Source organism: Zingiber officinale, chromosome 4A, assembly GCF_018446385.1.
Source record: "Zingiber officinale cultivar Zhangliang chromosome 4A, Zo_v1.1, whole genome shotgun sequence".
NCBI classification, from domain to species: Eukaryota; Viridiplantae; Streptophyta; class Magnoliopsida; order Zingiberales; family Zingiberaceae; genus Zingiber; species Zingiber officinale.
The window spans coordinates 105,202,505-105,346,683 of NC_055992.1; the positions used below are offsets into that span (position 1 = coordinate 105,202,505).

The window sequence follows — 144,179 nt, forward strand, 5'->3', positions numbered from 1 at the left end:
AAATAAAATCCTAATAAAACTAAATACAGCTCCTGCTGTATTTTATAATACAATCATGCACACACATATAATTGCCCTTGACATGTCCAAGGGTCCAATCACACACATAAAAACTATAAGCCATAATAGTTGGATCCTGCATCCACAAAGTTAGCACATCCTACTATTAACCTGCCTAAATTATGTATGACATGTGGATAATTTAAACTAATACCAAATACACAGAGGCAAAACCCTAGCTCTGATACCAATTGTTGGTTGCTACTCGGAAAACCTAATGGTTCCACTGTACAAAAATTTTGTACAAAGGTCTGAACCTTTTTCCTAGCTACCATGTGTTCTTTTAAATTAAACTTGGATCACCTGCGGAACTTAACACGTTTGATCCAAATTTAATCTATTTGTTCTTTTAGGTTTTGACTTGGATCTCCTGCGGAACTTAACACGTTCGATCCAAATTCACCTAGGTTATTAATTCCATTAAATATTAATTTCCAAAATTGGTTTCCAGTACTGACGTGGCGAGGCACATGGCCTTCTTGGATATGGGAGCAACCACCACCGACTTGACAAAACCTTTTAAGGAAAACTAATATTTAATTTCCTAAAATAACTTTAGGTTAACCAAAAAGAACAATTAAATCACAAGGAAAAGAAAAAAAAACAAAGAACACAATATCGAAAACAAATTCGAAATACTAGAATCGTATGCCTCTTGTATTTGGTATTTATTTCCAAAAATAACTAGTATGATGCGAAAAATAAAAATACTAGTTATACCTTTTAGAAAGACCTCTTGATCTTCTACCGTATTCCTCTTCTAACCTTGGACGTTGTGGGGGCAACGATCTTCCGAGATGAGAAACCACCAAAACACCTTCTTCTCCTCCTTGTAAGATTCGGCCAACTCAAGTGCACCTCCAAGGATGAAGAGAAAACACCACCAATGCTCCAAGGGATATAAGCTTTCTCTCCTTCTTCTCCAAGCTTGTATCCGGCCACAACTTGATCTCCAAAAGGAAGAAGAGGTTCAGCCACAATAAGGAGAAGAGAAAGCTTGAAGGGGCCGGCCACACCAAGGAAGAAAAGAGGGAGAAAAATAATAGAGGTTGTGTATCATGAAGGCACTCCAACCCCCTCTTTTATATTCCTTAGCTTTGGTAAATAAGGAAATTTAATTACAATAAAATTTCCTTAACTTTCCTTGACAACAATTAATTAAGAAAAATTAAATAAAATTTCCTAATTAATTCATCATGGTCGGCCACCTCATGGAGAGCAAACAAGATAATTTTTAATCAACAATTAAAAATTTCTTATTTGTCTTCAGAAATTTTAAAAAAAATAAAATTTCCCTTTGTAATCCCTTCATGGTTGATAAAAAGAAATTTCTATAATTTTAATTTTTCAACATGTGAATAATTTTCAAAGAGAAAAATTAAAACATCTTTCCTATCTACAAATAAGGAAAGAGATCTAATCTCTTTTCTTAATCTTTTGTAGAAGAGATATTTTAATTTTAATTCTCTCCAATAAATTACATCTTCCACATAAGAAAATTTTAAAATTAAAATTCTTTTAAATTTAATGGGGGTCGGCCACCTAAGCTTGGGTTCAAGCTAGGGCCAGCCACCCATGAATCAAGGCTTGGCCGGCCCTAGCTTGATCCACAAGCTAGCTTGGTCGGCCCCCTTCTCATGGGTATGAAGGTGGGTATAGGTGGGTATAGTACTCTATAAATAAGAGGCTACGATAGGGACCGAGAGGAGGAATTGGTTTTGGTCTCCCGATAAAATTAAGCATCCCGTGTTCGCCCCAAACACACAACTTAATTTTATCAATAATAATTCATTCCACTAGAGAACTATTATTGAACTACCGCACCAATCCCAAATTACATTTTTGGGCTCCTTCTTATTATGAGTGTATTAGTCTCCCTGTGTTTAAGATGTCAAATGTCTACTAATTAAGTGAGTTACTGACAACTCATTTAATTAATATCTTCATTCAAGAATAATACCACTCAACCTTATCGTTATGTCGGACTAAGTCCACCTGCAGGGTTTAACATGACAATCTTTATTACCTCATCTTAGGGACATTATCAACCTAGATTACTAGGACACAGTTTCCTTCTATAATCAACAACACACACTATAAGTGATATCATTTCCCAACTTATCGGGCTTATTGATTTATCGAACTAAATCTCACCCATTGATAAATTAAAGAAATAAATATCAAATATATGTGCTTGTTATTATATTAGGATTAAGAGCATACACTTCCATAATAACTGAGGTCTTTGTTCCTTTATAAAGTCAGTATAAAAGAAACGACCTCTAATGGTCCTACTCAATACACTCTAAGTGTACTAGTGTAATTATATAATTAAGATAAACTAATCCTTAATTACACTACGACCTTCCAATGGTTTGTTCCTTTCCATTTTGGTCTGAGCTACTATTTATAATTTATAAGGTACTGATAACATCATCTTCTGTATGTGACACCACATACTATGTTATCTACAATATAAATTAATTGAACAACTACAACAAATGTAGACGATTTGACCAAATGTGATTCTTTATTCAAAATAAATATTTACAAAAGTTTAGGCTTTCAGTATACACTCTAACATGGACTCGATCCAGGCACCCCCAAGGTGCAAGTTTATCAACTTCGCAATGGCTTGGAGACGAAACTTTATCCCTACCCGGGCGCATGGACTGGTCCGAGCACCTGGAGAGTTATTGACATGGACCCCATACCTATTCACACTACAATGACTCGAAGAGGTGCCCTATGTTGACCCCAGGGTGGTCCAAGCACCAAGACGAGTTCGAGTGCCTAGAGTCCAGGTGCCTGGACAAGTCAAATTCACGTTAATTTGTCCAACTTCTACTCCGGTCACTTAGATGATTCTTCGGCCATCCAGAGTTGAGCTCACCCGAATCCAACTTTGGCTTTCTCTCCTCGAGCAGTCTTCTTCTCTAGCTTCTCCTCCTTCAGAAGTTCCACACGCTTCCTTCTCATCTGCCAATGTAGTCTTCCACAGCTTCTCGTCCCTCGGATGCACCGAGCCTGTTGACTAGCTTCCCTTGCCATCCTTCTCATTTGCTCCATCTTTCGTTTGACTTCTTATGTTCCTAAGTCCTTACACACTTAGAAACAAAGCATCAAACATAACATGACCTAACTTATTTTGGTTGACCATATCAAAACCAACCCGGGAGAACTCTGTTGGTCCTGGTGCAGCCGACAAGAGGGGGGTGAATTACCCTGAAATTAAGATTAAACCCTTCTCATTCTTTTGACTTTAAATAAGACACACTTGTTAATTAATAGAAATAAATTGTATAAAAGAATAAATGAGGCTACCAGATTTACTTGGTTTGCAATCAGGGAGGTTGCTAGTCTAAGACAAGTGAAGCACACTAGTGAAACTCCTTCTTCGATCAAGATCAGAGGTGGAGAAGTCTCGTATACTGATTAACAGCTTGGAAAATGAAAACAAAAATTAAAAGTTTGTATAGTTATTTTTAAACAAGAGAACAAGCTCTCCTTTTATTGCCCTCTAGTCAGATTTGACAATTGGCCGACATGGCAACTCTGAGAGCCTAGAGTGGGTCTGGGCGCTACCGGTGGTGTACTTTATCTCCTTTGCAATGGCTCTTCAATGGCTCTTGGATAAAATTTATCCACGCTCAGGCGCTTGGGCCAATCCAGGGGCCTAGAGTGTTGATGTGGACTTCGACATCATCCTCACAGTAACAGCTCACTAAGATGCCTTTTCTGCACTAGGGTGGTCTAAACGCTTGGAGTCCAGGAGCTTGGACAAGTCAACTTCACATTGACTTGTCCGGCTTCCGCTCCGGTCACTTAGGTGATTCTCTGGCCATCCAGAGTTGAGGTCACCTGAAACCAAATCCGACCTTCTCTCCTAGAGTAGTCTTTTACTCTTGCTTCTCATCCTTTGGAAGCACCATGCGCATCCTTCTTTCTCCATCGGTGTACTCTTCCATAACTTCTCATCACTTGGATAGACTAAGCCCATTAACTTGATTCTCATGCTATCTTTCTCGTTTTTTGCATCTTCCGCTCAACTTCTTATGTTCCTAAGTCCTTGCACACTTAGACACAAAGTATAAAAAATATAGAGCCTAACTTAACCTAGTTGATCATATCAAAACTTATCCAGGGTACTTACAAACTCTTGAACAAATTAGTTATGATAGGTATTTATATTTGTCTTATTGTCATGATTTCTATCCACTATTATAGTTTGCATGTTTAATACATTTTAATGTATTATAATTCAAATTGTAACTATTATAACGTGTAGTAGCTAGTGTTGGGTAGCTGCTACATATTGCAGTAGCTACTATTGGGTAGCTGCTACACATTGTAGCAGCTACCCATACTAGCTTCTACACATTGTAGTAATTATAATTGTGTTTTATTACTATCTGTAATCAAAAGTATATTGTGCAATTGATAACCCCTAAACTGGGTGAGCAAAAATTTCGAATCATCATTCTCTATAGTTAGCTCAGTGCCCGACGGTGTCTTTGTATATCAACCTCAAGTTTTCTCCTCCGAAGCTTCACTTGTATCATAAGTTTTTTGTTATGGTTTAGTGTTTTGATTCTTCTCCTCTTTGTTTAGTCTTTTGATTTTTTAGAATTTTTTAGGTTTTTAATTCTTCTACCTACATGCTACAATGTTAGTTGCTACAACATGTAGCAGCTACTTGGACAGGTATCTGATACATGTTGTAGCAACTTCTTGGATAGGTAGTTATTGCACGTTATAGCAGCTTCTTGAATAGTTAGCTGTTACAAAGTGTAAAATCTAATAGTCTTAAAAATCTAGTAGCTCACTAGCTTTACAATTAGCTGCTACAATGTGTAAAATATCAAAAGTATTTTAACCAACTTGGTAAAAAAAGAATTAAAATCATTTTAAATTAATAAAAAATACTGAAAATTTATGTACACATTAGCTACTACAACATATAGGAGCTACTATCTAAGAAGCTACTACAATGTCAATATTACCATATGTAATGGTCAATAAAATATAACAATGAATTTATGGTGACTCATCAATTAATTAATGGCCACTTACCTACTCTATTCATTGATCTGTCACTTCCATAGAATGACCACTCGTACCTATTTTAAACCATGTCCCGTGAACATAGGTAGAGTTGTCAGACGGGTCAACCCGTGGCGAGGCGGGTCGGCCCATGGCGGGCCAACCATTTGGCGAGGCGGGGTGGGCCGACCCGTCAACATGGCGAGTTGGGAAATTTCTAACCCTACCCAATCCAAGGCGTGTTGCGGGTTGCGGGATTGGCGGGCCAACCTGCGAGCCTATCAATTTTTTTAAAAAAAATTAAAAAAATATTTCATATCTTCAATGTTTTACTTCGGAAAGGTTTCATCAATTAAATGTATCCACAAATATATATTTTAAATATAAATGGACACAAATAAATACTTATGTTGGATGAAAAGTACTATTTTTATTTCAAAATTATAACAAACAAAGATAATAAAATGACATAAAACTTAGTTTACATGTGTTTCTCAACCCGCGGGCCAACCCAAGCCCGTCGCGGGCCGACCCGCGCGGTCGCGGGCCGACCCGCGCGGTCGCGGGCCTAGGCGGGCCGGCCCATGGCGGGCTTGGGTTGATAAAGTTCCAACCCAATCCGCTTAAATTGTTTGGCGGGGCGGATTAACCCGACGGGCCTAACCCAAATTGACGGCTCTAAACACAGGCAAAATCTGACTTTGTCAAAAGGGCAACTTGGATGTGTGATACTCATTCTATTCCCAGATTTTATAGTAGCCTTGTTGTCCTATAAATTGATGGTGTTGCAGAGAGAGCCTTCTCATTATCACTTCGATTTCATTACTCTTGGTGCGAAAAAGAGCTCGATGGTGTGAATCTGATGAACAAGATCCCCTATGCAAATGGGTCTGACCCTTCTTTTATACTCCTCGCTCCCTTTGGTGGGTCATCATTGAAGCGATAGGATTAGATGGTAACAAAACACCGCCGAGAGCTCTTTGCGGTTGTTGTTGCGATTGCATTATTTTTTGCACTTTTGCGATGATGGGTAGATCTAGGTCCTTTTGCATTAAAGTGATGGTGATAAGTTTTCCAGCCTCCTCCATCTCTTCTTGGACTTTTACTGCATATTATTCTGACTGTACTTTTTTCATCACCTAACAAACTCCGACAATGATGTCACCTTATGATCATGGAGATTGTGAGAGATAGTATATAAAAAGGAATTCTCTTCGTTGAAAAAATACACATCATCTAGATCTAGAATTTATAATCATGTGTATCCATTAATGTTCTTCATTTTAGTCGTCGAAGATTATATTGGCTTGAGCATAGAAGGTTTTTATAAGAAATTTTTTTTCTGATATTTTATCATTAACATTTTATTAAATCGTCTGAATGTTGATAGGATATAAAAAAAATCAACTTATGAGAGAGATCTTCTCTTCATCAATGATCACGTCATCAGTATCAGTACCCCACCTCTTCATCTCTCAGATCACTACTGAAGGGTAGAAACTTACATTCCGACAAAGTAGTTCGGCCCTTGACCGTTTATAAGATGTTTAAATAGATTCACGTCGAGTGTTATTTGGTTCGACTCGAGCTAACGATAGCACATCATGATAGAGATTGACTACGCTACGTCACAGCCGTGGACTGGTCGTCCCGTGGAAACGATCTCCTTTCCGATTTGGGATCCCGTGACTTATTCCAGCCACCAAACTCCCGATTTGACGAGACAAAAAAGAGAAACAACAGGAGCCGATGGATTTCTTCTGGGACCCTACGTTATACATGATGAGTAAAACAACGCTAACTTTTCGCGCTCGGTGACTGCTTGGAGACAGGCGAACGGACGACCGCTCTTCTAGGGTCTCCACTGCCTTCCGCAGTTTCACTGTCCACATCGCCGTCGGAGATATCAAAGCGCTTGGTTTCCGCCGAAGCGAGAGAGGCAGAGGGCGAGCGGAGGAATCAAAATCTGGGGGCGGATCTTTCTTCGAGCCTCTCCTTTTATCTTCGATGGCGCGCGCTTCAAATCTCCATTCCACTCTCCTCCTCCTCTGAGATCGTCGAACATCGCCTCGTTCCCCTCTGTGTCCCCCTTTCCTTATCCCGTCGTCGATTGGACGAATGGCCAACGCGCTGGGGCTCACATCGCCGCCGGTGCACTTCTTCCGGGGTAAAAAGATGGCTCTTTGGGACCTCTCCAGACCCATCCAATGGACGCCGCTTAGGTGCCGGGCCGCAGCCGAGGCTGGGGTCGAGTCCCGCGTTCCCGAATCTGCCTCGCCTAGGTCGATGCCCCCAAGGTAGTATATCTTCTTTTCACTGCGTTGGTGCTTGTAGAGTTGAAGTATCTTTATATTGATTCGGTTTCTAGCTTCACGGGCACCCTTTCGACATTACAAAAATGGTTCTTCCTTTAGGTTTCCACAGCTGCCTTGAAAAATTAGGAATCGAGGGGGCATAAATGTTTAATTGCATATGAAATGAAGTTGCAAACTCATTACTTATGATGAGATTTGTTATGTAAATAACGATTCTGAAAATGTTCTTTGAAAATTATCATAAATTTAGTTTCAAGGTATATATGGACAATTCTCCAACCAATGGCTTGTGGTTGGGCTAGTAGCTTCCCTAACTGCAAAGTTTATAACTATCTCCTGGAATGGCAACAACTGTTTTAGTATGAACTGTCAATGCGTGCCTGAAAATTACCATGTTTATAGGCTAAATAGAAACAAAAAAAGGTTGATAAATGAACACTGCAGGGTTGTTGGAATGGGTTCAAAACTTGTTGGATGTGGATCAGCTGTCCCTAAGCTTATTGTTTCCAATGCTGATCTTGCACAAATTGTTGACACCTCAGATGAATGGATTTCTGTTCGGACAGGGATTCACAACAGACGAATTCTTTCAGGTAATCAAACAGTTAGTAAATTATGTTAATGTATCTCTACATTTATGATTTTTTTATGTGTAATTTTACTCTTCTATACATTAGTTTTTTGTGTAAAAAGAATTAACATTTGGAGAAGTCATTATATTATATTTTGGCTCTCCACCAGTGTCAAAAGAAGATCAAATTATCAATACACTTAACAATCAACCACTTTTCCCTTGAAAATTATGTTTACATCATCTGATGCAATTGAAACTGATATAATAGTCTTTTTTCTGTTTCCATTGTCATAATTCACCTCTTTGCTAGCGTGTGTGATGATGAATTTCTTGACAGGAAATGAAACATTGGGTAGCTTGGCTGTGGAGGCAGCAAATGGGGCTCTTGAAATGGCTCAAGTAAATGCTAGAGAAGTTGATCTTATCATTATGTGTTCGTCCACTCCTGATGATCTTTTTGGATCTGGTGGCCAGGTTTACCAGTTGTTTTATAATGGTTCTCCCAAATTTTCTTCATTTAGACAGAATTGGATCTCAATACCTTTGGCTTGGATTGTCTCGATGTCTGTTTTAGTGCATTTGATTTTGCCATAGAGGTGCACTTTAAGTCACCCTATGTATCGTTTTTATGTGACTGTCTTGAAAACACCAAATATCAATTCCACCAACTTGCTATCCCTAACGGTTAGACACCAGGATACAGCCCCCCATGTCAAGAAGGGATCAATTCCTCATGTTGATCTTGAAAAAGAAAAAAACATATACCTATTGGATTTTTACCTACTGATAAATGTCAACTTCTATGGGAATTCATATATCATAGATCAGGATGATTGATTTTCTTGCATGTGTGGTGATACTATGAGATATCAAGAGACGTCATACAATCTTGAATTCTACCATGCTAATACCTGCTGAAAGTTTCATATTATGATAAAAGTTTGCATGATTGTCTCACAGTTATCTTGTATTATAAATTCATTCGTTCATATATATATATATATATATATATATTATTTTTCTTGCCATTTTCTCAATCAAGAATATATTTGCTCATTTTTGTGGTTTCTCTTCTGTTCATAAAATTGTACACAGTCTTTCAAACCCGTGACCTTTTGGTCACAAAGCAACAATTTTACCGTTGCTCCAAAGCTCCCCTTCTCTTCTATTCATACCTTTTTAAAAATATTTTCAGTGCAGGCTTTTTGTTTAACATGCTGCAAATATTAATTTAACTCCTCAAGTTATAAATATCAATTCTGTTTTCTATTTATATCTCATCTTGGTTGATGTTTAGATAACATGCTTCTTTACTCAATAACATGCTTATTTACTCCTGTTCAGATTCAGAGAGACTTGGGGTGTAAAGATGCATGGACCTTTGACATAACAGCTGCATGTAGTGGGTTTGTTGTGGGCTTAATCACTGCTACCCGCTTCATTAAAGGTCTGCCTCTTTATTTTATATCATATCTACTTTGAATCACCATTGCTTGTAGGGCTGACTATTCCGCTTATGCTGCAGGTGGCGGGTTTAAGAATATCCTGGTAATTGGTGCAGATGCTCTCTCTCGATATGTGGACTGGACAGACCGAGGCACCTGCATACTTTTTGGTGATGCTGCTGGTGCTTTGTTAGTCCAGGTTGTTAATACCATTATAAGAAACCTAATTGCAGTATTGTCTTGTGTTTTCTATGAGATATCAATGTGTGTATTGGAGTATAACAGAATTTACACATCTAAAATAGAAGACAAAGCAAATTCGATAGAACATAGGCTTTTCTTTGTACTCCCAAGTCTAACGCTCCTTAGTAGTTCTATCTCTTTCTTGCATAATTCTTAATCCAACTTTGCATTCATTATCAAATGCTGCAAGACATTGCTTCCTGATGCATAATTTAATAGTTAACTTAGATTTGCATGCAGATTTGAGAACAATTTTTTGAAAGAAATAAAGATAAGCTATTGTTTCATGTCATCTTTCTTAGTTTCCTGGTATATCCTCCGACTATGCTACAACAATTAGTTGCTGATTTGTATTCTGAATCAGTCTGAGTCTCTAGGCTAATAACAACTGGCATTCTGGGGTCATCTCAACTCTCTGTGATAGTTGTGCTATTGAGACGAAAGAAAACAATTTAAAAGTAATGCTAATAAAGTTCGTTTGAAATTATATCATATTCATATATATTATTTGTGATATGTTCAACGCATCTACCAAAATTCTTTAAGAAATAGCTACCAAAATTCTTTAAGAAATAGCTTACGTTTGCCTTATTGTAATTTGCAGGCATGCAGTAGTGATGAAGATGGTTTGCTTGGTTTTGATGTACATAGTGATGGCCATGGCCAAAGGTGCTGCCTAAACTCATGATTTTTGTTTTGACGCCATTAATTCCACCCAATTCAACGGATATGGTGTTTTATTGCAGGCAACTAACTGTTCTAGCAAGAGATGAGCGAATGGAGATCACCTCAAGCATGAATGGTGCTCCTCTGTTCCCTCCAAAGAAGAAATCTTTTTCTTGTATCGAAATGAATGGTAAGGAGGTTTTCCGCTTTGTCGTTCGCTGCGTACCTCAGTCTATTGAAGCCGCTCTGGATGAGGCTGGCATTCCCACTTCAAGTATTGATTGGTTGCTACTTCATCAGGTAAACATCTGAACTCCTTCCATGTTCTCACCTTACACCAGGTACTTGGCATTTGACAACAATCCCTTGTTAGGCAAATCAGCGGATCATAGATGCTGTTTCCACCCGCCTAGATATACCTTCTGACAAAGTCATATCGAATTTGGCAAACTACGGGAACACCAGCGCTGCCTCCATTCCTTTGGCATTGGACGAGGCTGTTCGGAGCGGAAAGGTTCAGCCTGGGAATACCATTGCTACGGCCGGTTTTGGTGCAGGGCTGACTTGGGGTTCAGCAATTGTGAGGTGGAAATGAATCTTCCTTATGAGGTTTCAGATTGCAGTTGGCATGTAATGCCTCAACCTCATCAATTTATAATTCCTGAACCAGCATGCATTTCCAATTCATGTTTGGAAAAATGCACAGAGGGTTAGTTGTTTTCATTTTTGCCGGTGTTTACGTTGTCTGTCTTGTCAATTTGTCGTTCCTCGTTCCGAATAATAGTCGAATCAAGCAGCCTGTATGCTGATACTGGATGGCTGTTTTATCTTCCTTGAAAAACTTCTTTCACGAGGTAAATGATTGATTCATTAGATATTCTCTTCATTCCACTGTGACTGTCTTGCACGCCAACCCAACCTTTATTAATTGTCAGGCAAAGCCTTGTCAAGTCAACGAAGACCTATCAAATCAAGGTTTCTTAGAACGATAGATTATATCTACTGATGCAATGGAATGGAATTTTCGTGGTAGTTGCATTTGGTTGCTCACAAAATGGCACACGGAAACTTGTTGCAGAATTGTAAGGCAAAGTGTATGACTCATGATTAGTCAAGTCAGCACGGCAGAAAGAGGCGTGGACACAAAGAAGTAACAAACAGTGTTGTAGTGTCTCCCTTCGTGTAGTAAAATCAAGTTTAATTTATTTTTACATTTTTTTCCTTAATAATTTCATCCACGCAGAGAACACGTTCCATGTATCGTGGATGTTCTTTCCGTGACCGGTAAACAAATATAGAATTTAATAAAACGACAAGATACAATTGATATATCCATCAATTTAAGGCCTATACCTAGGGTTTCAAATTGCCTGGGGCCTATTTTTTATTTTTTTATATTATTTATATTTATTTAAAAAAACATTCATTTTCATTTTAGATTAATTTTAAAAATATATTTTTAATTTTAGCTTACTTAAATTTTATTTGTTGATTTTTTTAATCGTATATGTTATTTTTTAAAATCTAGTTGACTCTACTCTGTATTGATTTTTCAAAATCATACTCTCTCGTAATCATCAATAATCTTATATTCTTTTCTCTTCTAGTCAATATTTGTATTTTTTTTCTCGTTCGTTGAACTTATACTTTTTTCTTCTTTTATTAGTAAAAAGATTATAACCCTCATCCTATATTACCTCTCCATGACTATCTATCTATATATATATATATATATATATATATATATATATATATAAGCGAAGTATCTCCTCTCTTATGACACTAGATTTATTTTTAGAATTTAATATTTTTAAAAATAATAATAAATTCGGAATTAAATAGAGATATTACATTTTTTAAAAAATAAATTTTGATCAAACTTAATAAAGTTTTTAATAATGTTTAAAGATTAAATAATTTATATTTTATTAATTTAAAAAATTATTATGACTATATAATTTTATTAGTAATTTTACTTCTAAAAATTAGAAAAAAAATATTTTTTAAAAAAAAAATTAAAAAAAATGCCTGAGTCTGGAAGAGTTGAGACGCCTGCCATCAAATTAAATTAATTTTAATAAATTAAAGGAAAAATACCTTTAACTAACACTTAATTCTTCTTTATCAAAGTCAAAGTCAAATGTGAAAAACATTTATAAAAGATAATTATATTATTATCTTTTTGATTTTTTTTATAATTGTAAGAGAATAAAATATATTGAGTTGGATGTAGAAAATACATATGTCTTTAGGGTAAGTTCTTTAAGTATTAGTTAGTTGGATTGATGGTATACACAGGAGAAAAATATATATAAAAAATAAAAATTATAGAAACATTGTGATGATATCATTCGTCACTCATTCAAATATCTGATTGATGTCAACTTGTCAGTGCGTATGATTGACATTGTTAGTGTCACCCTCATAATCAAATAAGTGATGAATTGAGATGTGAAACTTGTGTACATATATAAGAAAGCAAAAATCTCAAAGAAGACGAAAAAAATTTATCTTCGCATAAGAAAAAAAATTATACTTTCATCTATTTTCATAGAATCTTATATAATTATGAACATTGATGGATCTAAAATTTTAAATTTAGGAATAGTCATGATGAAAATAATTATTATATATTATATTTGAATGTTATGTATTTAATTTATTAATTTTAATTAGTAAATCAATAATCATGTATATAATAAAAACATCAATTAGAACATTAAATTATCTAAATTAGTTCAACTATAAAAAAACTACAACTGAACATAAATTATTAAGAAATTTAATATATCTTTTTCCTATAGATTATACAAAAATATTAAAACAAGATAGAGACATGATTATTTTTATAAATATTTTCATATTTAATTCTCATCCTTATTTTTTAAATAAAAAGAATAAAATACTATTTAATAAAAAATACATGGTATTTTTTTCTTAATTAATAATTTATATTCAGCAAACCTTGCGGACCAAGTTTTGTTTAGCCCCGCCGCCGCCGTGCGGAGATAAATTCCGAACGGCGAGTTCGCCGGGCCTTCGCTCTTAGAGCCGTGTCAACAACAGAAGAAGAAGAAGAAATTAGTGAACCGAAACCTGCAACCCACTGCCCGAGAAGTCAGCCCAAACAACCTTGACACGTCAGCAGAACGCTACGAATCCAAGTCGAAATCCGAGTGCTTCGTAGACCGCTGCCTCTCCGGGCCCACCGTTGAGCAATTCCACCACCCTCTCCGCCTTCCTCTTTAAAGACTATCTTTTGATCTTCATACACAATTCTATTCGCACTTCATTCTTTCGCCTGAATTCTCACTGTCACTGCTTTATTCTCAATGTCAGCAACGGATGAACAGGCGATGGGCGACGATGGCGTCGGCGGCCCTGCCTCCACCAACCCCCCTGCCGTCAGGATCAGCAGCGAGATCTTGGTGGCCGCCATCATCTTCCTCTTCATGGTCGTCGTCTTCGTCTTCTTCCTTTACCTCTACGCCAAGCGATATCTCCGCTACGACCGCTCTGGCGCCGGGTCCCGCTTCGTCTTCACCGCCTCCGACCTCCGCCCCGCCTCCACGCGCCGCGGACTCGACCCCGCCGCCCTCGTTTCCCTCCCCGCCACCATCTACCGCTCCGCCGATTTCAAGGACGGCGGCGGGCTCGAGTGCGCGGTCTGCCTCTCCGAGCTCGCTGATGGAGAGGAAGTTCGGGTGCTCCCCAATTGCGGCCACGGCTTCCACCTCCAGTGCATCGACATGTGGTTCCACTCCCACACCACCTGCCCGCTCTGCCGCTGCGCCGCCGTTGCCGGCGAACCATCCTCCCTGAGAACAGAGTCGCTCAATCCGCCTCGGCCGGAGGCCACTCCGACGGCGTTTCCCACCAATGTGCTAATTCGGGGCGGGCAAGACAGGGCTGACGAAAGGGCTCTGGTGATCGAGATCCCGAGGAATGCCGTCGACCGCCTCGGACCTCAAACCTCTCCGTTACCGTTGAGCAGAGCGGCGCCGGAGGATCTGAGGTCGCCGGTGTCAGCAACGTTCCGATCCCTGCGAAGACTCTGGAGCCAGGGGAGGAAAGCCGGCGCCGGCCCATCTTCCATCAGCCCGAGGGAGGTCGACGTCGAGCAGGGGCCGGCGGAAGAAAGGCCTACGCCGCCGCCCAAGTCCCCTGCTCCGAAGCCATAACTCGTCGAAGATCTTGTTACAGAATTCGATTCTTTGCTGTGTACAGGGTGAATGCTTAATAACTTGCAGCATTTCTCCACGCTTCTGTTTCGAATTCTTCTTCTCTCTGAAGAATTCACCATTTCTAGGTGGTTTAATTTGATTCATTGTTCCAAAAAGTATATTTTGCTCTGTTCTATCGAGTTTTTTATGAATTAAAACTCCACAAACAAGTTAGAAATGCAAAAGAAACTTTCACCGCCCAAATCTTCCACTATTTCTGCACATGTATTTCTGGAACATTTTGACAAAAATTTGACTTCGAGGCCACAAGATTTGAAAAGACAAAAAACAACTAGTTCTCTGTTCTCAGTAAAACTTAGAAAGCTTTGATGAACAAGATTCTCATCACCTCTTTTTTTCCCTATTATTCATTAAAGAGACAACTTAGTTTGGAGGAAACTGACTGATCGCTGAACAGTGATCCATTAGGGGGTTTGGTTTAAGCTTGTTGAACTGCTCTGTAGTTTGCGTTGCTGAAATGGATTCGGGTTGAAGAAGGTTAAGGCTGGTGCTAACAAATCCGGAGGGAAGGTTCAGTAGGTGATAGCAAATCTATCAATTATTTCTCTTGCAATTAATGAAGTCCAATAGAAAAATAATGAAAGTATACCGCCTCTGTAACTTATTTTCTACTTTTTAAAATTTTATTTATTGAAGAGTTAATATATTAAAAAAAATATTACCATGGCTTGCAATGATTGTCCAAATTGTCATATGCAGTCAGAGTTCATTGGAGTCTCAAACAAAAGTTGGTCCCTGCAGTTATTTCTGTCCTCACAAGAAACAAGTTTATCAGACAGCCAAATACTTAAATCCCATGAACTTTCTTGTTCAAAAGCCAAGCTTGTTAAGTATATTTTGATACATTTTTCTCCATAATACAAATTTTTCAGTGATTCAGATAATCTTCCAAGTGATCCATTAAGCTCATCATCTTGGATCGCTCGAACAGGAAGCTTTGGATCTAAAGCTCTTAAATCTGCAAAACATCCTTGTTCAGATATAGTGTAACAAGCCTTGCTTACTTTAATCTGCATCCTTTTTCCGATGAAGACGCTCGATTGAACCGCGGTCCTTCGTCCAGTCCTTCACAAACAATTTCTCCCTTCTCGTTTCTGAAGCACACCACTCCATTAGCTCGATCCTCATAGACCTAAATACAGATGTCAAATCCTTCAGCACAAGTTTTATGCCTTCTCTTCCCCTCAAAATAAAAAACTTACATAGGAAATTAAATCATACCTTGATACTGCCATTGAACTTGCAGAATGAAACTGATGCTTCAGTAAGTGTTTTGCTGCTGTGGCACAACCAATCCCTGCTCCTGCTCTTCCCAATTTGGCTTCTTGGAATGGTGATGCTAGTGTGAGAGAATGGAAGTGCCATGGTGTTGTAGATCAACAATGAAAGCCTTGATCCTTATTTATATCATGTGAAGAATGCTCTTCATCTTCCCTTGTTTATATCATCCTCACTTGCTTCTTAAATCACATGTCAATAGACAATAGACACGCGCCTGCTTTTCATTCCACAAAGGCATTGCTGTGTCGAGTGATCAACAAAATACTTGAACCAGGATAGCCGATGGAGGAAATTGACATGTTTTTTGTGCTCAATTCAGAAAGAAATTGACAAGTTCCCACAAGCTTTTGAAGTTTGTTATTTAAGGTTCTTCCAATTGGAGCAAGAGAAAAAGGTTGGAGTTCAATGCTTGTTCTTGGCCAGAGAATATCACCATGTGCAAACTTTCCAATTTTATTTTCTGATTTTTTTCTGATTATCTTGAGATTGTTGTTGATATATAAATTTATTTAATTTTTCATAAATTTTGTCAGTGAGTATGTATGAAGCCAAATCACGTGATTCAAAGAAATTGAAGAATTGTCAAAAATGGAGGGTGTTTGGAGTAATTTGAGAATTAAAAAAAAAAGAAGGTAATTTGTTGGAGTTTCAAATCGGGTTCGGATCAGGTTCGGTTTTCGTTAAGGATCCGATTTCATTTACAGTCGGATCCATTGTATGTCTTCGTCGCCTCTCAGTTCTCCGGCATCTGCTCTCCTCTTCTCTCATGGCGGCCACGGCGTCGGCGACCGCTAACGCTCTTCCGAAATCCGGGGCCGTATCCAAGGGCTACAACTTCGCTTCCACTTGGGAGCAGGTAATCCGGCATCCTATCCTTGATGTCGCCATCCCTGGCAGGTCTTCGAGGTGGATCTGTGCGTTTGGCATCAGATCCAGTCGGCTAGGAGTACGTGATATTGATGTTTGTTTTATCTGCATCTTTCCCCTGCAGAATGCTCCCTTGACGGAGCAGCAGAAAGCCGCGATCTTGGCGCTGTCCAATGCAGTCGCGGAGAGGCCCTTCCCTCCTAATTTGGTGAGTGTTGCAATATGCTCTCATCTTAGTTTGTCTCGCACACTGTTCAATTCTTTCTGAGTTTCGATGACTCCAGGATTTTTGATTTTACGTCTGGGCTCGAAGTGCCGTTTTATTCTTCCTGGGTTTTCAATTGCTGTTTAATTGCTTGGTACTCGATACGTTGTAAGGAAAATCTTCTTTGACTAAATTCTTTGCTGCTGATCCTAGTTTATTTGCTGTAGTCTCAGGAGCAGGTTCCAGCAAAGGGTAGTGATTCAGTAGCTTCTCCTAATGTTTTAACATTGGAGGATTCTGGGGCGATAGATGTCGTCTTAGTCAATACTCATCAGGTTTTTCTTCTACTCCTCATTTGGGTGTGAAGCTATACATTAGAAACATAAAATAGTACATGATGCCCTTGTTGGTGCACTCAGATGCTAACACTTGTCTGTTAAGAAGTTAATTGTTTAGTAAGTCAACTAAAGTTTTTCCGTTTTCTAAAAAAATCTAGATTTTTTTCCTTTATGACGGGATTTCTTGCTATTGCATTTATTTAAATGTCCTTTGCAACTCAAATTGAAAAACAGAAAGTGGATAGGCTGATCAAATATCTATTTCACCGTTTTTGGAATTTAAGTTCCTCAAACAAAATTTATATAGGAAATTGTCCAAGTAGCACATTATGGATGATCATACTAATGTTTTTATTAAGGTGCAGAATTGCACTCAGAGAGTTATAGTTGTTATATTGACATTCTATAACCATGATAAGATGACATCAAGCGTGCATCTAGCATGATCTACTGACTGAAGTTTGGATTTAGATATCAAAGTGTATATAGCCGGAGTTAGTTATTTGTGCTTGAGAAACAATAAAGCTAGAAAAGGCAACTCTCAAACCATGGTAAATGTTTCTTTATTCATGAAAATTGAAACATTGCAGATCGAAAAACATACATTCCTCTTACAATTTCAATGTTTAAAATGGACTATTGTCATAAATCTACCATCCATATTGTGCCTTGCTATTGACTCTCTAATGTGGTGCCTATTTGGAGGGAGTAAATAGAAGGGAATTTGAATAGTTGAAATGAACAGAAAAGAAAAGACATGATTTGAGCTATCTTATTTTTTATTCTATTTCATTTATCTTGTTTACTAGATGGAATTGTAGCAACATTATTATTGTACCATGGATCACCTTCCCTCTCGTCATCCTTTGCTTTCCACAAAGCTGTCAGTTATTCTAGAATATGTTTAGTTTTCAAAGAATTTCTTCTGACGCCTTATCATCATTTCCTTGTAGTTCTACAAATGGTTTTCAGATCTTGAATCAGCTATGAAGTCAGAGGTTGATAAATACCAATTACTTTTCAGTTGACTAAAATTAGATGGTTTTGCATATGGAAACAAAATGATGGACATTCTAATTTAATTTTAGACAGAGGAAAAGTATCGTCTCTATGTTAATACACTGGTGGACCGTGTTCAGATATGTGATGGAATTCTTCAGCAGGTAAGATTGTTTGGATATGTGGTCTTATGAGTGTCTATTTTTTGTGGTCTTATGAGTGTCTATTTTCCCACAACAACAATGGAAGCAAGTCTCTCCCTTCTGGTTGGGAACAAATATATAGTCACTACTAGTTTACATCTGTTTAGCATGTTGTATATAAACTGTTGCTGGTTTGCCTAACTTTTTAGGTGGATGAGACCCTTAATTTGTTCAATGAACTTCAGTTGCTTCACCAGACTGTTGCCACAAAGACAAAAACTTTGCATGATGCATGTGATCGTCTTGTATGTGTTCCAACCTAAACTTTTCATGTTTTCCTTGAATAGCTGTTACTATCTGATTGTAATGCTTTATGCAATATGCTTTTGCTGTCACTTTCCTAGTTTAGATAATTCTCAAGTGTCTAGGTCTTAAAGGAATACCTAGCACAGTCAGTTCAGTACTAAAGTTTGTGTATATTACCTTATAGTTAGTAGAAGCACTTTCATAAAGTTTTTAGTGAATGGATTTTAATGAAGGAATGCATCAACCTGTCAAGGGAGAATGTGACAATGGTGTTGGAAATGTACTATGTCTTTAATAATTTGAAATATCTCTATTATGAATGTACTGGAGTACATTATTTAAAATTTGAGAGTGAACTTTCTTTTGTGAATAAATTTTCTGTACCCACTTCTTTTTAGTGTGACTGAGCATGTTTCCTGGCTAAGGTTATTCACTGACTCAGGAAGATGCCAAGTCTACAGGGAAAAACTCAAATGCTAATATGCTATAATATCCTTGTATTTGAATTTTGAGATTGCTTGCCCTATATTAATTTATTTGAGAAAATGACATATTAAGCTTGTTTTGCTGATTTTTGGTCAGTGGCTTCGAGTTCCCTAGGATATACAGCAGGGGAGGGATGTGGTGTCATGTTCTTGATGGGCTTTGTAACAAAAAGGCTTTCAATATGTTATCATCACAAATATTGTGTGGCAAGAAATAGGCTGTTGCTTTGACTTGATTCAATATTTTGAAATGAAGGGGTGATATGTAGCTTCCTTTTTAGCATAATCACTTTTCTCCATCCTCATGTACTCTTTTTTATTTGTTCATGAGCTCCAATACTGAAGGTTGATATTTCTTGTTGCTTTTTAATCTCAATTAATTTAATTTAGGTTCTCCTGCTTGAGTTTTATGTTATTTGTGTTGTCTGGGGTTCTGTATAATTGAAATATGAATCAATGACTATCCAGTATATATGAATTCTTATATTCATTTTCTTTTCCTATGATTTTATAGTTGATAGAAAAACAAAGATTGATTGAGTTTGCAGATGCACTTCGAAGTAAGCTCAAGTACTTTGATGAATTGGAGAATGTAAGGTTTGATAGTAATTTTGTTAAGTACTTATTTGATTGATTAGCACATTCTTCTTTTTAGTCTGGCTGAATTATATTATATTAAATGAACTCTTTCCTGATAAATGTAGGAACAGAAACTAGGCAGCATTAAGATCATGAGACAATATTTATTTGTTTCTCTATTATTCTTAGTCAGAAGGGGAACATTGGCCCAACGATGAAGTTGTAGTCATGTGACCTTGAGGTCACAGGTTCAAGTCACGGAGACAGCCTCATGCAAAATACAAGATAAGGCTGTGTAAAATAGACCCAACTCGGTTCGACCCTAACCCGAGACCTGCACTAGCGGGAGCTTCGTGCAGCGGGCTCCCCCTTTATTATTCTTAGTTAAAAATCAAGGCGTCCTTGTGGTTTATGTGCCTGTGATGGTTCAATCAGCTTAGTCTATTAGTTGTAAGATTTAGGCTCAAGTATAAAGAGTCTATAAGGTGAAAAACAAACAACAGATATAAAGTGCTAGATTGCTGTATTTATTGACACCCTGCCAGCATTGATAGCTTTTGTCAGAGTTATTCAAGTTAATAAAGAATTCTATTTAAACATTATAAGATATAAATTTTTAAACAAGTAAAATTTTTCTGGCCTAGACACTTAGAAATGATTCTTAAGAAGCTACGGATTTGCCCACATAGTAGTTGTTCTCAGATTCAATGAAAACTGCTATCAAGACCTAGTTCTTCAGTCAAAGATGGCTTGTACTTTTGCAGCATAGGTAGTCATACACTACAATAAAAAATTTCATGAATGTATCACCATCTCCTCTAATAATGTTTTTCATGAATGCATTGTCTTACTTTTATTCCTTGTGTTCTTTGTTTAGCTTTTCTATCTGTTTCATTTTTCTCACTTTTATCAAATGTCATGCCCAATATCAAGCTCTTTCTAACTTTTTAGAAGAAATTGGGCAGCAAAAATATAAGATAAGCATAATAGAATAGCTACATTAATTTAAAATTTATAGGTACTGTATTGTAGAAGCTTTATTGTTTATTATTTTTCATTGGTCTTTATCAGATGAAAAATTCGCTAATTGATATTTTATGTTGTTAGTGGTCTACTTTAATGAGATTTAACCTTCTGCTTAATACATTTTCATTTTTCTTTTTTAGTTGATAAATAATTTTGTTTAGATAAACAACCAAATCATGGTTTGTATCTAGATGCACCCTTGATAAAGTTGAACGCAAGTCTCACATAAATGAGTTCTTGTTGCTCGTTTGACTTTATTTTATATGCTATTCTTGAATTGTCTTATGTATTTACCACCACAATCCACCTGTAAAGCTTTTACCATCTATTTGGATGTAATTTTACTTAATTGATCCCCTATAAATTGTTAATTTAAGTGTTTTGGATTTAATATAGTTTTCTTAGTGATATGCAGAGTCCTGTGTCTTTTGTAGGTTTCTTCCAGTTTCTATTCTCCAAATATGAGTATCAATAGCAGAGAGTTTCTTCCTTTACTAAAACGCCTTGATGAATGCATTTCGTGAGTGATTTTCACTTAAGATGTTGCAATTTCATCACAAAAGTATTTTTCCATCGTTTGACAACTGCAAATGTTGTTTTTGCACATGCGATGCTCCAAACTAGATTTGTTGAGAGCAATCCTCAGTATGCGGAATCTGGTGTTTACTTGGTCAAATTTCAACAACTTCAGGTGCATGTCACTTGTTTTCATTTAGTGTGAATGTATCAGTTCGCCATAATTTCACTGTCATTATGGTTTGACAATGAGCAATTTCTGATATCTTTTTACAGTCAAGAGCATTAGGCATGATTCGGTCTCATGTGCTTTCTGTTCTAAAAGGTGCTTCTTCCCAGGTGAATGAAACATCTGAAGAATTTTTTTTATCAATTAAACTTCACATAACCATCTGAAACATAGTTTCTCTGCTGCAGGTTCAAGCTGCTATACGTGATAGTGGTTCAAGTAGAACAACTGTTTCAGAGGGTGTTGAGGCATCAATTATTTATGTTCGCTTCAAAGCAGCAGCTAGTGAGGTATAAACAATCAAAGCTTTGTTAAAGAAACTTCTGTTTATTTTGTTTATGGAAATTATGTTCTGACTAACCTGAATATATGCCAAGGATTAGATATCTTACAATTTTATTAGAAATACATGTGGTTGATCTGCCGTTAAATATGATGTAATTTGGATTCAACATTTGCAGATGAAACCCATCCTAGCTGAAATTGAGAGTCGAACTAGGAAAGAGTACACCCAAATTCTTAAAGAATGCCACAAACTATACTGTGAGCAGAGGCTTTCCTTGGTGAGTTCATGGTTCTACTCTAATATGTTCAGTTATAGTTAGTCATTTTTAACATTCTTTTTGCATGTGTCTTTTCAGGTGAAAGGTATTGTGCAACAACGAATCTCAGAGTTCTCAAAGAAAGAAAAGTTGCCATCCTTAACTAGGTCTGGATGTGCATATTTAATGCAGGTGAATTTTATTTCATTGTAATCAAAATCTTCAGTTGGATTCAAATTTTAGTACACAGACTATTGGTGCAGCACAACTGAATTTTCTTATGGGTGAATTTTCTTAAAGGTTTGTCAGCTTGAGCACCAACTCTTTGAACATTTCTTTGCATCATCTTCGGCTGATGTCTCGAGTTTGTCTCCTTTAATAAATCCTTTGTAAGTCAATTCTTATAGAAAAAAATTCTGCCTTCTTATTTTGGCAAGTTCTTTGCAACTAATAGTGTAGCAAATGTCATCTTAGATTCAGGAAGTTTACAGATAACAAGAATTTTTGGATTTTTCACTACCAATGAACATATAATCAATGCTTTAAGCACAATGTCTCTTCTAGAAACAGACTAATCTTAATCTATTGTTTTTTCTAGGGTTTAGTGTTATATGGTTTCACAAAACTTGGACACTTTTTTCTCAGGTCTAATACTTTGCTATCCATCTGCAGCATCTAACTCTTCATATTTGATTGAAGTAGATTATATCTCCTCATGTTTGCATTCCCTTTGATAGATGTCACATTGTCTGAAGCATATATTTACTCTATTTTATTAATTTCCATTATTACTTTTGAATGATTTTTTATTTTATTTTATTAACTCTCAGGTCCACATATCTGTATGATACACTGAGACCTAAACTGATACATGAAGCAAATCTTGATTCACTTTGTGAACTTGTTGATATTCTGAAAGTTGAAGTTCTAGGAGAGCAGCTCAGTAGACGTGGTGAGTCACTTGCAGGATTACGCCCAACATTGGAAAGGATACTAGCAGATATTCATGAAAGACTGACATTTTGTGCTAGAACATATATACGTGAAGAGGTATCGCTTGCCAAAACTGACTTCTTTACTACTGCTTTTTTGCAACATTTTTTTGAAATTTCAAATTGTTTGAAACTGATATTTCTCCCAGTTTCAAACTGAACTGCTTACCTATAAATTCTTAGCGACTGAATAATTCTGAATGCCTTTTCTATTGATGCCATTAGTAATGAATTTTGAAAAAAGTGTTATGCAAGATTGAGCCAACAAATTCTAATTTTAATGTGCTATGGGTGTGATGATTCTGTTATTGCAGTTGATTTATTAAAATCTGTCGAATTTCCACCTTAACAGCTTCATAAAGAAGTCCCAAATCTGTTGTTAGATATATTTTGTTGGTTTCCTAACCTCTAATCTTGGTAGAGGAATAGAATGTCATGGTTTACAAGTGGATCAGTTGTATCCACATTTTTTTTTGGATAATTAAAATTTTATAGCACGAGTCAAGTCGATCAGTTGTATCCACATAAATCAATAGCAGGTGGTTTGTCAACTTTTAGGTGACTATTCTGGGGTTATGGTTCAAGCATTCTAATATTCCTGTTGAGCTAAGCTAGCTAATATCGCCTTCTGTCAAGGAACTTAAAAATATAATTTCCCTACTAATATCATAATCTTAAAAATAAAATGTCACATGATGCAAAAAATGAAACTTTTGAACGATTATATAAAAAATTAGATACAAAAGAAGGAGAAAGAGACATTTATAGAATAGCTAAAGTGAGAGAAAGGAAAACAAGAGATCTTAGCCAAATAAAATGTATTAAAGATGAATGTAATAGGGTATTAGTAAATGATGGAGAAATAAAAGAGCGGTGGAAGCAGTATTTTCATCAATTTTTTAATGAAGGTTTAGGTGACCAATTTAACTTAGGTAATTTAAGTAGGTCAAATGAGCATAGAAATTTTAATTTTTATCGTAGAATTCAAACTTCATAAATAAAACAAACTTTGAATGAGATGCACAATGGAAAAGTCGTTGGACCAGACGATATTCCGATAAATGTATGGAAGTGCTTAGGGAAACAAGGTATTGAATGACTTACAAAATTATTTAACATGATATTGAAAACGAAAAAAATACCTGATCAATGGAGGATAAGTACTCTAGTTCCCTTATATAAGAACAAGGGAGACATACAAAATTGTGCAAACTATAGGGGTATTAAACTAATGAGTCATACTATGAAACTTGGGGAAAAAAGTAATAGAAAAAAGATTAAGGAAATGACAGAAAATCAATTTGGGTTCATGCCTGGAAGGTCAACAATAGAAACTATACATCTTCTCTTAGACAATTAATTGAAAAATATCAGGAGCAAAAACAAGATCTACACATGGTTTTCGTTGACTTAGAAAAAGCTTATGATAGAATCCCAAAAGAAATTATATAGAGAATTTTAGAAAAGAGAGATGTTAGCGTAACATATATTGAACTAATTAAGGATATGTATGAGGATGTAACGACCAGAGTAAAGACTTCAGGCGGAGTAACTGAAGCATTTCCAATAAAGATAGGGTTACATCAAGAATCAGCTTCCCTATCTTTTTACACTAATTATGGACGAACTCACTACACACATTCAAGACACATTCAAGACATAGTACCGTGGTGTATGTTGTTTGCAAATGATATTATTTTGGTAGATGAAACACGTGAAGGAGTAAATGCTAAACTAGAATCTTGGAGGGAATACTATAAAAGAAAGGTTTTAAGCTTAGTAGATTAAAGACAGAATATATGGAATTTAAGCTTAGCAATATTAGAAGTAATGAAACAATTGTTAAGATAAGAGAGGACGAGTTGTCTGGAACCGAGAGATTTAAATATTTAAGATCATTTTGCAAAACGATGGAGGGATTGAGAGAGATGTTTTACATAGAATACAAGCAGGATGGGTGAAATGGAGGGGAGCGTCGAATGTTTTATGTGATCGTAAAGTACCTCTTAAACTTAAAGGTAAGTTCTATAAAACCGCAGTTAGACCTGCTATGTTATATGGAGCTGAATGTTGGGCTGTGACTTGAGCACATGAGCAGAAAATGAGAGATGAGAGTTTCAGAGATGAGGATGTTAAGGTGGATGTGTGGACATACGAGGATGGACAAAATAAGAAATGAGAGCATTAGAGAGAAACTCGGAGTTGCATCTATTGAGGAAAAACTCCGAGAGACGTTTAAGATGGTACGGGCATGTACTTAGACGACCAATAAATGCTCCAGTTAGGCGATGTGAAACTATGATAAACATGCATATCAAACAAGGAAGAGGAAGACCAAAAAAGATTTGGTTAGCAACAATAAAATAAGATAAAATTTATTTAAATATAGATGATGATATAATAGGAGATAGAGCTCAATGACGTCAAAAGATTCATACAGCCGACCCCACCTAGTGGGAAAAGGCTTGGTTGTTGTTGTTATTGTTGTTGTATGGAACAAGCATGAATAGGCTAAGTTATGATACCATTCTTGCAAGGTAATTTGACACCTCTTGATGGAAAACGCAAAGTACTGAGTTTCAATATCAACACTAGAGGAGCTATATGTGATTAAGTCAAAAAGAAGGGACTTTCATGTAAAGAACCTTTACCTCGGTGTTTTGGTATATGAAATCATAACCTTTATCCTTGTTTTTCAAGATGCTCCATATGCAGTTCCTTTAGGAATAATATTGTTTGGCATACCTCATGCTATTTTCTTTGAAGCTACATCTATTTCAACTATAATTGTTGAAAACCATCTTCAATTTAAGATTTTAAAAGAGTCTTATTATATTATAGAACATATCATCTCATAGTTTTGATTAAAACTTTTAAGGTGCCCATAGATAGTGTGCGAATAGTTTTGAAATACTTAAGCTTAATAGCTAATGAGTTACTAACTAGTTGCCTTCTATCTATTTGTTTTTTGGTACTGATGATTAATTAATGATATCAATATTAACTATTGGCAGATTGCTAATTACCGTCCTTCTTCCGATGAACTTGATTACCCTGCAAAACTAGAGCAATCTGCTGGTGCAACTTCAAGTGCTAGTGTATGTATCCTCTCATATGTATTTTCTGCCAAATACAAAAATTTTCACTTTTGTTTTTCTTCCTTAATATTATGTCCTGTGCCTACATGCAAAAGGTAGAATCTATTCAGATAGGCTCATCATGCATAATCTTATTATATTTGTTAATTGCATGCTTGTTTCTGGTTAACTTTTATATGCACCAAGTAGTTTTACTTTAGATGGTTCTCATGCAATAATTTATATTCTGGTATAAGAAGCCTGTTCACATCTTGTAAGGTAAAGGATTAGTGTTTCATTACAAATATTTTAGTCACTTTTGTTTGAGCTAGTTATTTACCTTATTAAGTATCTAACTATTAATTATTATATATATAGCTACCTGTTTACCCTATTAAGTATTAATTAATATGTGTATTTTTTTTCCTATTTTAATCTTCTGAATAACTTTGGCTTAATTTAATTTAAGGTTGACGATAACTCAGATGTTTTCAAGACTTGCTATCAGCCACTGGAAAAAACAGTGTCATGCCTCTCAAAGTTATACCATTGCTTGGAGCCCATTGTATTTACTGGTCTAGCTCAGGTAAAAAGAAGCTTGCTGTTTTCCCCTACAATTTGCCTTTAATGAAATATTCTATTGGTAAATATGTCTAAACTTTTAAAACAAAATTTCAGGAAGCTGTGGAGTTTTGTTCCATATCTATTCAGGTATGTTTACTCATTTTCACCAGAATTGTTCATAGGAGATCTGATTCATATCCTTGTCCTACTAGATTAGGATTACTAATGGTATAGTGGCACAAAATAAAATACAAACCAGAATCTTGCCCATGTGACAGTCCTATGTGGTTATACCCAAAGGGAAATTATGAAATTATATCTGTTGAAATATGCATAAAAGAAGAATATGTGCCTAAGTTTTGTAAGGCATAAACTTCAATGATTGGGTAAGATTAATAAAGAGTAACAAGGTTGATTGTGATGATGATAACAATTAAAAAAGAGTTTGGTTATAAAGGCTATATGTTTTAAGTTTTTTAGCTGAAGAATAACTTGTGTGTGTGCATGCAAAACAGAATAATTTCATTGAAAATGACATTTCTTGGTGTCTTTCATTGTTTTAAATAAATGTCTCATTCAGCCACTTTGCTCAGAATGCTAGCAAATTGGTAACAAAGAGGTCATCCACAATGGATGGACAACTTTTTCTTATCAAGCACCTCCTTATCTTGAGGGAACAGGCAAGTAATTTCTTCTTTGCTCACTTAACTATCATGAACAAAAAAACCATTTTGGCTTTTTGAAGCAAACAAGGGATCTCATTCTTCTTAATCCTCCCTGTCAAATTTCAGATAGCACCATTTGACATTGAGTTTTCTGTAACTCACAAGGAGCTGGATTTTTCTCATTTATTGGTTAGTGCTAGCCAAACACTTATTTGTATCTCTGCTCCTTTTGCTAATATACTGCAAGAAAGTAGAAAATGATTAATTTGTAGTTCCTGTAGGATGGTTAAAGCTTAGCTTGTCGTCATGTCTACACTAGAAAGCCCACAATCAGCTATCCACTGTATATCAATTTTTTAACATTGCACCACTAAAAGAGATGAAGGCTTTTGTATGCCCATATGGGCACGGAGAGTGTCTCTCTCTAGGCAAGGAATGCTTTGTTTTCACTGTTGATGTGCCCATCGGCTAAATATGCAGTGACTATGTTGCACATATAGGGTTTGATTGATAGAATGTACTCTTCCAGTTAGAATTATTGGTTTCAGTGGTGAAAATTATTATTTTGGTATAAGTTTGACACAGTATTGAAGCTACTTTCACCATGTTGGTGAATATAAGTATTTTAGGCAATGCATTTGTCAGGGTTAACATGGTTTAATTGAAGTATGCAAGGATCAGTTGATATTTTTTATCTATGAGCTAAAAAATTGTATGGAAATGTTTTTGTGGCTCAGCATTAAACTGGTTAGTTTTGTGAGATTTTGGAAGAAGACTATTATGCAAGTTGAAATGAAGATATTTTAACTGACTGCCAACATGATAATTTGTATCTTTGGAGAAAATTGTAATATCTGATTGTCATTTTAATTTGGGGAAGGCATAGTTTATGTTTATACTGATATCTGTACATTTTGCATTATGGACGAAGACAGCTGCTGTGCCCATGCCTAAGAGGATAAATCTTGGAAACTCAATAGGCAATGGGCTTAAGCAAGCAATAGGGAAGAGTACAACAATGGAAAGTTGGGATATAATGGAGGATTGCAAGGTTAAAAATTCTCAGGACTTTACAAAGTGATAAGTATAAATAAGGGATAAGCCACGAGATTTATAGACTACATGTAACTTGGAAGTAAATCTGACTAAGTCATGCAAATTGGGAATAATTGAATTTTGAATTCAATTTCAGTTTAAAAAAGTATTCAATTTGTTTAGTATATTGTCTTTTTGTGGTTTTTATCTTTTATCTAGGTAAATCAATTCATTATTGTGTTTCCCAATTTGGTTATTTATTTTCTAGTTTTTATAGGGTCAAGTCTAAATGTATATGTAATGCTCATCTCCCAATCAATAAAAATTGTACCGCCTTCTCTATGTGAGATTCTTCCTCTTTGTGAGTTTATGCCCGTGTTGGTGCAACATCACCAAGATTGGTTGCTATTGAATCATTAATCAAACACAAATCAGAATTCTATTCCTTGTAACAGACCAAAGCTTGTTCATATGTCTTTTCTTATTATGGTGCTTAATTTCTTAACATCATTTTTCATTAATAACTGCTAAACTTTTGTGTTAACTTTATGTTTTTGTGATTTAAACATACATGATGATAAATAAACAAAGGTGGTGTTATTTCTCTATATTATCTAGCAATGTTCATTTTCATTATAAATTTTTTTTCCTTAATGAATAATGCCATAGTAATGCAAAAAGTTTGGTGTAACTTCATTTTGAAATGAACTCATGTTTTACTGGATATTCCAGGAGCATCTGAGGAGAATTCTCAGAGGTCAGTCCTCACTATTTGATTGGTCGATGTCATCTTCCTTAGCTAGAACCTTCTCACCTCGGGTTCTTGAGAGTCAGATAGATGCAAAGAAGGTGCTATTCAGATTTTAGAATTTTATTGTTATAAAATTCAGGGGTGTCATACATCTTCCACCTTTCTTTTGTAATTTGTGCAGATTAATAAGCTGCTATTTTAATTTCTGGCAATGCATGTGAAACCACAATCATAAATTAATCAGCAAACTTACAATTATAGTAGTCTAGTAATTTGATTTTAGCTATTAACGTATAGCGGCACACCTAGCTGAACATTGTCAGTGTGTTCTCCCTTGTCAAATTTCATTGGACTACCAGGAAATTTTTAATCAATGCTGGGACAACCATTGAAAAGATCACAAGAGTGATGATATTAAAAATGAAAAGTTTTTGGTTAAAATGAAAATAATCTAAAACATTTCTAATTTTAAACTTATTATGTAGTCTTTCTGGATCATGCAATTCTAAGGCCTCTAATACAAGGCCCCTTTTCATTGTTACATTCATTCAAAAATCAATAGAGCTCTTGGTTCTTCTATACTCTTGTTTCTCTTGTGACGTTGCCAATTGAAACATGCAAACCCACAACATTGTGTAATAATTTATTATCATTGTTCTTGATTTTTTTTTTTTTGTCTTTATTAGTTTGTTTTTAAATGAAATTTGCTGCTGCCACAACTCTGCATTTGGATTAAGTTTATTTGATTACAGGAACTCGAGAAAAGCCTTAAAGCCACTTGTGAAGAATTTATAATGGCTACTACAAAGTTAGTGGTAGATCCCATGCTGTCATTTGTTGCAAAGGTATTACATTTTTCTCATTCTTAGGTACACCAGTTAGATTATGTGGTTAGTGATCAACATATATGCAGTGCCGCTTTTCTTCGTCATAAGCAGAACAATCCCCTACTGATTTTTGATTGACGCGAATAAAATACATATATCACATTAATGCTTGATACTAACATGATGGATGCAAAACTTGCTTATATTTTGTAAGTTGCTTGATCCTATCTACTTTCTGCTTTCCATAAAATGACAAATTTAATTCATTTGGTTGGCTGCAAATTTTCTCATCATGATTGCTGCCGCATGTTACTGTGAGCTATAATAACTCAAGATGATCAATCTAATTAGATTCAAATCGCTGTGATAAAATCTTTCGTTCTTAGGTTACTGCAGTCAGAGTTGCAATATCCTCAGGAAATCAAGGGCAGAAGTTGGATCCTGTTCTAGCAAAACCACTTAAGAGTCAAGCATTTGCTGCTCCTGACAAAGTTTCTGAGTTAGTTCAGAAGGTATGCTCAGTATAAAAGGAAAATTGATAGTTTTGCATCGTGCTAATCAGTTTGTTGGCACGAACAGGTTGCGACTGCTATTCAGAAAGACTTGCCTCAAGTAATGACAAAAATGAAGCTATATCTGCAAAACCCATCAACTAGAATGATTTTATTTAAACCCATCAAGTGAGTTAGACTCAACTGATTTCTTCAAATCAAAAGCTCAAAAGTTATCCTAGATTCTTTATTCTGTTGGTTGATTAAAATCAAAATAAAATAAAAACTATTGTAGTTTGATTCAAAGTTTCTAAGATGCCTGTGTCCATTCATTCTTTTTTACTCTTATTTTGTTGATTAAAAACTGTTCTGTGGTTATCAAAAGATGATTTTAGGTAAAAATATAGATTTGTGATTTGACGAAACATAGGGTTGTAACTTATAACACTTGATTGTTAGTCAAATGGACTACTAATTTCAGTGTCCTTCATTGCAGGACAAATATAGTTGAAGCTCATTTGCAGCTGCAGACGCTGATAAAATCTGAATATCTGGCCGAAGAAATTGAAAGTCTCGGGATGGTCGCAATACAAGATCTTCAAGCTCAACTTGACAGTCTTCTTTAAGTTCAGCAATGGTTTGGCTTTCTGGTAAGCATATGCTTTATCTGTTGGACCTTTTTCATTTTGTTTTTCTTCACAACACCTGCAAATTTAATGAGGACTAAAATAAGTTCATTCAAGATTTTGGCGATGCACATTGTATGGTTTTCTAGGGAGTAATTCTACTTCATTTCAGTAAAATAACTCAAATAAGGTGAGTCATTTGTGATTAAAATGTGTTGTTTGCATATGCCATGCGTTTTGCATAATGTATTTCTTATCCGTGTGCACTTTCATTAGTAGTTGCATACTTAAATCTCAAAGCATATTATCATACTTGCACATAGACATCTGTTAAATTGGTGTAACTGCATCTACTAATTTGTTGCATATGCAAATACAAAGCTGGTTCACCTTTAATTAAAAAAATCTGTGAGATATAATTTTTGTGAGATATTTATATTTTTTTATTTTTTTTTCATATCACGAACTCTAAAACTGGTCTGCATGTGCCTATTAAATTATTGCATCTTTTAAGTAAACTGACGCATTTTAGAATACAGACAGAACTAGTACAGTGAAATATTAGTACTTTTTTTAATGCTCACATATTACATACGAGTCTATCAAAATTAGTGCACTTTAGAATAAAAAGATATATATCCATCTTTTACTGATGTCCCATATGATAAAATACACCCCCTCATTAGATCCTGTATGTTGTAATTTACTAAGCTTTCTTCTTGCAGAGGTTAATAATTCCAAGCAGACAAAAGATTGAACGAATCCGATTCTGAGGTGCGGTTCCAATTCCATTGCATGATCGAGTGATGCATCAGTTCTAGGAAACTGCTGCAAGGGAATATATGAATTTTTTTTAGCCGTTCAAGCATGTATTAATGTTCTTGTGTTGGTTCAACTTTTTGTTACGAGATATGATTCTTCTAATGAATTCGTTGGTTTTACCACTATTAAATGAAACTTGAAACTTGGTAGTACTTTATCATGTGCTTAGCACATCTTGTAAAAGCATATGTGAAGAAGCACTTCGGTTACGTTCTTTGTAGGAAAAAGGAGTTCCTTTTTGCTTGAGAGGAAATTGAGGATATGTTCTTCGATATAACTCAAAGCATAATATTGCATTTTGAATGCTATAATTCATAAATGTAACAATTATCTATATATATATATTGGTCCCTAGAATAATTAATGCTTCCTCTCCTATGGTTTCCTTTAAACTTATCACTGATAAAACAATGATTAGGGTCTTGGGTTGCACATACTATTTGCTTGGTCAGTTTCAATTAAGGAGTCACACCAAGAAACCATTTACTTCTAAGCAAGCATTAATTCCTAAATCACAAAGTACCTCAACCGCACCCTCAAATATGACATATCCCTGACAACAGCTTCTTATTACTGCCCTCCTTAATGACAGCAACTGATACCTAATCTATGGATTAGTCTCTGGTGTGGAAATTGCAGCTATCAAAGACAGTGATAGATTTTGATCATTTGTATGGCTCAATAATTCGCTCACTCCCCTCTGATGACTGACACCACACAATACTATCGGTCATACTTGACAAACGGATAGATTCAAAAATCTAACTGTATCATTTGTTTATTATAAGATCATTAGAACGGTAAGACGGATTAAAAAATCTCCAACTTAATTTAAAACGAATTATGGGTCAGACGGACCATCCATTAAAAATTTAAAATAAATATAGAAAGATTTCTACTGAATTTTATTATTTCATAAATAATTTTGTTTTTTTTTCTCACATGATACATCATATGAGAAAATTGGAACAAGTGAATCCAAATCATTTACTTTTATAAAATAACTTTGTTAGAACAAAGCGATGACGAATAGTGTGATGTAGATTGAATAATATTAATTATATATTTGAAAAATATATGAATTTGTCATTGTCTTGGGACCGGAGGATTTAAGTCTCTTACTTGTAGAGACAAGTGTCTAGAAAAATCTCATAAGTGAACAATAATGCATATGAATTATCCAATGGCATTCATGAAATTTTCACCAATTCCATGGCCATTTGTTTTCCTCCTTTCACTTCCCTCTATAAATGCCCACGCCCCTGGCGATTTGAGGGAAGCCTTCGATATGTCCGTCCATTTTGATGTAACGGCCGCTACGCTGTTTATGACGGGCGCTACTTAGTTATTATAACAAGAATAATAACGCTAATAATTGAGTAGAGAATGGGAATTCTCCACCATCTGTGGGACGACACGGTCGCCGGGCCTCCGCCGGACTCCGGCCTCGGGAGACTACGCAAGTCCTCCTCCTTTTCTCCTTCCTCCTCCTCGACGGCGTCGGCGCCTCCTGCTGCCCTCCAGGTCACGAGGAGCATCACGATCCTCCGGATCGGCGGTCCCTCGTCTCCGTCGGCCGCCTCCTCCCCTCGCAGCGCCCCTGACTCCCCTGCTTCCGGTGAGACCGCCGCCCGTAGGACAGCTAGCGTCGTGGAACCTCAGCGAGATCGGTTTTGAACCTTTTTTTTTTTCTTTTCTTCTGCAGCTTCGACGCCGAGGGGGGACTGGAAGAGGCCCCGGAGGAAGTCGGGGCCGGCGGAGGGCGGGGGATCCGACGCCGTCGAGCCGAGGAAGCCCACTGTCTATGACTGGTTCGTCCTGTTCTTTCCTTACCTTCTTCTCTTTCTCCAAAAACAAAAACAAAAAAACAAATTTTTAAAACAAAAGATTGCATTTTTTATTGTTTCAAATCTTTACTGAAAGCTGATCCATGATCGAGCAGGGTGGTGATTAGCGCTTTGGACAGATGAAGAAAAACTAGAAAAATTGAAGAATCTGCAGAGTTTTAGTGGTTTGATGGAGATTATATACATGACTTTTGTCGAGATGTCTCCTTGTATCTGTATGGTTCATGGGAATTATTCAGTGTATGCTATTAGAGTTTTATGTGAGAAGTAGTATTTGCTCTTTGATCGAAGATTGGACTCACAACCTGTTCTTGAATCCTTGCAAAAAAAAAAAACAAAAAAAACAAAACAAAAACAATAAACAAGCACACTTGCACAGGAAAAGGATACAACTTTGTGTTCAATCCAGTACTGCTTCGATCTGGCAGACACCTTTTTTTGTCCTTGAATATTTTTGTTAATTTAGGAAGATGACATCACTGGTGAGGTGGTAGGAATAGAATTTAATGGAGAGACATGATTGAAGTAATCGACTATAAATATTTAAAAACACTGATAAGCTATGACATCAGAAGCTATTTAATGTAAATGAAATTTCTCAAAGAGTATATAATTTTTTTTTAACTTTATTAAAAGACATTCGATTATTTTAATATTTATGAAAGGACGTATTTTTTAAATATATTTTCTATTTTATTCTGATGACCAATTTAATTTTTTTCTTTTTCGTTGTAATTTTCCAATCTTTCTTCTATTTACTCTTTTCTATGTATACAAAAAAATTTAATTTTTCCTCTCCGTTCTTTTCTTTTCTCTCTTTTTTTTTCCATGCGTGCATGCATAATATAGGCTTGATATATAAATCATATCAGGCCCACAACGTTTAGAGTTTAGTTAATTTTTTTTGATAACATTTTAATAGATTTAAAGAAGTTGAAATAATCAATAGATGATATATTTGAATTCTTTACAATCTCAGAAATCAACAGAAACTAATTTATTATTTATTTCGACTTATACGGAGGTGTAACATTGTAATAATGATGAATTGACAAAAATTCTCATATGTGGGTCTGATATGAATCATATCGGGCTCAACGTATGGGGATTGTTTTGCTGATTCTTTCTTATTATATTTTAACATCTTTTCAAAGTTGAAATAAACAATGGATAGTATATTTGAACTCCTTGCAACATCAGAAATCCACAGGAATTGAAATGGGTGCAATCGAAGCCTTCTAGGTTCATCAGTGAATTTTGACCGAAACTCACTCATCGACCTAGAGATCATAGATTACAACTATTTTAGGTTATGTAGATTTCTAAAATTGCAAGGAGTCTAAATATGCTCTCCATTGTTATTTTTGGTATTCCTAGTGGTGGAGTAGAGGTTTTGAAAAAACTAACTCTCTTTTTCTTTTTTTTTCCTTTTTTTTCCTAGTGTTGGACTTAATATCTCCCCATATCAAGCCTACATTGGGCCTATATCAGGTCCAATAACAGAAAAAAAAGGAAAAAAAAAAGAAAGAGAGATTTAGGGTGCGTTTGGTACACGCGTTTTCCATTTTTATTTTCTGGAAAACGCGTGTTTTCTGAAAAAGAGAAAATAATTTTTTGTCATTTTCTGTTTTTCTAGAAAACGCTAGCTATTTTTTTTTTTAGAAAACAAGCACGAAAAATGCAAACCAAACATCATTTTTCAGAAAACACGCGTTTTCCAGAAAATGAAAATGGAAAACGCGTGTACCAAACACACCCTTAGTTTTTTCAAAACTTCTAGTGGAATGCCAAAAATAATAATAGAGAACATATTTGAACTTCTTGCAATTTTAGAAATCCACATGACCTGAAATAGTTGCAATCTGAGATCTCTAGGTCGATTAGTGAGTTTCGTTCAAAATTCACTTATGGATCTAGAGAATTCCGATTGTATCCATTTCAGTTCCTATGGATTTCTGATGTTGCAAGGAGTCTAAATATACTCTCCATTATTATTTTTTGTATTCCTAGTGGTAGATTAGAGATTTTGACAAATCTAAATTTCTTTCTTTCTTTTTTTTGCTTTCTTTTCCTATTGTTGGGCCTGATATGAAAAGATATCAGACCCAACGTGGGGCTTATATCTCTTTATATCAAGACCAACAATAGAAAAAAAAAGAAAAAAAAAAGAAAGAAAGAGAGATTTAGTTTTTCAAAATCTCTGGTCCACGGTTAGGAATGTCAAAAATAATAATAGAAAGTATATTTGGACTCCTTGCAATTTTAGAAATCCACAAGACCTGAAATGACTACAATCTGATGTCTTTAGGTCGATTAGTGGGTTCGATTAAAATCCACTGATCGACCTAGAGACCTCAGATTGTAACCAATTCAAGTCCTGTGGATTTCTAAAATTACAAGGAGTCTAAATATGCTCTCCATTGTTATTTTTGGCAATCCTAATAGTGGACCAAAGATTTTGAAAAACCTAAATTTCTCTTTTTTTTCTTTTTTTTTTTTCTATTGTTGGGCCTGATATCTCCCCATATCAGACCTACATTGAGCCAGATATGAAGAGATATCAGGCCGAACGTGAGTCTGATCTCTTATAATAGGGTCGAGAAAACAAATTGAAAAAAAAAAGATAAGATAAAAAAGATCTCTTGTAATAGGGTCGAGAAAACAAATTGAAAAAAAAAAGATAAGATAAAAAAAAGAACAAGAAAGAGAAGTTGGGTTGCATAGAAAGAAAGAGAAGAGAGAGAAATGATAAACAAAAGAAAAAAGAAATAAGTTAAATTTATCAGGAGGATAGAATGTGAAGAACATTGTAAAAAGATGCACCCTTTAGTAAATGTTAAAATAATGTACATCTTTTGATAAATTCAAAAACCGAATGAAAAATAAGATTCTGAATATGTAAAGGCACAATGACAATATTTTAGAAGCTATTTAGCCTTGGAACGACTCAGCAAAATAATTATGATCGTGTAATTTCGGTCTGCTAGTTACAAGTTGGGTCTGTCTTGGTTAAGTCAATCTTCTATTATCTTGGGAGGTCGGTTTCCTTCCAAAATAATTATGATTATGTAATTTCGATCGGCTAGCTATAAGTTAGGTCAGTCTTTGTTAAGTCAATCCAATCTTCTATCAGATTGAGTTTCTTTGGAGATCAGCTTCCTTCAGATTGGGTTTCTCAGGAGGTCATGCTTCTTTTAGGTCAAACTTTAATAGACCGACTCACTTCAGGTCAGCTTTGAGGATGCCATAAAGATTTGAAAAGACTTAAGAATGTGTCATTGCAGACCTCTGAGAGAATGAATGAAGACAAATAGAGAGTTATGATATTGCTTGTTTGGGTGCCACAACCGATTACTTTTAAACAGAACGTGAAAGAGTGATCCTAGTTTCCAAAGGATACACCCCTTCCGGTGAACGACGCTTCAACAATCGTCGAGTCAAATTCCAATTTATGCGGACCATATTTGGATGCAACTCAAGTTGAATTGACTTGAGGCTTTTTTTTAAAAACGGATTTGGTCAGAGTTCGATTTGATTTAATCTGGACTCGGTCTAAATTGATCTGAGCTCGGTCTGACTCAACCTAAGTTCGATTGACCTTGATCTCGATTTGACTTGAATCGAGTTTTACTTTGACTTATTTATCAAACTACTTTGACTTTGACTTGACTATGCCACCGGGTGAGATTATCTCCGCCGCATTATTAAGAAAAAAAAAACATAAAAAGAAAGAGAGATCTTTGGGTGTTTGTGGATTTTCGTGAAGCATTTTCAAATAATGGTTCTTATTCGTTCCATGACATTTAAAAAGGAGTGGTTTTGTGCTCGAGCCCTGATTGACAGGAGCAAAAGAGAGAGCTTTAAGAAAGCAAATGTTTAATGCTTTTTTGGAGTGGTTTTCTTCCTTTTTTCCTCTTTTTGTTTTTGTTTCCCCTTTCACTTGTTGTTGTTGTTGGTTAAGAAATTAGCTAAAGTTAATCGTCTTTGCCATGGTTCCGAAGGTCAAGAGCTCTTCAGACCTCAACAGGTCATGCATACTCGTAATCGGTAAGATCTCGATCACGACGAACTTTGGTTTTGGAGAATTGAGCATGAGGTTACTGATCATACTGGTTCCCCTCTGATGATATACAAGAAATGAGGCTCGACAACTACTACTGATTCCTGCCTTTATTGAGCACCATTAGCTTTCTTGTGTTTGCATACTCGTGTAGATGCCACAACAATCTTGAATTCTTCTCAACACTAATATAAAGTAAATTAGTCAGATTTACGTTGCAATCAATAAACATGTTGACGAACAAGCAGACATGATCTGTTTGCGGCACGTTGACCTTGAATTGTAATATTGAAGATACATTTTTATGGGAAGAGTGTAATGGAAGATGATCTCGTCTAGAAGCTGAGCAGACGGAGGGGCCGGTGAGACGGAAATATTGACGGAAGAGAGACTTCGAACTAGGAGCTGTGTACATGGAGCTGGGAGCTACGAACCTGTGTATATCATAAACAGAGCCAATAGGAATGTTAGAGCGAGAACTAGGGAGGCATCCCTGGCACAGATAAGACCTCATTTTTATACTGCTTTTCATAACTTCCTTAATTAATGAGGTGGTAAAAAATATCTGGTGTCAAAATGTGTCAGGAGATGGAAGATGTATAATCATCTTCCGAAGAAGTTTACGTTATATGTATATGAACCACTTTTATAACCTTCGTAATAATGACTGAGAATGCCTGATATCAGGTAATGGAAGATGTATAACCATCCTTATGAGAAGGTTTCGTTACATGTATATGTCAGAGTATCGAAATATTTCCTGGTGGATAGCCGTTATTCTTCAACAAGTTGTTGCAATTTCCTGATAATATTGTCACCTGGAGACAGTTCGATCGATCCTGTATCCAACCAGCTATATGATGAGAGACTTGCGCATGGAAAGTGGGGAGCTACACCCCGTAAGTCTAACCGACTCTTGGTCCGACTGCCTAGATACTAAGAGTTGTATTGTAAAAATGGGGAGCTAGGTCCTGTATGTCTGACGGTGTTGGGGCCTAAACGATTATACACCGAGAGACTTGCACAAGAGAAGTAGGGATCTAAACCTTGTATGTCCAAACACCTTTATGGCCCGACCAATTATATGCTGAGAGACTTGCATAGAAGAGTAGGGAGCTGAGCTCCATATGCCCGGCCGATTATAGGGTTACCTAGGTTTATGTTGAGAACCTTATATTGGAAGAGTGGGGAGTTGGACCCTGTAAGTCTGACCAGCCCTGTGGCTGCCTGGGTTTATGTTGAAAACTCTATTTCTAAGAGATAGTTCGTTCAGATACGTATACTCGACCATATTTTGACCATCACATTATCTTTGTTGGGGCAATTTCCCTTAGGTCAAGTTTGACCAGTTTGATTAAGCTTGAGTTGAGTCAAGCTTGAGTCGGGATTTAAGTTTTGATGTTTGACAATATAAGGAGATTGCTGGAGCAATCGTCCGGTTATGGAGATGGTCAAAGGGTTGACCAGGTTGATGAGAATACAAGTCAAGTAGGTCAAGGTTGACAGGAGACTTGACTGGGAAAGTCCTAACTGGATGTTAGGCAATTGGAAAGTCTTGGTGAGGAGCCAGGCAGCTGAAAAGTCCAAGTGTGATTTTGGCAAAAGATAAAATCCTAGTGAGGAGCTAGGTGTTGGTGCAAGTTGCACCAGAATCAAACCTGAGTTTTAATGTTGTCAAAGGTTCAAGTTAAGTCTTGTTGTGATCTAACAAGTTGACTGAGTGTGCAGGATGTTTACTCAACCGGGAAAGACCTAGTTGGAGGCTAGGCAGGAGAAATCTTAGCAGATCGTTGAACCCAGGTGCAAGTCCAAGTGGATCGAGGGGACCGAATGCTTGGCGGTGTGATTGAGAGGTCTGGAGGACCGAAGATCAAAGGAAAAGTCCTAGGGAGCCGATCAAGGCTGAGTGAAAAGTCCAAACTAGATCTGGAGGATCTAAGTTTGGTAGGTAGGTTGAGGTAAACAAACTGGAGGAGCGATAGTGAGGTCGAGTTCCCGAAGGGAACAACCTTAGGTCGCTGATCCAACTAAAGAAACCGGGAAGGTTTCAAAAGTTGAGATCAAGATAGTCCTACTGTCTTACATATTATTCCTGCTTTATATTATTCATCTAACATCTGTTTTGTTTTGTAGGAGACTTTTTGTCTAATACTGTTTTGCAGATCTGAGCTGATCGGTCAACCGAATAATAGGATCGGTCGACCGAACTAAGCAGAATCAGTATAGAAATCGATCAAATCAGAACTGAGTTCAAGTCGGATCAAAGCCTGATCGGTCGACCGAACCGTAAAATCGGTCGATCGAACCATAGTGACTCAGCACAGGACAGATCATCAGCACTGATCAGCAGCAAAGGAAATAAGCTGATCGGTCGACCGAACCTGGGGATCGGTCCATCGATCCAATCAGCATTTATTCAGCATTAAAGGATGATCTCGGCAAAATCACGGCGAACAGGGAAAGAAGCTGTTCGGTCGACCGAAAGGCATGATCAGTCGACCGAACCATTAAAGATCAATAAATGCAAAAGATTGAGCCAACTTCGAACTTCAGCCAGGAAGGAAGGGAGCGGGTTCGGTCGACCGAACAGTGGGATCGGTCGACCGAACAGTGGGATCGGTCGACCGAACCTCCAGTACTCCTATAAAAACAGGCTCGAAGACAGAGGCCAACAACAATTTTCTGATCATCTTCAAGTCTTCTCTCTGCGTACGGATTGTGCTACAAGTCTTCGACCCCGCAAATCTACTCCGTCCGGAAGTGCCGACCGAGCTTCAACCTATAAACATAATTGTCGGTATATTTTTATATTGCACTTAATTTCAATAAGATAGTAGGATTGTTACTATCTTATTCTATTTGTACTTGACCGATCTGCTTCTCTCCGAGGATTTCGGAGAGAAGGGTTATAGTGATTTGCCCATCGGTGCAGTCAAGAACCGCGGGCCTTCGAGTAGGAGTCGAGGTAGGCTCCGAACGAAGTAAAAGAACGTGTCTCTTTGTTTAATTTCCGTTGCTTAACTTTGCTTTTAAAAAGGATAAAGAAAAGTTTTAAAAAGTGATATTCACCCCCCCCCCCTCTCTATCGCAAGTTTTCGATCTATCAATTGGTATGAGAGCCAAGTTAGCTCTGAAATTTCTTAACCGATTTTCAAAGCAATTTTTTAAAACTATTTTCTTTTCATTTAGAAATATTTTTTTATTTTATTTTCTTCTCAAGCACTACTAATCCCAAGACGAAAGTCTTGGAAATAGTTTTCTCTTAATTCTTTTCTTGCAAGGATGTCAAACTCTTATCAAGAAGGTTACAACACTGTAAGGCCTCCACTGTTCAAAGGAGAGAACTTTAGTTATTGGAAAAAATAGAATGGAGTGCTACTTGAAGTCCGACATCGAGCTCTGGTTCACAATCCTAAAAGCTTACACTCTACCGACGAAAGACGGAACAATTTTAGAACCAGAAGAATGGACTCCTCAAATGATCAAGAAGGCTCAACTGAATTACAAGGCAATCAACACCATTCAATGCGGGCTCACAATGAAGGAGTTGAACTGAGTCAGTCCCTACGACAACGCCAAAGAATTGTGGGACTCACTAGTCAAATTACACGAAGGAACCAATGACTCGAAGGTAAACAAAAGAGGTTTACTTTTAAACAATTTATTTAATATAAAAATGTTTCCTGGAGAGACGGTCTCGCAACTACACGCTCGACTAAAGGACATACTTAACGGCCTCCACCTAATCGGACACAACCTGGAAAACAGCGACACGATAAGGTATGCTCTGAACGTCTTTCCGAGGAATGCTTTGTGGGCATCAATTGTAGATGCATACAAAGTTTTCAAAGATCTTTCAATTCTTAAGTTAGATGAGTTATTTTGTGAATTGGAATTACACGAACAGTCTAACACAAGCCATGTCGAGAAAGGTGTAGCGTTGTATGCATGTTCAAGCAAGGAAACAAAATCAAAACGAAGATCGAGTCAGAAAGCAAATCAAACTCTGACTCAACGAATGAAGAAGAATTAGTCAATATGGTCCGAAAGTTGTTGACTAAGAAGAAGTTTAGAAGAAACACCAAGAAGACCCCACCGAACCAGATCCAAAATAAATCAGAAATGATCTGTTATGGATGCAACAAGTGTTGGAACCCCGAGGTGTTTTGATGTGATCAAACAAGTTAAGCTAGGTCCTGTTGTATTTAACTCTGTGTCTAAGTGTGCAGGAGCTTAGGAACACAGGAAGTCGAGCGGAAGACGCGGCTAACGAGAAGGACGGCACGGGAGAGAGCCGACGGGCTCGGTGCGTCCGAGGGACGAGGTGTCCGCGGAAGAGTACACCGGTGGACGAGAAGAGCGTGCGCGGCGCTCGAGGGACGAGAAACCGGGAAGGAAGGCTGCTCGAGGAGAAGGCCGGAACATGGATTCGGGTGAGCCCTATTCCGGAAGGCCGAGATCACCCAAAGCAAGCGGAGCCGGAGCGAACAGACCCGGACCGAGTCGAGCCGAACTGAGACGAGCTGAACCGGAGCGAAGAGCCTGGACCAAAGTCAACCTGTGTTGACTTGCTTGGTCCGGGCGCCCGGATCTATTCCAGGCGCCCGGACCTCCGGGCGCCCGGAACCATTCCGGGCGCCCGGAGGTTCATATTTGACCCGATCGCAGGTTATCGCGATCTGACCGTTGGGGGATAAAATTTATCCCCCCCAGGGCGCCCGGAACCCTTCCAGGCGCCCCGACCAGTGCTATAAATATAGCACTAGTTAGCACAGAGTTTTAATCATCAATCTTGTAATTCACTTTCTCTGTGCTCTGATTTTAATTTGTGCTGTCAACGTTGTAAAGAGGCTACTCCGCCCAGAGGAGATCATCATAGTGCGCTTACATTCCTTGGATTAGCAATCTCCTGATTGCAAACCAAGTAAATCCTTTGTGTTCAGTTTAATTGTTTTTATTCAGTCTCTATTTCTTTTAAGTTACAAGTATCTACTAATTGGTTGAAATCCGAGAAAGGTTTTTGGTTTTATTTTTGTAGGGCAATTCACCCCTCCCCTCTTGCCGGCCTCCAAAGGGACCTACAACAAGAAGGGGCATTTCAAAAATAAATGCCCAAATTGGAAAGAAGAAAGACCCAAATCAACAAGACGAAAGAAGGCTCTTCAAGCGACATAGGACGAAACTTCTTCCGACGAATCAGACGCGGAGCAAACGAAGCACTCGAGCTCTATAAATACAGGTTTCGGCAAGCCGAAAGCCTCATCCCAAATCTCTTTTCTTTACTTTCTTCCGTCCATAAGAAGTTCTTCTCGCCAGTTTAGTTCGTCTACCATCCCGACAATGCCTCGGTAACCATTTCTTTGTTCTAATTTTTTTAAAAATACTTATGCACAATTATTTATTGCTATTTTTTTATAGTGAAAAAAGTAGAGATATTGTGCAACGAGAGGCTAGCTCTCTTAATCTCAGTCAGGACCCTAGGTTTTCTACTAAAGAGTCAAGGCAATCATTTCCTAATAAAAAATTTAAAGTGATAGGAACTCGTTGTCTGGATCTCCAGTTCTACCAAACCTTTTGTCCTGAAGCCATAGAGATCAATCAACATTATCAAGTTGATAGCATTATCTTTTGTAGACATGCATACAATCCTATTCTCTGTTCAGAATTTTACCACAACTTGTGCGAGCTTGATCCTCATCACTATAGGACTAGGGTCGTCACTAGAGAAATGCTCTTTGATCTGGATATGTTTCTTAGGTTTTTAAGGATACGACCCTCAATTAATCGTATCTTTTTTAGTGCTTCTATTCCAGATCCATTACCTGCTCCATTTGCACATCTTACTCTTGATATTATGTATGCTGACTTCTTTGAGGGACCACGTCCTAAAAAGATATCTATTGTACCACTTAGTCTAAGAGACAATGTTTTTTATAAGATGGTTGTCTCCTGCATTGATCCCCTGTCATCTAGAGATCAGGGTGTTTTACGATCAGTCCATCTTTTTCTGATGTATGCCTTACGGCATAGACTAGAGTTTGACTTAGGCTACTGGGTGTTCCGGTCCATTATCTATTATTCGGGGCATAACACCTCGAATAAAGTTCATATGATCCAGTGTCATATTCTTACTGCCTATATTGCTTCTCTAGGTGTGGGTGTTCATCAGGGTGAGTTGATTGAGTTATCATATTTTGATCTTATCGGGGTTAGGCAGTTGTCCTTGGCTGAGATTAAGACTAGCGACGAGGGTCTTGTGTATAAACGGACTCATCCACACTACATTCCACCGGCTGTCAAAGATCCTATTGCGGAAGATGATCCGGTCCCAGCTACTGCACCTCCTCTAGTTTATATTGATCCAGGATTTGCCATGACACCCTACTTTGATTTTTCTCAGAGCAGTTCATATGCTCCTCCTCCTCCAACTAGTGACTTCTTTACTAGTGAGTTAAGGTCAAACTTTTACTTGGTTATTAAGTCTACCCCTATTTTTGATGTGTGTCAAAGGGGGAGAGATAGTGAATTCACGGGGAGAAAAGTTAAATTGTTTGTTTATTTACTTGTTGCATATGTTTAAACTTAGCTTTGAACCTTGGTTACCAAACATCAAAAAGGGGGAGATTGTTGGTGCAAGTTGCACCAGAATCAAACTTAAGTTTTGATGTTGTCAAAGGTTCAAGTTAAGTCTTATTGTGATCTAACAAGTTGACTGAGTGTGCAGGATGTTTACTCAATCGGGAAAGACCTAGTTAGAGGCTATGCAGGAGAAATCTTAGCAGATCATGGAACCCAGGTGCAAGTCCAAGTGGGTCGAGGGGACCGGATGCTTGGCGGTGTGATCGAGAGGTCTGGAGGACCAAAGATCAAAGGAAAAGTCCTGGAGAGCCGATTAAGGCTGAGTGAAAAGTCCAAACTAGATCTGGAGGATCTAAGTTTGGTAGGTAGGTTGAGGTAAACAAACTGGAGGAGCGATAGTGAGGTCGGGTTCCCGAAGGGAACAACCTTAGTTCGCTGATCCAAATGAAGAAATCGAGAAGGTTTCAAAAGTTGAGATCAAGACAGTCCTACTGTCTTACATATTATTCCTGCTTTATATTATTCATCTAACATCTGTTTTGCAGGAGACTTTTTGTCTAATACTGTTTTGTAGATCTGAGCTGATCGGTCGATCGAATAGTAGGATCGGTCGACCGAACCAAGCAGAATCAGCACAGAAATCAAATCATATCAGAACTGAGTCCAAGTCGGATCAAAGCCTGATCGGTCGACCGAACCGTAAGATCGGTCGACCGAACCATAGTGACTCAGCACAGGACAGATCATCAGCACCGATCAGCAGTAAAGGAAATAAGATGATCGATCGACCGAACCTGGGGATCGGTCGACCGATCCAATCAGCATTTATTCAACATTAAAGGATGATCTCGACAAAATCACGACGAACAGGGAAGGAAGCTGTTTGGTCGACCGAAAGGCATAATCGGTCGATCGAACCATTAAAGACCAGTACATACAAAAGATCGAGCCAGCTTCGAACTTCAGCCAGGAAGGAAGGGAGTGGGTTCGGTCGACCGAACCTCCAAAATGTTAGGACCAAAAGTAGCTAGAGGGGGGGGTGAATAGCTCGTCGCGTGCTCGTTGCTCGGCGTTGCTTGTTTCTTCAAAGATACGCAGCGGAAAATACAGAAACAAATCACACAACGCTAACACGGTTGGTTTACTTGGTATCCACCTCACAAGAGGTGACTAGTCCAAGGATCCACACCACGCACGCACCCTCCACTATGAAAACACTCCTTTTCGGTAACTACCGAGGGCGGAGAAGCCCTACAAGACTCTCAGTACAAGAAGAAAGGAAAGGGAAACAAAATACAAGCTTACAAGCTTACAATGAGTACAAAACTCTAACCCTAGCTTCTCTTCTTGCCTTTGATCCGCCTCTTGACTTGGAAAGCTTCCAAGATCCTTCAAGAACTGGCGATCTGATCTTTGAGAGCGCTGTGGGAGAGTTGGCGAGAGCTCTGGAGTGAATCGGAGAAGTTCTTCTGCAGCCATCGAACGCCTGCAGCTATAAACGACGCCAACGGTCGGATCCCGATCGATTCGAATGTTCCCAATCGATCGGGGAGGCTTTGGATCGATCCACGGATCGATCCAGAGCGCCTCTGTAATCTGGAAACGTGCCTAGATCGATCCACGGATCGATCCAGCGCTTATCGCGCGAAGCAGCCGCGTCCCAATCGATCCACTGATCGATTGGGACCTCTGGATCGATCCACGGATCGATCCAGAAGCTTTCTGTTCGCTGGGACAGGTCTGGATCGATCCACTGATCGATCCAGAGCCTGGATCGATCCACTGATCGATCCAGCACTTGGTTTTTGTCCAAAACCAAGTCCTAAACCTCCCAAACCAACATCCGGTCAACCTTGACCTGTTGGTATGTCATGCCTAGCATCTAGTCACTCCCTTGACCTGCTAGGACTCCCTTACCAAGTGTCCGGTCAATCCCTTTGACCCACTTGGACTTTTCTCTGTGCCAAGTATCCGGTCAATCCCTTTGACCTACTTGGACTTTTCTTTCATGCCAAGTATCCAGTCAATCCTTTGACCTACTTGGACTTCCCAACACCAGATGTCCGATCATCCTTGATCCATCTGGATTTTCCCTTGCCTGGCTTCACTCACCAGGACTTTCACCTAGCTTCACTCACTAGGGTTTTCCATCTGCCTAGCTTTACTCACTAGGACTTTCACCTGGCTTCACTCACCAGGATTTCCATCTGCCTAGCTTCACTCACTAGGACTTTCACCTGGCTTCACTCACCAGGATTTCCATCTGCCTAGCTTCACTCACTAGGACTTTCTTCTGCCTGGCTTCACTCACCAGGACTTTTCTTCTGCCTGGCTTCACTCACCAGGACTTTTCTTCTGCCTGGCTTCACTTACCAGGACTTTCATTTTGCCTAACATCCCAGTTAGGACTTCCCAGTCAAGTATCCAGTCAACCTTGACCTACTTGACTCTTCTTCAAACAATATCTTATTGTCAAACATCTAAACTCAAACCAAGACTCAGCTTGGTTACCCAGGTCAACCTTGACCTGAGGGATATTGCACCAACAATCTCCCCCTTTTTGATGTTTGACAATACCACAATAACACTTACAATCCCATATGTAAGTTAGGCTAATCCCATAGCCTCCTTCTTCATGCCACTAGGTAATGAAAGCATAAATTAAGCTCTTCATTCTCCCCCTAAGAGGGCAAACTCCCTCTAGGTAATGAAAGTCTAACTTACTCCCTTTCATGAGTCCTTTCATTCTCCCCCTATGACCTTCCCATAGGTAATGAAGGACTAAGCTTAACCATACATTCTCCCCCTATTGGCACACATCAACCCATCGTTGGACACACATCAACCTATGCTCCAATTCTGGGCACACTTCAACAAATCCATTTGTTGAAGACTCTCCCCCTGAAGAGTTGCTCATCGTTGTTCACAACATCACTCGTTGTGATCAACACGATAATGAAGGTCCCATACCCTTCATTTATCCTTAACGTCTCCCTCAATGTAGACAACTACTCAACCTTGAGCATTATCTACCACTTGAGTGTTCACTTGAAATAATGAGGATATCCACTCCCCATTTCTCCCCATTTCAAGTTTAAATGCTCAACCTTGAGCAAGTTCACAACAGAAGGTTAACCACCTTCCAAGGTTCATGAAAAATAATTTTCATGTCTTTAAAGAGTCCCTCCCCCTAAAGACATGGTGGTAACTTCTGTCATTGCACCAACAATGACTTGGAATCCCTAAAACATTAGGAAACCCAAATTTAGAAGTTTTGAGGTTCAAATATTCAAAATTTTAAACAACCTCAACCTAAACTTCTACTTAGTCTTCGTTAACCAATCCATCCTTGTTTTCAACATGAAAACACCCTTTGTATGTATACAAATGTATTTAAGGGGTTTGGAATGGTTACCTAGACTCAAAGAGGTTCAAAGATGCTGAAATCAGGCCTTCCCAGCCAAAATCAGCAACTTGGATCGATTGGAGTTGGGTTCCAATCGATTGAACCTTTCTGAATCGATCCACAGATCGATTCAGACTCCCTGGATCGATCGGCTGATCGATCCAGCGAGCTTCTGCTCGCGGGAATTGCCGTTTGAATCAATCCATGGATCGATTCATGGAACTCCAATCGATCCATGGATCGATCGGAGCTCTGATAGTTGCTGAAATTCCTTTTTAGTCAACTTCAGAAACCCCTAGAAAATTCTACAAAAATCCAAAAATTATGAAATTTCGTGTAGACATTATTTAGGGCATACTTAATCATGGAAAAATAGTTTTCTATGAAAATACATCATATTTTCAAAGATTGACACAAACTTGAAAACTTGCAAAAACTTTAGTGTTTTTCTTCAAGTTTGTGTCTAACTATTCAATGGTGATTACTATCAAAAGATAGCCTTCACCAAGGTTTTCCAAAACCATTTTAAAAACATTTTCAAAACCAATATCCCATCATGTTCCTTGGGCATAATGCACATGACTTGTACATTAGCTTTCCCAATGATGGGAAAACACATAACTATGTGTTTTGATGAACTTAAAACTCAAAAGAATGCACTAAATCAACATCTTGAGTTTTGTTCATCATCCTAACATCTCACTTGTATCTAATGTGCACTAAAACACATACAAGTCATCTTATAGGTCTTTGTGAGATGTAAGATTTTGGTTTTGCCCTATTCTAGGGATCATGCATATCTATCTAGGCATTTTGAGAGGTATTAGACATCCACCTAGGATGTCACTTGTCAATAAGTGTCGTTAGATGCCATTTGTCCTTAATTACAAGGAATTAAACTTAATGCATGATTATGTTATGGCATACATCAAAAGAAAATAGCTTTCAAAAGAAAGATTCCTATAACTACATGATGTATGTATGGCATGACATGGTATTTTTGTATTTTTCATGATAAGTCATGAATGCAAAATACAAATAAGATAAAATATGATGTCATGGCATATTATGAGCAAACAATCATGGCAAGGTTTAGCATAAATAAAATATACCTAGATTACCTATCTAAGTATCATTAATCTTAGCTAATCCTAAAACTTAAAACCTTAGATTGCCCAAAGTGCTTCAAGAGAGTGCCAAAACCTAAGTTTGCATTTCTTATTCCCTTGATTAATTTATGCCAATTAAAATAAACATGTCCTCAAATGTTGGCATATTTCATTTTTCCTCAATAGTAGCACTTTTAAATTTAAGGCCCGGATTGCCTTAAATTGCCTAAGAACATACCAAAATCCCAACTTGATAGTTCTTATGAATTTCCCAATATGTGCCATTTAAGATTAAAATCAATTCTTCCACCATTTGGCACATTTTACTCTTTCAAGGAGTAATCAATAATTCCATTTCATTTTCAAAGGTTAACAAAAACCTTGAAAATGCTCCTTGAGTGTCAATTTCCTCAAAGTTGGGTTAACTACCCTTCTAATCGGAGTTGACACTCTCTAACCCATCTATGGGGTAGAGAAGATGCTCCTAGGAACCCAACACCTATTGGTGCTCCTTGGATGCTCTAGATACTCACTAGGGATAACTTCCCTAGATACCTTCCTAGTGACCTTGTTGGGCTTCTTAGAAGCCTTGGTCACATTTTCTAGGTCAACCCTAGGGATAACCTCCCTTGTGACCTTGTTTGTGACTTTCTTAGACTTCTTAGAAGTCTTAGTCACATTTATTGCAAAAATACTCTTAGGGATGACTTCCCTAGTATTTTTGGCTTGACCACTAGACCTAGGGTTTGTTCCATAACTATATGGAACCCTATGATAAGAGGGCACATCCTTCTTGGCCTTTGGTTTGTATCCCAAACCTCTATGGCCATTGGATGGCTTTTGTACCCCTAAACCTAGGTTATGCTCATTTTGCCCTAATAGGATATTTTCCATCCTTTTTAGGGTCTTTTCCATTTTATCAAGCCTTGATCTCAAGACTTGATTTTCTATCACTAAGTCCTTAGTTTTTGGTTTTTCATTTGATCCATGAGCATTTTTATTCTTGGGCTTGTATCTATTATCCTTAGTGTTCTTGCCTAGGTTTTTACCTACATTCCTAGCCTTAAGGATAGTAGTTTTGGCATGTAGGGCCACATGCTTTTCCTTAAAGCCCTCATGCTTCCTATTCTTATGGTAAATCGCATTAAAATGATAAAAATTTGACCTAGCATGCTTTTTACCATTTTGCAAGGAGATAGGCTCAATGAAAGTTACCTTCCTTTTTACCTTGGAGGCTCCCCCTTGACTAATGCCTCCTTGAGCCTTGACCATCTTCTTCCCCTTGGGGCATTGACTTCGGTAATGCCCCTTTTGTTGACACAAGAAGCACACAATGTGCTCCTTGCTCTTCTTTGTCCCGGGGGTGGTCTCCTTGGGCTTCTCCTTGCCCTTTTGTGCCACTTGGCCCTTCTTCTTGGCCAAATTGGGACACTTGCTCTTGTAGTGCCCACTTTCCCTACACTCAAAACATATTATATGATTTTTATTTTTAATTGAAACATTTATACCTTTGCTTGTAGGGGTGGCATCTTTTTCTTTGGATCCGGAGGTAGAAGCTTCCTCTTGATCGGACCTTGATTCTCCTCCATTTGATTTTTCTTGACTTGTGGAGGTAGAAGCTTCTTCCTCCTCTTCTTCTCTTGACCCGGATGTAGAAGCTTCTTCTTCTTCTTGATCCGGTGTCACCAAGGATTGCTCCCCCTCAATCCTAGAGGTGGAGGCTTCATCATCTTGAATATGAAACAAGGAGTATGCTCCCTCCTTGTTCCCTTCGTTGCATTCCCTTGAGGATGAAACTTCTTGGATTTCCTCTTCTTCGGAGGTTGAGCATCTCTCAACCTCGGAATCCTCCTCTTGGTCTTGCTCCAAAGAGTCACCCTCTCTGGATTCTTCATGATCTTGTACAGTGGAGGGGATCTCTTCATGAAGCTTGGCCAATTTGCTCCATAGCTCCTTTGCATCTTCAAACTCTCCAATTTTGCAAAGGATGGTGCTTGGCAATAAATTTACCAAAAGCTTGGTCACTTTGTCATTTGCCTCGCACCTTTGGACTTGCTCCGGGCTCCATTTGCTTTTCTTTAGAACTTTGCCCTTTGAATTTCTTGGAGCCTTGAAGCCTTCCATTAGAGCAAACCATTGCTCTATCTCCATCATAAGAAAATTTTCGATTCTTGATTTCCAAGAATCGAAACTCGTAGAAGTGTATGGTGGAGCCACCCTTGTGTCAAATCCAAGCCCATCTTGGAATTGCATCTTGAAGTTGAGCTTGATAAAGTGTTGAACTTGAAGAATTTGCTCCAACTTCTTCACCCTCTAGCTTTTCTTGATATGCTTGACCCTTCCGGCGATGATTCCGGTGAAGAGCGGCCTTGCTCTGATACCACTTGTTAGGACCAAAAGTAGCTAGAGGGGGGGTGAATAGCTCGTCGCGTGCTCGTTGCTCGGCGTTGCTTGTTTCTTCAAAGATACGCAGCGGAAAATACAGAAACAAATCACACAACGCTAACACGGTTGGTTTACTTGGTATCCACCTCACAAGAGGTGACTAGTCCAAGGATCCACACCACGCACGCACCCTCCACTATGAAAACACTCCTTTTCGGTAACTACCGAGGGCGGAGAAGCCCTACAAGACTCTCAGTACAAGAAGAAAGGAAAGGGAAACAAAATACAAGCTTACAAGCTTACAATGAGTACAAAACCCTAACCCTAGCTTCTCTTCTTGCCTTTGATCCGCCTCTTGACTTGGAAAGCTTCCAAGATCCTTCAAGAACTGGCGATCTGATCTTTGAGAGCGCTGTGGGAGAGTTGGCGAGAGCTCTGGAGTGAATCGGAGAAGTTCTTCCGCAGCCATCGAACGCCTGCAGCTATAAACGACGCCAACGGTCGGATCCCGATCGATTCGAATGTTCCCAATCGATCGGGGAGGCTTTGGATCGATCCACGGATCGATCCAGAGCGCCTGATTTCGACCTCACCGGATCGATCCACGGATCGATCCGGCCATATCGGAAACCCCCAATCGATCCATCGATCGATTGACCTCCGATCGATCCACGGATCGATCCGAGTTTCTGTACGATCAGAGCTCGGATCGATCCATCGATCGATCCAAAGACTTGGTTTTGTCCAAAACCAAGTCCTAAACCTCCCAAACCAACATCCGGTCAACCTTGACCTGTTGGTATGTCATGCCTAGCATCTAGTCACTCCCTTGACCTGCTAGGACTCCCTTACCAAGTGTCCGGTCAATCCCTTTGACCCACTTGGACTTTTCTCTGTGCCAAGTATCCGGTCAATCCCTTTGACCTACTTGGACTTTTCTTTCATGCCAAGTATCCAGTCAATTCTTTGACCTACTTGGACTTCCCAGCATCAGATGTCCGATCATCCTTGATCCATCTGGATTTTCCCTTGCCTGGCTTCACTCACCAGGACTTTCACCTAGCTTCACTCACTAGGGTTTTCCATCTGCCTAGCTTTACTCACTAGGACTTTCACCTGGCTTCACTCACCAGGATTTCCATCTGCCTAGCTTCACTCACTAGGACTTTCACCTGGCTTCACTCACCAGGATTTCCATCTGCCTAGCTTCACTCACTAGGACTTTCACCTGGCTTCACTCACCAGGATTTCCATCTGCCTAGCTTCACTCACTGGGACTTTCTTCTGCCTGGCTTCACTCACCAGGACTTTTCTTCTGCCTGGCTTCACTCACCAGGACTTTTCTTCTGCCTGGCTTCACTTACCAGGACTTTCATTTTGCCTAACATCCCAGTTAGGACTTCCCAGTCAAGTATCCAGTCAACCTTGACCTACTTGACTCTTCTTCAAACAATATCTTATTGTCAAACATCTAAACCCAAACCAAGACTCAGCTTGGTTACCCAGGTCAACCTTGACCTGAGGGATATTGCACCAACACAGAACTCCTATAAAAACAGGCTCGAAGACAGAGGCCAGCAACAATTTTCTGATTATCTTCAAGTCTTCTCTCTGCGTACGGATTGTGCTACAAGTCTTCGACTCCGCAAATCTACTTCGTCCAGAAGTGCCAACCAAGCTTCAACCTATACACATAATTGTCAGTATATTTTTATATTGCACTTAATTTCAATAAGATAGTAGGATTGTTACTATCTTATTCTATTTGTACTTGTACGATCTGCTTCTCTCCGAGGATTTTGAAGAGAAGGGTTATAGTGATTTGCCCATCGGTGCGGTCAAGGACCGCGGGCCTTTGAGTAGGAGTCGAGCTAGGCTCCGAACGAAGTAAAAGAACGTGTCTCTTTGTTTAATTTCCGCTGCTTAACTTTTTTTTTAAAAGGATAAAGAAAAGTTTTAAAAAGTGATATTCACCCCCCCCCCCCTCTATCGCAAGTTTCAGATCTATCACTAGGCAGTTGGAAAGTCCAAGTGTGATCTTTCCAAAGGAGAAAGTCCTGGTGAGGAGCCAGACAATTGGAAAGTCCAAGTGTGATCTTGGCAAAGGAGAAAGTCCTGGTGAGGAGCCAGGCAATTGGAAAGTCCAAGTGTGATTTTAGCAAAAGGTGTAAGTCCAAGCATGTGGTCTTGGCAAGGTAAGTCCTAGTGTGACTTGGTGAAGAGAACTCGACAACTAGGATGATGTCGAAGGAAGCTCCTGAAGGCAAGGTGTGAAGGATGGGAGATATTCGAGGGACGCAAGGCTGATGGGGGAGGCTAGAAGGCTAGTTCGAGGTTGGTCGGGTGTGGCCAAATACTAGGCATGGAGATCCAACAGGTCACCGTTGACTAAGAGTTGGGTTAGAGACTTTGGACTTGAGTTTGAGTCAAGTCCAGACTGGTCAATCGATCAGGCGATCGATTAAATCAGGGTCCAATTGATCAGCCGATCGATTGGAGTGTGCTGCGAAGGAAGGAATGTCCCAATCGATTGGTCGATCGATTGGGACCATAATTCGCGAGCCAGAGGCCTTCCCAATCGATCGAGCGATCGATTGGGAGCTGCCGATCGATTGGGCAGGGAAGTTCTCGCGCGATTGCGAGAACACAGAAAGCGTCTGAATCGATCCACCGATCGATTCAGACTGTCCCAATCGATTGGGATTCGACCGTTGCGTAGGATGCAGGTGATGGACGGTTGGAATTGTGCGGATGTGACGTGTCAATCGATTGGGGTTGATCTCAATCGATTGGGAGTACTGTATATAGTCTGGGTGGAGCATTTTCTTCTCTAGAACTTTGAGTTCTTCTCCTGTGATTTTCTACGATTTTCACCAACGATCTCCTCCGAGATTCTTGCCAGTTCTTGAGGGTTCTTAGAGTGCATCACCAAAATTCAAGAGGCAACAACAACAAGCAACAAGTAAGCAAGAAGAAGGGTGTATTTCAATTATATTCTTGTATTTTCTTCTTGTGTGAGTGTTGTAGTGTTGTGTGTGTTTGTACGAGGCTTCTCCACCTCCGGCTGCGACCGAGAAGGAGTATTTCATAGTGGAGGAGTGAGTCGGTGTGTGGATCCTTGGATTAGTCACCTCATCTTGAGGTGGATACCAAGTAAATCCTAGGTGTTAGCATTGTGAGTGTTTGTCTTCGAGTATTCCACTACACAACAACAAGATAAAGCAAACCGATGCAAGCGCGATGAAACGCTATTCACCTCCCTCTAGCGGGCACATCGGTCCCAACAATTTGTATCAGAGCGAGGCCGCTCTTCTACGGACTAACCGCCAAGAGAGCAAGAAGCTAGAGGAAGAAGAAGATAGATTTGGAAGGACCACTCGGATGGGACAACCGAATTCCACCTCCGTATGACAAAGAGAACTTCAATTTTTAGAGAACTCGGTTGGAGACATGGTTTCAAATGGATTGAAACCAATGAGTTGTTTTGGAGGGCCCATTTGAAGCTCCAACGGACAAGAAGGGTAAGCGCCTCCGACCTCGACATTGGACCGAGGAACAAAGGGAGCAAGAAGAGGCGGATAAGGAGGTAACAAATATTTTGTTAAATCTATTACCCTCTAACATAATTGTGAGTGTAGGTGAATGCACAAGTGCATGTGATTTTAGAAGAAGATCATTGTCTATCATGAGAACCTCACTCAATTTCAAGGAGTGGATGAGCCTAAGGAGAAGGGCTCATTGGTCCAAGAAGAGAAGGACCAATTCGATGTTGACATAAGATCAACATTCGAGGAGAAGAAGGAAGAGGAGGAGAAGGAAGAAGATGAGAGATCTTCTACACCTTCAAGAGAGGAAGAGGTTCCACATCCTCAAGAGTTGAAGAGGTGGAAGCACCCACACTCTCAAGAGGAGAATAAGAAGAAGATGATGCAACCTCCACAATGCAAGATAAATCAAATGGAGCATCAAATGCCACCCCTACAAGCAAAGGTATAGAAATTTCGCTTGTAAATAATAAAAATCATATCATTTGCTTTGAATGTAGGGAACATGGACACTATAAGAGCAAATGTCCAAAATTGGCCAAGAAGAAGAACCAAGTAATACCCAAGGGTAAGGAGAAGTCCAAGGAAACAATCCCCACAACAAAGAAGAGAAAGGAACACATTGTATGTTTCTTGTGCAACCAAAATAGACATTATCGAAGCCAATGTCCAAAGGGGAAGAAAACAACCAAAGTCAAAGGAGGAAACACAAGTTTAGGGGGAGCTTCCAAGGTAAAAACCAAGGTATCATTTAATAAAACCATTCCTTTGATACATGATAAAAAGCATGCTAGAAATAATGCTTATCATCTTAATGCTATTTATCATGAAAGTAGGAAGCATGATGACACTAAGGGTAAATATATTCCTCCTCATGCTAGATTTATCACACCTAAGGCTAGGAAGGTAGATAATTACTTAGGCAATAATTCTAAGGATTATAGATATATGCCTAAAAATAGAAATGCTCAAAGACTCAATGAAAAACCAAAATCTAGGGATTTATGGAGTGAAAATCAAGTCTTGAGGATAAGACTTGATAATTTAGAAAGGACCCTAGCAAGAATGAAAAACATGCTTAGTGGTCAAAATGAGCAAAATCTAGGGAGAACTAGGCAAGAACCATTCAATGACCATAGAGATTTGGGATACAAGCCTAAGCCTAAGAAGGATGTGACTACCTTTCATAGGATTCCATATAGTTATGAGACCAACCTTAAGTGTAGAGGTCAAATCAAAGATACTAGGGAAGGTATCCCTAAAAGTACTTATGACAAGACCAATATGACTAAGACTTCAAGAAGTCTAACAAAGTCACAAAGAAGGTCACAAGCGAGGTCATCCCTAAAGTTGATCTAGTAAAGGTGACTAAGGCTCCAAAAAGGTCAAACAAAGTCACAAAAAAGGTTACAAGGGAAGTTATTCCTAGAAGTGATCTAGAAGTGACCAAGGCTTCTAAGAAGCCTAGAAAGGTTCTTAGGAAGGTATCTAGGGAAGTCATCCCTAGTGAGTACCTAGAGCATCCAAGGAGCACTAATAGATTTTGGGTTCCTAGAAGCATATTCTCTACACCCAGATGGGTTTAGAGAGTGTCAACTCAAATTGAAAAGGTAGTTAACCTAACCTTGTTAAAGTTGATACTTGAGAGCATTTTCAAGGTTATTGTTAATCTTTGAAAATGGAAAAGATTATAAGGTTACTCTTTGAAAGAGTAATATATGTTCCAAAATTTGAAGAGTTGAACTCAATCTAAATTGGCACACTTAAGAAAAGTATAAGAAAAATCAAGTTAGAATTTTGATACTTTTTTAAGGAATTAAGAGAAAACCCATGCATTAATCAAATGTGATTAAGCCTTGAAGAGCAAAAAGGTGCCAAGTTTTGAGGATTTGAAACTAGGTTAACATTGGCACACTTAAAGGAAAATCATAAGAGATACTAAGTTGAGATTTTGGTGTTCTCTAAATGGGCTAAGGGACAATTTAAACCTTAGTAAAATTAATTACTCCTTGGAGGAGTAAGTTGTGCCAAACTTTAAGGAATCACATTTAATGTAAGTTGGTACACTTGGAAAAGGATAAGAAATTGCTAGTTGAGATCTTAGTATGTTCTTAAGAAACTAAGAGCAAATCTAAATCTTAAGTCTCAACATATACTCCTTAAGAGGAGTAATTTGTGTCAAACAGAAATTTGAGTATTGAATTCTTAATCTCAATTGGCACAAATAGAAAAGGGTAAAAGAAATGTCAAGTTGAGTTTTGGCATTTCTTCAAGAAATGGGCAATCTAGGATTAAATTTTAAGGTTTAGCATAGGATTAAGGATGCTTAGATAGCCTATCTAGGTATATTTTATTTATGCTAAAATGTCATGATTAATTGTCTATCATATGTCATGACATCATGCGTTGCATTCATTTTTATTATGAAAAATACAAAAATACTATGTCATGTCATACATACATCATGTAGCTATAACATCATTTTCTTTTGAAAATTACTTATTTTGATGTATGTCATTAATCATCATGCATTATGTCAATTTCCTTATTATTAAGGACAAAAGACATTTATTATGAATGGAAGTGTCCCAACAAGTGGGATCATATCAAGTGACATCCTAGATGGATAATCATGATTTTCACAATGCCTAGATAGAGATGCATAATCCCTTAGAGATGCATGATCCCTTAGTTTAGGACAAAACCAAATATACATCTCACAAAGAACCATAAGGTGACTTGTATGTGTTTTAGTACACATTAGATACAAGTGAGATATTAGGATGGTGAACAAAACTCAAGATGTTGATTTAGTGCATCTTGTTGAGTTTTAGGTTCATCAAAACACATAGTTATGTGTTTTTCAATCATTGGGGAAGCTAATGTACAAGTCATGTGCATTGAGCCCAAAGAACATGGTTGGATATTGATTTTTAAACAGTTTTTAAAATGCTTTTGAAAACTTTGGTGAAGACTATCTTTTGATAGTATTCATCATTGAATAGTTAGACACAAACTTGGAAGAAACCACTAAAGTTTTTACAAGGTTTTAAGTTTGTGTCAATCTTTGAAAATAGGAAGTATTTTTATAGAAAACTATTTTTCCTTAAGAGAATATACCCTAAATAATATCTACATGAGTTTTCATGATTTTTTAGAGGTTTGTAGAATTTTTGGGGAGTTTCTGAAGTTTGTTGAAATTGAATTTCAGAGAAATCGGAAACCCAATCGATCAGCCGATCGATTAGGATGGTTTTAATTGATCAGTCAATCGATTGGGAAGCTAATTCCCGTAAACAAAGAGTCAGTGGATCAATTAGCTGATCGATTGACCCAGGCTGGATTGATCAGTCAATCGATTTAGAGGGAATTTCTGCAAGCAGAAGCTTGCGGAATCGATCAATGGATCGATTGAAGTATCTTCAATCGATTGAGTCCCAACTTCAATCGATTGGGAAGTCTAATTTTGGCCTGAAAAGTTTGATTTCAGCACATTAAGCCACTTCAAGTTCCAATAACCATTCCAAATCCCTTGGAATACATTTGTATACATTGAGGGGGAGTTTTTCTTGATGAAGATATGTATGGATTGATTAAGATAAATCAAAGTGAAGTTTAGGATGAGATTTAGTTTCAATTTCAAATTTTGGAACCTCAAAACTTCAAGTTTTGGGTTTCAAGGGTCATTAATCATTTATAACCCTTTGGAATACACTTGTATACATTTATGGGGGAACTTTCATGATGAAAGCAAGTATGAATTGCTTAAGGTAGACTTAGGTGAAGTTTAGGTTGGGTTTAGTTTCATTATTGAATTTTGAACTTCAAAACTTCAAGTTTTGATTTTCCTTTGTTGGTACAATGACAGAAGTTTGACCATGTTTTTAGGGGGAGTTACTCCTTGAATGCATGAAAATTTATCTTCAAGGACCTTGGAAGGGGGTTAAACCTTCATGTTTGATAATACTCAGGGTCGAGTATTGGGGAACAATGGAAGATTGATTATTTTCATTGCTAGGATGATAAATGCTCTCGAATGAGCATTGTGTAGTAGGTTACTGCTCAAGGGGGAGCATTGGATTAATGAAGAGGATCGAACCTTCATTGGTAAAGTGAAAAATGCTCTTGGATGAGCATTGAGAAGAAGATTACTGCTCAAGGGGGGGCATTGGATTAATGAAGGGGATCAGACCTTCATTGGTAAAGCGAAAAATGCTCTTGGATGAGCATTGAGAAGAAGATTACTGCTCAAGGGGGAGCATTGGGTTAATGAAAGGGATCATACCTTCATTGGTAAAATGAAAAATGCTCTTGAATGAGTATTGAGAAGACGATTACTGCCAAAGGGGGAGCATTGAATACAATGAATGGGAGTTTCATTGGGAAGTTGATGCATGCTCTAGGATGAGCATTGTGAAGTGAATTAGAGCTCAAAGGGGAGCTTTGGCGGCAATGAAGAATATGAGATCTTCATTGTGGGGTTGTTAACAACATATGAGGTTGTAAACAATGTAGAGTTAACTCTTATGGAGAAGAGTTTGTTTTCAGTTTTTGATGTGTGACAAAGGGGGAAAATGAAAGGTTAAGTTAGACCTTCATCCCAAGCAGGGGGAATTTGCCCTCTAGGAAAGGGAGAATGAAGGAAACCTTCATTCATGCTTTGTCATAGAGTTAAGGTTATAGGATTTAGCCTTAGTATAAAGGAGTTAAGGCTAGTATAAAGAAGCAGTTAAGGCTATGAGATTTAGCCTTAGTATAAAGAAGAGGTCAAGGCCATGAGATTTAGCCTTAGTATAAAGGAGAGGTTAAGGGTATGAGATTTAGCCTAACTTAGAGGTATTGTCAAATATCAAAAAGGGAGAGATTGTTGGAGCAATTTCCCTTAGGTCAAGTTTGACCAGTTTGACTAAGCTTGAGTTGAGTCAAGCTTGAGTCCAGATTTGAGTTTTGATGTTTGACAATATAAGGAGATTGCTGGAGCAATTGTCCGGTTATGGAGATGGTTAAAGGGTTGACCAGGTTGATGAGAATACAAGTCAAGTAGGTCAAGGTTGACAGGAGACTTGACTGGAAAAGTCCTAACTGGATGTTAGGTAATTGGAAAGTCCTAGTGAGGAGTCAGGCAGCTGAAAAGTCCAAGTGTGATTTTGGAAAAAAAAGAAAGTCCTGGTGAGGAGCCAGACAATTGAAAAGTCCATGTGTGATCTTGGCAAATTAGAAAGTCCTGGTGAGGAGCCAGACAATTGGAAAGTCCAAGTGTGATCTTGGCAAAGGATGTAAGTCCAAGCATGTGATCTTGGTAAGGTAAGTCCTAGTGTGACTTGGCGAGGATAACTCGACAACTAGGATGAGGCCGAAGGAAGCTCCTGAAGGCAAGGTGTGAAGGTTGGGAGATATCAGAGGGACGCAAGGCTGATGGAGGAGGCTAGAAGGCTAGTTCGAGGTTGGTCGGGTGTGGCCAAATACTAGGCATGGAGACCCAACAGGTCACGGTTGACCGGGAGTTGGGTTAGAGACTTTGAACTTGAGTTTGAGTCAAGTCCAGGATGGTCAATTGATCGGGCGATCGATTGAACCAGGGTCCAATCAATCAGCCGATCGATTGGAGTGTGCTGCGAAGGAAAGAATGACCCAATCGATTGGTTGATCAATTGGGACCATAATTCGTGAGCATAGAGGCCTTCCCAATCGATCGAGCGATCGATTGGGAGCTGCCGATCGATCAACCGATCGATTGGGCAGGGAAGTTCTCGCGCGATCGCGAGAAAACAGAAAGCGTCTGAATCAATCCACCGATCGATTCAAACTGTCCTAATCGATTGGCCAATCGATTGAGATTCGACCGTTGCACAAGATGCAGGTGATGGACGGCTGGGATTGTGCGGATGTGACGTGGCAATCGATTGGGGTTGATCTCAATCGATTGGGAGCACTGTATATAGCCTGGGCAGAGTGTTTTCTTCGCCAGAACTTTGGGTTCTTCTCCTGTGATTTTCTGTGATTTTCACCAGCGATCTCCTCCGAGATTCTTGCCAGTTCTTGAGGGTTCTTGGAGTGCATCTCCAAGATTCAAGAGGCAATAACAACAAGCAACAAGTAAGCAAGAAGAAGGGTGTACTTTAGTTGTATTCTTATATTTTCTTCTTGTGTGAGTGTTGTAGTGTTGTGTGTGTTTGTACGAGGCTTCTCCGCCTCCGGCTGCGACCGAGAAGGAGTATTTCTTAGTGGAGGAGTGAGTCGATGTGTGGATCCTTGGATTAGTCACCTCATCTTGAGGTGGATACCAAGTAAACCCTAGGTGTTAGCATTGTGAGTGTTTGTCTTCGAGTATTCCGCTGCACAACAACAAGACGAAGCAAACCAACACAAGCGGGATGAAATACTATTCACCCCCCTCTAGCGGGCATATCGGTCCCAACAATCTTAACTATTAGTCCCACTTTATTTTTAGGGTGACGTATCAAAAGACATTAGTTTTGACCTTGATTTAGGGCAAATTGTAAATTAGTTGACTTGTTCATTGCGGAGATATTAGACAGTATGCCGTATGAGAGTTGCTCCCCCCTTCTCTCCCTTTCAAATGACGCTTCTACCCTCTTCCTATTTTTATTATTTTCCAATTTTATTTAATTTTTATTTAGTTTTATTAAAAAAAAAGCTCTCATATTTATATATTTTTAAATTTTATTTAATTTTTATTTAGTTTTATTTTTTAATTAGTTTTATTTTTTATTATTTCAATTTTATTTAATTTTTATTTAGTTTTATTTTTAATCAATTTTATTTATTATTTTTTATCAATACTTTATTTTTTTCAATTTTATTTAAATTTTATTTAGTTTTATTTTTTTTAATTAATTTTATTTATTATTTTTTCATCCGTATTTTTTTCAATTTATTATTATTTTTTTAAGTTTTGTGTTTTTATTGATTTTATTTCTCTTAATCAATTTTTTTATTAGTTTTATTTCTTTGAATAATTTTTTTATATGCTTATAATCTTTTATTTATTTTTAGTTATAAATTTGAGGAGTTATTATTTATAAATTTTTAAAAAAATATAAAAATATGAATCAAAATAAAAATTATATATTTAAAACTAACAAAAATACTAACAATTAATAGTGAACGCATTCATAACTTAGGAACAAACATTTTTTTTTCAAATAAAGAGTACATGTAATAATACAAAAAAACATAAAAATATATAAAAATAGAAATTTTAATCAATATTGCCTCCAAATTCTGCTCCCGATGCGTTTAGTGGTAGTATACCTATTACTTCGTACCACAAATGAACATGTGTCCTATAACGAGTGATTAATCCTTTAGCTTCATACGATGAATGTTGCCACCATCACGTTAGAATGGGTAGTACGGAGTAATTAGGGTGTAAGAAAACTTGCACGAAGTGATTGCCAACATGAGCAATAGTTATTTCTCGACGCTCTTGGTTTGGAACTGAAGGAGTTCTTAATGGCAAATGAATAAAACAACTCCCAACATTCTTGCCAAATGTATGCAGTACAAGATTGTACCTTGATGCGATGACAATTCCCAAAAGCATAGAGTCCATCCAATACATTTTTGGTGCCCACGACTCGAACCAATTCAATGATAATAATAAATTAGTTACCAAATTTCGATCTAGATAAAGTTGATCATATAGATTCTTATTTTGTTGAATCTCTTCTATAAGCTCGAATCGTTCTTGAAACCAACCTTTTTCACCATACCCAATTAGTGTAGCTATTAACCTGAATCCACAATGACCATCAGGTTGAACGTCAATAGTGTGAGAAATATAACGCTATAGAGGCATAAGTAATTTCTCAATATAAGTATCATGAATGGGTGGAACTGGAGAGTGATCATGGGTCGTTTGAGTATTGCAAACTTTCGACCCCCTTCCACGTCTTCCTCTCCCTCGAGATGTTGCAGTTGGTTGAGAGACCGTAGATCTTGAAGTGGATGCATCTGCAAAAGAAGGTATGCGACGTCCAATTTGCTCATCTCTACCTGCAGGTCGACCTCTATGTTCTGTGTTATATGAAGGGGCCCGAACTGTACTTTGAGATGGATCAATCATATCGAAAAACTTGTCTATCATATGCTCTCGTATATGTGGATCCATCCCATCTAATATCTCAACAACGTGGGATGTCCTGTTAGGTCATGCTCCATCGTCATTAAACTGATGTACGTGCATCAGCAATCTCCTCCAATGAGTGTTGATACGTTGTAGCGGAATTGGAATGGAAAAGTAACGATAATGTGCAAGATCGTGCTCGCATGACAATCCGTATACAATTTTGATAGAACAGTTGCATCTGCTGGTTAGCTGGCTAGCTGGTGAGATGCTTTCTCAACGCATTTTAGCTTACCAGAAATCAACTTCATTGCCTTTAATGAAATCTGACACCTTATTTGATTGAAAATGTCATCATGTGAATGTTGATGACGTGGAATGTTGAGAGATCTCTCGAACGACTTCTTAATATCTCCGAACTGAATTCTCAATATCTTATGTATTTTTTTCAAAGGATGTTTGTAGGGATGATATGGTATCTCCCAAATATAACTTTAGTCTCGCATGTGCAGACTCTTCCTTATAATAAAAAAAATGAATTGTGTTTTAATACTGAAAAGAATTGAAATAGTGCAATAATGAACAAAATTTAAATAATAAAGCTATAAAGTGACTATACTTTTGATTTGAATTACTCCTAAGGTGCATATATGTATCAACCCATACTGAAACAAGCTGCTCTTTATAAGGGTGTAACAATGTATCCCAATGGTAATTTAGAACACCCCCGAATCGTTGATACTCCTCGCGCATGACATCCCACTTCTGCTGGTAAGACCACTATGTCGATGAATTAATGAGTGAGTGTCATGATGTATAAAAATGTTACCACTCCAGACCAAGCATAGAGACACATTTCTTCATTACACACTGGTTTATGTACCAAATACAAAGAATGTGACGTTCATTGGGAAAACATATTTCAATGACATTAATAAGTGCCAAATCCCGATTTGAAACAAACACCAATGACAACGATACCTTCTTTTCAACCATCCACTTCTTTAAGGTACCTAATGCCCATGTCAGTTGCTCTATCCTCTCATTACTAAGATATGCAAACATAAATGAGTAAGTTTGCATTGTGGATGTGATGAGCATTCACATTGTTTAATCCCAGTATTTTTTAAGGATTGCCATCAACTAGATATTGTAGCGGTTTGTACTTTCCACCTCTTTCACACATAAGATGACACTTTGGCAGCTTAAAAATTTTAATAACCACTACAATACCATTTTTCAGACCAACTGTCTTTGCCCAATTTATCATATCTTCTCTACTTTTAAATATCTATATAAAAAATTATAACAAAGATGTATAAGTATGACATTATGCAATCTTAACATAATTTCTCTACTTATATAATAAATAACGAATATGCATAAAATAATGATAATAACTAACCTGATCTGTGGTAAATTTGACTGTATAAACGCGACTATTACTAGAGATACTCTCTCCACTTGGAACATCATTCTCAATTGACCAACTATATGAAAATAAATCCAAATAGTCATCCATAATTTTCTTCTATGAATTACGAAAAGTAATGGCTAAGAAGATAACTATGTTTCAGGAAGAGAGAAGGAGAGGCTGAGAGGGAGATAGCAGTGGAGGAATGTGTGACTGAAGAGTGACTAAAAATGAAATGTGAGAGGAGGATTTAAAGGGGAAGGTTCTGACATATGTCAAGAGTTAAAGGATGGGTAATTTAATGGGAGAGGAGTTTTTGACATGTGTTAAGAGTTGAAGGGTGGATAATTTAAGAGGAGAGGAGGTTCTGACATGTATTAAGGGTTGTAGGGAGTAATTTAAAGGGAGAGGGGTGTTTTGATATGTGTCAAGGATTGAAGGGTGAGTAATTTAAAGAGAGTGAGAAGTTCTAACATGTGTCAACAGTTGGAAGTGGGGTAATTTAAAGGGATGAGAGATTTTGACATGCGTTAAGGGTTGGAAGGGGAGTAATTTAAAGGGATGAGAGATTTTGACATGTGTCAAGGGTTGGAAGGGGGTAATTTAAAATGATGAGAGATTTTGACATATGCCAAGGGTTGAAAGGGGGTAATTTAAAGGGAGGGGAGGTTCTGACATATGTCAAGTGTTAAAGAGGAGTAATTTAAAGGGATGAGGTGTTTTGACAGATGTCAATGGTTGTAATATGAGTAATTTAAAGAGGGTGAGAGATTCTGACATGTGTCATGTGTCAAGAGTTGGAAAAAGGGATGATTTAAAGGGAGAGAAGGTTCTGACATATGTCAAAAGTTAGATGAGAATAATTTAAATGTCAAATTAGAAAGATAATTTAAAGGAAGCAAGAGATTCTGACATTTGTTAAAAATTATATAAAATAAAAAATAAAAAAATTTGATAAAAAATAATAAACAAAATTGATTAAAAAATAAAACTAAATAAAAATTAAAACTAAAATTAAATAAAAATTAAATAAAATTAAAAAATATATAAGTATTGATGAAAAAAATAATTAAAAAAATAAAACTAAATAAAAATTAAATAGAATTAAAAAAATAATAAACAAAATTAATTAAAAACAAAACTAAATAAGAATTAAATAAAATTAAAAAAATATATAAGTATTGAAGAAAAAATAATAAACAAAATTAATTTTAAAAATAAAACTAAATAAAAATTAAATAGAATTTAAAAAATAATAAATAAAATTAATTTAAAAATAAAACAAAATAAAATTAAAAAATATATAAATATTGATTAAAAAAATAATAAAAAAAATTAATTAAAAAAAATAAAACTAAATAAAAATTAAATAATTTTTTAAAAAATAAAAAAAAAAAGGATAGAAATATCATTTGACCGGGGGATGTGCGGTGTGAGTGGGGAAGCAATTTGCTTGCCCGTAATTTAAAAGTATTTTTGCAGCCTAAAAAAAAAAAAAAAAAAAAAAAAAGTTTTACAGTTGCCTTTTCTTCTACTGCGAAAGCCACGTAACCCACATTCCTCCTCTATAAAAACCCGCGCCTTCTGGGACCCAAACATTACGAAAAAAAGGCAGCAGCCCCAATTCTGGAGAAATCTCCCCGGAATCTCCTGCTCCGGTGGCAGAGCCACCTAGACATCTCGACCTCTTTCTCCCGGGAAACGGATCGTTCTCCGGCGGGTCTCCGCCGGAAGGAAGAGGTAGCGGAGGGCTCTTCTATTTGTCCTCTCTGCTCTTGCTAGCCGTGGTCTTTCTAGTGGTTGATGGGTTTTTCTCTCTACCCGATGAAAACTTCGACGCGCCTTCTGTGGAGTACCAGCTTCTTCCGTCATAAGGTCATCTCCGTCACCGACTTCTTCTCCTTCTAAACCGATCTAGGGATCCACCTTCGATCCGTTGCCCATAGATCGAGAACCGAGGGATAAGCGTTGACCGTTGTAGAAGTTATCGGCGAGGACATAGGGAGGAGGGATACGCACTTGGTAACATAATCGGTCGCTCGATCTCTTCCGATTCGAGTTAGGAAGATGAGTTCCCGCAATCTGATCTTCGATTCGTCTTCTTCCTCCTCCTCCCGCAGCAGCTTGATCCTCTTGGGAAGCTCTACCTCGGTCTTCTCAGGTACTAATGAATGACCTCTGCTGACTCTGGATTTAGGGTTCCCATACATGAGCGTATTCTGTTGGAATCTCAAGGGGTGAAGTCGATGGTGATGGGCGCGGCGGAGGACGGAATGGCGAGCGAGCGTCGGCCGTTTTTCTCGTCGCCGGATGAGAACTACAAGGATTTTTACGAGGAGCTGCTGCCGGAGAAGAAGCGCCATCTCACATCGGAGCAGGTACCAACGATGCAGTGGGTCCGAAATCGGGCCCATGATTCAGCCCAATGAAAAACTGGATCTCTGAATCTGCTCTGGCTACTATTGTGCTAAAGTCTCTGCTAAGCAAATTGTGAAATAACTTGATGTAACAAATAGATACGCATGTTGGAGCGGAGCTTCAAGGAGGAGAACAAGCTGGAGCCAGAGCGCAAGAGCAAGCTTGCTAAGCAACTAGGGCTGCAACCGAGACAGGTGGCTGTGTGGTTCCAGAATCGCCGTGCCCGATGGAAGAACAAGCAGGTGGAGCATGACTACGATCGTCTGAAGGCCTCTTATGACTCGCTCATCCTCAGCCACAATGCCGCTCGCAAGGACAACGATCACTTGCGTTGGCAGGTGAACTATTCCTCTCTGGCATCAGTTCCATTTCATTCTCTAGCTTGTAATTTGCGATTACGTTTCTTTCATTACTAAATTCATGGCAGACATGGTCAATCCACTTGTTGTGGTTACAAATCATCGGTTGGTGTAATAGTTTTCCATCAACAATCGCTGTCGATCAGTTTGAATGACCGTAATGGCCTTGTTTTGTCAACTTAGACAACTGTTTTATGTCTTTTTCAGACGTTGGTAGAAAATACTTGCCATCCAACTTTCAATGTCAATTTCTGATATCTCAGAGCATAGTCAACACCTTGTTGTTCTTTATGAGTTAATCTTAGTTAAATACCTTTCCTGCCCCAATAGAAAAGCTTGGATCTACTCTTGATGCTCTGGTTGTAGCTTGGCATCTACTATTCCCCTTGCAATGAAGTTAATTATGCTCCTAATAACTATTCGAACTAACAGGTGAACTTTCTGCTGGAAAAGTTGCAAGAAAATGATCAACAGGGGACATCTGGAGTCCCTGTGCCGTCGCTGGATGATCAGGCGGCATTGAGCACGAACCCAATGGCCCTGAACATCCAGCAGAAGGTGGACGACCTCCTGAGCACTGGCAGTGGCATAGGTACGGCGACTGCTGTCGGAGTAGAACCTCATCTCCTGGTGGAGGAGCCCTTCCTCTCAGCGAGCTGCCACAAGGTGACACTACTGTCAGGCGCTGGCATCCACTCCGAGGACGACATTAGCGCCTGCAACTACCATCATCAGCAGCAAGAAATGCAGCTGGATGAATGGTTGGATTATGTGCAAAGCATTTTCCTCCACTGAAGAACAACAATTATGCTGCTCAATGAAGTTCAATGTAGATTAGTCGATCGAGTTGTAAGACGTGTGTTATGTCAATATATAGTTGCAATACAATAGAATGCGTGGGGATCATCATGGTTTGGCTCTTTGTCATTTAATGGAGATTAAGATGTGGATGTTGAGGCTTGCGTGCACTGCGCAAGATTATGGTTACTAGTGTGATAGTCCTGGTAATCTAATGCGACAATATTGATGCATAATTGAAGAACAAAGCTGCACAACTTGATCGAGTGGAAGTTTTTTTCTTGGTTTGAAGTTGAATTAGTATGAGATTCTAGCCAAGTGTTTAAGGGTGCGTTTGGTTTGTATCGTTTTCATTTTCATTTTCTGGAAAACGCGCGTTTTCTAGAAAACAGAAAACGACTTTTTGTCATTCTCTGTTTTTCTAGAAAACGAAAGCCAATTTTTTAGAAAACGCGCACGGAAAACGCAAACCAAACACCATTTTCCAGAAAACGCACGTTTTCCAGAAAATGAAAATGGAAAATGGGCGTACCAAACGCCCCCTAAGTTTCTCCTTCTCTGTTTTTTTTCTCCACTCTATTAGATTTTGCAAAGTGAACTGCAGGATGAAGCAGACATGGACCATGAATGTCCTTATCCCGGCCAAAGCTTAAGCACTGCACTCGCTTATTGTTAAATTCATGTACTCAACTTTCTTACCTTCACTTGAATGGTGGATGTGTTCAAATCTACTTGGGACCCACATGTGAGTCTTGTTATTGGCTTCGGTGACGTAACTTTTTCGAGTACCTGCATCAGTTCATTGACACGCTTCGGCCTTCCCACATCGCTCCGTTTTTTTTGACCGGAAAGAAAACGTGAGAAGGGTAGGCGGAGAGAGAGAGGGATCTCCCCGATGGCTCAGCGACAGGGAGAATTGGAGAGGGCGGCGGCGCAGTCGGAGGTGGTAGGAGGGCAGAAGCACGGTTACGCGGTGGAGTTATACTTCGACCCGGCGCTGGAGAACCAGGTGCTCAAGGCGTGGAACGTGCTCGCCCGCCGGCAAATCAGCACGCAGCTCATCGAGATGTCCGCCCGCCCCCACATCACTCTCCTCTCCGCCCCATCCCTCGACCCTCACCGCCTTCACGTCGCCCTCAGAGGCCTCGCCGCGCGGCTCGACCCGCTCCCGCTCTCCCTATCCTCCGTCGGCGCCTTTCTTTCACCCGACACTAATAAAGAAGGTGACGTGCTCTTCCTCGCTCCTACCCCAGCCGCTTCCCTCCTCCACCTTCACACCCAGGTTTGCGACGCGCTCCGAAAGGAAGGAGGGGTCGAGCCGCCCGATGAGTTCCGTCCCGATTCCTGGGTGCCACATTGCTCCGTCGCTCAGGATGTGCCCCGGAATCGCATCGCGGACGCTTTCTGCATCCTTCGGGACCTCAAGCTGCCTGTCTCTGGGTACGCCATGGACATCGGCCTCGTTGAGTTCTCCCCTGTGCGGGAGATTTTCTCCTTCTCTCTAGGGTGTAATTCCGAAGGTTGAGGTACATGAGCGTTCCTCTCCGCTTTAGGACTTCAAAAAAAAAAAAAAAAAAATGCTAATCTTGGTGTGTTGCATTGTATTGACTTCTATTTCTTGAATAGTTAACCAAAATCATCTCTATGGTTCAAGATGGTGTCGATAAAGTTTAGTTTCCATAATGCTCAATGCTTGAAACTACTTCTAAAGCACTTCTATGATGAGTTGATGAACTTGTTTGAATCCACATCTTACTCTCAGTATTCTATTTGGCGATGTTTCTTTCCTTTGACGATTTTTAAATTAATTAGAATGTTGGTGTTACCACAAGACCTGTAGCTTCATGCAAGCACATGGTAGTTATTGCTTCAAAATGATGGATTCACATTATCGAGAGATGAAACTTAACAATGAGCACAGATCATCTTGTTATCAAATTGGCAGCATATTGTGCTATTATTTCTTATTGAATTCTTGATGACCCATCTGTTCTTCATTCTACTAATCAGAAAGAACATTGTTGTTTCTTGAACTTAATGATCATAAGGGTTGATGATAATGGATCTCTGCCCAAAGCTGCTGACTGCTGAGAATGTTTATATGCCTACTGCATGGTTTCAGTTACCAACATTAAAAGGTTTCTCACATGGGGGATAGACTGTGAATGATGCATGATGAGGAACATAATTAATAAACATTTATGAACTGCAGCGCCTGTGAAAAGGGCACAGACCATGAAATGTATTGTTTGAACTATCCTGATTAACAGCCTATAAATTAGTCAATGAATAGCACTTGAGAAGAGACAATTCTCATTTGGTCCCATAGCAAGAAAATAAATAAGCATGTGGCAGTGTCTTGTTTCATCATTCATTCAATCATGTAGGATTTCCAGTGCATCTTGACTCAGCCAGCTGATATAACTTGAAAAACAACTCAATGATAGCATTAGACCGTATAATGTAGTATTACATCCCACAATTCACCAGAAGAGTTGATCCCATTTGATTCTTAAGTCCGTATCTATACTTGGCGATTAAATGAAATCAACCAGAGCTGGTCATAATTGGTTGATTCTTCCTTAATCAGTCTTTGGGATGGTTCCAACTGCCGCCTGACCATATGCATCGATGCCTGTAATTAGAGGGAGAGTAGGTTTTCATATGTTCTTGCAAGACACCATTTCTCCTATGGTTTTATTGATTTTTGGATTGGCCTATTTAGGAGAGTAGGGAGCTTTACTTCCATTATGTGGCACAAATTCATTTTCTTTTTCAGTAAAGACATTGGAAACTTAAAATATTTTGAAATATTTTGTTCCTATATATTAAATGCAATGTTTATTGATGCATCTTGTTATTGCTTCTTTGATCCGTCATTGTTACTAAAAACAAATTTACTATTCCATCAGGTTAATTTTGAAACTAATCTCAGGCTATTAGGAGTACCTGTCCATCTTATACACTTTGGCATACCATGCCATGTTTACTAGATGTAAAACATCAGAGTACTTGATGAATACATATCGGTGCTATAAACTTTGGCATACCATGTTTACTAGGTTGTAAAACATCTGAATACTTGCCGGTAAATGTTGCCATGTGATAGTGGCATGATGACCACCAACATGTTTGTTGTAATGACGTTGAACTGCTATTTGTTTTCTTAATTATAATGAATTTTGCAGATAATTACCTGGTTTTCCATATTTTACCGCATTGTGAATTTCCCAGGTTATTATGGCTTTGTTTGTTGAACTTCAACCTGCTGCACTATCACCTTCAACAGTTTGTCTTTCAATCATCAAGGGCATGCTGCATCTTCCTGTCTAGGCTACAAACACCATAGGCGACTGATTTTTGTGATGTTAATCTTGTAATTGAATGTTTTACTAAATATCCTTACCACAATGAAGTTATTAATAGTGTCACATTCAGTTGAGACGGCTTTAAGTTTGTGTTCTCTGCATTTACATGGTTCAGGATTTAAAACTTAGTATTTAAGCTCTAAGGTTCAAACCTCTAAATCCTTACAAACTTGGGGTACGATACAAAAGATTTCCTATTTGCCTCAGGCATCTGAGTCCCTTGGAAGTGTATGGTTGTCTTTGTGCCTCTGTAAATGCTTGACGATGTTGAATTGGAACGTTATGTTTCCTACACTAGATGGAATTGGCTACTGGGTTCCAAACTATGATCGAACTGGTGAGGATGATTTGAATTTCTAGCCACTTAGAATACTTCTTCCTCACTTTTAGTTTGTTGTTGTATCCATTTTGAAGTACTGATTACTGGAGAGGAACTACCAATTCCTGGTCCTTCATTTTACAGTGATATCTCATTCACATAATGTATTTATGTTCCATTTTCATCGACTTAGAGATGCACCAGTAGATAACCACTTTTTGCTAATCTAAAAGTAGGATATTTTGGTTTCATTGTCCATAAGTAAATCAGTATTAGAGAAAATTGGTAAATGTAAAGTTTGATGTAGTTGCATTTCCACACTTCAAATGATCAACTCATAAGTTTGTTATACCTACAACATATCAATTTTTCTAGTTTATAAAACTCTTCGGATCACATTGTATGATGTGATAGATTTTGTATGTATTAGGATCCTTCAACCAGTACATGGATGTCAATTTGGAAATAGTTGAAGTTGTAAAGACGTGATTACAATCTTCAATTCCTTTTCCTCATCCTTATGAAGCATTTGTTGAAGGAAACTCTTATGAAATCTCCATACCTTGCGCCCGAGAAGCTTGAGCTTTAAGGCCCAACTTATTTTAGCCAGATCAAATTGAGGTGGCCAACAAGTTAAAATGGCCGAAGGAGGAAGTCCAAGGATAGTTTTCATACCCCAAAACCAGAGTTAGATCCATCAACTCCTCGAGTCCTACATAGTTTTTCCTAGTCGATCATGCTAAATAGCTGATTCAACCCAAGCATTTTCATTAAGCGAACCCAGTTGAACTGGTCGACCCGATCTGGTTGAATTTTTATAAAACACAAACCAAAAAAAGCTAAGAACCATTAAGAGTCAATCTTCCAATCCCACTGTCCCCCCCTGTCCCAGCACAATGTTGCTGTTTGCCATTGTTTTCAGTGGAACTCATTGTAGAATCATCACTTCTCACTATTACCTGATGCTTCTTCAACCAAATCCAAACAAGATCTAATCAACTTGGTAGCCACAGCTGATGTCAGACTGCATCATCCATCATTTCTTCAATTCAATACAATAAATTCATCTCTTACAAAACCAAAAAAAAGTATTCAACAATTACAATACAGAGGAATAACCTTTATTGTCTTTTGTGTATCTGCAGATATCATAACATAATCCAGGCATACTTTAAGTATTAAACATTTACAATACAGAGGAATAACCTTTATTGTCTTTTGTGAATGTGTAGATATCATAACATAATCCAGGCATACTTTTCCCTGGCCTTTACCATCATTTGGTACACTGGAACCAACTCCACGTTGATCCAATTGCTTTCCTCCAGATCTCTTCCTTTCATCACTAGCAAACAACTCAGTGTGTGCCTTCTACAACTTCTCTGAAACTTGCCATTCTCCCTAGCCGTCAATCAAAGTGTCTTCTCCATTTGCACAACATCATCGTGTCAGAAATTATATATATATATATATATATATAGAAATTATATATATATATATATATATATATATACACAATGAAAAGTCAAAAAGAAAGAGCAGGGCATGGCTGCATACTGTCGATTATGCACGTATTGATTGCGAAAATTACTGAAATTTTTTACAGACAAGTATTGTGTTACGATGCTATTAACTTTTGCGTCCATTATTATTCAGGACCTACTGCAACAGCGTGAGCACGAGGTCGATAGATGCTGCAGAGGGAACTAAAGTTGAAGGTCCCTTTTATCAAATCATGCTCACCTTTAGCTAAATATACCTGCTTTATGAAAGAAAGGAGGTGAGGAGAGTGAGTGGCATCGAGTCTTTGGCTTTTGGGTTTATTCGTGGGATTCCCTTGCATGCTCGGTGGACAAAGAGAGTGCCAAAAGGCAATGGAGGATATATATATCTATATTATAAGAATGCAGATTAAAGCACAGCTTCTACTTCTCCCTCTCTCACTCTCTCACTTTTTTCATGAAATGGAGAAGAAAAATAAATAAATCTACTCTTCTTTCACTTGTTTGGGAACATGTCAGGCATGAGGGAATCTAACGAGGTTGCATTAGGATTTTTCTTTCTCAACAACATCCTTTTCATTCTCTACCAACTGGTACTGGTTTGGTTGGAGGAGACTGTTCCCCGCTGATCAAGAGTTTAGAAGGACATTATGCGATGAGAAACAAACAGAAGCACACAAATCAAATCATTGGAGAATTCAAGAGAGAGATCGTATAGTGAATAAGACCTTGACTTAGAATACGATCGAGCTTGGTAATGTGAATTGAAGGCATGGCATGGCATGCTCCCAAATGGGCAGAGATGTGTGTGTTGTCTTTTAGCAGATTTGAATGCAACTCATTAGCATTATCTCTAAGTTCGTTAGCAGAGGAGGGAATCGACTGTGGTGCCAACTGCCCCGGCTAGGCGCCGGACTTGCTGAGCTTGGACGCATTCCGACCGGGTCTCATCATTTCTCTGCCCGATCGATCCTTTCTTTTGTTTTAACTCTTGTTTTGTAGTGAAGCATGCAGGCTGTCGTTCCCCACGCAAATTCCAACACTAATGTGGCAGACTAATTTCATATAATTGCTCGATTAGTTACTACGATAAGTTAACAGATGTTTTACTACTTTTTCGATTTGTCTTACCCTAATGACTGGTTGTTTGTCTTCTTAAAAATTCATGAGAGCGTGACCAGCAAGAGTGGTCCAAAACGCAGATCCCTCAATCTTCACTAGATTTGGTTGTTCACATGTTTATGTAGTTCCTTTTCCAATTATCTGATTTTAGGGCACGTATAACTTACAAAGGTTCCATTAATGCATTCAAATCTTTAATACTTGCCTTGGTGTCTATTTGATTAAACTGGTCACCCGTTGCTGATTCGATAGAGTTGAAGCAGATTCTCAAACACTAGGACATGGAACTTGAAGTTGACATAAGAAGTATCAAAAAAATTATTTTTATTTTTGGGTATTACAAAATTTTCAGAATACATATACCTTTTGAAACACCCTCAATGAGAGTCACAATTCACACTGCTAGACTTAGAACACCTAAACAAACCAACAAAAAGAAAGCTCTCATCAATGGCTGAGCAGATCAGAAGGAACACTGTGAGATCTAGAATCTGTTATCAGTCGAATGTTAAACTTCTACTGCTTTTACCACAACACCAACAAGACCCACCGGCTCACTCCATTCCTTTTAACAATCAATGCTACCATTGGAGACAAACACATCTCTTCCACACAAAATAGTGGCAGAATTTCCATCCCTCGGAGACCTGTGACTCTATGCCATCATGGCTTACTACTACAACAACAAAGGCCCTCAAATGAAACAACTTCAAGGACCAAAAATCATAACACTAAGTGGAATCACACCAAACTCGTGTATAAAATACTAAAGAATCTGAAAAGCCAACGAGATAAGGCTCAATCGCAACTGTGGCTGTTGTGCTTCCTTTTCTTGGTTGGCAGAGATGAGGTTCCTGAGTCCCTTCTAGCCGAACTAGTCACTCTGTGCTGTGACAGAATAATTGGGGACTTTCTGAGACGTCTTTCATCAACAACTCGTTGCAGCATTCGGTTGCAATTTGAAATTCTCTCCTAAAAGAACAATTTTTTATGTTGAGGCTAGATCCATGCATCCATCTATCAATTATATACTACTACAGATCATTGCTACTGATTACCTCTGTCAGCCCAGGGCACCAGGATGCTGCGATTGTAGGAGTAACAATGGCAAGATCATGAATCTCCTCGACAGCAAAGATTGTGGCAGACGCAGCAAGCGCCGATGGGGAATGACTTGTAACGTCAATCTCTGTTGTAACATAGACTTCAGATTAAAAAGCAATGCCGGTTTTTTGGCACCAAAAAGTTTGATTGGGTTAGCATTTTTGTTACCCTGCATTGCGGATAATATGAATTGTGTAGCCTTTGAAACCAAGGCTTCTGCTCGTTTACCCGATGGATCGATCTTGAAAGCAAAGAAACTAGTAAAACTGAAAGGAGTCACGGCTCGAAGCCTCCAATCTAATCCAGTGAGCACAAGAAGCTCCATGCGAAGCACAGTATGAGGCTTGAATATGAACTTTGCGCCCTCAACCTATACAATGAGAACAGCTTAATGCATGCTTGGTGAAGCAGATGCGAGCAACAGTTGGAGTTGCAATTTCAGTCCTTTATTCAATCACCTGGAGGTCCAAGAGGGTTGGGGCTAGTGTTTCCTCCATTTTCACAGCAAGGGAGAGGCAGGCCACTGATAAGAGCTGCAGTGCCCATCCATTTCGCTGCATTGGTACAAACCGGCATTACTCTTATGAATTTTCGAATACAAGAATAGAAGCAATGTAAGCACGGGCAGAAGTTTACAATTAATCAATCATGTCTTCCATTACTGTAAATTTTAGCAAAATTCTATCATTTTAACGAGTACAACAGTAGCGAGAATCCAGAGTTTTTGCAATTTTCCTAAACATCAGAAGGCAAAAATGCAAACACGTTGAGCGAAATTATACACCATCGAGTCACCTACGTGACCGGAAATGGCTAAATGGAGAAGAAACTACCGAAGAGAGATTGGTCTACCTGCAGGCGATGAGAGGAGAGGAAACGATTCACGTAGATAACGGCGAGGTACGCCGTCAGTGGGCGGAACTGATAATAAGCACGAACCTGAGGAAAACGGAAAACCAGTTAAACGTCCGTTAAGATGGCGCGGCGGAGAGAGAAGAGAGAACCTTGAGGATCCATTTGACGACGGCGCGGCGGGCGGCGGGGTCGAGCGAGTCGGAGGCGAGCCGGGCCGAATCGGCCTCCCCCTCAGCCTCCGACTCGCCATCTACGAAGACGGCGAGGGAGCCGGCAGAGTCGTCGTGGAATCCGGCGAGCTCGTCGGCGTCGAAGCAGCCGGAAGACACGGAGGAGGCTGATGGCGAGGGAGGCATGCCGGGAGGAGAGGGAGCTGGTTCCTCATTGCTTTTCCATCACTGCGGAGCACCAGAACGGAGCTGAGGAGAACAAAGAAAGTGGAAATATCAAATTGGATGGTAAGTGTAAGGGAAGGTTCAGGTGTATTTATATTCCTAGAAGATTTAATGTACCATGAAGCCATCTCAATTTTCATATATATATATATATATATATACCCTCATGGCAATATATATATGGGGACTGTTGCGTACTACCCTCATGGCAAGTAGAGCTGTCAGACAGACCAATTCGTGGTGGGGCGGTTCGGCCCGTGACGGGCTAACCATTTGACGGGGCGGGCCAACCCGTCAACTTGGCGGGTTGGGAAATTTTCAACCCAACCCATTCTAAGGCGAGTTGCGGGTTTGGCGGGCCAACCCGCGGGCCCATCAAAAAATTTAAAAAAAAATAAAAAATATTTTATATTTTTAACATTTTACTTCGAAAAAATTTTCTACAATTAAATGTATACATAAACATGTATTTTAAATATAAATGAACACAAATGAGTACTTATGTTGGATGAAAAGTTATTTTTATTCAAAATTATAACAAAGGAAAATAATAAATTGGCCTAAAACATAACTTACATATATTTTTCAACCCGCGGACTAACCCAAGCCCGAGTGGGCCGACCCGCCCGAGTCGCGGGCCTAGGCGGGTTGGCCCACGACGGACTTGGGTTGATAAAATTCCAACCCAACCCGCTTAAATTGTTTGGCGGGGGGCCAACCCGACGGGCCCAACCCAAATTGACGGCTCTAATGGCAAGTCTGCATCACGCATTTTTTATTTCCTTTTTACCAAAAAACGCTCGAATCTCCTCCTCCCTCCCTATGCCCTAGGTTGTGATTCTCCTCACCACAGCCGCCTTCGCTCACGTTTCTCCTTGTCGCGCCCTCCCCTACCTTGCTCTCACAGCCGTCCTCGCTCGTGGTTCTCCTGGTGCGCCTAGACTTGCCACGACAAGCTCTCACAGCTCAAAGCTCGCGCCCCGCAGCCCCTTTCGGTCCGCAGAATCTCCCTCCCTTGCCCCACCTCCCTCGCCGCAACAAGCTCTCATAGACGCTGCCAAAGCTAGCTAGGTTCGCAGCTATTCATAGTCGTCCACCGTCAAAGCTAGCTAGGTATATATAAAAGAATATACCTTGAACATTTAAAGTAAAGTTTGCTAACATTAAATCCCATAAACCTTAAATTTATAATAGGATAGCATCAAACCCTATCTTACAATAATAACCTTATACATTAGCATATTTAAATGAGTTTGGATCATTGAATGTGACCCTTTTTTTACCTCAACCTCTGATTGTTTATTTAAGTGAGTTTGGATCATTGAATGTGATCCTCTTTTTTACCTCAACCTCTGATTGTTTGTCCAAACTCTTACCATAGTACTAGGTTTAGTTACGTTCATCGGTATTCTCTAAGACAGATTCCACAATCCCTTTTCCTCCGATTTAGTAAGAATTATGATATCCTCTAAGTTGGACTCGTTATCCATCAAATAACCACATACTATTGGATCTAGTCACACGTGAAGAGTGGGTGGAATCACATGGTTTTGAAAAATTTTACTTTCATTTTGAGATCAAAGTAAATGCAGCGGAAAAACACGAAAACCAAAAGCAAGTAAGAAGACAGAAACAGACACGGTCGGTTTTACTTAGTTTGGAGCTTTCGGTAACTCTTACTCCAAGATCCAGATCCTTCGGATCTATTGATGGGTAATCCACTAAAATACCTCTTCCGGAACCGACGAAAGAGAGGATCAAGTACAATGAAAGAATAAGAAAGAGTGTAACACGCTACACTTTTCTTTATGCAACAATTAAGTATAATATTAAAATTTCATTACCCAACACCCTTGAAGATGATCGGATCAGACTCGGTGTTGGGCAGCTCTTTAGCAGTAGTCAAGTGTAGCAGCATCGTAGTAGAGCAGCAGTAGGAAGCCGGAGCAGTCGGAACTCCAAACGGACATGTAGAAGCTTGTAGAAGAGTTGTGTCTTGAATACTACTCAAACAGGGCTTATATAGGCTGTGGAAAGCACCCCCAATCTTCGATGATGATAAAATTTGCAAACTTCAGGTTTATCCTCTAGAAGGCGCCTTCAAAGCTCTTCAAGGCGACTTTCAGCAAGCTCAATGCGCCTCTAACTGTTGGTTTGACACAATAATCTTCCGAAAGTCATAGTTTTTAACTCAAAATTCGAAATCAAGCTCTGTTAGTTGTTACACGTGCAGAATTTGAAGGTCTACACTTGTCTCTACAACATAGAGTTAGAAAAATATATATATGAATAGTTTATAAATATTTATGAGTTAGATTCTGTCTTCTCGAAACCAGAATTTAGTCAAGGTCTCAATTTAAGTTTTCAAAATGGATCTAAATTGAATCGATGTCTACTGTCCCCTTTATTGGGATATGTCCTCACTGAGTCACTCTCTTCTAGTGACTTACCTTCACTTATCAACTTGTAGTCAGTTAATAGCCTCTTGACCCACCAGGTTTTCATACTAGTTGTCAGGTTCGCAGACCCAACTGGACTTCTGCCGGTTGTTAGGTCCCGCAGACCCAATCGAACTTTCTGCCAGATATTAGGTCGGCCCTTTGACCTATCTGGGCTTCACACCAACTATCAGGTCCTCAGACCTATCTGGATTTCAGCCTGGTGTTAGGTCCTTCAAACCCGTTAACTCCTGCACAGTTGGTAAAGAGGTTAGATAAACACCACATCTAACTTTAACCTATTTGTCATACATCAAAACCTGATTATCAGTGCAACCTGTACCAACAATCTCCGCTTTTTGATGTAATGACAATTTGAATTAAAGTTAGAAAAAAATATGTAAATAAGCATTAAACATGTAATGCAAAATTTAAGCGAGTTGGATTTTTCTAACCTTTTCTAACATAACCCACTATTTCTTTAGCATACATCAAAAAATGATACAACTCATTGAGCATAAATTTCTAATTTTTCAAAAAGTTTAAACAAAAGTTGTAAATATTTCAACCAATTGTTTGACTAATGTTTGAAAATTTTTAACAATTTAGGTGAAGTTTCAGCAAAATGAATAAATTTTGCAAACTAAGTTTTTCAAACAAGTTTTCAAATAATGATTTTAAGTTCTTAAATTTTGCAACAACCATTGTAAATAGAAAATGTTATCTTTTTAAAATAATTTTTCCAAGTAATATTTTCAAGTAAACAAGGTAAAGTTTTTGTTCAAAAAAAAACTCAGGTTTATTATAGGGAGAAGTACATAAAAAATTAAAGTAATTTGAAAGCAATCTTTGTAGGGGATCAGTGGTCGGCTAGAAGGGGGGTTGGATAGACAGCGCCCCCAAATTAATTGCTCTTCCTACGATATTAGCTTGTGCAGCGGAATACAAACAAAACAAACAAGCTAAACACTAAAGGAAAGAATGCAAACCAATACATGTCGTTTAACGTGGTTCAGAGATATCTTGCTCCTACTACACGGATGTCCGTAAGGTGGGCGATCCCTATCCGTTTGTGGATTAGCCCCCGGCAAACTTTGGCTATCTCAAGTCGCTCCTTGTGGGTGGAGAAACCTCACCACAAAACTCACAAGCACTTGAGAACTAGTAGACTACTAATTAGGGTTTATCACCACTAATTTCGTCAACTATAACCAAGCTCCCAAATCTTGGTTATATAGGTCGTGAGTTGGAAAACTCCGCCTACTAATCGACTGCCAAAACCATCAGTCGACTGTCCTCTATGGAGATTCGACTGTTATATCCCAACGGCTTGATACCAGTCGACTGGTAAAAGTACCAGTTGACTGCTCCACACTGGTTGAGCGAACAGAAGCATTCTGTTCGCTCCCAGTCGACTGCCTAGTCGACTACACCAGTCGACTAATAAAAACATCAGTCGATTGCTACAGTAATTGCTACAGTAAAATTCTAAACCTAGAATTTTACCCTGAGTACAATCTCTCATGCACTCATACCCTCACGACTCACTTGACCCTTTATTGCAGTCTTGACCTTTAGCCTTCAAGCGTACTTCCTTGGACTCTCGTCCCTCGGATACATCCAAGCCCATGGCTCGTCCCCAATGTCATCCTTTTCGTATGCCTCGAAGTCGCTTCCCTCGGCCCTTGTCCTTGCTGCCTTGTCCATGGTTCTTCAAATGCTCCATCTTTCATCGGACCCGAAGCCATCAAACTGAGTCATATGTGTATCCTGCAAACCTACACACTCACATACACATATCAAATAACAAGGGCGAACCTAACTTAAACCCTTTGTCCAAACACCAAAACACATGGTCGCACGAACCCTTGGAATTGCTCCAACAATCTCCCCATTTTTGATGTTTGGCAATATGTTTAAGTTAGGGAAAACAAATAGTAAATAAACATGCTAAAAACAATGGACTTACGTTGTCAAGGCTACACACTTGGACTTACACCGCCGAATGGACTTATATTGCCAAGGATACACACTTGGACTTACATCGTCGAATGGAAAATGCACGATGCATTGGAACCTATCCCAAGGCTTCCCCTACACCTAGGCTCCCCATTGAGCTAGGATTTTCACCACCACAAAGATATTTTCAGGTTTTCTCAATTAAACCTTACTTCTCCCCCTTTGCCTAACATTAAAAAGCTCCAACAATATCCCAATTGTTGAAAACTTGATCATCAAATTGACCCTAAACTCGTGTATTTATTTTCCATGGATCTCATACACATATATGAGCTAACTCGGTCAAAATCTAGTGCTAAAAACAATTTCAGACTGGTATCAGTCGACTGCTAGAAGTACCAGTCGACTGTTATTATTGAAATGAGCTTACAGAGATATTCTGTGCTAAAAAATACTGTTACCAGTCGACTGATAAGTGTACCAGTCGATTGGTACACTATTTTTGCAAAAATCAGCCTTTCTGACCCAACTTCAGAAATGCACCAGAAATTCCACAGATCTAGATCTAAAAATTCTCAAATTTTGTGGAGAGGTCTATTTTATCAGTGTCTATTTGGGAAAAATATATATAAAAATATATTTATCACAAATCCCAAGATTGACACAAAACTCAAAACTAATTAAATAGTTCAATTGAACCTTAACCTAAAGTCCTAGTTTTGACTTCCTCTTGATGTATTTGCTCATACTAAACCACAATGCATCCCTAACATTGGTTTACATGACATCTATACATCCAAAATAAATTATCATGCAATACCCTAATGTCATATTTCTAAGCATGAAACATAAACCAATTGTGTCAATTTCCTAAGGTTGAGACTCAAATCCGTCTCCAAACCACTTGGCACATTCCATGACCCAATCTAGATTCCTAAGTAAAATCCACTTGAGATCCATTAGCCATGGGTCCCAAATTGACTCTTTGAGCTCCCCCTAGAGCTTTTAGCCTTAGCCACCTCCCTAGATAACTCATCCATAATCGCTAGGCCACATTGGTGCACCTCCGGTGACACTTGGCCTACAAACCTAACCTTCTTAACCTTGAACACCTTGTCCTTGGTTAATTTAACCTTACCTTTAAATGACTTTCTCTTGTCATTTATTGGCTTCTTGCTATAGTCATATGCAACCCTAGCATAAGAATTTTCCTTAGCATTGGAGACACTAGATTGATATCCTAGATCCGACCTATCATTGTTGGGTCTTTGACTATCCAACACCATACCTAAACCCTTAGATCCAACATTGAATCTTTCTAGGGTTTTCTCCAACTTATCAAGCTTTACCTTCAAAGCTTGATTTTCCCTTTCTAGGTTCCTAAACCTAGAGTCAACATGTCCACCATGGACATTCCTAGACCTACCCTTTCTAGACATGCGTCTCCCCTTCTTGGGATTAATACCTAGGTTCTCTATTACCTTCTTCTCCTTAGATAATGAGAATTTAAATTGTCTAGGTCTATCATGCATAGGTACCTTAGGGTTTTGATCTACATTAATCCTACTCCTATCATGATATATAAAGCCAAAGTTATAAATGGGTAAATAATAACAATTATTTCTAGCATGCATGGAAGAGTTTAAATTTGAATTAAACTTCAAGTTAGGATATACCTCCCTTACCTTGAAGCTCCCCCTTGACTCTTGCTTCTCTTCTTTTTCTCCCATTTCTTTAGATGCGCTAGCTTCTTGATCTCTCCCTTCTTGGAACATTTGGTGTGGTAGTGACCCTTCTCTCCACGCGTGAAGAATATGATGCACATTCTTTTTCCTTGGATTTCTTCATTCCTATAACCCTTGTTAGTTTTTAAATTAACTTGAATGAGTTTAGGATTTACCTTCTTTTTACCCATTGGACACCTATTCTTATAGTGTCCATTCTCATTGCACTCGAAGCAAATTATGTGGTCCTTTGACTTCACTTCGGCGGAGGTACTTGCTAGGTTGATTTCTTCCAAAATTTCTTCTTCATTCATCTTGGGCTCTTCTTCAACCCTTGAGGATGTTGATAATACTTCCTCATCCTCTTTCTCCTGCTCGGATGTTGAGCATGGTTCAACTTTCGGTTGCTCCACCTCTTCTTCTTGAGCAATTGAACTCATCTCCTTGGACTCTTCTTCTTCTTGTGTAGGCAAAAGCTCTTCTCCTAGAAATTTCTTCACTTTGCTCCACAAATCGTGAGCATTCTCGTATTCACCTACACGACTCATCACTTCATTAGGCAAAATATCAATTAAAATTGATATTACCTTTGAATTTTCCTTTGCCCGTCTGGTTTGCTCCTCCGTCCAATGTCGTGGTCAGAGCATCTTCCCTTTCTTGTCCTTCGAGACTTCAAATGGCTCTTCCACCACCATCATTGTGTCCCAATCGGTCTCGAAGAAGTTCTTCATCTTCATTATCCAAAAGGTGATGCCCCATAAGCTTCCTCCTTCGAACTTTGGCGGATCTATCAAGCTAGTCATCTTTGCTTCCTCGGTGGTTAGTCTGACAGAGAGCGACCTTACTCTGATACCACTTGTAGGGGATCAGTGGTCGGCTAGAAGGGGGTTAGATAGACGACGCCCCCAAATCAATCGCTCTTCCTACGATGTTAGCTTGCGCAACAGAATATAAACAAAACAAACAAGCTAAACACTAAAGGAAAGAATGCAAATCAATACACGTCGTTTAACGTGATTCAGAGATATCTTGCTCCTACTCCACGGATATCCATAAGGTGGACGATCCCTATCCATCGGTGGATTAGCCCCCGGTAAACTCCGGCTATCTCAAGTTGCTCCTTTTGGGTGGAGAAACCTCATCACAAAACTCACAAGCACTTGAGAACTAGTATATTACTAATTAGGGTTTACCACCACTAATTTCATCAACTATAACCAAGCTCCCAAGCCTTGGTTATATAGGTCACGAGTTGAAAAACCCCGCCTACCAGTCGACTGCCAAAACCATCAGTTGGCTGCTCTCTGTGGAGATTCGATTGTTACATCCCAACGGCTCGATACCAGTCGACTGGTAAAAATACCAGTCGACTACTCCGTACTAGTCGAGCGAACAGAAATATTCTGTTCGCTCCCAGTCGACTGCCCAGTCGACTACACTAGTCAACAGATGAAAACACCAGTCGGCTGCTACAGTAAACCCTAAACCTATAATTTTACCTTGAGTACAATCTCTTATGCACTCGTACCCTCACGACTCACTTGACCCTTCATTACAATCTTGACCTTTAGCCTTCAAGCCTAATTCCTTTGGCTCTCGTCCCTCGGATACATACAAGCCCACGGTTCATCCCCAATGCCATCCTTCGCGTATGCCTCGAAGTCGCTTCCCTCGGCTCTTGTCCTTGCTGCCTTGTCCACGGTCCTTCGAATGCTCCATCCTTCACCGGACCCGAAATTATCAAGCTGAGTCATATGTGTATCCTGCAAACCTGCACACTCACATACACATATCAAATAACAAGGGTGAACTTAACTTAAACCCTTTACCAAAACACCAAAAACACATGATTGCACGGACCATTGGAATTGCTCCAACAATCTTCTCAAAATTTTCAAAGAATTTTCAAATAATGAAAATTGAGTTTTGAAAAACATTTTGTAAAGCTGAATTTTGTAAAGTATTTCCAAATATTTTGCAAGTCAATTTTACAAGTAAGTCAAAGATTTTCAAATAATGTTCAAAGAATAAAGAAAATTCAAATATTTTTCAAGAGGATTTTGAGATATTTTCAAGGAAGTTTTCAATAAGTGTAAAAAACAAGTGTGAATGCATAATTTTTTAAAAGCATTTACTAAGTAAAATTTTGGTAAAGTTATTTTCCAAGCAAGATTTTTGAAAAAAAAAACTTTCAATAAGTAGATCTTTGTGTAAAACTAGATCTAAATATCTGAAATCAAAAGAAGAATATGAATGCCTATAGGAAAATTTTAACAAACTTAAGATAAGAATGAAAATTTAAAAATCAACCAAAAAAATTTTAAAAAACTATGTATGTTTAAATGATCAGAATTCTAAAAAATTTTACGGGCTAAATTGATATTTTAAATTTCACATGAGTTAAATTTTTTTTAAAAAATCTAGAAATTATATACTACAAAAACTTCTAATAAATCTAATAGATAGAAACTTATTTTGAGTTCCTAAAACATATTTAACTTGATTAAAATTAATTTTTATGCATGTTTTAATTCTAATTTACCTTAATATCTTTTTATTGTAAAAATTTTTATTTTGGCCTATCTGTTTATGTTGAAATTTTAAAAATATTTTTTAAAACTTAAAAATAATTTTTAAATTATTTTTGATGAATCTAGTCTTTAATTATTAGAAATTTAGATATTCAAAACTAATTTTTAAAGTTTTTTCTGAAATTTAGGTATTGTTTAATCAAACTTAGAAAATTTCTTCAATTTTTTTTAAATTAACCCTTATTTTTTTGAGATAATCAAAAGGAGAGAAATTTAGGGGGTTAAGGGGAGATAATTTCTAATATTTTACTTGTACTAATTTAAATATCTTACTTGTAATAATTGTCAAAATATTGTATTACTACAATAATTACTTTTTTTTTATTTTGATTAACCCTAACTTAACTTGAGTTGATGCACATCAAAAAGTAGGAGATTATAAATACCCCCGGATTGATTTTGATATGATCAACCAAGTCAAGTTAGGTCCTGTTATGCTTTGATTCTTGTGTTTAAGTGTATAGGAACTTAAGAATATAAAAAAAAATCAAGCGGAAGACGTAGCTAGTGAGAAAGATGGCACGGGAAGCGAGTCGACGAGTTCGGTGAATCCGAGGGACAAGGTGCTGCGGAAGAGTATACCGACGGACGAGAATGGCGCGCACGATGTTCCGAAAGACGAGAAATCGGAGTGGAAGACTACTCGAGAAGGAAGGCCGAAGTTAGGTTCGGGTGAGCTTAACTCTGAATAGCCGAAAAATCACCCAAGCGATTTGAATCGAAGCCGGATAAAGTCAACTTTGAGTTGACCTTGTCCAAGCGCTCGGACTACCGGGGCATGGAGAGGGTTAGGGCACCCGGACTGCCTTGTTGTCGAACAAGCACCTCGTCGTTGCAAATCACCTTCAGGACCACATCAGCAACGATCTGGGCACTCGGACTAATCCAGGTGCTCGGGAGTGGATAAATGGCTTATCACTTAGTCATTGCGAAGCGGATTGAGGCGACGGTTTAGGCGCCCGAGATCCACCATGTTAACAAACAGTCACTTCGATCAATGAAGCTATAAAAAGAGGCTTGGGGTTCAAGATTCAACAGAACATTGAGACGATCATTTTCTTATTCTGTAATTTCTTTTATGAGCTTTTAACATTTATAAGAGGCTACTCCGCCTTCAATAAAAAAGACATTTAGTGAGCTTACTTTGCTTTACATTAACAACCTCTCCGATTGTAAACTAAGTAAATCTTCTACATCTTATTCTTTAATTTATGTTTATTTTTCTAACTACTTAATGTATGTTTGTCTTTGCTAAATAAGAAAGCAAAAGAAAGTATTAATTTTTTTTATAGGGCAATTACCCCCTCCTCTTACCGGCGACACAAAAACCTACATATATTTATATAAGTGTAGGAAGAATAAGGTTGTGCTTTTTTGAGTGTCTTTATTTGGTAGCTCTTTTAAAGTTACTTCAATTTATTTAGTTTACTATGCTGAGTAAGAATAGACAGCTACTGAGGAATTTTTGTGTGCTTTGTGTTTGTTGTTTCTTTGTAACTTGGTATCAATTATTTTTACCCTGATGTCAGTCCTTGGTGTAGGAACTAGCCTTGCAGTTCTCAATACTTGGAAAATGCGTGTGTTGGAGGACCCCATCTCAACCAAAGCATCGAAACTAGACCGAACCATGAAAACCGCTTATATTTTGTTGGTTTGACCGCAGCAAACCTTGTCGCATTCAGTTTCAAGCTCAAAGACTTGAACTTGAGATGAACCTTGTTCTCTGTACTTTCAGTTATTCATCTGCCCTATGTAATTGTCTTAGCTAACCAATGTGTTGCTATTTGACAGGCTCTTTGAAGTTACTTAAAGTTGCTAAAGATCGACGAGAAGAACCACCATAGCGAGTGGTGTTTTTAAGTTGTGTTTGTTTTTTCAGCATATCTGTTGTAGAATTTACACTCTGCACATGTTCTGCAGCGACTGAGACAAACCTGAAGAAAGAAGGGCATTTTCAGCATTGCTTTTTCAGCAACAACTGAAACATACATATTTAGTAAGGTCATCTAATGTTTAGTTAGAGTTTCTAAATACCTATTCCATTCGCCATCACGATATCTATTCTGAGATGTCAATCTCATCATCTTGCGAGATGCCTGCAAAGTTCATGGAATCTGTGATTTCTCTAGTTAAAATTTAAGAAGTCAGTGTTAAATTGCAAGGTGTAGCTCTTTTGTTATGTTTCTTCTAGGCATGGAGGAGGTACAATTCCAATCACTACAAGAACCATCTCTCAATGAGATCTTGAGATCAAAGAAGGCAAAACTTTAGGATGTAAATCACTCGAGAGTCCTCTTCCAATAAGGTTTCTGAGAGAAACACAAAGTAAAGAACTCAGACAGTTAAAAAAAAAAAAAAACTAAACCTATGCTAATCGTGTGATCTCCAACTAATTTGGTGTTTGATGGAGTTGGAATCACTTAAAGAAGATACGACTTTTGTCTAAGAAAGTGCAATGATCTGGATAGATATTTTTTTCGGTGTCATGGCTTTATCTACGTTGCTGATAGATTTTTCGAAGGTCGTTGTATCTTCTTTATCCACTGCCTCAAGCATTTGCCCTCAAGGTTACTAGCATTGCGATAATGACCAAAAACCCTCACCCTTTTGGAATCCTCTTTTTCTCTTTTTTTTCCCCACTTGTCTTCCATGGCATAAAGCCATGGAGATAATATTCTTTTTTTTAATTATAATTTGATCAGCCTTGAAGGAGGTAGAGCCGTAGATGGAAAGAGTAAGTCAACACTCTCACTCTATCGTTGACTCACTCATTGGCTGCCGCTTTGTTTGGAATCGCAAATCCTCTACGCAACCGTTGATTCCAAAAGCCTAAAGCCCGTCGGCCCGCCTTGGGTTTCGACCATTCACAAGGCCGACCGTCTCTCTCACACTTTTCGCCACGTGTCGTTTGCTAGATTCTCCGGCTCCTCTATCATCACTTATTAGGAGGCGAAGGCCGCCGCCAAATAATGCAACCCAACTCCAAGTGTCTTCTCGCACGTGCACGGGGGGTTGCATGATTACGGCGATCGGAAGCGCGCACCGTGTCTCCGCTGTGGTTCCCGCTCGATGATGGCCGGCTTCGGCAGCGTGCCCAAGTACGAGGGCGGCGGGATGGGGCGGGCGTGCGACGCGTGCCGGACGGCGCCGAGCGCGGTGTACTGCCGGGCGGACGCGGCGTTCCTGTGCGGCGGGTGCGACGCGCGGGTGCACGGGGCGAACCGCGTGGCGTCGCGGCATGAGCGTGTGTGGGTGTGCGAGGCGTGCGAGGTCGCGCCGGCGGCACTCGCCTGCCGCGCCGACGCCGCGGCTCTCTGCGTCGCCTGCGACGCCGAGGTCCACTCCGCCAACCCGCTCGCCCGCCGCCACCAGCGCGTCCCCATCCTCCCCATCCCTCTCCCCGCCACCGCCGGAACCACTTTCCTCTATCCGACGGAGGAGCTACACCGCCACAACTCCGAGGAGGATGAGGCGGAGTCATGGCTACTGATCAATACCGAGAATTGCGACAACCATGGAGCCTTCTTCAGCAGCGATCAGATAGATGAATACTTGGATCTCGTCGGCTACAACAACAACGCTTGTAACGAGATCCACAATCAAGAGGAACAACAACTCCATCAGCAACAGAGTGAAGGCGTAGTTCCTTCGTCTCTTTGCTTAGAGACGCAACAGTTACAGAAGCAAGAGATGGAGTATGAGGTCTCGAATTCCACTGCTGGTTTCAGCTACACTGCCAATTCCTCCAGCCACACCGTGAGTCATTCTGTCAAGTTATAGTGGATATCATCATCTTACTGGAAAGACGGAATCATGGGTATGTTTTCACATATTCTTGTTTCCTTCTTCATGGTAAGTAACGACTACATGATCTCAAGTTTTTCTGTGTTTCAATCAACTAAAAAGGATTGTCAGGATGTTTCTGTTTCACTCTGTTCTTAAGAACACCTGAAAGAAGTGAGGTTAAGTTCAATCATACTGCAAAGAGTGGAGAACACCTGAAACTCTCTTTAGTAGATGATGTAGATCAGAATTTAGAGTATGTGCTTATGGTTTACCTGAAAGATCATTGAAATTCACTTTGACTTTAACATAATTGTGTTGGATACAATAGAGCCCTCTTTTGATGTTGCAATTCTAAAAGCTCATTCTCAGGTGTCCTTCACATCCATGGATGCGAGTATTGCACCGTGCACCAGGATAACCGATATCCCAAACGCACACCGCTTTGTTAACTCAAAGGGACAGATCAAGCTGCTCCCATGCCCTCCCCTACCACGAATGGGATCTCAGTTTCCCATGGACAGGGAGGCCAAAGTGCTGAAATATAGAGAGAAGCGGAGGACTAGAAAATTCGAGAAGACCATAAGGTATGAGTTGAGGAAGACATATGCCGAGATGAGACCAAGAATCAAGGGACGTTTCGCCAAACAGTCAGATGCAGAGCTTGAAATGGAACAGATGTTCTCTACTCCGGTGCCATCGTCAGATGGAAGCTATGGCATTGTGCCTTCTTTCTAGTGCTTGAAGGAGAGAATTTTCATGTGTGTTTGCTAAATTAGTAGAAGAGTCCAGTTAGTAGTACTAGCCAAATGTAAGCAAGATATTGCAAGTCAGAGATAGTTAGTTATATGTATCTATAAGCCTGCTTTTAGTGTATCATTAGAAGTATCATATTAGATTCTAGCTAACACTAGTTTCTGAACCATGTGCAATTATTTGACTTCTAGAAAATGTTTTTTTTTATAGTGTTGGCTTTCTCACCTTTTAGCAAGCTGAAAATCAATTTCTAAAAAAATATATACTATCTATATGTTCTTTACATTGGTCTTAATAGAAGTTCCAAATCAACTTGATATTCTATCAAAAATTAATATAAGTCTATATTTTTCCTACTACTTTGCAGCACCAAACCAGTTGATGGAGATTTTGCGAGTTCAAGAAAATATTGTTTTTTCACAACCTATTTACCACAAGCGGTATTTAATGGCATAAAAAATGTACTATTCATAGATGGAATCGATAAACTGGAACAATTGCAACTAATTATTTTCCAATTTAATCATCATAAACAGGATAGAGAGTCTCAGAGTTGCTACCAGGTCATCATGGTTGGTTCAGGTCCCTCTTATTTAAATAGAGGGAGCTCTGCCTGCTGGTGAATGCTGACTTTATACAAATGGGTGAAAAACCAGCGTAACCTTTTTGAAACTTGGCCAAGCCCAGATCAATAATATGTCTTAAAAGCTCGTGCTTCTCCACGAAAGGTTGTGCCGCAAACTGTTCAATTGGTATCCACTGCATAAGATCATGGAAAACATTTAAATGGCATTGAGAAAACGAATAGTAGCTTCAAATTTGCACAGACGAAACAGACATATGGACAAATTGTTTACTGAACATCCTTCCTTTTTGTTGATAGATATTCATAAATATAAATTTACACACACCAAATCAGCATGGTGTCTGAGCTGATGAATTCAAGAATGGAATGATGGCACCTGTGAAAACATCTTTTCATTTGCAAAGATTCTTGTAGCATCATATTTCTGTTGTTGTTATTGTACTTCTTCTTGTTACAATTTTGTCAGAATTAAGTGTGAATAAGATAATTCACGCCTATTGATTCATAATTCCATGACAGTTAAAATTGCTAAAGATATAATATAGATGTTTTATGCTATCAAATTCAATAATTGTAATTAAACGAAAATCTGGCAGTGCCGAATTATCAAAAAAGTTATTGTAGTTAAGTGGGAAATGCTGAAATACACCAAGTCTGACTTGAATGAATTAAGTTCTCAATTAGTCACCAGGCAATTGAAATATATCTAATTTGAATCACGGTACAATGCAGAGTTCAATAGAGGTTGCAACATCTTCAAACAAATTTAAAGCTTCCATTTCCTTTTCATTACATTTACTTTTTTCTCAACTAAAGAGAATCATGGATTGTGAAGCGCCATTTTTTTCCCATAGGAATCGGTACAAGTTTGACCAGAAAAAAATCTTGTGATATCTGTGAAAATATTGCCAGATCTTTTAAAATATGTCACTAAAATACACTAAAAACATGGAAGAGAAGGATCAATTTACTATTTCTCTTTCAAAATAATGTACATATACTAATTTCAATTAGATCAGAAAGTATGATTACGCATTTCCTTCTATTCGCATGTTAACCCACAAGACTTCAATTGTATTACCTCAGCAGCCTCAACCTCTGAATCTTGCTTCTTGATATCTGATGAAATGGGGCGTAACATGCAGATGAAGAATAAATCCGACTTGTCAAAGAAAGATTTGTGGCATTGCCTGGAAATTAAAGAACAAAAAAATTGAATTCGACTTCATCCATGGATTAAAACATTACTTGTTTCAATAAGTATTTTACACACTTCAAGTAACAAGAAAAAACTGGAAAAGTCTAATAAGATCATGTATTAAAAATATCAAAACATACTAGAGTGATATTATATTATATGATTCCAAAAATTAAGAGAGGATGAGATATAGCCCTTTCTTATGTTAAGCCAACTTGCACTGACCCTGGTACTGCTATTCTATTTCCATAAACACCTTTAACATAGAGAAAAGTAAATAAGCTTTTTTGCAATAAAACAAAGAAAAAAAAAAGACAATTAACTTCGAACTGTTACTCCCTTGAAACAAAAATGAGTAATACATCTAAGTTGCAAAAGTTTATTAAAGCATAGTTTAAAGGACACAAGTCAATGCTGCAGTGTAACACGTTTAGCTAGAAGTATACCTGAATGCAAGTACTTCAATGAACTCAGTGTCAATCTGCCAAATGTAGGGCACCGTTAGCCATATTTATTTCATTAGAAATTGAAATCAAAAGAAAGTCCATACTCCTGTCTCTTCTTTGACTTCCCTTACTGCCCCAGCAAATATATCTTCACCCTGGTGAAATAGGAAAAACTTAATAAAAATGGGCAAAGAATACAAGAGAATTATAGTAGATTTTCTAAGGAGTCCTACTGGATCTACTACTCCTGTAGGAAACTTCCATACACCTGATCCACGGAACTTGCCACTCTTTTCCTGGACTGCAAGAACCTTATCCAAATTGCAATATCCATATCAAGTTGAGGTCATATAGCAAGAACAACTTCACATGATGCTAGAAGCTTACAGCTTAGCAAAATCTACAGCAATAAGGATAACGATTCAAAAATACTTTGTTATTAACATTTTATAATTGAGTAATTTCTTTTCAAAACCCAAGGGGAAAATTGCAAATATTTTAACTATATCCAAATATAGTAATTTGAATATATTCCTAGAAATTTTATCACAGTAAAACATGAAATTATATAATGAGCATAAGCAACAACAGTGCCGTAACTTTGAACATCATATAATGCTTTGAAACTTGAACAATGATAAATATCTTTTGCAATTTTTCTATTTATTAAATTTATTTAGAATTTTGGCATAAGTCAAAGGAGAAGAGAAAACAAATATAGAAACAAGAGATATTTTAGATATGTGACTTTCCTAAACATCAAAAGTTTGACTTATGTTTCGTTAAATTTGTCATTGTTCACCGGTTTAACTTATGCTAGTTGCATAAATTTGTAGATCAAGAAGAAAACATATGAAATATTAAATTTGGTAATTTCAATTATGCTGTTTCCTAATTTTTAGGATAATTATGTATTTCCCCCTAATTTAAACAATGAGTAACCTAACAATGAAAATTTTGATCTGATGGCCCTTTGGTTATGTTATCAAGGGTACTATAAAACAGAAATGCAAGTTATGGGTATAAGAGGAATTTTACTTCTCTTTTGTCATTCATGACAAAAGCACCAACACCCACACGATGTGTAGCATTCACTGGTAATGTATTTTGAGTTGCAGGTATCCAATATACAAGCATTAAATAATTTGGCTCAGCATGGTGATATCGAAATCCCTCCTGCAACATGACAACCAACTAAATCAAGTTTCAAAAATGCAAACAATAAACCAAAAACAATATAATGCATCTTTACAGTATCACATAAAGTATGCCTTGGAAGAAATAAATCAAATTGCATGAAGACTCTGTAGAGAGTTTATGCCTATTTAGTATCTATATGCTTTTTGAGATAAGGAGCGCACACCAAGACCAAAAGACTAGACAAAATTGAAGCGTGAAATACCAATTAGAGATAATCCATGGAAAAGCATTCCAACTATTCTATTCAGGTTGGATACAGGTATTCAACAAAAATATGATCTAAGTATTCAACATCCTATGACATCAAGTGAGAAAATGGGATCAAGGGAATTAGGTTTATGACATCGCATGCCCATACCCTAAGTTACTAGGACTCAGGTATGAGTATCTGACATACATATGGATCTATGTCTGACATGACTATTTTTGAAATTTTTAGACATGATCAATAGAAATATCAACTGTCCACTTGCAATATCGGGTATTTGAGTATCGGGTACCTAATACAGGTGTGGAGGGGTCAGATGAAGCGTCCAAGTGCTAGAATTCATAACAAGGTCATATCTTGTCAGAATGAGTATAGCTAAGGCAATCATAGAGTCTGATAAGTTATAAGCATTGCAGCATAATGTAGATTAGTAATAGTTACCTCAACAGTAGGTTGAACGAGACTTGCAAGTTCAATTGGCAATTTGATCCACACACCTCTCTTTTCCTGAGGAATACAAGTCAAACTATTTGTAAAAGATGCATGGATGTATCTTATCCTACAAACATAATTAAAAGAATCTGTATGCAATTAAAGAATAACAAGAGTCCTAATTTTAGGATCAAGATAGAATTCACTTCCATTTTAGAGCCATTATGCTCAAGGTTTTGAGCTTGATAATTTATCAAGGTTCACCAGAAATTTTGTCCTCTGATCTAGGAGTACTTTGAAGGGGAGCCTTGGCACAACGGTAAAGTTGTTGTCATGTGACCAAAAGATCACGGGTTCGAATCCTGGAAACAGCCTCTTGCAAAAAGCAGGGTAAGACTGCGTATAATGGATCCTTCCCCGGGACCCCGCATGGCGGGAGCTTCGTGCACCGGGCTGCCCTTTTTTTTTATCTAGGAGTACTTTGTAAGTCTTAAAAATTTAATCAAATTACTTTTCCTTAAAAAAAAATGCCTGGGACACAGTTTCTGTCACTAAACATTTGCATCCCACGGGCTAAAAAATTTTGTACAGTGAGAGTTTTGTAGCATTCTTTTACCACATTCAAACTGTCTAGGCATCTCTAATTTATATTACATCAGCAAACTGCGTTTAGATGTATTATCCAAAAATGTTTCAATAATATTCGGGTCTAATATTATTAAATAATAAAATAACAAAGTCCAAGGAAATAAATTGGTTGTTGATCAATTTCAGATCATTAATTACCAATTATTCTTATTATAACAATAATAATCAATATTTAGTGCTTAGCATCGTATCTCTCAAGCATATAGATTTGGAATAGAGGGAAAAATCACTCCTTAAAACTCACTAACTGAGCACCTGTTGCCTCCAAATTTCCAAGGATGCTCTTAGCGAAGATACGTAAGTTCTCGAGTCCATTTGATCTTTCACCTCAACAACAACACCTCCATGATCATCATTGGTAGCATGTAGTACTTCAACTTGTTCTCCTTGTGTAGCAAATGCTGAAGTCATAAAAGATTGATTTTTTTTACTGAATAAAGACCATGTGACAGGTTGGCTTCCAGTTCTACCAGTGAGATCTGATAGGATGTCAACAAATCAATAAAATGTTCAAGATTTAACTGAATCTCATGATATTTAAAAACTGAGTCCAGACAATGATGAACTTAGTGCAGAATAAATAAATACAGAAAACAATAACATTTTCTCAAGTCGACCAAGGATTCAGTCAAATTGAGAAGCATGAGTTACAAACACTGTTTTGAAAGGCAATAGATGCAATTAGGGGTTATGAGGCAGTAAATTGTAAAGCACAGGCTCAAACCTCAGGCGTTGCCTAGGAAAAGTGATATATAATTTGATTACATCATCAGGCAGTAAATTGTAAGGCACAGGCCCAAGCTTCAGGTGTTGCCTAGGAGAAGTGATATATAATTTGATTACATCATCTATACGATCTATATGCGCAATATATTTGCATGTAATATAGCCTATGTATAAGATGTAAAGTCAAACGCTTACATAACGCATAAAAGTTAAAACCACTGCATAATCAAAATCTCTAGTATTGTAATCATGTCCATAAAATACCAAAGAATCTCATTACTGATAACTATCAGTATCAACATCATTAATTATGCTAAAAAAAAATAAACTATCAAAAGAAATACAGACATTATACTTCTTAAGCAAAACTTCAGAGTTCTTAGGCATTCTAGATTCCTCATTTTTTTTCTTCTTTGGCACATGAAGAAGATAATATCAAGTTACAATTGGCAGCCAAAAAATGAATATTAGAAAATTACATAAAAGACATAGGATATGATGCAGAAAAATTTAGGGAGATCTAAATTTTTGTTTTCAAAAGGTGATCCTTGTTTAGGAGAATAGGTTGTTTTCAAGAGTAGATTATTCATTTACCATGTTTGTAGTGAATAGTTTAGTTATTTACAAATTAGGTTAATGTTAGGACATTTAGAAGACTTCTATTCTTCTTCTGTCATCATCTTAAGTTTTAATTAAACCTGTTCTCTTTGTGAGCTTTGGTTCTACCAAGTGTTGGATTGATAAAATAAAGAGATAATTTAAATTTTATTATTGACTTACATGTTTTACTCCAAGGCATGTACCTCAGTGCTTTCCTTTTCCCAAGTAAATTTTCCTTTCCTCAACTACTAAAGGCAGTATCTAAAAACATTGGTTTTGAGAGTAGCCACAAAAAGCCCAGTGCAATTGAGACACAAGACTCCCTCTTCAACTGCTTCAATCTGAGAACTACCATCAATCCAGGGTAGCATATTTTTTGGTCAAAGAAAAGAAAAACCACAGATACCCCCCAACAATCATCTCATTTTCTAGAGAAGATTTAATGACAATTATCTAACCTTTATTTATTTATTCATTTTATGTGTATGCCCAAAATTGGTTATGGCATGCATAGAAATAGCCACCATGTTACATGTAGAAGCACTCAAACAGCAATTCAAGCGGCTAGTGTAAATGGAATAATTCAATTGCTATATGCTAAGACTGTTTGTAATGCATTTCCAGTTGATTAACAAATGCACTTTTCATACTACCTGATAAGTTGACTAATCAGGTAGAGGTGTCTTAATTTTTATTTTTCCTTTTTTTTTTCATTCCGTTGCATTAAGTGATCTTGGTGCCACATACTTTTTCAGGTCATCGATGTGCTTTTGTGTGAAGAGGCAGCGAAGAAAGGTTGTCGCCTTTTAGTTGAGTCGGCGTGGTATATAATCAGTAGGAAAGTCAAGAAACACGCAAATGCATCATCGAGCACGGAAATGAAACTATACAAAGTGAGAAATCGGAAGGGACGACCTTTGGCGGAGCTAATCCGAGAAGAAAGGGGCTGCCGCAGGGAACTGGGCGTTCTGCGAGAAGCCGGCGAGGAAAAGCGGAACAAGCATCGGGTAATTGGGGAGTAGAGACCAACCGCATCGAATTGGAGCATCGGAAGGCGACATCTTTGCATCGCTGGAGCCGGTCTGCAAGAGAGCGGGAGCTCCACGGCAGCGGAGAGAAACGCGGCCAAGGTTAGGCGACGTGGACAATTACGAAGCTTCCCTATTAGGACATAACATAGCACCGGAGCTATGTTCTAGGAATCCAAACGAACTTGCCCTGAGGCCGTAAACAAGCTAGCTGGGTGTTCAACTTGTTTAATAAAATAATTAAATCAAGTGAATTTAAAAAAAAATTAAGTCTTTCATATAATTATTTAAGTTTAACTTAATTAACTTGTTATGAGTTTGAACTTATTGGTTTATATATTATCGGACTTTCAATTCAAACTTAATTTGAGTTTGGTTCGTTTAGATGTTATTAAATTCTTCATTCAAACTTATTTGAAATTTTTATTTGTTTGATTAATTATTGAGTTTGATAATTTAAATTTATTTAATTTATTTAATTTATTTAACATGTTGATAAGAATTTTTATTAGTGAACATGATTCGTGAATATTTTTCATAAACATTAACAAGCTGAATACATATGCGTTTAAATTTATTTGTTTAGTTTAACGAGTTGTTCAAACTCGTTTATTGAATTAATCTTGTATATATTAAACAAACATAAACAAACTCTTATCAAGGTGAACACTAAATTTATTCACAAATGTTTAATTCATTTATGACTTTACATGTCCCCGGGTAATGGTTAGCCCTCCAGTGGATAATCAGATTCGAGTCTTGCTATGATACATTTCTCGCTTCTTAATTTATCATGATGACTTATGAGAAATTTCCGACCTATTCCATCATCTTCAAAATTGATCTATTAGAAGGATTAAATATTTTTTTGCTTTCCCAATTTACCACTGTAAGTCATTTACTCTGTTATTATTTGCCACTACTATTGTACTGATATAATTAACTATTAAAATTAATAAGTATGAGTATTTAAATAAATAATTAAAATATAAATAAATTAAATTGATTATATATTGTACGATTAGATTTTTTAAAAATAATTTATAAATTTTGAAAAAAAAATTAAATACAATGTTTATTGTTGAATTTTTCTAGTTGTTATCACTATCACATATTAAAATTTTTAGACCTCTAGGATTCGTAACTCTTGATATAGACTAAAATATTTACAGTCAAAAGTTATTTCAAGATTGTTTGATGGCGCAGAAATAGTGCTGATTAAATTTGGGATTTCGAAATCGTCACTAACCCTTAAAATAAATATATATATATATATATAATGATTAAATATTATACCAAATTGAATAATCTAAATTAGTTATTAAGAAATTTCATAATTTCATCCAAAATCTCATTTATTATGAAAAATATTTGTAACACATAATTCACCCATAAAATATTTTGTTTGACACATTAATAACAATCCGTTCTTCACCCACCTTTTCCAAGTATGTCATAATATCATTGAAAAATTTCACCACAAAATACATAATAGCATACAAACAGTAAAATACCCAATTATTAAAATACTATAAATAAAAAATAAAAATAAAGTTAAACATATTTATTCATAATTTCCTAAGATAAAATCAAGAAGCTGTGTAAGATGACCATCAAATTCTATACTTTGTGGTAATGCAACCATTTTACCAATGACATCTCGAAAATATAAACAAGAATCATAAGTTATAATAAAAAATATTAAATCAATTAATCACGAAAGATAAAAATAAATTAACATAATAAAAAGTATGATCTCATCAATATCTGCGTTCTTCAGTTCACTAAAGGACTTGTGTTCATACATGAAAACGTATCATTAAAAACTTCAAATAAAATCTTTTTTTTGATAAAATTAATTTGGTATTTGTTTGTTATTGTCTTATACTTTTATTCGATTCTTTATGACAATGATATTTTTTATAGCAAATACATGACCTTCTTTAAGAATTGGTTTTACTCTCTCCATAATCAAACGTTTTATTATTCCATGTATGTGTTCAACTTAAAAAAAAATATAGACATAGTAAATATTGGTAAAAATGTAAAAGAAAAATAAATAAAAATATAAGATTATAATTAATATAACTCTTTATTATGAAACATACATTCCAAGCTAAAATTTCTTTTATTTCAATATGGAGTTTATTTTCAGAGCCCACTTTATTTTCAAAGGTTAACATCCCAGATTGACTTTAAACAAAAGAGCCATTTTTTATGTATTGGTATTAAATCATGTGATGGAACTAAATCTAAAAATGCAATTTATATTTTTCATGTCTCCATATTATTAGATATATTTATAGAAAAATGAAGTTACAGATAAAATATTTACTTTGTTAACACCGATTTGTAAATAATTATTAACTATATATTTATTTTTAATAATTAAACATTAAAACTTTCTATAATTAAACATTAATAATTTTTAATAATCAAACATTTAAAAATAAAATATAATCAAATATTAATGATATATATATATTCTAAGGAATTTTAGTAGACATCTCTAATGTTATTGTTAGGTATATTTATAAAAATTGAAGGCACAAATAAATATTAGTTTATTGACATAAATTTAGAAAGAAATTATTAATTAATTATATATCCATTTTTAATAATAAAAAATTAGAGTTACAAATAAATATTTACTTTATTAATGATGATTTAAAAAGAAAGTGTTAATTAATGATATATCTATTTTTAATAATCAAACATTTGAAATTTTCTATATATATATATTTCATGTTTCCATATTATTAGATTTATTTATTTAAAATGAAGTTATAAATAAAATATTTTAAAGAAATTATTAATAATTTATTTATTTTTAATAATCAAACATTTAAAGCTTTCTATAATCCAACAATAATAAATTTTAATAATCAAACATTTAAAATTTTCTATAATTAAATATTAATAATTTTTAATAATCAAACATTTAAACATAAAATATAATCAAATATTAATAATATATCCTAAGGAATTTTAGCCAACAATTCTATTTTAAGTGTATTTATATAACTTAAAGTAACAAATAAATATTACTTTATTGATCGAAATTTAAAAGGAAGTATTAATTAATAATATATATATATATATATATATATATATAATCAAATAAAATTGAAGTTACATATAAATATTATAATAATTTGAAAAAAAATATTAATTAATAGTATATCTATTTTTAATAATCAAATATTTAAAATTTTCTTTAAAATTTCTAATATATAATAGTCAAGTTGAACTTTCCTTTCAAATTTATCATTATTTTTTAAAAAAAGAATATTTAATGTATAAAGAAGAGTAATTTAATGAGCAGGCCGTTTAATCTAAGGTAAGCATCCATATTTTAAAGATTGAGTCCCAATTTTGATGAACAGTTAACCTAGGGATCATTGATGGGTAGCTCACTAAAGTATTAAACATATAATGTTTAGTTCAGTTAATTCAGAAATTATCATTTTTTAAATATTAATTTAATTAGTTCGGTTTCGGTTTTGAGAATTAAAATTTAGTTAAAATGATATTTTCAGTTTAACAAAACTTTTAAAATAGTTATTTAAAATTTTAAAATAGTTTTAATCAAAGTTTAACCATTCCATTATTTAAAATAGTTTAACCGAACTAGTTTAATTTTTAAAATAGTTTAAAAATTATCAGGGTTATTTTAATAATAATAATAATAGTTTAACCAAACTTTGGTTATTTAAATTTTAATTGAAATTTAGTTATTTCAGTCAAAAATTAAATTAATCGATGTTTGATATTTTGATTGGTTCAGTCGGTTCGATTTTTTTGAAAATTTTGATCGATTTGAAAAAGTTATGTTTGTTCGATTTCAATTTAATCGGTTGATCGATTCGAGTTTAAACTGATTGCTTAACCTTACTTGTGACGGATGAGAAACTCCAATAAGACCGAATTGGTCATCGAGAAAAAGGACAAATTGGTCATCTCAAAAACTTCTACAAGATCAAATGAGTCACCCAGAATTACTAGCTGAACTAAAAAGTAATTCTTGAAATAAATTTAAATTTGAATTTGAATTTATCTTTTAATTAAATTAGCGAGAATGAATCTACATACGGATAAACAATAAACAATATCATCTTTCAACGTTCCATAAATCAAACTTAAGAGAACATGATGAATCTAAAATTTGAAAAAATAACCAATCCTACATATGGAAAAGGTCAAATGAACTAAAAGGAAAGAAATCTATAAACCCTAGAATCTACCAATGGAAAACTTTCGTAGTGCCATCCTACTCTAAGGTAGGGCCAGTACTTCCACCTCTAACCGGACCATTTTTTTTTAATGTTTTTTTAAATAAATGCTAACGAAACCTTCATTGAAAAAAATAAATTAAAAAGGTAGGTTCCACTTTTTTTTAAATTGTCATATATTTGTTAAAATAAATATTACCAAAATAATATCATTGTTAAAAAAAAATAAATTAAAACGATCTAATTATAAATTTTAAAATATTATAGATTTTGTTTTGTAAAAGTGTTTAAAAAACAAGAGAGTATACTCTCTTTTTTTCCTATATTTTATTATTTCTATCTTTCTGAATCCTAAATCTCTAAATATAAATTTAGCTTATGTGTTTCCTTAATAAAATTATTTTTTATATCGATTTTATTATTTTTTATATAATCGGTAATTCATAAGAACTTGCCTTTTAGAAAGGTCGCTGAGCAACCCGAGGAAGAAGGGTCGGCCATCGTTGGGATTCGGGCATCGAGGCCTCCTTGAGGCGGAGGGCATCCCTAATCTTGTGAAAGCCATCGAAGTTGAAGAGAAGCCTGACGAGAAGGATCGCGAGCAAGAGGAGGAAGCAAAGGCAGTAGGACTTGAACACATGGCGCAGGTGGCATAAAAAGCGACAAGTCTTTTGGATCTTCGAGACTGATAGGGTGATCTATATGTGCATGCTAAATCCCAAATAAATTTAATTTTGCTATTTTAAGGGAGTTTAAACATTATTTTATATTTTTTATTTCCAATTACCCAATTAATTCTAGTGACGATTGACACATTCTTAAAAAAGTTTTCTATCAATTTCAGGATAAATCATGAAAATACTATAATAAATTGTCGGCAGTGGACCCTATAATTTTTATCGTCCCTATAAATATTATTTGTCACACCTCGAGGGTAAAGTTGACCAATGAAAATGGGACAACACCTCCCCTGTAGCAATGATATATGAAACCAGTATATAATGCCACAAGGCTACTCATAAGCCATCAACAGCCCACACGACTAGATATAAAACACAACCATGCAGTTATATACATAGCCCACACGGCTGGAACATACACAGCGAAAGTCACAAAATAACCAATTCAAAATCGTAAAACAACTAACTACAAGTCGGCCCGGCTTGACACAACCACATCAATACAATTACAAGAAATCACAACACTAAACTCAATATAAAAGATGATACACGAACAAGTCCAAAGTCAATAATGCAAAAGAAAACAATAACAGAAGAAGTCACTCGATGTGATATGGGACTGACCGATAGGATCTCCAGGTGACTCCATAAATCCTTTACCTACTACCTGGCGAAGGAAAACCAGTTTATAGGATGGTGAGTATGAGACTCAGAGGGTAATAGACAGATAGTGCATGAATATAATAAAAAACTAGAAATACAAAGGTATACAGTTTCATAGGGAAAAATAGCATATACTACAGTGATATTATAATAAATGTTCATACTAAACCCATATCATAGGATAGTAATAGAAAGTCAGGAGTAGTAAAGATATGCTACAATACTGCTCATAACTACAAGGGTAACATGTGAGGTATATACATACTACCAATAAGTAAGCCAGCCACATGCAGTAAGTATATAACTCAACATATGTAAGTATATCATATGGATATAATAAAAGAACTGCACAAGTAAACAATCAACAGCATCAACAGGTATAACAATAACAGCGTATGCATGGATGGTCACCCTGCCCACCCCTCTATACCACGACACCTGTATGGTCGAGAGGCTTGAAAAATGACAACTGTACAACACTCCAGCCACTACTATTGTCAAGTGACCGAGTGGACATTTTACGTAGTAGCTAACTAGCTACATAGCAATGGGGGGCCCCGCTGCTCGCATCTCCTACCGTCACTACCCATGAGTGACCGAGTGGGAGCACCACAGGACAAGCGACACACTCCATCTACCACTACCCATGAGTGGTCGAGTGTGCGGCCCTAACTGACGACTCTCTTACACCATAAGGGAGATAATGGTCGTCAATATGCATGCAATGATATGATGTGCAAGATGCAACAGTCATCATATATATATAAACATAAATCAGGTATGCTACAGTAAGCCAAGATGCTCAACAAGGTATGTGAATAAACAACAATCAAAGCAAGTAAGTATGGTATCTAGTATCTGTTAAATATCATGGATGACAAACATGAGACTATATAGATACGGATCCAATCAGCTCAAAGATCATGTGGATATGTAACAAGCTCAAGAAAATATGAGTGGAGTCACGGTAAATGCAGTTACTATCCAAATAGAGCTCGTGCACTAAGATCAAAGAACTAAATAATCAAGCTAAGAAGTACCCGCATTTATCTGCCGATTGTGCTAAATAATTCCACGATGAGACGCTCGTCTTGTATTAAAGTTCTACAATCACGTGATATATAATTTAGCTAATCACATATAGAACAATTAGCTATACCCAAAATCCAATCCTAATTCGATTAGGTAACCATGTTTAATTCCACTAAATGATCCAAATCCAATTAAATGATGAATCCATCCTTAATCCACCGATTAATTCCTTAATTTTCACCAATCAATCACTAATCAAATCTCATCATAAATTCTTCTAATTCACTCATTATTCAAGCAACAACAAATTACAAAATCTCCAACATAATCTGATTAACATCATCAACTAAGCCAATACTTACCTAATCCAATGATTGTTTACTAATGGCTCATGACCGGAGGGGTTCACGATCAGAAACCAACAACCCAATCTGTGGATCACCGACAACAAGAATGGGTGAAGCTACAAAGATCGATCAACCAATTAAGTACAATATCCCAATACAAAAAAAACACAATCAGATCACTGCTAATCGAATACAAAACTCATCTTACCCTAAATCAGATCTGAATCTTCCTCTCTGATGAACTCCAACTGCTACTGTGGTGCTGAGCTAGGGTAGAGGTGGGTGGCGATGGTGCTAGGGCATGACTCTACGATACATCAGGGAAGACAGAGAAGGTGATCGAAGGGATGGTAGCAGCTCTACACCGGCGAGGACAAGGTACTGCAAATCTGATGAAGCGAAGGTGATGAACCCCCCTGATGGGATCGTCGCTACTCTGCTCGGATCCTCAAGTGAGGTGAAGATTTTGCCCTCACCCCCCTTCGTCAACTCCACCCTCCCGGCAACAAGTCGAAGCTAGGGCTGAGATCTCCCCTCCCTCGGCCGAGAGACTACCCGTGCAATTGCGACGACTCGAGAGGAAAGACGACCGCTTGACGAAATTGATCGATGGAGGAGAAGGGATGCTCAGCTGGCGGAGGATCGAAAGGCATCGACGTGATCAGTACCTAGTGGTGTCGGCGTCGTGGAAAATTCGTGGGACAGAGACGTGATGCGTAGGAGAAGGAAATTGGGAGGAGAGGAAGTGAAGCTTAGGTCATTGTAGCAATTGCTTAAATTTAAATACATAGGGTTTAATTTAACATCTTAAGTTATTTCCTCAATCAACTCCCATTTATTAGATAATCCAAGCAAGCTTTCTCCTAGCCCAATATGTCTATCCCCTCAAATGTGTCATACAGACTCCATTTAATTCTAAGAAATTTTTAAAAAATCTAAAAAAAATCTAATAAGGTTATTTCTCTAATAACCCTTATTATTTAATTGTTGGATCTTACATTATTTCCAGGTCATTAGATTTTGGACAAAAATCAAAAGGACACATTAACCAAAGGGCGTCCTACATTGATTTAATATCAAAAGAGCATCTCATTATATGTAAAACGATACATTTGCCCTCCACTATAAAATAGTAGTTTATTTTCATTATTGTAAGATATGATAATTAAATAATAAGTGTTATTGAAGAAATAAATTTATAGAATTTTTTAGATTTTTTTTTTTAAAAAAATAGGATTTAAACGGAGTCTGTATGTACGTTTAAAGGGATAAACTTATTAGGCTTGAAAAAACCTATTTGAACTAGGAGTTGATTTATTTAATTAAGCTAAGGTTGTATTAATTAAAATAAGTATTTATATAAATACCTAGTTTTCATTTTCGCCATCCCTTATCTATTCTGTTCCCTATTCCCTTGATTTCCATTGTCGCTTCTCCTCCTTGTGACATTGCCTTTACCGTCTAAACGCCAGGGCCATCGGATTGGCGACGTCACAGGTGTCGCCGTCGTTAGGGGTCGATGGTGCCACCTCCCATTGCGCTGCCCATCTCTCCCGTCTCGCTCTCTACCACCTTGCTCTTGGCGATGAGGTTAGCCAGGCAATGTCGAGGATTTGTCTCCCTTTGATCGGCCCCTTGTCGACCACCACCTTCCCCCTAGTCCGGCCACTGTGACCATAGTGGCTAGACATGGCTAGCCCACTACCATCACCTTCTTTTCATCGCCCGATTGATCGCCTCAGCCATTGTCTGATGCAGTCGCCCAATCATGTTGGTGCCACTCGACAGTCACTGCCCTCCTCTACCCCGACTCGACACCATAGTAACCACCACCAAACCTTCCTCTTTCCGATTCATCACTGTTGTCTCCCCTCGCTACCGTGCAGCAAGAATGACAGGCGTCACTCCTTGCACGCCTAATTGTTGGCTGGAGGTTTGTGCTATGTCCAAATTCGGAGAGGAGGAAACCATCAGAGACACCATCTCCTTTTTGGATTTGAAGAGGAGAGCTCCAACTCCTCATAGTTGCGTCTAAGGTCTTCATTGAGTAGCTACAGATCTAAGTGGAGAGTTCCATTTTCATCGTAGTTGCATTTTATCCCTTCACCGAGCTACTGCGGATCTAGTTTGGGTAAGATGTTCTCAGTATCATATTAATAGAGAATTGATTTCATTCCTATATTGGATTAGTTCTTGGTTACATACAGTTCAATGAGAAGAGATGAGTTAGGTTTCATTGAATTAGAAACATATGTTAACATTAAGGCTAAGATTGGTTCATTCATTTCTCTATCATGGTTAGTAGTTGTACAATGGATTGAATGATGGGTTAATTGATTATAAAAGTTGATTAATTTGTATTGGATTGATTAATGGATGGGTTCGTGAATATGTGGATAATTCATCATTAATTGGATTTGGTGGATTGTTAATTCATGTCTTGATTTGGATGAAACATTATCATTATCAGGATTATTAGAATGGTTATAATATTTGGGTGAGTTTTAGAGATGATTCATGTTTAGACCCAATCTAATTTGGTTGTGGAATGATTAGGGTTAATTGAAGGATTAAACTTAATCAAATGAAGATGATGGATTAATTAAGGTTAAATTGTCTTAAATCTAGTTTAAGTGGTGAATTGTATTAGTAAGACCTAAACATTAATTGGGGGTTAATCAAAGATCATGTTGGATTAGAGTTACACTAATTAGTTTAGGGATTTTATTTAGCTATTTAATTTAGATAAATTAGCTAAATAAAATATATTGATCCAAGACTTTGATTCAAGACGAGCATCTCGACGTGAGATTATTTAGCACGATCGACAGATAAAGGCAAGCACTTCTTCCTTAACCTCTATAGTTCATTGAACTTAGTGCATAGTTTTTAATTGGTGGATTAGGTTGGTTTACCTTAAATCTACTTGTATTTATTTATGTTGGATACTTGCACACTTGATTTTACAGATGATCTAGCTATTCTTATATAGTCTTAGCTTTGGATATCTATACTCTATAGAGTATACACATGTAGAGTACATACGATAGAAGATACCTTGTTGACTGAGTTAACATGCTGATTATATATATGATGTTGAGTGTATATCAAGGTAGATCAACCTCTAAGCTGATTTTCTTCACGTGGGTGATGCTTCGGTTATCCAAAGTTGAGCTCACCCAAACTCAACCTCGATATTTTCCTCGAGCAGCCTTCCTCGCTGGCTTCTCATCCCTTAGATACGTCGCGCACATCTTTCTCGTCCGCTGGTGTACTCTTCAACAGCTTCTCGTCCCTTGGACACATCGAGTCTATCGACTCACTTTCTGTGTCATCCTTCTCATTCGTTGCATCTTCTGCTCGATTTCTTATATTCCTAAGTTCCTGCACACTTAGACACAAGGATTAAACCCAACTAAACCTAACTTAATTCAAGTGACCACATCAAAATTAACTTGAGGTACTTACTTACAATCTCCCCCTTTTTGATGTGCATCAACCCAAGTTAAGTTAGGGTTAAACCAAAATAAAATAGTTGATACTAAGTAAATAAAATTGTAATTATAACAAGAATTTTGCAATTAAGTAAAAAATCTCCCCCTTAAATTACTCCCTATTTCTCCCCATTTGATCATATAAAAAAATAGGAAAAAAAATACTAAAAGTCATTATAAAAATTTTAAAAAATTTCTAGGGGTTTGTGAACAAAATTAACAGTAATCTAACATTTTTCAAACATATTTTTTATAAATATTATAATTTTACTAATTAATTCTCTATTTTGATAAAAATAATTTTAAAATAATTTTTATATTTTGAAAAAATTTTGAAATTTTTTGTCAAAGTCAAAAAGTAGTTAGATCAATAAAAAAAAATTCATGAATTTTTTAATAGAAATAAATTATTTTATTATAGGACCTTATTTTTAGAAAAATAAATATAAAAATTTAATTTTGATCTATAAAAATCTTGATATTTTTTTTAAGTATGTAAACCTGAATAGACATCTACAAAAAAAAAATGTTCATTTTTAATTTTCAAACTATCAAAATCTTCTAATCTGTATGCAGTTGCTATGGTTAATTTAAACTTTGTATTTTCTTTTCTAATTTGACCATATTTCTAGCAAACATTTTAATAAACTCAAATAACTCTTTAGGAGATTGGGAACATACCTTACTTACTGTGATGACTTCGTTATCCGATGCTTCCCCTTCATCGCTGCTTTATTATGAAGATTCTCCCCCTTTGTCAACACTCACTTCTGAGGTACTTTCTTCGTCCTTCTGATGGTCTGCCATTAGTGCCAGTCTGACATAGGCCTCGATCTCAAACTTGGAGGACGATGATTCATCCCACATAGCTTTTAAATTCTTGTGCTTCATTCGTTTTGACCCTATGTCTTTTTCTTTCTCCTTCTTCTTTAGTTTAGGGTAGTCGTCCTTGATGTACCCTTCTTCTTGGCAATTGCAGCATCATACCTTTTTCTTCGCACATGTTTCCTAGCCTTCTTATTGTTGAATTTGTTAGATTTGAGATATTTACTAAAGTTTCTTACCATTAAGGTTACTTTATCTTTGTCGATAGAGGCTTCGGAGTCTTGTTCATCCATTTTTGTCCTTAAGACAATATTCTGATTTAACTCCTTCCTTAGTTCTGCATATGTAGATTCGTAAAGTTCTAAAGTAGAAAATAAACTTTCTAATGAACTTAGAAATATAATAGGAGTCAATTATTGAGGACCATTCAAGTATTCTCGGAAAAGCATTCAGTGCATACCTTTGTGAATCTCGGTTTGTTACCATTTCTCTGAGATTCATGAGTTCGGTGATGAGCTCCTTTAGTTTGAAGTGCAGTTAAGCGACAAACACTCCTTTTAGCCAGAGGTTGATGAGTTGGCTTCGGAGCAGATCCCGTCTTGTGAGTTTCACTTCCAAGGTTCCTTCATGCAACTCTAAGAACTTCTCCCAGAGTTCTTTTGCCGAATCAACCTTTAAGACAATCCTTCTCATCCACTATATCTTCCACTTGACTTCCTGTATTCCTAAATTTTTGCACACTTAGACACAAGAATTAAACCCAACAGAGTCTAACTTAATCCGGTTGGCCAAATCAAAACCAACGTAGGGTACTTATAGATTATACTTATATTGGATGAGCACACATGTCTAGTGTGATTATTGAAAGTATCATGATGATTATACTTACGTTGTAGGGTGCATACGTGTTCGGTGTATACTATTGGTGTTGCTACTAACTATATTTATTGTTTTGTGGGCACCTATTGGATTTACCAATACCTATAAAATTAGGTGTTAGATGGATCATGTACTAGAGGTACTTATGTTGATTGTGTTGTTGCTTTGGTGATGACTATGTTTGTATCATGATTATTTACATCATGTCCATTATTGCACTGCATGTTGATAATTAAGTTTCCCTCTGTGGTTGAGAGAGTTGTCAGTCATTTTGTTGTCCATTCGGCTACTCAGGGAGAGTGATAGCTTGGAGTTGGGTTCTTCTTGTCTTGGTTGTGCCCACTCGACCACTTTGAGTAGTGGTAACTGGAGTCATGCATATAGTGACTCTCCTTGTTATGTGCTAGATAGGTACTCTACATCCTTCTTGTCTCGTTCACATTGATGTAGTGGTAGCATGAAGGCACAAGCAATTGTCACAGTCCTACCAACTCGGTCATATTGATGTAGTGGTATCTTGGAGTGGAGTCTAGGAGGGACACATACATGTGCATATGCATATGATGCATGGTGCATCTTTCAGAGATATATCTGCATTTGTTTGTGATTGTTGCATTTGCTGGATATATGATTGTTGCATATGGTGGTCATGTTTCATATATGTTCATTTATCATATATATATATATATATATATATATATATATATATATATATATATATATATATATATATATATATATATATGCTATTGTCTATATTGCTCAGATGTTATGAGTATATCTGTTGCTGAGCCCTAGTAAGTTTACTGATCAATATGTCGAGTGTGTGGATATGTGCATTCATTATGTTGATTATGATTATGTGTATTTAGTATGTCATGTATGAACATGTTATTATTTTTCTACTAAGATTGTATGCTTTGATCTCTATACTTTATATTAACCATGCACTATCATGCCTATTATCCGCTGAGTCACATGTATATGTTGTAGAGTCGCTTAGAGTATCTTATATGTCGATCTCACATCATATCTGAGGATAACTTTTATTATGCATTTTTGCTTTTCTTGCATTTCCTTGGATTTCTTTAAGGATTCAGTATTATAATAATTTTGACTTGAACTTGGTGTAGCCTTGAGGCTACTTTTGCCATTTTTTATGGTGATTATGTAAAGCCTAGTCGGCTAGCAGTTTGTCGCTTTTGATTTATGGGATTTCCTTATGTCTTCCGCAGTGTCTTTGTTTCCAGCCGTGTGGGTTGTATACTGTGTGGTTGTGTATAATTCCAGTCGTGTGGCTTGAGATCATTATTATTGTTTAGTTGTGTAGCTATGTATCCAAAATCCATATATTGTCGTAAGGGGCGAGTATCCATTTGTTGAGCAGAGACTCCTCTAGGGCGTGACAATTATTATCTCTCTCATATTTTTTCCCACCTAAATCAGTATGTTATGGTAACTACAAAACCCATAGTTGCTACCAATTGTGACAGCTTAGTTGTAGCAGCTCCAATACCATATCTGCTACAACTGTATAACAGTTATAGAGTCGTAGCTATTACAACTACAACTCAAAGTGGTTAGTGATGCAGGAATGATAGATCAAATTTTCGATGATCATACTTTTTTAATAAGAGATTAGAATGAGACTCTCTTATTTTTTAATCGAAGTTTGTTCAGAGATCTATATTTATTACTGGGTGAAACCCGTAACCAACAAAGTTTCTGATCCAAAAAATATTGTTTAGAGCCTTTTCGGATGCTTCAAACTATTGGATCAGATGGACCGGCTAGAGGAGGGTGAATAGCCTTCAAATAAGATTTCAAATCTCTTGCTTTCTACTTTAGAAAAGACACACTAATCAATCAAATAAATATAAACATAAAATAGAAAGTAGGGACTTAAGATTTACTTGGTTACAACATGGGTGGTTGTTAATCTAAGGTAATTCAAAGTACAAATAGAAACTCCTTCTTCGACAATAGTCAGATGCGGAGAAGTCCCTTACTGTAGTTGAACATAGTAACAGTTAAAATGAATTTAGAAATGAATATAGAGTGTGTTGTTACATTTCGAGCTTAAGGGCTCTATTTAGAGCTTATTGGTCGAAACAGATCATTTGCTGACATGGCAATGAAGGTGCCTCGGTTCTAATGAAGGTGATTCAGTACGTCCAAGTTGTTATTTGTTTCGCCAATGTTCAATTGATCTGGTGGCATCAGAGTTGCTTTAGTTCATCGGAGGTGCCTCGAGTTGGCTGACGTGGATTCCCGCTTCTTATCTATCCGCAACGTCTCTAAGTCTTTAGAGGCTCCTTGAGTGAATCAAAGTGCCTTAAATCCCATAGCTATCATCCATAGCAACAACTCTAACTCTGGTTATCTGAGGTGTTGTAAGTACCCCAGGATTAATTTTGATGTGAGCAACCAGGATAAGTTAGGTTCTGTATATTTGATTCTTATGTTTAAGCATCCAAGAGCTTAGAAACACAAGAAGTCGAGCGGAAGACGAAGTAAGCGAGAAGGATGACATGGGAAAGGAGCCGACGATTTCCGTGCATCCGAGGGACAAAGTGTTCCAGAAAAGTAAACTGGTGGAGTGAGAAGTGTTGGAACCCCAAGGTGTTTTGATGTGATCAAACAAGCTAAGTTAGGTCCTGCGTTTGTTTAACCCTTATGTCTAAGTGTGCAGGAGCTTAGGAACACACGAAGTCGAGCGGAAGACGCGGCTAGCGAGAAGGACAACACGGGAGAGAGCCGACGGGCTCGGTGCGTCCGAGGGACGAGGTGACCGCGGAAGAGTACACCAGCGGACGAGAAGAACGTGTTCAGCGTTCGAGGGACGAGAAACCGGGAAGGAAGGCAGCTCGAGGAGAAGGTCGGAACTTGGGTTCGGGTGAGCCCTATTCCAGATGGCCGAGATCACCCAAGCTAGCGGAGCTGGAGTTGAAGACCCGGACCGAGATGAGCTGAACCGAAGCAGAGCGACCGAATGGAAAAAGTCAACCAGAGTTGACTTTTGGGGTCCGGGGCGCCCGGAACCCTCCAGGGCGCCCGGACCGAAGATGTTGACCAGATCGAGTCAAACTCGATCTGAACGTTGGGGGATAAAGTTTTATCCTCCCAGGGCGCCCGGAACTCCTTCGGGGCGCCCCGACCAGTGCTATAAATATAGCACTGGTTTGCACAGATCATTTAACTCACTTGTAATTCAATTCTTTCTGTGCTTTCTATTCTTTTGTACTGTTAACGCTGTAAGAGGCTACTCCGCCCAGAGGAGAATCAGATAGTGCATCATCTTTGTCTTGGATTAGCAATCCTCTGATTGCAAACCAAGTAAACCCTCTTGTGTCTGATCTTTTAATTTAGTCTCTTCTTTTTTATTACAAGTGTCTGTTAATTAGTTGAATATCCGAGAAAGGTTTTGTGTTTAATTTTTGTAGGGCAATTCACCCCTCCCCTCTTGCCGACCTCCAAATAGACCAACAAGTGGTATTAGAGCAAGGCGCTTCAGGAGAACTAATCGCTGATCGAAGCAACAAGATGGCCGGACCAAGCATCGTTCCACCAAAATTCGAGAGGGACTTCGCAGACTGGAAGCGACGTATGGAGGTAGTCCTAAGAACTGATTTTGAAATTTGGTCTATTATGAAGTATGGTTTTGTAGCTCCGATGAATCAAGACGGAGAAGAAAAAGAAGAAAGCCACTAGACAAAGAAGGAGCAGAATGAGTCTGTAGCAAACAGCCGTGCGGAATATCACCTACTGAGCGTGTTGCGCCTCAAGAGGTTAACCGCATCGGAATCTATTCATCTGCTAAAGAACTCTGGGAGAAGTTCCTGGAACTCCACGAAGGCACGTCCGAAGCAAAGCTCGTTAGAAGAGACATCCTCCGGAACAAGCTGATGAACATACGTCTGGAAAAAGGTGAGAAGGTAGCCAATTTACACGCGAAGGTAAAAGAACTAGTTACTGGTCTCGAGAACCTCGGAGAAACGGTTACAAATCAGGACACAATATGCTATGCACTCAATGCATTTCCCAGAACTTCAGAATGGACATCAATCGTCGACGCCTACTACATTTCGAAAGACCTGGAGGTAAGTAGTTTGGAAGAACTGTTCTCCACTCTTGAATTGCATGAAACCAGGTGTGCAGGAACAAAGGAATCAAGCCAGATGATTGCACTAAACGCAACCAAAAGGGATGAACCCGAGTCAGACTCAGAGGATGATCAGGAAGCGTACATGGTAAGAAACTTTAAAAAGTTTTTTAAAGCTAATAAATTTAAAGAAATGCAGAATAAAAAGAATCCAAGAAATAGAAGAAGGATGCGTTGCTACCGGTGTCAAAAGGGAGGACACCTAAAAGAAGACTGCCCAAAACTAAAGAAGGACAAAGGTAAGATTCCCAAGAAGCACAAGAACTTAAAAGCTACTTGGGATGACACTTCTTCATCTGAGTCTGAGATTCAAGAATATGTCGGGATAGCACTGATGGCAAGCTACGAAGGACAGAGTACATCAGAACCCAACATCGATGAAGGGGGAGCGACCTCAGATGGAAGTAGCGAAGCAAGGGGAGATTCAGGCTTCAAGTCTGATATGGTAAGTGAGGTATGCCTCTTACCCCCTGATGAACTTTACTTTGGTATTAAGGCAATGGCAAAATCCATGTATAAATTAGAAAATAAAAATACCAAATTAGAAAATGAAATTTTAGAAACAAAAAGAATTTTGGCAAAATCATGTCTTATAGAGGATTTTGAAAAATTGAAAATTGAAAATGAAAAACTAAAAGAAGAAGTAGAAAGATTGAAAAAATCTAATGGTCCAAATATTTCTACTTTTAGAAATTATAGAGGTTTAAATTGGTATTATATATTTCATCAAAGTCAAATTAGAAATATATCAAAAATCTATGTACCTAGGAAATACTTGGTTAATCCTGTAGATATGAACCTCTACTGGTTCCAAAAACCTATTTAATTTAAAATTAAAATTAGATTTAGCATTTTCAATAAGGAAATTAAACAACTAATTTCATTATGAGGCTTTGTCTAAGGAAGTGGTTGTTGCTCCAATAACCAAGAAGGCCTAGTGCCTCACTATAAGCTGGAAGCCAAGTATCGAAATGAAAAGTTTAATTGACTAATTGAAAAGCATTAATTTAAATTACTTAATACTTTAAAAGAGTTATTCAATTTGTGTTAGAAAATATTTTTTTAACTTGACTTAGAAATTTTGTTTAAAAATTATCTTAGAAATTGTTTATGAAAGTTAACTTAGAATTTTTTTTTTTTGCCTTAAGATTTTTTTAAAAAATTTTGACTAAGAATTTTTTATGATAATATTGCCGTAGAATTTTTTTAAAAATTGACTTAGAATTGTTTCTTATGAATATTAACTTAGATTTTTTTTTTGAAAATTAAAAAAAATTTTGGAAATGTTGAAATAAGTTTCAAACTTAAAATTTTAGAAAATTTTTGTTAACACTTATGACTATTTTTTTTCTGAAAAATGTTTTACTTAAATTTTTTTCTTCAAAAGAAAAATTCTGAAGAGTGTCTTTACTTAGACATTTTTAAAATTTTTTACACTTCAAATTTTTTAGAATTTACCTTAGACTTGTTTATAACCCCAATTTTTATGTGATCAAAGGGGGAGAAGTATGTTAAGTCTAGGAGAAGGAAATATAATTTTTCAATTGAAAAATATTTGGACTTATTTGAATATAAATTATTTTTATTGCATATGTTTACCCTAACTTAACTTGGGTTGCTCACATCAAAAAGGAGGAGATTGTTGGAACCCCAAGGTGTTTTGATGTGATCAAACAAGCTAAGTTAGGTCCTGCGTTTGTTTAACCCTTGTGTCTAAGTGTGCAAGAGCTTAGGAACACAGGAAGTCGAGCGGAAGACGCGGCTAGCGAGAAGGACGACACGAGAGAGAGCCAACGGGCTCGGTGCGTCCGAGGGACGAGGTGACCGCGGAAGAGTACACCGGTGGACGAGAAGAACGTGCGCGGCATTCGAGGGACGAGAAATCGGGAAGGAAGGCTGCTCGAGGAGAAGGCCAGAACTTGGGTTCGGGTGAGCCCTCTTTCGGATGGTCGAGATCACCCAAGCTAGTGGAGCCAGAGTTGAAGACCCGGACCGAGACGAGTTGAACCGAAGCAGAGCGACCGGACGGAAAAAGTCAACCAGAGTTGACTTTTGGGGTCCGGGGCGCCCGGACCGAAGATGTTGACCAGATCGAGTCAAACTCGATCTGAACATTGGGGGATAAAGTTTTATCCCCCAGGGCGCCCGGAACCCCTTCGGGGCGCCCCGACCAGTGCTATAAATATAGCACTGGTTTGCACAGATCATTTAACTCACTTGTAATTCAATTCTTTCTGTGCTTTCTATTCTTTTGTACTGTTAATGCTGTAAGAGGCTACTCCGCCCAGAGGAGAATCAGATAGTGCGCCATCTTTGCCTTGGATTAGCAATCCTCTGATTGCAAACCAAGTAAACCCTCTTGTGTCTGATCTTTTAATTTAGTCTCTTCTTTTTTATTACAAGTGTCTGTTAATTAGTTGAATATCCGAAAAAGATTTTGTATTTAATTTTTGTAGGGCAATTCACCCCTCCCCTCTTGCCGGCCTCCAAAGGGACCAACAAGAGAAGGATCTGCGCAGTGCTTCTGAGCGACGAAAAGTCGGAGAGAAAGCTTGCTCGAAGAGAAAGTTGGATTTGGCTTCGGGAGAGCTCAACTCTGATTAGCTGGAGCATCACCCACGCGAAGAGATCAGTTAAGGAGCTGATCTACCTTATGAAAGGCGCCTTCCATGTCTTGGAAGACACCTTCGATGAATAGTGCCGAAGGCGCCTTCCAGCCTATTGAAGGCGCCTTCCAGCCTGTTGAAGGCGCCTTCCCCAGCCTTTAGCTGAAGATAAAACCTTATTTAGGTGGATAAAGTTTTTTCACCTAAAGGTGTCTTGAACCTGTTGGAACCCCGTGGTAGTTTTGATATGATCAACTAGGTTAAGTTATGTCTTGTTGTGTTTGACCCTTGTGTCTAAGTGTGCAGGATCTTAGGAATACAAGAAGTCGAGCGGAAGACGCAGCTAGCGAGAAGGATGGCACGGGAAAGGAGCCGATGAGCTCAGTGCATCCGAGGGACAAGGTGCTGCAGAAGAGTACACCGATGGACGAGAAGGACGTGCACGACCTTCCGAGGGATGAGAAGCTAAAGTGGAAGCCTGCTCGAGGAGAACACCGAAAAATGGGTCTGGGTGAGCCCTATTTCATATGGCCACGATCACCGAGGTGATCGGAGTAGCAGAAGAGCGAAAGAAGGCTGAAGATGCTGCTGGAGGCACCTTCAAAGGGAATTGAAGGCACCTTCGAGGTGTCTCCATGGCACCTCTATGCCTTACTGTGGAAGGCGCCTTCTATGGCTAGAAGACGTCTTCGATGAACAGTATAAAGGTGCCTTCCAGGCCTATGGAAGGTGCCTTCGACCAGGCTAATTTTAGCTGTTGCCAAAGGATAAAACTTTATCCTTTGGAGTCTCACTAGAGTCGCCTTCCAGTCCTATTGAAGGCACCTTCAAGCCAAGGATAAGATTTTCCAAGAGCTATAAAAAGACCCATGGACCTAGGAAATAGACAACAACTCCTGTATTCTTTTTCTAGCAACTGTCTGAGCATTTAACTATTGTAAGAGGCTTCTCCACTTACTCGAAGGAGATTTGTTAGAGTATTTCATTGCCCTAGGAAAGGTATTGTTTCATTTTCAGGTTATTCACATCTCTCTCCTACCGGCCTCCAAGGGTCCTAACAAGTGGTATCAGAGCTAGGTCAGCTCAGAAGGACTAACCGTCGATTGAAGTAATGAGACGATGGTTGGTGCAAGCATTCACCCACCAAAATTTGAGGGAGACTTCATGTAATGGAAACGTCAGATGGAGGTATTCTTTAAAACGGATTTTGAAATTTTGTTAATTATGAAATATGATTTCATACTTCCGAAAGGCAAAGAATAATATCAATGGACAAAGAAAGAATAAGCCGACTTCGTGGCGAAAGGTAAAGCAGAATTCCATTTGCTCAGTGTCCTTCTGCCCCAGGAAGTAAATTGAATCGGTAGCTACGACTCTGCTAAAGAGCTCTGGGAGAAGTTCCTAGAATTTTACGAAGGCACTTCTGAAGCAAAATTAGCAAGGTGAGACATCCTCCAAACCCAACTGACAAACCTAAGAATAAACCATAGAGAAAAGGTAGCACAACTCTAACCACGGATCAAAGAGCTCATCACTCAGCTCGACAATCTCAGAGAAATGGTAACGAATCGAGATTCAATTCGATATGCGCTCAATACCTTCCCGAGAACTCCAGAGTGGTCATCCTTAGTAGATGCATACAACATCTCTAAAGACTTCAAGGTAAGTACTCTAGAGAATTTGTTTTCTACCTTTGAACTTCATGAAACTCAATGTGCAAATTCTAAAGAAATCCAAAAGTCGAACAACAATCTTGCCTTGAAAGCCAAGATGGAAGATCCTTACTCCGAAGCATCGATCGACGAAGATGAAGCGACACTACTGGTAAGAAAGTTTAATAAATTCATTAAAACTAATAAATTTAAATCGCAGTCAAGAAAGCATTATCAAAACAAAACGAAGGTCTGATGTTACAACTGCAATGAAGAAAAGTACATCAAGGATGACTGCCCAAAATTGAAGAATAGGGACAAGGAGAAAGATAAGGGCAACAGACCAAACTACAAGAACTTGAAGGCCACATGGGATGAATCATCATCCTCTGAGTCTGAGATCGAGGCCTTTTCTGGACTTGCCCTAATGGCAAGTCATCAAGAAGATGAAAGCAGTTCTGAAATGAACATCGACCAATGGAGAGGATCCTCAGAGGAAAGCTGCGACGAAGGAGGAGCATCGGATCACGAGGTAAGTGAGGTAAGAGCACTATCTCCCGAGCAGTCTTTTAATTTTATCAAAATGCTTTCTAAAAATTTGTACAAATTAGAAAAAGAAAATGCTAAGTTAAAATTAAACTTAGAAAATTCATGTCCTTTAGAAATATATGATAATCTGAAATTAGAAAATGATAAATTGAAAATTCAAGTCAAAAGTTTGAAGAATGACCATGCATACTTGAATTTGAATAATTGTCAGAAACCAAAATCTAGAAAGTATGGTAGACTAAACTGGTATATTAGACATCACTAGGGGTAAATTAGGAATATTCCTAAAAATTATGTACCCCTAAATTTTTAATTAACCCAGTAGGTAGGAACTTATATTCGATTCTAAAAACATACTTAGAGTAAAATTCTTTTTAAAAAGAGTTGAATGCGAGAAAGAAAATTAAATATTAATTTCTTTAAAAGGTTTAGTTTAAGAAAGTGGTTGCTGCTCCAATATCCAAGAAGGCCTAGTGCCTTGCCACAGCCTGAAAGCCTATTATTGAAACAAATATTTAATTGATTAAATGTTAAAACGATTTACCATTATAATCTGTTAACAAGTTAAAAAAAAATTTTAACAAAAATTTTTTTTACTCTTTTATTTTTTCAAAATACAAAGTATGACTTTATGAAAATTTTTAATCATTCTATTTATTTTTTTAAGTACCCCTCAAAATTTATTTCAAAATATTCTAACTTCTTATGTTATTTTTCCTATTTTTTTTATCTAATTAAAGGGGGAGGAATGAGTACAAGTTTAAGGGGAGTAAGGGACATTTTTTAAATGCATGCATAACTTTTTTTAATGCATGTTTAACTTAATTTTGTAATTTCTTTTACAAAATTTATGTTATTGTAATTTATTTGTTTTTTTCCTAACTTGAACTTGGGTTGATGCACATCAAAAATAGGGAAATGTTGGAATCCACTGGTAGTTTTGATGTGATCAACCATGTTAAGTTAGGTCCTGTTGTGTTTGACCCTTGTGTCTAAGTGTACAGGAGCTTAGGAACACAAGAAGTCGAGTGGAAGACGCTGCTAGCAAGAAGGATGGCACGGGAAAGGAGCCAACGTGCTTGGTGCATCCGAGAGACGAGGTGCTGCGGAAGAGTACATCGGTGGATGAGAATGATGTGAGTGACATTTCGAGGGACGAGAAGCAGGAGTAGAAGTCTGCTCGAGGAGAAGGACGAAAAATGGGTCTAGGTGAGCCCTATTTTGGATGACCACGATCACCCAGGCTATCAGAACAGTAGAAGAGTGAAAGAAGGTTGAAGATGTTATTGGAGGCACCTTCAAAGGGAATTGAAGGTGCCTCCGAGGCGTCTCCATGGCGCCTCTGTGCCTCACTGTGGAAAGTGTTGTTAGAATGTATACTAAAAACCTAGCTTTTTGTATAAATATTTATTTTAAAATGAGAATCACATTGGTCAAATGTTTGCATTTAGTTAAATGTAGTTGTCCATTTAATTTATATTGTAGATAACATAATGTGTGGTGTCACACAGAAGATCATGTTATGAGTTCCTTATAGATTATAAATAGAAGCTCACAACCAAGATGGATTGGGACAAACCATTGGAATGGTTGTAGTGTAATTTGGTACTAGTTTATCTTGACTATAAAATTACACTAGTACACTATGTGTGTATAGAGTAGGACCATTTGAGGTTATTCCTTTTATACTGACTGTATAAAAGAATAAAACCTCTGTTATTATGGATGTGCGTACTCTTAATTCTGATATAATAACAAGCACATGTACTTAGTATTTATTTCTTTAATTTATCAAAAGGTGAGATTTATTCGTTAAATCAATAGGCCCGATAAGTTGGGAAATAATATTATTTATATGGTTTGTTATTGATTATAGAAGGAAATTATGTCTTATTTATTAGGATGATGATGTCCCCTTGAGGAGCTTATAAGGATTGTCATGTAAACCCTGCAGGTGGACTTAGTTCCAACATGACAATGAAGTCAAGTGGTACTACTCTTGAAGCTAAATGTTAATTAAGTGAGTGTCAGTAACTTATTTAATTAATAGACATTCGATATCTTAAACACAGAGAGATTAACATACTCATGATAAGAAGGAACCTATAATGCAATATGGGATTGGTGCGGTAGTTCAATAATAACTCTTTAGTGGTATGAGTTATTATTGATAAACTTGAGTTGCGTGTTCGGGTCGAACACAGGAAGCTCAAGCTTATCAGGAGGCCAAAACCAATTCCTCCTCAAGGTCCCTGTTGTAGCCTCTATGTATAAAGCCTTGCATCCATCCAAGTCATCCTTATGGTCGGCCATATCCTTACTTGGTGCCCAAGTAAGGGGTCGACCACCCCTTGCTTGGTGCCCAAGCAAGGGGTCGGCCAAGATGGGTTTAAAAGTGAGTTTTTAATTTTTAAATCTTTCTTTTTGTAGCCATCTACAATGTTTTGAAAGAGAGATTTTAAATTTTAAAAACTTTTCTTTTTTGAAGTCATCCATATGATTTTAAAAGAGAGTTTTAAATTTAAAAAATATTTTCTTTTGTAGCCATCTATAATGGTTTAAAACAGAGATTTTATTTTTGTTAAAACTTTTCTTTTTTGTAACCATGATTTAAAAGATAGGTTTTAATTTTAAAAATCTTTCCTTTTTGTAGTCATCTACAATGTTTAAAAGAGAGATTTTTTATTTTAAAACTTACCTTTTATAGCCATCCACAATAGGAAATTTAAAAGAGAGATTTTAATTGCTGTTAAAATCTTTCCTTTTTAGCCATTACCAAGGATTATAAAAGAGGATAGATGGTGTCATAGAGGAAATAATCATCTACATAATTTCTATTCCTCTTCTATTCTCCTTGTGGCCGGCCCCCTCATATTCTTATTCTCCCCTTGCTTTCTCACCTAAGGCCGGCGGCATCAAGAGGCTTCAACCATCTTGTGGCCGGCGGGTTGCAAGGAAGAAACAAGAACAAGAGGTGGTGTTCCTAGCTTTGATCCCTTGGTGGCCGAAAGTCTTGGAAGAAAGAAAGACTTGGGTGGTCTTTGCATCTTGGTAGATCGTCACCCACACGACACCCAAGAGGAGGAGAGGAATACAGCAGAAGATTAAGAGGTCTTTAAGCTACAAAGAAAGGTATAACTAGTTAATTGTTTCCGCTGTGTACTAGTTTATTTTTTCTTTGTATGGATCATGAAATACCAACACAAGAGGCTAGTGATCTTGTGCTTTGATTGAGGTCTCTGTAGTTTAACCTAGGGTTTACTGTAAGGAGTTTAAATATTTAATTTCTTTAAAATGCTTTGACTAGGAAGTGGTGGATGATCCCATACCCAAGAAGGTCGAGTGCCTCGCCAACGACTTGGAAGTTAATCCTTGAAATAGATATTTAATCAACTTCTGTAATATAGTTTAGCTTCTGATGAACACATGGGTTGAACTTAGATTAATAATGTTAAGTTTCGTTTGTAATCCAAGTTTAACTTCTGAAAAGCACATGAGTTGCTAGGAAAAGTTCTGTTCTTGTACAAATTTTTGTACAGGAGAAACAGAATGGAATTCCTAGTAGTGCCAATAGGCGCCTTCCATGGTTGGAAGATGCCTTCGATGAACAGTACGAAGGCGTCTTCCAGCCCTATGGAAGGCACCTTTAACCAGGCTGTTTTAGCCATTGCCAAAGGATAAAACTTTATCCTTTGGGGCCTCACTGGAGGCACCTTCTAACCCTATGAAAGGTCCCTTCAAGCCACGGATAAGATTTTCTAGGAGCTATAAAAAGACCCCCAGGACCTAGGAAATAGACAATTAGCTCTTGTATTCTTTTCCTAGCAACTGTCTGAGCGTTTAACGATTGTAAGAGGCTTCTTCGCCTATACGATGGAGATCTTTTAGAGTCTTTCATTGCCCTTGGATTAACAACCATCTAGGTTTTAACCAAGTAAATAGTATGTCTTGTCTTTTTAGTTATTAATTTAAGTTATTATTATTGTTGCTTTTAATTTGAGTTGAAAGAATGGGAAAGGTATTATTTTCGTTTTCAGGTTATTCACATCTCCTTCCTACCGGCCTCCAAGGGTCCTAACAAAACCCTCTTGAAGGTGCCTTTTACCCATGGATAAGATTTTCTAGGAGCTATAAAAAGTCCTCTGGAGCTAGGAATTAATCAACAACTTGAATAACAAGTCTTGTACTCTTTCCTAGTCATTCTTTTAAGCTGTCAACTTCTGTAAGAGGCTTTTTTGCCTACAACAAAGGAGAATCTAGTGAAGCACTTTCAAAGCCTTGGATTAATAACCACTTAAGTTGTAACCAAGTAATTCTAGTACCTCTTTTATTTTATTAGTTTTTCAATTAATTTATTATAATTATGCTACTAATCTATGTTGAAAGAATGAGAAGGGGTTAATTTTATTTTACAGGCAATTCACCCCCTCTTACCGGCTCCTGATGCACCAACAAGCGGTATCAAAGCTAGAACACTTTAGAAAGGACTGATTGCCAATGAAGCAACAATATGATTTCGGTGAAAGTATTCATCCACCGAAGTTCGAGGGAAATTTCGTGTAATGGAAAGGTCTGATGGAGGTATTTTTTAAAATGAATTTTGAAATTCTTGTAATTATGAAATATGATTTTGTAACTCCCAAGGACCAACATGGAGCTGAAAAAGAAGAGTACTTATGGATAAAAAAAATAAGCTAACTTCATGGTGAACAATAAAGCAGAGTTCCATCTGCTGAGCATTCTTCAGCCCTAGGAGGTCAATCGAATTGGTAGTTATGACTCCACTAAAGAACTATGGGAGAAATTTCTGAAACACCATGAAGGTACTACAAAAGCCAAGTTATCAAGATGGGACATTTTCCGAACCCAACTAACAAATCTTCTAATGAACAATGGAGAGAAGGTAGCGCAACTCTAAGCACGAATTGAAAAACTCATCACTCAGCTCAATAATCTCGGAGAATCAGTAATGAATCGAAATTCAATCCGGTGTGCACTCAACACTTTCCTGAGGTCTTCGGAATGATTATGTAAAATATGACAACAAATATAAATTAAATAATAAGGTTAAATAGAGGAATAACCTTAACGGATTTTTTTTAAAATTTTTGGGAATTTTTCGGAGGCCGTATAGTGTAGGTTACTGGGATAAATATTGGGACTAGGGGAAGCCTGTTTAAGTTACCCCATTTAAGCGAGAAAAAGTTTGATTTTTCTTTTTTCTTTAATTTCTTTTCTCTCCCCCCCCTCCCCCCGCGTGCCCTAGCCATCTTCTCATCGTTTCTTCCTCTTCTCCCCTTCTCTCGTGTCGTCTTCTTCTCCTCTTCATCTTCCCCAACCAGCGTCGCTTTGCGCTTCCTCTCCCATGCGAACAAAGCCTCGACAAAGGAGGAAACCGACCAGATCTTCTCCCCCTTCCTCTTCCTCTCACCGAACCCTTCTCCCCTTCACGCGATCGCCGACCACTACAAGCCGAAGATAGGTTGCGATGCCGCCGATCTCCACGGCCCGAAGCCGAGCATCGATCCCTGACGCCAACAGTTGCTAGCTCTGATCACTGTAGCTAGCCGTCGTCCTCTTCCACACGCTGCCCTCTTCCGATTGCACATCGTCATCGACCATCGAGCCTCGACGCCGCCCCACACAAGTTGATCTCCAGCCAAGGGGGAATCCAAACCCTAGTTTTCCAGATGTCGTCGTCTTGTTGCCCGATCACTGATCGCTGCATCTCAGGTGCCTGATCACCCAGTATCACTGACGCTCTCCCCTCTCCCAATCGCGGACACCAATAGCTCACTAGAAGCCGAGCGTCTAAATTCTCTATTCGTCGTGCCCTAGTTCCCAATCCGTGATCGCGGGGGGTATTCGATTGCTCCGACGTGAACTGATAGGTAGGTGTTCTACCCTAGATTTTTGATTTGGGTATTAAGCCTTTGTGTGGTGTTGACTTGAGATTATTTTTGGAAGGCAGAGGTTTCCTTCGGTTCCGGCCATCCCATTGTCGATAGCTTGTAGCTAACATCGCTAGATCACAAGAGTAGTCGACATTTCCAGCGGCCACCAGTACCCACTACTCTTACACATTGAGCTCTATTGCCACCATAGAGGTAATGAGTTTAACCTTAGTAGAGGACTTGAGTATTGGATCTAATATGGATGTTGATTTAGAGAAATTGCGTTGGAGGTCAGGGCTTTAGCGTGTTTGGTCATTGTTCCCACCGCGGATTGTTCCATCCGTGAGTCAACAGGGAAGCCTCCGACTTGGGCTAGGTTTGGAAATGGTTTATGTTTAACCTTACCTAATGTGATGATTAAATGGGTTAATGCTAGGGTTAACCCTTATCAAATCATTTGGTTCGAATGGTGGAAGGGTTAGGGTTAATGGAGCTAACCCTAATTAACTTGTGAGTTATATTTAGTTAGGGATTAAATAATGGATTTAATCTAAGCTTTGGGTTAGACTCGATTATGTAGCTAATCGAGATATAATGGAAGGATTAGGGTTCCTGGTGTTGGAATGTATACTAAAAGCCTAGCTTTTTGTATAAACATTTATTTAGAAATAAGAATCACATTGATCAAATGTCTACATTTATATGCTAAGTGAAGTTGTTCAATTAATTTATATTGTAGATAACAAGGTGTGTGATGTCACACACAGAGGATCATGTTATCGGTTCTTTATAAATTATAAACAGTCGCTCACGACTAAGATGGATAGGAACAAACCATTGGAGTAGTCGTAGTGTAATTTGGTATTAGTTTATCTTGACTATAAAATTACACTAGTACACTCTGAGTGTATTGACCAGGACTATTTAAGGTAGTTTCTTTTTATACTGACTATATAAAAGAACAAGACATTTGTTATTATAGAAGTGTGTGCTCTTAATTCCGATATAATAACAAACACGTGTACTTAGTATTTATTTCTTTGACTTATCAATGGGTGAGATTTAGCTCGTTAAATCAAGAGGTCCGATAAGTTGGGAAATGATATTATTTATAGTGTGTTGTTGATTATAGAAGGAAACTGTGTCCTAGGAATCTAGGTTGATAATGTCCCCAAGAGGAGCTCATAAGGATTGTCATGTAAACCCTGCAGGTGGACGTAGTCTGACATGACAATAAGGTTGAGTGGTACTACCCTTGGAATTAGATATTAATTAAATGAGTTGTCAGTAACTCATTTAATTAGTGGACATTCGATATTTTAAATACAGGGGACTAACACACTCATGATAAGAAGGAGCCTATATAGTGATATGGAATTGGTGCGGTAGTTCAATAATAACTCTTTAGTGGTATGAGTTATTATTGATGAACTCGAGTTGGGTGTTTGGGGCGAACACGGGAAGCTCAAGTTCATCAGGAGACCAAAACGAATTCCTCCTCTCGGTTCCTGCTGTAGCCTCTTATTTATAAAGTCGTATACCCACTCATACCCACCTTCTTACCCATCCTAAGGTGGCCGGCCAAGCCAAGCTTGGAGCCCAAGCAAGGGTTGGCCATGATAAACCTTGGATGGATCAAGCAGGTGGTCAGCCCTAACTTGGAGCCCAAGTTGGTGGTCGACCACAATAAAATTAAAAGGATTTTATTTTTTAAAATCTTTCCTTATTTGGAAGCCATGATTTAAAAGAGAGTTTTAAAATTAAATCTTTCCTTTTATAGTTTCTACAAAAGATTAAGAGAAAGGTTTGATATCTTTCCTTATTTATAGTTAAAAGAAAGATTTTAATTTTGGAGAAAACTTTCCTTTTTGTAATCATCCACATGTTTTAATAGAGAGATTTTAATTTATAAAAGTTTCCTTTTATAACCAACCATGAAGGGAATTTTTTAAAAAGAGAAATTTTTATTTTAAAATTTCCGGAAACAAATTAGGAAGTTTTAATTTTGTGTTTAAAACTTTCCTTGTTTGGAGGAGATGGTGGTGGTCGACCATTAAAGGATTAAAAGGAATTTTTTAATTAAATTTTCCTTCTTAAACATTGGCAAGGAATATAAGGAAATTTTAATAAAACTTTCCTTATTTGTCAAGACCAAGGAATATAAAAGAGAGGGTAGAGGTGTCTCACCTCATAACATAACATCTCTTCTATTCCTTGGTGGTGGCCGATCCTCTCTTCCTCCTCTTCTCCTATTCTTCTTCCTTGTGTGGCCGATGACATCTTCATCTCAAGGAGCTTGGTGGTGGCCGGATCTTGTTAGAGGAAGAAGGAGAGATAGGAGGTTTTGTTTCTTAGCATCCCTTGGAGCTTGGTTGGTGGCCGAAGTTCTTCATCTCAAGGAGTTTGTTGATTGGCCAAAATTTGCTTGGAGAAGAAGGAAGCTTGGGTGGATTCTCGTCTTGGTAGATCATCGCCCACACGACGTCCGAGATAAGAAGAGGAATACGACAGAAGATCGTGAGGTCTATAAGCTACAAAAAAGTATAACTAGTTATTAGTTTCTGCATCATAACTAGTTCATCCTTTTGTTTAGATCTTGAAATACCAAACACAACAGGCTAATGAATCTAGGCTATCGAATTTATGTTTTCGTTTTTGTGTTTCTTTTGTTTTTTTTTGAACTTGTGATTCGATTGTTCTTATTGGTTAAACCTAGAGTTACTATAAGGAGATTCAATATTGAATTTCGTTGAAAGGCTTTGTCTAGGAAGTGGTGGATGCTCCCATACCCAAGAAGACCTAGTGTCTCACCATGTTTAACCGGGAAGCCGATCTCTAAAATAAATATTTAATCGAATTTGTAACATTGGTGGATCTGGATCAATAATGTTAAGCATCCTTTGCGATCCAAGTCTAAACCTCTAAAAACAGATAAGTTGAATTTGGAATCAATAATGTTAAGTTCTGTTTGCGATTCGAAATTTAATTTCTAAAGAACACAATAGATTATTAGGAATGGTTCAGGACTTGTACAAAAATTTTGTACAGGAGAACCAGTACGATATTCCGAGTAGCAACCAACAATTGGTATCAGAGCTAGGGTTTGCCTCTGTATGTTTATTTTTCAGTTTAATTATGCACATGTCATACATAATTTAGGCAGACTAATAGTAGGATATGCTAACTCTATGGTTGTAGGCTCCAACTATTATGACTTATTGTGATTGTGTGTGATTGGACCCTTGGACATGTCAAGGGCTTTTTATGTGTGTGCATGATTGTAATTATTAAATACAGTAGGAGCTGTATTAGCCCTAGGATTTTACATTTGTGTTTGATTTAGACTTCATGTACATTCCCTTGTGGAATATAGGATCGATATATGTAAAATTCTATTTTTGTCGTGGATCATATCCTTGTAAGGTGTGGTACTATTAGAGGTCCAGAAGCGCAGCAGAAAAGGAAGCTCGATGGACCCAATGACACGAACCCTAAGGTTGGTAGCACACGGAGGACAGTGATGGAAGAAGCCATAATAGTTGGAAAATTAATTTCCATATTTATTGCTTTTATTTACTGTGATGTGTGTGTGCATGTGATGTGTGCTTGCAAAAAAAAAAAAAATCCTCACCTTAAATAATTAAGTGGGAGAGGGATTTTAAATAAATTCCATGGTCTCCATTACTGGTTTGTAAGTGATGCAACAAACTTGCTTGTTGGCTCTGAGTGCCTCCCTCCACAATGGATGAGTTTGTTTGCGGATCACTAGATCAAACTTCCTTTATAGATGATTATAGGAAATTATTTAGGATGTGTGTGATCTTCTCCAACTGAAGGGGCACAATTCTATTTAATGGACTAAGTATCAAGTAATGGTATACACTTAGATGCATTTAATAGTATCCTCCCCAACGGAGTCACTGCTATTATTTGTGTGACCAAAGGAAAACCAACTATTAATTTTATTTGTCATAAAGTAAGGATGACAAGATAATAAATGGGTAAAACCTCTTCTTACAAATGTTGAATTTGTATACATCCACACTAATGTGGCATGCATAATTCACGGTGATTTGAGGTGTTGGTAAATTTAAATAATATTGTTTGAGAAATCAATATTATTCTAAATTTAGAGTCTTGACCAAAAGTTTATTGTGTGATTCTTAGAATGACTTTCAACCCACTGGCTATTATACTGAAAGAGAACAAACTTACTGGTCCCAATTACATAGATTGGAAAAGAAACTTAGATATTATCCTAACTACTGAAGGCTATAAGTTTGTACTGATGGAGGTATGCCCTAATGTGCCTAATAACGATTCTAGTGAAGAGGAGATTGAGTATCATAGGAAATGAGTCTAGGAAGATGAGATGGCGCGGAGTTATATTTGACTTTTATATCAAATGCGCTGCAACATCAACATCAGACCATGCCTACTAGCGATGATATGATGTACAATCTCAAGGAACTCTTCGGATACTAGAATCAGGCTGACAGGCAAAACTGTATGATCTCTAGGTACTGGACTAAAAGCAGGAATGAAGAAGCCGAAAGGCAAGTGCTTCATTTGCAAGCATTCTGGACATTTGTAGGTGGGTTGTCCTCGTAGGAAGAGAACAATATAGGTATATATTATTCTCTAGTAGTTGAAACATGTTTAGTGGTGTTATCTACCGGTACCTGGCGTATAGATACAAGAACCACTGATCATGTCTGCAAATCATTGCAGGGATTCCAGGAAATCCGACAACTACACGAAGGAGAAATCACTGTTTACATGGGCAATGCTACAGAAGTAGCAGCTGTTGCAGTGGGAGATGTTTATAGGAATAAATATTGGTTTTGAGAAATTATCTTTACATACCAAGTTTTAGAAAGAACTTGATTTCAGTTTCTAAACAATAAAAGGATGGATATTCTGTCTATTTTGATAACAAAGGTGTTATTAAGAAAAATAGGGAAGTTATCTGTTCTGGTGCATTGGTTAACAATTTGTATACTCTAAAACCAATAACTCTCACGATGCAACAAATAGAAATTAATAACACATCTTCTAATTCTAATAAGAGAAAGCAACATTCGGAAACTTAAGTAAGATTCAAAGGCTAATAGCCGACGGACTCTTGGGTTCATTAGTGTTGGAAAACTTTCCAACTTACGAAGCTTGCTTGGAAGGTAAAATGGCCAAGAGACCTTTTAAGGCCGAGGGGTATAGAGCCAAAGATATGATGGAACTGGTTCATTCTGATTTGTGTGGTCCTATGTTTATCCAGGCAAGAGGTGGTTTCGAATATTTTGTCTCTTTTATAGATAACTATTCGAGATATGGGTACATTTACTTGATGCGCCGCAAGTTTGAATGTTTTGATAAGTTCAAAGAGTATAAGGCTGATGTGGAGAAAACGTCATGGTAAAAGTACCAAGACACTACGGTCTGATCATGGTGGTGAATACCTCTTTAGAGAGTTTAGAAATTACTTATCAGATGCTAGGATTCAATCCCAATTGTATGCACCTGGTACACCCCAACAGAATGGTGTGGCAGAACGAAGGAATATGACTCTTATGGAAATGGTTAGATTGATGATGAGTTATTCAGAATTACCAAATTCGTTTTGGGGATATGCTCTGTAAACAGAAGTGTACATTCTGAATATGGTACCTTCTAAATCAGTACCCTCTACTCCCATGGAATTGTGGAATGGGCGTAAGCCTAGCTTGAGTCATACTCGGATATGGGGTAGTCCAACACATGTGCTGAAGGGAGATACTGACAAGTTGGGATCACGTACAGAAGTTTGTCTGTTTGTGGGATATCCTAAGGGAATGAAAGGTGGTTTATTTTATAATCCTAAAAGTCAGAAGATCATTGTTAGCACCAATGCTCGATTTTTAGAAAAAGATTATGTAATGAACAACAAACCCATGAGTGAAATTGTTCTAGAAGAAATTAGAGAGGACACATCTAGTTTAGTACCAACAGTACAAGATGAAATATCACAAGAAACTGCAACACGTATCACAAATGATATACAACCACAGACAGTGCCTCGTCGTAGTGGGAGGGTTGTGAGGCAACCTGAAAATTTCATATTTTTGGGAGAGTCTTCGGACTTGATTCCTGGTAAACATGAACTTGATCCCTGGACATATGACGAAGCACTCCAAGATAAAGATGCAGTATCTTGGCAAAGAGTAATGAATTCTGAAATAGAATCTATGTATTCTAACAAAGTCTGGGAGCTTATAGAACCATCAAATAGTGTAAAAGCTATTGGATGTAAATGTATCTACAAAAGGAAAAGAGGGACAGACGGGAAGTTGGAAACCTTCAAAGCAAGGCTTGTTGCGAAGGGGTATACTCAAAAAGAGGGAATCGATTATGAGGAAACCTTTTCTCCAGTAGTTATGCTTAAGTCTATCCGGATACTCTTATCTATTGCTGCTCATATGGATTATGAGGTTTGGCGAATGGATGTTAAGATAGCTTTCCTTAACGGAAGTCTTGAAGAAAACATCCATATGAAGCAACCAGAGAGGTTCATTGAAAAAGGCAAAGAGCATCTAGTGTGCAAGCTAAATCGGTCTATTTATGGACTGAAGCAAGCTTCAAGGTCTTGGAACATCCGTTTTAATGAAGTAATCCAGTCGTATGGATTTATTCGGTGTCCAGATGAGTCTTGTGTATACAAGAAGTGTGATGGAAATGTGGTGGTATTTCTTGTACTATACGTAGATGACATTTTGTTAGTTGGAAACAATATCAAAGTGTTGTCGGAAGTAAGATTATGGTTGTCAAAGCAATTCGATATGAAGGACTTGGGAGAATGTGCATATATTCTTGGGATCAAAGTAATAAGGGATCGCAAGAAAAAAAATGTTGTGCTTATCCCAAGCTTCATATATTGATACAATCCTAGCTCGTTTTAGCATACAAGACTCCAAGAAAGGTTTTCTACCTTTTAGGCATGGAGTAGCTTTATCTAAAGAGATGACTTCGAAGACATCAAAAGAGATAGAGGACATGAAGGCAGCTCCTTATGCTTCGACTGTCGGAAGCCTAATGTATGCTATGTTATGCAGGAGACCAGATATTTGTTTTGTCGTGGGCATAGTTAGCAGATATCAAAGTAATCTACGACCGGGACACTGGACTGTTGTAAAGCATATATTAAAGTACCTGAGAGGGACTAGAGATTATATGATAGATTATAAGGCAGATGATTTGCTCCCTGTGGATTACATGGATTCGGACTTCCAATCTGAAAGGGACAATAGTAAGTAAACCTTGAGGTTTTGTGTTTACTTTAGGAGGTGAAGTCATAACTATGGAGGAGTGTTAAGCATAGGTATTTTTTCGGACTCCACCATAGAAGCTGAGTATGTGGCAGTCTTTGAGGCAGTCATAGAAGTTATATGGCTTAGAAACTTCATGATAGACTTAGATGTGATCCCTAGTTTGCCCAAAACTATTTGGTGCAGTAGTAAACTCGAAGGAACCACGAGCCCATAAGGCAAGTAAACACATAGAGCGCAAGTACCACCCAGTACGAGACATAGTATAACGAGGAGAATTTATTGTCGCCTAGATTGCATCAGGAGATAACCTGGATCCTTTCACTAAGACCCTTAAGGCAAGAGCTTTTGATGGGCAGGTTGAGGGGCTAGGAATCAGATGTATGATAGGGTATATGGCAGCATAGTCTTTTAGTATAAGTGGGAGATTGTTGGAATGTATACTAAAAGCCTAGATTTTTGTATAAACATTTATTTATAAATAAGAATCACATTGGTCAAATGTCTACATTTATATGCTAAGTGTAGTTGTTCAATTAATTTATATTGTAGATAACATGGTGTGTGGTGTCACACATAGAAGATCATGTTATCAGTTCTTTATAAATTATAAACAGTTGCTCACGACTAAGATGGATAGGAACAAACCATTGGAGTAGTCGTAGTGTAATTTGGTATTAGTTTATCTTGACTATAAAATTATACTAGTACACTCTGAGTGTATTAAGCAGGACTATTTAAGGTAGTTTCTTTTTATACTGACTACATAAAAGAACAAGACCTTTGTTATTATAGAAGTGTGTGCTTTTAATCCCGATATAATAACAAGCACGTGTACTTAGTATTTATTTCTTTGACTTATCAATGGGTGAGATTTAGCTCGTTAAATCAAGAGGCCTGATAAGTTAGGAAATGATATTATTTATAGTGTGTTGTTGATTATAGAAGGTAACTGTGTCCTAGGAATCTTGGTTGATAATGTCCCCAAGAGGAGCTCATAAGGATTGTCATGTAAACCCTGCAGGTGGACTTAGTCTGACATGACAATAAGGTTGAGTGGTACTACTCTTGGAATTATATATTAATTAAATGAGTTGTCAGTAATTCATTTAATTAGTGCACATTCGATATCTTAAACACAAGGAGACTAACACACTCATGATAAGAAGGAGCCCATATAGTAATATGGGATTGGTGCGGTAGTTCAATAATAACTCTTTAGTGGTATGAGTTATTATTAATGAACTCGAGTTGGGTGTTCGGGGCGAACACGGGAAGCTCAAGTTCATCGGGAGACCAAAACGAATTCCTCCTCTCGGTCCCTGTCGTAGCCTCTTATTTATAAAGTTTTATACCCACCCATGCCCACCTTCTTACCCATCCTAAGGTGGCCGGCCAAGCCAAGCTTGGAGCCCAAGCAAGGGCCGACCATGATAAACCTTGGATAGATCAAGTAGGTGGCCGGCCCTAACTTGGAGCCCAAGTTGGTGGCCGACCACAATAAAATTAAAAGGATTTTATTTTTTAAAATCTTTCCTTATGTGGAAGCCATGATTTAAAAGAGAGTTTTAAAATTAAATCTTTCCTTTTATAGTTTCTACAAAAGATTAAAAGAAAGGTTTGATATCTTTCCTTATTTGTAGTTAAAAGAAAGATTTTAATTTTGGAGAAAACTTTCATTTTTGTAATCATCCACATGTTTTAATAGAGAGATTTGAATTTATAAAAGTTTCCTTTTATAACCAACCATGAAGGGAATTTTTTAAAAAGAGAAATTTTTATTTTAAAATTTCCGGAAACAAATTAGGAAGTTTTAATTTTGTGTTTAAAACTATCCTTCTTTGGAGGCGATAGTGGTGGCCGACAATTAAAGGATTAAAAGGAAATTTTAATTAAAATTTTCTTCTTAAACATTGGCAAGGAATATAAGGAAATTTTAATAAAACTTTCCTTATTTTCCAAGACCAAGGAATATAAAAGAGAGGGTTGAGGTGTCTCACCACATAACATAACATTTCTTCTATTCCTTGGTGGTGGTCGTCTCTCTCTTCCTCCTCTTCTCCTATTCTTCTTCCTTGTGTGGCCGGCGGCATCTTCATCTCAAGGAGCTTGGTGGTGGTCGGATCTTGTTAGAGGAAGGAGAGATAGGAGGTTGTTTTTCTTAGCATCCCTTGGAGCTTAGTTGGTGACCGAAGTTCTTCATCTCAAGGAGTTTGTTGATTGGACGAAACTTGCTTGGTGAAGAAGGAAGCTTGGGTGGATTCTCGTCTCGGTAGATCGTCGTCCACACAATGTCCGAGATAAGAAGAGGAATACGGCAGAAGATAGTGAGGTCTATAAGCTACAAAAGATATAACTGTTGGAACCCTAAGGTTGTTTTGGTGTGATCAACAAGTTAAGTTAGGTCCTGTGTGTTTGTAACCTTGTGTCTAAGTGTGCAGGAACTTAGGAGCACAGGTAGTCGAGCGGAAGACGCAGCTAGCGAGAAGGACGGCAGTCTAAGGGACGAGGTGCTGCGGAAGAGTACACTGGCGGACGAGAAGGAAGCGTATGGTGGTTCCGAGGGACGAAAGCCAGAGCAGAAGATTGCTCGGGGAGCAAGAGACGCAGCTAGCAAGAAGGACGGCACGTGGTGCGTCTAAGGAACGAAGACTGCGGATGAGTACGCCGGTGGACGAGAAGGAAACACGCGGCAATTCCGAGGGACGAGAAGCCGGAGGGAAGCCTGCTCAAAAAGACCGGAAGTTGGGTTCGGGTGAGCCCTTTTCCGGATGGCAGAGATCACCCAAGCGAACAGATCCGGAGTAGAAGACCCAGACCGAGGCGAACTGAACCAGAGCAGTGGTCCCCGGATGAAAAAGTCAACATTGGCTGACTTTAGGCTCCGGGGTGCCCGGAGCAGCCCGAGGCGCCCGAAACCCTTCCGGGCGCCCGGACCTGATTTGTTGACCAGATCGCGTCAAACGCGATCTGAACGTTGGGGATAAAGTTTTATCCTCCAGGGCACCCGGAACCCCTTCCAGGCGCCCCGACCAAGGCTATAAATATAGCCTTGGTCTAGAAGCTTTTCATCAACTCAGTGCATTCTATTTTCAACACTTGTACGCTACTGTTCTAGATTAGCTTATCTATTTTACGCTTTCACTGCTGTAAGAGGCTTCTCCGCCTGAAGGAGATACTAGTGCTATATTCCTTGGATTAACAACCTCCTTGGTTATAACCAAGTAAAAACCTTCTGCCTATTTCTTTCTGCTTTTAATTTACTGCTTTAATTATTTTACAAGTGTACTGTTGAAAGTTCGAGAAAGGGTTGTCTTATTTTTGCAGGCTATCCAACCCCCCTTCTAGCTGGCCCAACGGTCCTACAAGTGGTATCAGAGCCGAGACGCTTCAGGAGGACTAACCGCCGAATGAAGCAACGAGATGGTCGGATCTAACATCCACCCGCCAAAATTCGAGGGGGACTTTGCAAGCTGGAAGAAGCACATGGAGGTATTTTTCGGTACCGATTTCGATTTATTACTAACAATGGAACTCGGTTTTGAAGCTCTCGAGGGAAAAGCGAAAAATCAATGGACAAAGAAAGAGCAGGCCGAGTACGTGGCAAACAAGAAAGCAGAATTCCATCTACAACTTGACAAAGGAGCTTTGGGAAAAGTTCCTTGAACTACACGAAGGAACATACAAAGCCAAGCTTGCAAGATGGGATTTACTTCGCAACCAACTCACTAACCTTCGTTTTGAAGAAAGTGAAACAATTGCACATCTACACTCGAGGATCCAGGAGCTCATCACCGGACTTTCGAATCTCAGAGAAAAGGTAAGTAACCGAGATTCGCTAAGGTACACTTTAAATTCCTTTCCTAGAAACTCAAAATGGGCATCACTAGTAGATGTCTTTTACATTTCGAAAGATCTAGAAAAAATTTCATTAGACAAATTCTTTTCAACATTTGAAGTGCATGAGTCAAGATGTGCAAGAATGAAGGAGCCCAAGAATAACGTCGCCCCAAAAGCTTTGAGAGACGAACCTGAGTCAGAATCTTCTCTCGACGACGAGAAATTAAAATGGTAATGATGGTAAGACGATTTAAGAAGTTATACAATTCTAGAAAAACTAACCATCCACAAGGTAGAAAGAAAAGAATGATCCGCTGCTACCATTGCGACGAAGAAGGGCACGTCAAGGACAACTGCCCCAAGCTAAAGAACAAGGATAAAGTTAAAGGTAAAAAGCCTGTTCAAAAGCGCAAGGCCCTAAAAGCGACGTGGGACGATACATCGTCTGAATCGGAAGTCGAAGCATTCTCCGGACTCGCACTGATGGCGAGTCATCAAGATGACGACTGGGATTCAAGTTCCTCCGAGATGAACATTGAAAGCATCGATGAAGGGGGAGCTTCATCGGAAGAAAGCAGCAGTTCAGGAGGAGACACGGACAACGAAATCAAGGTAAGTCAGGTACATTCACTTCCTCTCGACAAACTTTTTAAATTTATTAAATTACTAACTAAAGATTGCTGCAAGTTAGAAAAAGAAATTAAAAATTTAAAAGGAATATTAGCTGAATCTTACCTGTTAGAAATGTTAGACAAATCAAAACTAGAAAATGAAAATTTGAAGTTAGAAATTCAAATTTTGAAAATTCAAGTAGAAAACTTAAAAACTCATACATGTCCATCTAAAACCAATTTTAGAAGATCTAATAATTTAAATTGGTACTTTAAATATCACCCTGGACAAATTAGGAATATTTCAAGAAAATATGTCCCTAAAAATTTTTTAGTTAATCCAGTAGGTTGGAACCTATATTGGGTTCATAAATCATGCTTAAACTAAATTTTAAAATTAAAATTAGTGCTTTAAGTGAGAAAATTAAACAAAGAATTTCTTTATGAGGCTTTGTCAAGGAAGTGGTTGTTGCTCCAATAACCAAGAAGGCCTAGTGCCTCGCCACGACCTGGAAGCCAAAATATCGAAATAAATGTTTAATTAACTTACTAATGAAGTATTAATACAAGAATTAATTAGTGCTTTAAAAAGGTTATTCAAAACATTTTATTTCAATTTAAAAATTTACTTACTTAGAATTTTTTTTTTTGCCTAAGTCATTTTTTTTGTGCTTAAAAAAAAATTCTAAAAAATTTTAAGTTAGATTTTTTTTTCAAAAATTTGTTACTTAGAATTTTTTTTAGAAAAATTCTCAAAAATCATTTTCTCCTAAAAGTTAAAAACTTTTTTCTAAAACTAGAAATCTCATCTTAAATTACTTAGAAAAATTTTCTAAATTTCTTTTTTTCTAAGTCTTTAACCCTTAGATTGTTTTTCTTGGAACTCCATTTTTTTTGTGATCAAAGGGGGAGAAGGGAAAGTATAAGTCTAGGGGGAGGTAGATAGATTTTTTTTTTATCTTGTCTATCTTTTTGCCCTTAAATTGTAAATTAAGTTAATTTACTTAATTTTATTTAATGTCTATATTAACCCTAGCTTAACTTGGGTTGATCACACCAAAAAGGGGGAGATTGTTGGAACCCCAAGGTTGTTTTGATGTGATCAACAAGTTAAGTTAGGTCCTGTGTGTTTCTAACCTTGTGTCTAAGTATGCAGGAGCTTAGGAGCACAGGTAGTCGAGCGGAAGACGCAGCTAGCGAGAAGGACGGCAGCCCGAGGGACGAGGTGCTGCAGAAGAGTACACCGACGGACGAGAAGGAAGCGTACGGTGGTTCCGAGGGACAAAAGCCAGAGCGGAAGATTGCTCGGGGAGCAAGAGACGCAGCTAGCGAGAAGGACGGCACGCGGTGCGTCCGAGGAACGAAGACTGCGGATGAGTACGCCGACGGACGAGAAGGAAACACGCGACAATTCTGAGGGATGAGAAGCCAGAGGGAAGTCCGCTCAAGAAGACCGGAAGTTGGGTTCGGGTGAGCCCTTTTCCGGATGGCAGAGATCACCCAAGCGAACAGATCCGGAGTAGAAGACCCAGACCGAGGTGAACTGAACCGGAGCAATGGTCCCCGGATGAAAAAGTCAACATTGGTTGACTTTAGGCTCCGAGGTGCCCGGAGCAGCCCGGCGCGCCCGGAACCCTTCCGGGCGCTCGGACCTGATTTGTTGACCAGATCGCGTCAAAAACGATCTGAATGTTGAGGATAAAGTTTTATCCCCCCAGGGCGCCCGGAACCCCTTCCAGGCGCCCTGACCAAGGCTATAAATATAGCCTTGGTCCAGAAGCTTTTCATCAACTCAGTGCATTCCATTTCCAACACTTGTACGCTACTATTCTAGATTAGCTTCTCTATTTTACACTTTCACTGCTGTAAGAGGCTTCTCCGCCTGAAGGAGATACTAGTGCTACATTCCTTGGATTAACAACCTCCTTGGTTGTAATCAAGTAAAAACCTTCTGCCTTTTTCTTTCTGCTTTTAATTTACTGCTTTAATTATTTTACAAGTGTACTGTTGAGAGTTCGAGAAAGGGTTGTCTTATTTTTGCAGGCTATCCAACCCCCCCTTCTAGCCGGCCCAACGGTCCTACAATAACTAGTTATTAGTTTCCGCATCATAATTAGTTCATCCTTTTATTTATATCTTGAAATACCAAACACAAGAAGTTAATGAATCTAGGCTATCGAATTTATGTTTTTGTTTTTGTGTTTCTTTTGTTTTTTTCGAACTTGTGATTCGATTATTCTTATTGGTTAAACCTAGGGTTACTATAAGGAGATTAAATATTGAATTTCGTTGAAAGGCTTTGTCTAGGAAGTGGTGGATGCTCCCATATCCAAGAAGGCCTAGTGTCTCGCCATGTTTAACCTGGAAGTCGATCTCTGAAATAAATATTTAATCGAATTTGTAACATGGTTGAATTTGGATCAATAATGTTAAGCATCGTTTGTGATCCAAGTCTAAACCTCTAAGAATAGATAAGTTGAATTTGGAATAAATAATGTTAAGTTCTGTTTGCGATTCCAAATTTAATTTCTAAAGAACACAATAGGTTGTTAGGAATGGTTCAGGACTTGTACAAAATTTTTGTATAGGGGAACCGGTACGATATTCCGAGTAGCAACCAACACCTGGTAATAAGAATTTGGTTTAGTTATTTGATACATGTTAGAGTAGCCAAAGTATATGTTTGATTTACAGGACTCTGATTCGCGACAAGCTACTTTACGTGGGGTTTCTTTTGGCACGCACTATATTGGAGGCGGGTACCTTGACTTATCTCTTTTGATAATGTCATATTGATAAGCATAGTAGTTTATAGCCTCTAGTAATAATTATGTTTATCTTTGCTTTGGTATGTCACTACATGATACTTATTGCATGCTTTTATCTGTTTTTCATTTATATTTTATACCCTCTTGTTTATTGCCATGATTATTTATGCTCATAGAGGCAGTGATGTTGGTTGCTACTCGGAAAACCTAATGGTTCCACTGTACAAAAATTTTGTACAAAGGTCTGAACCTTTTCCTAGCTACCATGTGTTCTTTTAAATTAAACTCGGATCGCCTGCGAAACTTAACACGTTTGATCCTAAGTTTAATTTATTTGTTCTTTTAGGTTTAGACTTGGATCTCCTGCGGAACTTAACACGTTCGATCCAAATCACCTAGGTTATTAATTCCATTAAATATTAATTTCCAAAATTGGCTTCCAAGACTGCATGGCGAGGCACATGACCTGCTTGGATATGGGAACAACCACCATCGCCTAGACAAAGCCTTTTAAGGAAAGCTAATATTTAATTTCCTTAAATAACTTTAGGTCAACCAAAAGGAACAATCAAATCACAAGGAAAAGAAAAACAAAAGAACACAACATCGAAAACTAATTCGAAATACTAGAATCACATGGCTCTTGTATTTGGTATTTTTACATGGAGATAAAACTAACATGATGCGGAAAACTATATTAGTTATACCTTACTTAGTAGATAATGACCTCTTGATCTTCTACCGTATTCCTCTTCTAATCCCGGACGTTGTGTGGGCAACAATCTTCCGAGACGAGAACCACTAAGGCACCTTCTTCTTCTTTGCAAGGTTCGGCCACCACATGACTCCAAGAAAGGATGAGGTTCGGCCACCATCACCAAGCTCCAAGGGATGCAAGAGCGAAGCCTCCTTTCTCTCCTTTTCTCCAAACTAGATCCGGCCACCACAAGGACTTCAAGAGAACAAGATGGTTCGACCACAAGAAGGAGAAGAGAGAAGAGGAAGAGGTCGGCCACCAAGGAAGAGAGGGAGGAAAAGAATAATAGAGTTGTTCACCATGAAGCCTCCTCTACCCCCTCTTTTATAATCCTTGGTCTTGGAAAATAAAGGAATTTAAATAAAAATTTCCTTAATTCCTTTGCCATGAAAAAGAAAAATTATTTTAATTAAAACAATTTTATTTTTTCAATTGCAATGGTCGGCCACCTCTTTCCCCAAAACAAGGAGAGTTTTAATTAAAACAAAAATTAAAACTTCCTAATTTGTTTCTAGAAATTTATAAAAATTTCTCCAATAATTTTCATCCCTGGTTAATAAAAAGAAAATTTTATAAATTAAAATCTTTCTTTTAAACATGTGGATAAAAAGAAAGTTATCTCTAAAAATTAAAATCTCTTTTAATCTACAAATAAGAAAAGATATCAAATCTTTTCTTAATCTCTTGTAGAAACTTATAAAAGAGAATATTTAATTTTTAAACTCTCTTTTAAATCATGAACATGGTTAAAAAGGAAAGTTTTCTTAAAATTTAAAATCCACCTTTTAATCAACAAATAAGGAAATATTTCAAATTTTAAACTCTCTTTTAAACATGTAGATGATTTATAAATAAAGAAAGTTTTTACCAAAAATTAAAATCATCCTTTTAATCTACTGATCCGGCGGTAAGAATGGGGGATCCACTTCCTGAAGGGTCTCAGCTTGAGGACGGATGGAGGGCTGACTAAGCGGTTAATGGCCGCGCCGAGCAGCTGAGTAGGTCCGAGCGGAACCAAAGATAACCCAGCCAGGCTTGGGTTTCCGACGCCAAGGCAGGAGGATTGAATGGCCGAGCGGGGCGTCTGCCCGGCTGGAACCGAGGGGCCGAGCGGGTGGTCCGTTCGGCCAGGATAAGGGCGAGGATACAAAGGTTAGCCGAGCGGCCTATTCGTTCGGCTCGAGATATGGGATGTCAGCAGAGGCATGTCTAATGATTATGCCGTACACAGGATTTCACGATAGAAGATCTTGCCGTCAGATCATGGAGAGGTTGATACAGTAGCGGTATGGCCTCATGGATGCCCTTCTGACAGACCCATACCTGGGCATGGTCGAAAGCAGGAGATTGCTTCGATTGGCGCGCCCAGGCTTCTTGGAGAGGTCTATATAAGGTCTCCATTTCTTCACCGGAGGTACGCGAGTCTTCATTCTGCAGCCACCTTCTTCATCCATTCCTCGCCTGACTTGAGCGTCGGAGGGCCGTCGCCGGGACACCCCCCCGGCTCGGTTTTGTTGCAGGTTCGCTGGAGCACTCGAGGATCCAGCAGGGAGCGCCACGTCCGTTGACTCCTGGTTCGGACAGGATCAATTTGGCGCCGTCTGTGGGAACGCACCTGCATTCGAACGGGAACAATGGACGAGGCTGGACGACAACACACGGTGATGCTTTCGACGGAAGAACTCGACGCTTTGGTCGAGATGAGGGCCGCCAAACTTGTGGAGTTAAAACAAAAAGCATCACCGGTAGGCGGTAGGAGCAACAAGCAACATCGCATCGGGTGGCGCGACGCACCTCAAGCCACCGTGCATTCCATCGGCCTTATTCCGCACCCCGGGCCACTCGGAGATAGAGGATCTTCTTCCGACGAAATGCCTAGGCAAGACGCCAGAAAGGGGAAACCAGCGGACTCATCTCCCGAGCGGATCAATCGCCAATTTTCGGAGGCTATTCTACGAGACCTCTGCCTAAACATTACGCGCCCCCGGCGATTGGCGAGTACAATGGAACAACGAACCCGGATGATCATCGGGTAAGTTCGATAACACGCCACGCTCCATCAATATCTGAGATGGAGTAAAGTGCCGAGTCTTTCTTACCACTCTCTGGGATCGGCTCAACGGTGGTTTCGGAGGCCGGACGGATCCATCACTAGCTTCAAGGACTTCGAACAGCCTTCCTCCACCACTTCGCCGGTTATCGGAAGACAAGCGTCAGCTTGTTCGCCATCAAGCAAGAGCCGAGAGAATCGCTCGAGCTTACATCCAGTGATTCAACCAAGTGGCGATGGATATTCCAACGGCCACATCGGAGGCGATGATGAATGCCTTCACGCAAGGCCTTGTGGATGGGACTTCTTCCGGCCGCTCATCCGAAAGCCGCCCCAAGATTATGATCATATGTTGCACCGAATATATCAACGTGGAGGAAGCGGCCAGGAAGAAAGAAACACCAACCGAGCGGGCTCCTCCCGAGCGGAGATCCTTGGCCGCTCATCAACCACCAAGAGGACCGAGGGCCGAAGCAATCCATGCCCCACGTGCAAGAGGTAGCCGTCGCCGCCCAAGCCAAAGAAGAGATGGACCCCTATGTTCTGCTCCTTCCACCGGACGGATACGCATAACACGAGGGATTGTCGAAGTCTTCCCTTCGTGGCTAATCCCGTTCCCAGGAATGCCGAACGGCGGTCTCCTTCCATCGACAGAAGACAAAGGACCCATGAAGCCGACCGGACACGCACCGAGAGGCGTCATCAACAGACGCCCGATCGGCACAGATCTCCAAGATAGGAGAATCGACGGGCGTCCAGAGAACGGTCTCGACCGTCCGCTCGGGAAGAGGAGAATAGAAGCAATACTGCCCGAGGCGAGATCAACGTTATTGCTGGTGGGCCGACCGGAGGAGACTCCAACCGAGCCAGAAAGGCGGGCGTCCGGCAGCTACAGATCCACGCAGTCGGTTGTAGCCAAGAGCGGGCAAGTGGACCGGAAATCACTTTCGGGCCCGGAGACTTAGAAGGAGTAGAAGTGCCCCACGACGACGCTCTGCTCATCAAAGCGGTAATAGCAAATTACACTATTCATCGCATATTTGTTGACACAGGGAGCTCGGTCAACATTATATTCAAGAAGGCGTTCGATCAGCTGCAAATTGATCGAGCCGAGCTGCTGCCCATGATAACGCCGCTCTACGGGTTCACGGGTAACGAAGTGCAGCCGGTCGGACAAATACGGCTGGCTATCTCACTGGGAGAAGAGCCGCTTAGGAGGACGCGAACAGCAAACTTCGTGGTGGTGGACTCTCACTCATCATATAACGTCATTTTGGGACGACCGGCTCTCAGCGAGTTCCGGGCGGTTGTCTCCACCTTCCACCAGAAGATCAAATTCCCCGTGGAGGATAGAGTAGGAGAAGTACGTGGAGATCAGCTAGCAGCTCGGCGGTGCTATATAGAGATGATCCGAGCAGAAGCCTGTTCCGCTCGGAAGGCGCCCCGGATCGAGGTGCACGCCATAACCGAGAAACCTCCTGCTTTAATTTATGATGAAAAGGAGGAAGTTCATATCCATCCGACCCGATCGGAGAACACGACTTTTATTGCCTCTGATCTGGAGGAGGAGCAGAAGGAGGAGCTGATCCAATGCCTCCAACGAAATCATGATGTCTTCGTCTGGTCGACACATGAGTTGCCCGAATTTCCCCAGCATGAGTTGCATGTCCGACCGGACGCTCGTCCGGTGAAGCGGAGGAAAAGGGATTTCAGTGAATGCAATCATCCGGGTGGAAGTAGAGAAACTTCGGAGGCCGCCATATATGCGAGGTGCGCTGGCTGGCTAATGTAGTATTAGTCTCAAGCCGGGCGGCAAGTGGAGCTGCATCGACTTTCGCGACTTAAACAAAGCATGCCCAAAGATTTTTATCCCCTGCCCAGATTCTACGGCCGGCTGTGAATTAATTTGTATGCTTGACGCCTACCAAGGCTATCATCAAGTGCCGCCGGGAAGATCAAGAAAAAGTAAGCTTCGTAACGGCCGACGGCACATATTGCTACAATGTGATGCCGTTCGGATTGAAGAATGTCGGGGCCACCTATCAACGCTTGATGAATAAAGTGTTCAAGGAGCAGATCGGGCGGAATCTGGAAGTTTATGTGGACGACATTCTTATCAAGTCCGCCCGAGCGGCCGATCTCTTCAAGGACATGGAAGAAACCTTCCGAACGCTTCGCAAATATGGAGTCAAGCTAAATCCCCAAAAGTGCCTGTTCGGAGCAAAAGAAGGGCGTTTCTTGGGATACATAGTGACCGAGCGGGGAATCGAAGCCAATCCCAGCAAGGTGAAAGCTCTGCAGGACATGCCACCTCCAAGAAATACAAGGGAAGTGCAGCAGTTGACCGGTCGGATAACTGCTTTGTCCAGATTCATCTCCAAAACCGCCGACCGGAGCCTACCATTCTTCAAGATCCTGCGCAAGGCTACTAAGTTCCAGTGGGATGAAGAATGTGACCGAGCATTCGAAGAATTGAAGACATATCTTAATTCTCTGCCTATACTTGCCAAGCCGATCGGGGGTGAGTCACTTTATATTTATCTGTCGTCAACTGAGCATGCTGTAAGGGCGAGCGGCGAAGAGCAGCCGGTGTATTTTCTGAGCCATATTTTAAAAGATGCTGAATCTCGTTACACCGGGCTCGAGAAGTTGGCCTTTGCTTTAGTTCTAGCCGCTCGGCGTCTTTGACCATATTTCTTGGCTCACACCATCATTGTCCGGACGAACAGCCCGCTAGGAAGGGTGCTGTTAAATCCAGAAGCGTCCGGACGGCTCATCAAATGGACGACAGAACTAAGTGAATTTGACATCCAATACCAGCCTCGCTCGGCGATCAAAGTGCAATCCTTGGCTGACTTTGTGACCGAAGTGCAAAAGTCAGAGCCGG

The 144,179-nt window shown here is 38.2% G+C and overlaps 9 protein-coding genes across 9 annotated transcripts; 7 read left to right on the plus strand and 2 right to left on the minus strand.

The window, feature by feature from the left end:
- Positions 1-6,901: 6,901 nt before the first annotated feature.
- Positions 6,902-11,232, plus strand: LOC121970446 (3-oxoacyl-[acyl-carrier-protein] synthase III, chloroplastic-like). Its single transcript, XM_042521186.1, has 8 exons — positions 6,902-7,400; positions 7,863-8,011; positions 8,330-8,466; positions 9,337-9,439; positions 9,518-9,636; positions 10,285-10,349; positions 10,427-10,646; positions 10,720-11,232. Exons 1-8 carry the CDS (start codon positions 7,222-7,224, stop codon positions 10,939-10,941), a joined length of 1,194 nt encoding a protein of 397 aa, XP_042377120.1. The 5' UTR covers positions 6,902-7,221; the 3' UTR covers positions 10,942-11,232.
- A 2,170-nt stretch (positions 11,233-13,402) lies between these two features.
- Positions 13,403-14,527, plus strand: LOC121972577 (E3 ubiquitin-protein ligase EL5-like). Its single transcript, XM_042524230.1, has one exon. It carries the CDS (start codon positions 13,679-13,681, stop codon positions 14,525-14,527), a length of 849 nt encoding a protein of 282 aa, XP_042380164.1. The 5' UTR covers positions 13,403-13,678.
- Positions 14,528-16,583: 2,056 nt separating this feature from the next.
- Positions 16,584-32,086, plus strand: LOC121970447 (conserved oligomeric Golgi complex subunit 3-like). Its single transcript, XM_042521187.1, has 26 exons — positions 16,584-16,727; positions 16,863-16,946; positions 17,171-17,278; positions 18,235-18,279; positions 18,370-18,444; positions 18,633-18,728; positions 19,729-19,806; positions 21,254-21,339; positions 21,444-21,510; positions 21,612-21,674; positions 21,753-21,854; positions 22,026-22,127; positions 22,206-22,298; positions 22,407-22,495; positions 22,937-23,156; positions 26,113-26,196; positions 26,645-26,761; positions 26,854-26,886; positions 27,333-27,419; positions 27,531-27,593; positions 29,172-29,288; positions 29,943-30,035; positions 30,404-30,529; positions 30,597-30,697; positions 31,005-31,158; positions 31,860-32,086. The coding sequence occupies exons 1-25, from the start codon at positions 16,638-16,640 to the stop codon at positions 31,132-31,134; spliced, it is 2,349 nt and encodes a 782-aa protein (XP_042377121.1). The 5' UTR covers positions 16,584-16,637; the 3' UTR covers positions 31,135-31,158; positions 31,860-32,086.
- A 1,121-nt stretch (positions 32,087-33,207) lies between these two features.
- On the plus strand, positions 33,208-34,093 carry LOC121973515 (dormancy-associated protein homolog 4-like). Its single transcript, XM_042524932.1, has 3 exons — positions 33,208-33,574; positions 33,662-33,767; positions 33,899-34,093. The coding sequence occupies exons 1-3, from the start codon at positions 33,343-33,345 to the stop codon at positions 33,924-33,926; spliced, it is 366 nt and encodes a 121-aa protein (XP_042380866.1). The 5' UTR covers positions 33,208-33,342; the 3' UTR covers positions 33,927-34,093.
- Positions 34,094-65,989: 31,896 nt separating this feature from the next.
- LOC121970448 (homeobox-leucine zipper protein HAT5-like) lies at positions 65,990-68,231 on the plus strand. The gene is made up of 4 exons (XM_042521188.1): positions 65,990-66,551; positions 66,626-66,768; positions 66,907-67,146; positions 67,600-68,231. The coding sequence occupies exons 1-4, from the start codon at positions 66,458-66,460 to the stop codon at positions 67,960-67,962; spliced, it is 840 nt and encodes a 279-aa protein (XP_042377122.1). The 5' UTR covers positions 65,990-66,457; the 3' UTR covers positions 67,963-68,231.
- Positions 68,232-68,761: 530 nt separating this feature from the next.
- Positions 68,762-71,415, plus strand: LOC121970449. The gene is made up of 2 exons (XM_042521189.1): positions 68,762-69,491; positions 71,200-71,415. Exon 1 carries the CDS (start codon positions 68,861-68,863, stop codon positions 69,488-69,490), a length of 630 nt encoding a protein of 209 aa, XP_042377123.1. The 5' UTR covers positions 68,762-68,860; the 3' UTR covers position 69,491; positions 71,200-71,415.
- A 3,168-nt stretch (positions 71,416-74,583) lies between these two features.
- Positions 74,584-76,689, minus strand: LOC121973516 (cyclin-D1-1-like). The gene is made up of 6 exons (XM_042524933.1): positions 76,385-76,689; positions 76,233-76,319; positions 75,839-75,934; positions 75,549-75,750; positions 75,335-75,465; positions 74,584-75,248 (listed from the first exon to the last, which is right to left on the minus strand). The coding sequence occupies exons 1-6, from the start codon at positions 76,589-76,591 to the stop codon at positions 75,075-75,077; spliced, it is 897 nt and encodes a 298-aa protein (XP_042380867.1). The 5' UTR covers positions 76,592-76,689; the 3' UTR covers positions 74,584-75,074.
- Positions 76,690-88,291: 11,602 nt separating this feature from the next.
- On the plus strand, positions 88,292-90,047 carry LOC121970452 (zinc finger protein HD1-like). Its single transcript, XM_042521191.1, has 2 exons — positions 88,292-89,098; positions 89,498-90,047. Exons 1-2 carry the CDS (start codon positions 88,412-88,414, stop codon positions 89,861-89,863), a joined length of 1,053 nt encoding a protein of 350 aa, XP_042377125.1. The 5' UTR covers positions 88,292-88,411; the 3' UTR covers positions 89,864-90,047.
- Positions 90,048-90,200: 153 nt separating this feature from the next.
- On the minus strand, positions 90,201-97,154 carry LOC121970450 (nudix hydrolase 10-like). Its single transcript, XM_042521190.1, is given in 9 exon segments — positions 90,201-90,640; positions 91,549-91,657; positions 92,112-92,146; positions 92,216-92,266; positions 92,345-92,422; positions 93,150-93,287; positions 93,961-94,026; positions 94,855-95,078; positions 96,841-97,154. Coding segments are annotated over 9 exon segments (1,095 nt in total). The 5' UTR covers positions 96,995-97,154; the 3' UTR covers positions 90,201-90,400.
- Positions 97,155-144,179: the final 47,025 nt, after the last annotated feature.

Coding starts and splice junctions, on each gene's coding strand:
- LOC121970448 (XM_042521188.1), top strand. CDS start 66,458: ATGAGTTCCCGCAATCTGATCTTCGATTCGTCTTCTTCCTCCTCCTCC. Junction 66,769..66,906: donor GCCATCTCACATCGGAGCAG/GTACCAACGATG, acceptor TGTAACAAATAG/ATACGCATGTTGGAGCGGAG. Junction 67,147..67,599: donor ACGATCACTTGCGTTGGCAG/GTGAACTATTCC, acceptor TCGAACTAACAG/GTGAACTTTCTGCTGGAAAA.
- LOC121970446 (XM_042521186.1), top strand. CDS start 7,222: ATGGCCAACGCGCTGGGGCTCACATCGCCGCCGGTGCACTTCTTCCGG. Junction 9,440..9,517: donor TGCTACCCGCTTCATTAAAG/GTCTGCCTCTTT, acceptor CTTATGCTGCAG/GTGGCGGGTTTAAGAATATC. Junction 9,637..10,284: donor CTGGTGCTTTGTTAGTCCAG/GTTGTTAATACC, acceptor TGTAATTTGCAG/GCATGCAGTAGTGATGAAGA.
- LOC121973516 (XM_042524933.1), bottom strand. CDS start 76,591: ATGCCTCCCTCGCCATCAGCCTCCTCCGTGTCTTCCGGCTGCTTCGAC. Junction 76,320..76,384: donor TCGTCAAATGGATCCTCAAG/GTTCTCTCTTCT, acceptor CGTTTTCCTCAG/GTTCGTGCTTATTATCAGTT. Junction 75,935..76,232: donor TCTCCTCTCATCGCCTGCAG/GTAGACCAATCT, acceptor GTACCAATGCAG/CGAAATGGATGGGCACTGCA.
- LOC121972577 (XM_042524230.1), top strand. CDS start 13,679: ATGTCAGCAACGGATGAACAGGCGATGGGCGACGATGGCGTCGGCGGC.
- LOC121970452 (XM_042521191.1), top strand. CDS start 88,412: ATGATGGCCGGCTTCGGCAGCGTGCCCAAGTACGAGGGCGGCGGGATG. Junction 89,099..89,497: donor CCAATTCCTCCAGCCACACC/GTGAGTCATTCT, acceptor GCTCATTCTCAG/GTGTCCTTCACATCCATGGA.
- LOC121970449 (XM_042521189.1), top strand. CDS start 68,861: ATGGCTCAGCGACAGGGAGAATTGGAGAGGGCGGCGGCGCAGTCGGAG.
- LOC121970447 (XM_042521187.1), top strand. CDS start 16,638: ATGGCGGCCACGGCGTCGGCGACCGCTAACGCTCTTCCGAAATCCGGG. Junction 21,340..21,443: donor CGCCTTGATGAATGCATTTC/GTGAGTGATTTT, acceptor GCTCCAAACTAG/ATTTGTTGAGAGCAATCCTC. Junction 26,197..26,644: donor GTGCAACTTCAAGTGCTAGT/GTATGTATCCTC, acceptor ATTTAATTTAAG/GTTGACGATAACTCAGATGT.
- LOC121973515 (XM_042524932.1), top strand. CDS start 33,343: ATGGGAATTCTCCACCATCTGTGGGACGACACGGTCGCCGGGCCTCCG. Junction 33,575..33,661: donor CCCTGACTCCCCTGCTTCCG/GTGAGACCGCCG, acceptor TTTCTTCTGCAG/CTTCGACGCCGAGGGGGGAC. Junction 33,768..33,898: donor AAGCCCACTGTCTATGACTG/GTTCGTCCTGTT, acceptor ATGATCGAGCAG/GGTGGTGATTAGCGCTTTGG.